Source organism: Anoplopoma fimbria, chromosome 9 (genome assembly GCF_027596085.1).
Source record: "Anoplopoma fimbria isolate UVic2021 breed Golden Eagle Sablefish chromosome 9, Afim_UVic_2022, whole genome shotgun sequence".
In the NCBI taxonomy this organism is placed as follows: Eukaryota; Metazoa; Chordata; class Actinopteri; order Perciformes; family Anoplopomatidae; genus Anoplopoma; species Anoplopoma fimbria.
Window position 1 is genome coordinate 1,291,451 of NC_072457.1, and position 144,179 is coordinate 1,435,629.

Consider the following 144,179-nt stretch of genomic DNA (forward strand, 5'->3'; position numbering starts at 1 on the left):
TGAAAACGTGTGTGTATCTAAGCAACATGGCGTCTTTTGTTTGTTTCTCATTTGTCCTTTTTTGTTCAAGGACAAGATGGACGGAAGGTTTCGGAGAAGTGGTTGTGTTTGTGAGAGGACGAGCAGGGCGCCTCCTAGTGGTCACTGCGAGGACAAGCCAGTGTGTGTGGACAAGGCCTAACCTGATGCTAAGCCCCGCCTCTTCAAAGCAGACTGACCAATCAGAGTGTAACGTGGTTTGGAGGATGGTTGAGTGGATTTAGAGCTCGTCAAGGTTAAACTTTGTGTAATAGTGAGAGATTGAAGGAGATGTATGTTTCTAAAATGTTAGTGGCATTAACATTAGCAGCGCACGTTAGCATAGCATTAACTAGCATTGGCATATCTATGCTATGCTAGCTACTGAAGGTATACAGAATGTATTGTAATGACTGTATCAGTGTTGTTCCTTCATTTCACCTTCTATCTTTATCTTTTTAACCTCTTTTCATCCTTCAAACTTTCTGTCGTGGAGTGAAGTTAGTGGTAGTGTGGGCTCCATGGTAACGTAGCTCTGATAGCTTGCCGGCTTAGCAGCGAGGGGGCGGGCCTTAGCCAGGCGGTCACACCTGTCTTCATAACACAACGATGGAAACCTGTTTCTGTTCCAAGTCTCTGCAGAAACAAGTTTCCGTGGTTTTGTCCTCTAATTACCTGGAACTTCACTGCGTTTGTATCGAGAGACACAATCCATTCTCAGAAATCTGCTGTGTCATTTTCTCATGTTCAACAGCCTCTGGCTTATTTTCTGATGCTGCTTAATGAAGCCGACACACAACAACACACACCAGTCATGATGAAACCCGGCATTAATAAACATCACAAATCATAACCCTGTTTAAGATACAAAACATTGCCTGACAAGCTAACAGTTACATCTTTTATCAAAACTAAAAATAAACAAATACATATATATCCCCCATATATATATATTTATATATATATACAGTACCAGTCAAAAGTTTAGACACAACTTCTCATTCAATGGTTTTTCTTTATTTTTATTATTTTCTACATTGTAGATTAATATTGAAGACATCCAAACTATGAAGGAACACATATGGAATTATGTGGTAAACAAATAAATGCTCAACAAACCAGAATATGTTTTATATTTTAGATACTTCAAAGTAGTTGAATGAGAAGGTGTGTCCAAACTTTTGACTGGTACTGTATATATATATATATATATATATATATATATATACACACACATTCAAAAAAAAAAAAAACATCCCTCCAATAAGGTGCAATTCATAGTTTAACAGGCAAACATACTATCTGCATTTCAGCATGCAACTTAAATAATAAGCTTTTTATTCAAAAGAGATCATCATTGTTGTGTTTTCTACATCTTTGTCAATTTGGATGAAAAAAGAAACGGAGGATATCGGTGATAAAAGTAGACAAAAGTAAGAACACACACAAAAAAAAGCACCAAACCAGAACCTTTTAGCTGTCAGACAGACACAGAACATTAAACAAAAGATGATTATTTTCTGCTTCCTGGGTTCCTCTCGGGTTCGAGGGCGCCGGCCAGAACCGGTTCTGAGTGGCTGAGCGACGACAAAAAAAAGTTTTTTGGCCACACAATGGCGAGCCTTCATAGAGACGGCATCTCACAGCGAGGGCACCAACAGAGCGGCTACAGTAGTCCGACTGTTTCACCAGAAGAGGACACAACCACAACCCGACCACACACACAAACAGAGGCCGCACTGTGAGTGTGTGTGTGTGTGTGTGTGTGTGTGTGTGTGTGTGTGTGTGTGTGTGTGTGTGTGTGTGTGTGTGTGTGTGTGTGTGCTGTTGTTCCATGCATTTGCAAATCCATGTGGGAAGGTAGGAAAATGAGTTATAAATAAAAACAATCAATATTCAAAAGTGGTTATGTGACGCGGTTTAGGTTGCAGGGAAAACAGGATGTCATCGACATAATGGAGCAAAACAAGATGGCCGCCACAGTGTGAAGTCCTCTTTACGGCGACAAAGGAGGTGAAAGATCTGTGAGGAGGAGTGGACGTCTATTCTAGTCGTGGGCTGAGACAGTGCTTACACACATTCATTCACATTCACACACACACCGCCTTCAAAAAGACATTAAATATCAAGCTGCCAAGTGGATGAAGTTACAAAAAAAAGTACAAAAAACCAACGTTAAATAGAAAAACAGACGGACAACCAAAACAATATTAAAACGGACGGAAAGACACGTCGATTGACTTCACACAATAAGTGCAAAACAAAAGCCAAACAATGGAGACCGTAAACATGGGAAGTCAGTGATTGTTACACCAGTCACTCCCTCTTTCCATCCTCCGTCTCAAACCTTTTTCCTCCCCCTTCCTTTCCTTTCTGAACCGCTGCTATCGTCTCGTATCTCTGTCTCCGTCTCGGTTCGCTTCGCTGAGTGCAACTAAGTTTCTGAGAATTGCAGGTAGACTTAAGGAAAGAGACGCTACATGGAAGAGAGAGATTTGTGGACACCTGAACATGACACCTATGTGAGATCATGGAACTTGGCTCCTCCCATTCAGCCGCAAGAGCATTCATTAGTTCATGTCAAAGGTGTTGGATGGAGTTGAGGTTCTTCCACACCAAACTAAGAGAACAACTTATTTATGCACCTTTATACTTTTGGCCACAACGGCATTATTAAAACAGGAAAAGTCCTCCCCCAAAAAGTAGAAAATACTTCTTACTGAGTGATGGGATCCTTCGTAAACACTATTCTTTGCCACAGTTGGGGCAATTTTGGTTATTTCTTTGGATGTTTCCTTTTCTCCTCTCTGCTGTTTTAGTGCACCAAGCAGGTATTTAGCAACATCCGATTCAGAATCTGATGAAACCACAAGGAAACAATCCCGATAAAGCAGATTGAAAGGTTTTGAGCCAAAAGCAGAAAGTTTGACATTTTGGGAAATGTGGTTAATGTTGTAATCTGTATATTTTCTCTCTTACCAGGAGTAGTATTTGGCGACGTGCATTTGCATCGCTGTGCGCATCGTGTTTTTGCAAGAGCGCCCTCTAGTTGAAAGAAATGTAACCGAGTGTCTGACGTCATTAGTGTTTTTATCATTGTGGCGATTAAAGCAGATTAAAAGTTGGTCATTTCGGGAAATATGCTTAGTTGCTCTCTTACAAGGAGTTAAATGAGAATATTGATACCACACCTGTGTCTGTATGCTAAGTATGAAGTTCCTGCCAGCAGCCAGCTAACTTAGCTTAGCATAAAGCAATGCTAAAAGCCTGATCAGACAGAGCGCTTTATGGTAACCTTGTGTTTGTTTTCGAGTGAAGCATTTTGCACCGTGCTTTTGCGTTGCTGTGCGCAATGCTTTTTGGGGAAATTCAACTTACTTTCGTTTTATGCACGTGATACTTTAATGGTCAGTACCGTTAGCTTCCAAAATGTTGAAAGTATTCCTTTAAATTCTTAATAAATAGTCAACAACCCTGCACCAAATCTAACAAAACATTGACAGAGTTGTTGTCCACATACTTTTGTCCATATACTTTAGCCTCACACACACACACACACGCACACACACACACACACACACACACACACACACACACACACACACACACACACACACACACGCACACTCACACACACATCTAGAGACACGTTGAGCGTCGCCCCTCCAGAGTCTGGTGACATTCTGATCTGCAGCCAGGTGTCGGCCTGAATGCGTCGTGTCACTGCGTCCATCTGTCTCTGCAGCGCCGCACTGACTTTCATCTTTTTTGATCTGCGCTGTCACAACATATGGACTCACCCGCCCCTGAAGCCAACAATCTGTCCTGCAACACACCGAGAGGCCTTATGTGCCCCGAATGACAAAACGCACACCTCTCTTATATCATAAATACCAGACGCATCTGTCAGACAAAGCGTGAGATGTTTACAGGAGCTTCATCACTCGTCATTACTGATGTTTCCACTTCTACATATGCAGCGCTGCCTCTGAACTCCTGCTTAATGTCATGTGTTTTCTCTGATGAATAGGAGCCCACTTCTATGTGCGATAGGGCAAAACATGATCCGTGCCACTTTGGCATGAGTCGGCTGCTTAATGAACAGAACTGAGCTGCGCCCACCAGATTTACTCATTAAAAGACCCCAAAACAAAAGGAAGGTTATAGTTCTCAGTGGTCGGATTATACACTGATTTAACACTTTTTTTAAAGCTGTATAGGATAATTTAGTTCTGGTTGGATTTGGCAAAATTCAAAGTATTTAACAGCAAAATCTCTTTTCTGTTACTCTGGATAATCAACAGAATATGAAGGTCAACAGGTTTCATGCGGATTATTACTTTAATAAAAAGTAGTTCCAAAGAAAACTGGACAAACACTAAGGATGCATTCACAGCCTTGTTTAGACCGACCGAACCAAACAATGGAGCATTTACTCCCTTGGTGTTGGTGTGACTCGGACTCTGGTGCAGACCAATCATCGGCTCTCTGAAGTCAGGGGCAGTTCATTTCTGGTCCAAACACCATTTGAACCAATCACAGGAAGCGTATCATTTATGTGTCACTCATTTCACTGGTCTGCCTCATTTCCCGCCACTATGAGAATATTTTGCCTGCAAGAGGGAGATTGTCAGCCACCAGTCCATTGTTTGGCTCCTTTTTCTGTACCCAGTGTAGCATGAAAGCATGGTGGAATTAGCTTGTTAGCTAACTAGCCAGCCGCTCAATTAGTAAAATGTAACAACTTTATACTTCATCCAAACACAGCGTAGGAAAGCACTGCAAATGTTCGGTAAGTTCACCAGTGTAGCACGAAAGCATGGTAGAATTAGCAAGCTAACTAGTAAGAGAGCACATCACACTTTTTGAGGATCGTACAAGGAGCCAACAACCAATAATTTAACAACATTTCCACCACATGAATTTTTATTTACAATTTCTGGCCTGTTTGAGTTTTGCCTTTGTGAAGGCAAACGGGACTAGTTGAAGACTTTTTCAATGCTGTAATACTTCAGTCAATGAAATTCCATTCACATCTATTGTCCATTGTTATATTTGAGTGTTAAAATAAAAGATTTGCACTTGTTTTGGTGCAACGCTTGTGGTTAGCAACACCCAGCTCTTTCCAATCTGTGGTGACAGATCGCTGCAGCTGTCGGCTCTAATGCGATTGCTCAGCTTTTGGAATGTGAATGCTTTCCGTCGCTAACACCAAGAGGAACAACAACATGTTTGCATCCGAGGCGACCACAGCAACACGGGAGGCGTCGGATGGGTCCTATTTCAAAAATCTTCAAAACTTCATTTCTTGGTTTTAATCTTTCAAGCTTGATTCAGCCCCGATGTGAGATGAGTCAAAACTAAGGAACAAGTGGTCTTTAGTGTACAAAGACGGCACACTTGGCACTTTTTTGTGTTTTACAAAAGACCTCCACACATTCCAGACACACAGACAGAGTAACCGCCCACAAGACAGAAACAGAAAGAAATGACTTCAACAACAGAGTAAAATGACCCCTCTTTCCTCCACACACACACACACACACACACACACACACACACACACACACACACACACACACACACACACACACACACACCTCCTCCTTGATTTCCGGCCTGCATGCCGCTAATGTTTCTTGGAAAAGATCAATCGGTGGAAGCCATGGGGGGGGGGGGGGCAGGACCGTGAAGGCATGTAAGCCCCGTAGACAGGCAGCCACTCTGCAAGAATAACAACAGATGGGGGGGATCGTGGTGGTGGGTGCAACACACATCTGTGCAGGACACACACACACACACACACACACACACACACACACACACACACACACACACACACACACACACACACACACACACACACACACACACACGTGCTGAATGCTGCAGACATGTGGTGATGGTTAGTGTGTGTGTGTGTGTGTGTGTGTGTGTGTGTAGTAGGCGGACAGGGATCGTTTTGATAGATCTGGACGGTCACAGACTTGGCACCTTGTCCTAAATGCTTATCAGTGTACTCGTCGTGGTTTGGTCCTATTCAACCTTTAAGGGCTGTTGTGTAATAATTCCTGTGGCTTTGGCTAGAAAATAACCCCAATGATGTCATAGTGATGTCATCAGGGCGAAATGTATTCCCTCTGTTGCAGTCACCTGAAGTCACCATGTTTACTCCCGACGGAGAGAAAATATGATGGAATTAAAACCCAAAGCTCTTATCTTTTGGATAATATTTGACCCTCCCGTTACAGTAAATCAACAAGCTATAACATCGTCAAGGTGTGTTGTGGTTAAAAGGCTGCAGCCATCTTCTTTCCAACTGCTTTATCGATTTTATGAATGATAATGACAGCGCTGCGTTTAGTCCGATGAGGTCAATGTCACGGCGTTATAACAATCTGCCAAAGTGTCCTTGAGCAAGACACAGACCCTCCTCAGACTCTTTGAATCCCGTACAGACGATGATGAGCCGCTCCCTTCATCCAAAACTTTTCATTTAACCGCCGCCTTGACTTCCTCTCGTCAAAGTGACAAATCAAAGCCGTTCGGTGGAAGCTTATTACCTCACGCTCTCCCTTTATCACGACGGGCTTCATCCAATAAACCTGAATAAACATGAACCGGGATCGTCTCTTTTTTGTTTCTTGTTTTCCTCTTTGCTCAGGTAAAAAGAAATCATAAAAATGTATTCTGTCTACGTTTCTTTGCTCTTGATTCAAACTGTCTGCTTGCTTGTAGAAGTTCAATCAAATCAATGAGAAACACTCACAAACCGTAAAAAGACAGAGGGAGAGGTGAGTGCAGGTTAATGGCGCTCACTGCGTTTGTGTGTGCCCGTGACATTTACCGGACGGGACGAGAGCTTTCTGTGTTTTTTCACTCGGGTCGGGTTCTGTGAGCAGAAAACATTTTTGTGTGTTTTTTCTCCTATCATCCTCCCTCACCTCCCACCTGCTATCACGGCTGATGACCTCAGCCTGCTACGGATCTAAGAAATGCATCAAGAGGGATCGTTGCCATGGCGATAACAGGAGCAACAAGGCCGAGAGACGTAACCCCGGCCCGGTCTTTCAGCAGGCCAGACACCCTTATCTGGCATGAGTCACTGTCTCTCACACACACAGGATTTTAGAAGTGCATAGCATACATGCAGTTATGCAAACACACACACACACACACACACACACACACACACACACACACACACACACACACACACACACACACACACACACACACACACACACACACACACACACACACACACACACATCGCCAGATGTTCAGCAGGCTGAGGGTTTCTCTGGTTAAACACAAACACTCCCCGCCCCGCTGATCCCACTTCTAAGATGATGATTAGCAGAAAAAGCAGAAACGTGGCGGCGTGAAAATGAGAATATGGTTTGTGTTTGAGGTTTGAGGGAATATATGCAATTTTGGTTTGTTTTGTTTGCACATCAAATTAGATACTTTAGCATTCGTCAATGATAGTTTTGCTAGAAAAGCTCTTTAAAGTGTTTTCTAAAAAAAACAAAGTGGTAGCGACCTGTCAATCAGTGTGTAGCCCCGCCCTAAAGCATCCCCTGCTTTATGGTCTGTTTGACTCTAAATGGAGCATCATTTACTAAATGAACATCATGCTGTATTGAAGAAGACTTGAAACTAGAGATTGAGACCATAAACTCATGTTTACAATGTTTACTGAGGGAATAAATCAAGAGAGAAGTAGAGTCATTTTCTCATAGACTTCTATACAACCAGAGGAGTCGCCCCCTGGTGGACACTAGAGAGAATGCAGCTTTAGGGCCACCAAATCAACAACCAAAAAAGCAGATTTAACGATTGGATTTAAACTCAAATGGTCCAAGAGCCTTCTTCCCCTCTAAAATTCAGCACCTGTTTTGTTTTTGTTCCATCAATCATTAGCTTTTTAAACGGCAGTAAATCCATTGTTGTCGTCTCCTCAGTCGGATGATGTCAAATCCTATTTACAGCTGGTCTCTGTGCAGCCCCTCTGGGGTTGGCTGGGATGGGTTGGATTTTGGCTCTGAGCACTGACACCAAACCCCCAACAGCTGCTGCCACAGGCCGCGCTGCCATCCGGGCATCACCGAGCCGACGCCACCAACAAGCACCCTGTCGGCTAATCTGCTCTACCCAACAGCCAGCGTGACGGACTGATGTGCTCCTCTGAACCTCCGTTACCTATCCGCTCGTTGAGGCTTTCATCGTACGTCTGACTAAATGATGAAGGAGGAGGTTGTGCTTTGACGTCTTGCTCAAGGACACTTTAAGCAAAGTGAAACAGGTGGGAAGAAAGAGCTTTATCTGCAAGTGAAATTCAGCTACAACATCAAACTTCAGGATTGAAAGTTTCATCCCAAACACTTTTCTTTCCTCTCGAGGCTCAGTTCACTTTGAAGCAGCGTAATGCCGAGGAAAACAATAACCGGCAGGCGTCGGAGGAAGCAGATGTTGGATGCAGTCAATCCGCAATTAAAAGAAAATTAGATGCAAGTAACTGCTCCCTCGCTCCCGTTACTCGTGCTGCTATGATTCCCTCGCCCCCGGACAAGAGCTTTAAACCCCGCCCGCCGCTGCCGTCGGCCCAAACGAGATCACCACGCTCATCCACAACAACACCGGTGGAGTGGGGATTGTTACATCGAGCCACATCGAGAAAGCACCCGAGCGCTCATGCCATAAATGTTCAGATAATAGTGATCTGTGGGCAACGGGGGGAAGGCATCGCCATGGTAACGGCTGGGGGGAGGGGGGACAAATGAGGCAGAGAGAAGGATAAATATATCTCTATTACTGAAACGATACATTCTTGTGAGGATTAAGAGGAAGTGGATACACGTGTGTGTGTGTGTGTGTGTGTGTGTGTGTGTGTGTGTGTGTGTGTGTGTGTGTGTGTGTGTGTGTGTGTGTGTGTGTGTGTGTGGGACAGTTAGAGAAAGAGCTGAGTGCATTTTGAAAAAGGAGAAGTGAATGTTTAGAGAAGAATCTAAATGTAAAGCTGTACGTGTTGACCCCTTAAGACATGCAGAGTTGAATTTGGTGCAGTTTTGGAAACAATACTTTTTGGATAAAAAAGAAAAGCAATACTGTGCTATGCAGCAACGGGGGCGGAGCTTCAGGGCTCTTCTTTTTGATTGCAGTTCACTTTTGCTGCTGGATGCTGGAAAAACTAATACGTTGTGTCTAGAAGGAAACCAAAAAGTTGCAAAACTCTGTCTCGATGGTCGGGGTCAGATATTGACCTTGAATGGTTGAGGTTGAACAGCGAGCTTTACATGTTTTTTGCAACTTTTTGCAAGATGTGTGACTGAAATAAAGGTTACAATATTTACTTTTGTGGCTGTGGAGTGAAATAATTGGTGATGTTCACTTCTCCCATTGGAGTTAATAGACCAGCCGTTGGTCTCTTAAAGGGGCAGGACAGAGGAGAAACCATGTGACACATAAACAGGAAGCTGTCTCTTAGTGGACCGTCTCCTTTCTGTCTCTGGGGGAAACCATCTAAACATACCAACGCTACAACCGAATACTTCTTTACTTCCCTGGAGTGAAGAAGTATTCGCTCCATGGCTCTGATCAGGCACAACACTAGCAAAAAAAACAAAAACTGTACCGCAGGGAGACAAAATAAGCCTGGTTGATGAGGATTAAAAGGAAACCAACACCAAACAAAACTGGAAAACACTTGGCGGCATAAAAAGAGAAAGTAAGACGACAGGAAAGCGACAGGAGAAGCTTGGAGTCATTTTCAGAGAGTGGGCGACTGACAGCAGAGGAGACCCACAGTCGGCATTGACCTCGTTTGAACGCTGCAGCTCCTTTGCCTGATGTGAACCCACCCACTCATCATAACAACACCCATCTCTGTCTCATTTCCTACACTCTTTAGTTTCCAAGGGAACAAACGCATCTCAGCTGCCGGTTGGACGGAGAGACGAACCCAGAAGAGGTGATCTTTCCCAAAAGTAGGTCTCGATTGTTTCAAACAATAACGGCGAGTCTGTCATCCGTCTCTGATGCCCTCGACTGGGGCTTGATTTATTCAGAGCTGTGCGTGAGCTCTGAAGGGACACACATTCACACACATTCAGCACACTCGTCTCTGAAACAACTCGTGCGTCAGCAGACACTGTGGGAAAACTGGGAACGCCGAGGGAGCTTCCTTTTCTTTTGCTTTTTCATCGTCCTCCCTCATCACTCCGTCTCTCATTCCCCATCTCCCCATCCTCCCCTGATGATTCCTTCTCGCTTTCTCTTTCCTTTCGCTGATCTTGCCCCCATTCGCAGCCCGAAACACCACGCAATTATGACACAAAGACACAGGCCACACACAAACAGAGAGACTCACAGTGTGAGTGCATGAGTGAGCCGAGTTCCGTTTCGTTTGGCAGTGGGCACTCCAGCGGGGGTTTAATAGGATTTATACTTTTCTACTGAGACCCGAGAATATCTGAACGTGTGTCTGTTTCTGGAAGGAGGTCACCAAGTATGACAGGAAGACAGGAAGAGAGTGGGAACACCAGACGGTACCCTAAACTTTAGTAAACACAGACAGAAAAAAAACAAAAAACGCCTCTTCGTTTCCATGTTTCTCGTCTCGAACATCCCCCTCTTTACCTTGAAGCTGCCTCATTTTCTGAGAAATGGCGAATCCAATCTGTTCGGGTGAAGAAAGAGAGGAGAGGGGCGAGGCTGACGGAAAAGGAGATAGCTAGGCTCCTCCCCCAAAAAGGGAGGGATGAGGAAATCTATAATTTTGTTTATCCAGTGGTTGTATCCTCTCGATGATCTCTCCGTAAATCCATGGTGGATGACAAGTTTCCCTTTTTAGACCCCAAAATAATATGATTTTTAAAGAGAGTTTTCATTCCCTGCAACATCAGTGCTGCCTGGTGGAGACACATGTAGCATCGCTCCAATGAGAGATGTAGTTCAGTACCGCTCCGCTCAGTGCTGAGGCCTCACTCGGTCCTGCTAGTTATGTCACGGATCTTCTTCCAGCCGTCCTCCTAGCCCTCACTCAGTCTGGACGCTTTGTTGTAAGGGTTCTCCAGGAGGTAGCGGTACCTGTCGTAGTGCTCCAGCATGTACTTGGGGGCGTACATGTGCTCTTTGGGGTCCACTGGGGGGTATTCCTGCAGGGAGCCGTCAAACCAGCCCCCCGTCCGGATCAGATCGCGGATGTAGTTGAGGTCGCGTTTATCCTCGTAGTCGCCCCACCGCGGGAAGTCTCCGTTCTGAGCCGACACCAGCTTGAAGTAGATCCCCGCCGGCGAGAAGCACCAGGAGCAGTGCCACCCGGCGAAGTGGAAGGGGCTCCCCACCGACCACTGCACCAGGATGTGGCCCGTGTCGTTCTCGTACTTGCGGAAGCCCGGCATGGTGTAGTACTCGCGCCGGCGGAGCTTGATGCCGTCGCCGTCGTAGACGCCGTGGAGCATCCCCACCGTGCAGCCCGACACCACCTCCAGAGAACCGAACTGCTTCCAGAAGAAACCATACAGTGACTGGATGTGGGGAGAGAAAAGAAACCTTTTCAAAACCTTTTCATAGCATAGAGCAAAGGAAGCTGCTTCAGAAACACTAAAACATTCATGCAAGACACAAAAAACGTTTGACGGACCACACGAACAAGACGAATCGTCGCTGCTACCTTGCGCATGTGGATAGCGAACGGCTCCGTCCAGCCGTCAAACAGTTTGAGGAAAACGAGGCCTTCGTGCGCCGGGATTTCGTCAGCGTCGTTGATGACGAAGACGTCGTCCGATCTGATGCCCGCCACCCTGGACAGGCCGTTGTGCGTCAGGTAGGTACGCAAGTAGTCGTCGGCGATCCAGCCGTCCTGCCGGCCGCCCTCGGGGAAGTGGTCGAGGAACACGTAGAGGATCTTGTGACGTATGTAGTCGTATGTACCGTTGAGGAGGAGCCGCAGGAAACTGGGGAAATTCACCGAAAAAACATTTAGAGGATTGCATAGAATTTATCATATGACATCTAACTATTTTCCAAAGTCGTGTCTTGATCTTTGGATGTGTTTTACCTTCCAGACAGCCATTGGTTTCCATTATTTTCCATATATGATACACATTTGATAGTTAACTCTCACAACTTGCATCAAAGTCTACAATTAAGATTTGAGCTGTCAAAGTAACCTGGTCGCTTTGAACTGCATCATTATTACTCCACCGCATCCTCCACAATGAATGTCGCAACTGCAATTCGCTATTGCATAAATGACCCTTGAACCCTAATATGACCTTAACAAAAAAAAATGAGACACCTGATGTTGACTGTAATGGATTACAATACTCAAGAGTTTCAAAAAACCTGCCTATTGATTTTCATTGTGCACAGAGCTCAAATGGAACCAATGACGCCCAGAACAGTAAAAAGAATACATCATTAATTAATGGAACACAAATATGAACGATGTTTTACAAATAAAAACCATGTGTCCATACAGCAGACTGACTGCAAGAACAACACAATTAACCTGTTGATATGCATAGCAGAGGAGACGGAGCCACGTTCATGCGATGTCACTTCCTATGATTGAACACACCAATCTTTCTCCCTCCAAGGCTGCACGCAGAGTCAACCATGTCGCTCTCCTAGTAATCTGCTGTAAAATTGCTCCCGAGGCATTTCATGTCATTTGCCAAAGGAACTTTGCTTTAATTGTTTTTCAGCTCACTGGTGCTCAAGGAGCGTGAAGGCTGGCTGTAAACAACAGCTGTAAACAATTTCTACTCAACGCATCGGCGGTGTCGCAACTTGGCAAAAAGACTTGGGATTTTGTGAAATTTTTATGAAAGAAAATGGAGCATGAATGGGGCTTCTACAGTGACCTCAAATAAACGGATTTATCTATGTTAAGACTTGATTATGCAACGTTTCCTCAAGTATGATATCTAACGAAAAGTTACACCTAGTTTTTCCTGCATTTTCCTACAAAAGCCAGCAACACTTGTCTATTTCCACTCAGTGCACAGTCTTAGCAAAATAAACTTCGGTCTTTGTAGGTTCATAGGTCTAGGAAACAAAACTACTTGGTAAGGTTTAGTAAAAGATGGTGAAATACTTAGTTAGGTTTAGCTCCGATCATTGTGTCAAACCATTCTACGTCTTTACTCCATCTTAAAGTTTGCAAAGTCTCACCTCAGGGGCCGTCTCTCTCCGTAGGCGGTAAAATTGGATTCACAAATTAGGAAAACATCAACCGCCTGTGCGAGCTCATGAAAGCGCACATGCAGCAGGTCAAACTCGTGGTTGACGTTGATGGCGTTGATGACCCTCCGCGGGGTTTCTCTGGGCGTCAGCCGCTCCTTGGTGGGCAGGTTGGAGTGGTACACCATGGTGGGAACCCCGCAGTAAGGTCCGTGCCAACCCGGCCGACAAACGCACTTCACCAGCCGTTTGCCGCCGCCCCTGGACCTGGTCTTGGCCTTCGGGGCGATGGAGGGCTGCTGCTGGACCTCCAGAGGTTTCCTTTGCCCAGCGGCTCGAGCACCGTCCCCTCCTCCGTTAGCCACGGACCCCCCTGATTTCCCAGAGTACTCCTTTTGGGTAGCCACCTCCGTCCCCTGTCGGAAACACAGGGCTCCTGCTTTGGTTCGCACAAAGTAATGTGTTTTGTCATCCTGGAGCTTGTGGTTGCGGGTGTGGAGGTCTCCCATTGATTCCAAGGGGTCAGATAACTGATTCTTGTGAAACGCGTCCAGGTGCTCTCTTCTCGCCAACGGGACCTCTGGGCGGTCGGGCCCTACAGGTTGGGCAGGGCGACTGGGGATCCGCAGGTTCAAATGGTCTTCAGCTCTCTCCTAAAAAGAGAGACAAAGAAGTTTAAAATAAACCACTGCAACCCCAAACATTTACTGAATTATTACTCCAAAGAATAGCAAGACATGTAGGGAGGTGTTAACATTTACAAACCTGAAAACAATCGATTACCGATCGACTACCAGTTTAATTCCACATGGATAACGGTAACAGCGTTGCTAATCTTGTGGTCTACACTAGCAGCTGTTAAATTCAGCATTTTATAATTCTACTACTGCAGACGGAAGACTTTCTTTTTCTTACGCTTATTTTGTTCTGCACAACTATTGTGAAGTTCACAAAGAAACTGTCAACAAACAAAAGCATAAATGCTCTCCAGTACGACAGGGACAACAACGAAACCGAGGAAACCAGCGAGAGACGTGTGATGACCAAATATATTGGCTCATCATCGAGCAAAACTTTTATTTTTAAGTCAGCGTCAACAAAAACGTTCCACACATTTTTCTGGTCTCCCTACACGTCATTGCTCAGTTTTGCTCACCTCATTCAGATCGCCTTCCCGCTGGTTCTCCTCCGGTTTCTCCCACGGGTGAGGAGGCGCCGGCTCCTCCCTCAACCTCATCTCCAGCCCGGCGTCGCCAACGATCCCGGGGCCTCCAACAATTACCCCGCCGTTCCCCATAGACATCCCTCCTCCCTCGACGCCCTCCGCGCCTCGAGCTTTGTTGTCCGACGGTCGGAGGACGGGTAGGGGCGGGGCCTCTTCAGGGGAGGCGGGGCTGAGCGGGGTGGCGCCCGCACCCTTCTCCCTCCAGAAGAAGCCGGAGACCATGATGAAGGACTTGATGTTGGGGTAGGGGGCGGAGAGCTCGCGGAGCAGGGAGACGTAGTGGAGGGCCTTGTAGTAGTGGAGGAAGGAGATGACGCACAGGCCCACCGTGCACAGCAAGAACACCCGATGCCGCCGCATTTTCATCCTGGAAAGAGAGGAAGAAACATGACATCAGAAAACTAGTTCCATGGTGGACCACAGTTACAGAAACATGAAAGCAACGAGCTCTGGGTTGTTAAAAAGCACAAAAAGAAAAAAATCAATCAGTGCATCCTTGCTTCCGTAGGAGCAATAGAACAAATGACAGGAGGAAGATGTCGACTTTAATCAAGTAGCCTTGATCCTGACTTTTCCCCTTTAAGCTAACTTGAGTGTGACATGTTTAACGTTTTGTCCTCTAACAACAAGAAATTATCCGAAGAGCCCCAAAAATTACTTAAAAACATGGGAAAAAATAAGATTTGAATTGATTTTTAGATGCAAAGGACCCGAGACTCTTGTTCTTCTGTATATGGATAACAGAGTTAGCTTGATTCGATTATTGATGATTTGATGTTAGTGTGGATTTCCACTTTTCCCGTGCTGGAGTCAAATTCTCAGACAGTTAAGTGAATTTATGATTGAATGTGCAACCTTAAAGGTGTCGCTCATGGTGACAAACCAAGGGAGAATAATAAACGGTAGGCCTGCAAACGACGATTTCTTTCATTGTTTTTTAATCTTTTGATTATATTCTCGATTAATTGGTCATTTGTTTGTTTATAAAATGTTAGAAAAATGGTATAATATGTCCATCGGTGTTTCTTAAAGCACAGGATGTTTTTTCCACAACTCAAAGATATTCAGTTTATTGTCACAGCGGACGAAAAGAAACTAGAAAGTATTCACATTAAATCAATTTGTTATCAGATTTAACTTCTTAGATAATGACTCAACCTGATTAATCCATTATCAAAATAGTTGAACATTTATTGAGCACTATCCTCTTTTATCCTGGCAGCTCTCGTTATTTGAGCGGATTACAGTTCCCCTCAGCTCTATTCTGCTGCTCACCGTCTTTCATGTGAATATTTTGGTTTTTCAGCCCACATCTTAACGACTTTTGTTTACTCTCACCGATCTCTTTGGAATGACTCACAACTACGGGTCGGTGTTTTCATTGAAAAGAGGTTCTTATAAACCCATTGCAAATTGTTGAACATGGTGGAGCATTTAGGAGCTAAAGAGACAAATGTTTTCTTTTGTAGTGAATATCAGATGGACAGAAACATGAAATCTGCTAATACGTTCTGTGATAATATGTCAATGTTTACAGCTTGTTGTTCTGTTCCCAACCTGATCAAATCAATTCATTCAGGTTTAAACTGAAAGCTGTAAAAGGTAAAGGTTGATTCTATTTGAAACGCAGATTCTTTTTTGTGGCCACAGTGAGAATCAGAGGCCTGTTTACGCTCTGGTCGGTTCTGCTCAGTGACTTGTTCATAATTTATGCTGATGACCGTGTCATTGATACATGTATTCCTGTATCAATATCATATAACATGAACTGCCTCCTTATCTACGTTCTGCCCGGACAACGTTCGCTCATGCAGATGATTAATGTTCGTACCTTCAGTGAGCTTTAAAACTAGATTATTTTATTAGCATGCACATTTTAAAAAACAGTATTAAGGATCATTTGAGCCCTGACTTTATTCTTTTTGACACAGAATTATTTTTTTTCTGGTTGATGCAATTTGCTTTGAGTCTGTCGTCTCTCTTATGTACACGTTTTTAAGTTTTTGCTGTTTTTCCATTTTCAAAAAGTGTGTGGTGCTTGTGTTACACCTTTATGCTGCCATCTTGAACAGGACCAACTTGTAAAAGATGTAAAAAAAATAATAAATAGAAATGATTTGAGCTAAATTCAAGCCTGAAGCTTTTAATCAAGGAAGTTAAGTGACAGAAGAGTGAAGCAGCTTCTCACGGAGGACTAAATGTATAGCAATGATCGTAACGTTCAAAGGTGACACAGACCAGATAATGATCCTGTTTGCACACATCTACATGTTCTCTCTCTTACAATAAAAAGTGGATTAAACGGAGCATTAAAGAGGACTTAAAGCATCTCATCATGGGCGTCCGTTTTGGCTCCCTGAGTGGGATTTCCTCTCCACCCTCGCTCATGCAGAAAACAGTCACAGAACGGGGGGACAATCGTTGCTTACGCAACACAAAAAAATGTAGATATCCGAAAAGTAAGGAAGCAAATGTGCAGGAAAGTTACAAAACAAAAAAACTGTCCAAGCAATGCAGATCAATGCGGATCTGAAGATTCGTCCCAAAATCTGAAAACGAAGTCATTACTTTGTCTTGGTTATGAAGTCCTGATGTAAAAAACAACTGGGGAAGTTTCATGGTGATATCAGTAAGTTATTATTTTTCATGTGCAAACAAACGGGTATTTCTGGAGCATTTGAGAATCCCACAAAGAAACGAAACACCAACCAGCTCACCAACAAACAAACCACTATTCTACTCACTACTGAAAGGTTTTTTCTGAGGCATTAGAGCAAACCTACTGAGCCCATCACCAAACCACACACCGTCACCAGTCCATAGAGGAGAGCACTTACAAACTGAGTAACCTCAGGCAGCGCCAGGCTCTTTTCAGTGGATTCAGTGAAGCCCAGGCAGCTCTGAGCCAAGACATGATGGTAGAAATGATCCCAATGTGTTCATGCCACCGGTCTACAGCTGCAGCCTTCCTCTGCGATGCCGCCTGTCAGATAATGCACATGGAGTTTAAAAAAAGGTCAATGTTGAGTTCTCTAATAAATGTGGTAAAAACACTGGAGTGAGAGCTCTGGAGGATGTGTAAAATAAAAAGAATGTGTGATGTTTTGGAGACGTGGAGAACAACGACTCAGAGCAAGTCGATTTTTTTTGCCACGTAATTCATGAAGAAAATAACAGTTACTAAAAAAATAAATAGTAGAAAAACACCCCCAGTGTGTAAAGAACTTTGATGCTGTTTTGCTAAACGTAAATGCTTCAGTAGAGATTTGTAACTTTACACAAATTAAGCAAATTCATCCTAACTTGTCCTGAACATGTTATGAAATTTTACGACAAGCTTTAATGGAGTGATAGAATCAACCTCACAACACTACACTGGTCATTCTGTTTGTCTAGAGAGATGAACTTGCAATTTTGAAACATGCTTTCTTGTTATTATATTATTAAATACATTTATTATTTTCTATTATTGTATGGAAACTCCTCTCCTCTCTATCGTCACCATGTAAATTCCCTTCTCTGCTTTGGCACAAACCCCATCTGATTAAAGCACCCGTCGCTACGGCGATAAGCTAGCCAATCAAAAACTGGGTTATTATTTCAGGTCTGGAATGCATTGAATCAAAGGGAAGAGGAAATGTTCAGAAAAGCCCTTTTTCTAGTTCCTGTGTTGATTCAACTTTGAAGACGGGCAGGACATGAAGAGGACGCTCTCCTCTCCTCTGTTTGTTTCTCTTATCACACCCCTCTCTCACAACAACCCCCCTCAACCATCCCTCTGTGGGAGGACGTTTTAAAGGGCTGCACACTGAAAAACAAAACCCTCTGGAGAGTTTAGAGAAGCCCAGAGAGCGCTGCCCAAACATTTGGTTTGGAGAGGCGGAGGCCGATCAGAGTGATAAACAACCACAGGAGGAGGGGGAGGGGGAGTGTGTGTGTGTGTGTGTGTGTGTGTGTGTGTGTGTGTGTGTGTGTGTGTGTGTGTGTGTGTGTGTGTGTGTGTGTGTGTGTGTGTGTGTTGACCTGCTGAACCAATTTCCCATTGAAGTGAATTTGGAGCTGGCAGACAAACAGGAGTCTGTCTGCTGTCATGGCAACGGACAACACATCAGGGCATTTATCTTTTAGATTAAGAAAATATATGTAAAAAAAATATATATTTGAACAAAACGTGTGAGGGTCTGTGTTTATTTCATAACATGTTCATACTGAGGACGCGCTAGGATGAATGTTCTTCATTTGTGCAGCGTTACTCATCTCCACTGAGGCGTTTCTTTCATAAACTGGAACATATACTAAACTGCATCAAAGTCCTTTCAACACGAGGGCGTTTTCTCCTATTTATGTTTTCGTCATCAATAAGGCGGCAGAAAAAGTGATTTTTTTTTTGTACGGAGCGAGAATAAAGCCATCAAGCACAAAATATAGTAGAAAATCCAAACGTTTATGTGTAATTATAATATTTAACACTGGATTGTTGTCTAATGTTGTGCAATGAATGTTTCATCTAAATAAATATGTATATATATATATATATACATACTGTATATATATATATATATATATATATATATATACATACAAATGAATATACAAAAATCTGAATGTGGTCTGCAAACTATAAATAGCCCAATCTATTCTCGTTGGAGATCTAACAGGATCTCCAACGAGATCCACTCCTTCTGTTCTTACCTTTCACAATAAAAGCCCTAGACATATAAACTGCATTACTCTTTCCTGGAGGGAATTCAAGTTCCTGGTAGTGTCCTATGTGCCTCTGAGTTTTTTGCAGAGTTTTTTGCATTTTCGTGTGTTTTTTTTTTTCATCATGACCCCACAGTATACACGGCATCACACACCATCCAGACCCAAACATAACCGTAAACAGGAAGTAAACAGGAATCCGGACCCGACTACGGCAGAAAGTCAACAAACTTCAGAATGTGCAGAAATACACACACACAGGGAGACACACTTTAACACACACTCGGTGGTTTGTTGCCAGAAAATGTTTTGCCAAGTCAGCCAAAGTGTTTCAGAGGTGGAATGATAAATGAAACACAGCGTCTCCAAAGTGCTTAAAGGCCTTTGTTTTATCAGATGTGAAGGCAGTGAGGCTGAGCTGAGAGTGTGTGTGTGTGTGTGTGTGTGTGTGTGTGTGTGTGTGTGTGTGTGTGTGTGTGTGTGTGTGTGTGTGTGTGTGTGTGTGTGTGTGTGTGTGTGTGTGTGTGTGTGTGTTGATGCTCTACAAAAAGCTTAATCCCCTTTTTGTTTTTTCTACTCTTTCAGCATAAAAGAAAACTCACAAACATGGTTCCTCATGGGAGCAGCTTTGGTATCGGCTCATCTGAACTACAAAGTGTCTCTGGGTTTATTCAGCACCACCCACCGTCTGTGACCGGTCCGTCCATCTCACCTAACAAGCACCCAGGGGTGGGGTGGGATTATCCAGACAAAACAAAGCTCCTCGGGGTGCAGCAGTTACCGAGAACAACTTCCAACCAGACCATCACCAGCTCGGCCCCAATCAGAGCGTCAAACAACAGAAACAACGAGCCACAAACTTCAGATCTGTCTTTAACCGGGACACCATTTGTTTGGGACAGAACAAGACATGAACCTGTTTTAAAGGACAGACAAAGAAAGAGAAGCTCCTGAGGGATATGTGGAATAGAAAATCCATTGTCCTAACGTGGTTTCATTGTCAGAAAAAGACAACAGATGAGTATCAGCATCATGTGGGAGAGAGAGGGATGATGCATGGGATGAAACGGATATATATGTATATATATATATATATACATATATATATATACATAGACACACCCATGTATCCCTTTACATGCTCAGGGTCAGAAACAGAATAGCGAGCTCTGTAATTGAAAACCGGTGATATAAAGTATCTGGGCTGGAGGCAGATGAGGACACAATGTAACTCACTTTAATGTGCGTCTCCTCCAGCTGATCTCAGGTCTGATAGATGGAACATGTTGATGCACAGATGCATGAGGTGGAAACGGTTAATGATCAAGTAAACTCTTCTTTACGTGAATATCTTTGGGGTTTGTTGACTGCTATATAAATAATAATAATAATAATAATAATAATACACGAGAGGCATTAAAAGACAAAACGACTATTAAGTTCATAAAAGGAATAATGGACTAATTCATGATGTAAATAAATATTTCATTAAACACCAGCCCAAACCCGGCGGCAGGTTTGAAAAGCATTTTTCACTAAAATTACATTATTTATCATAACAAAACGCTTTAAAAACAGACATTATGGTCAGATTTTCAACTTTGTTGTCCAATTTTTGGAAAATAAAAATAAATTTAACGTGCTTTTTATGACTTGTAGCATTATAGTTCTCTCTACTTCTAGTCATGCATGATCTGTTTCCATAGAGGTGCAGGATTTTATATGTTGCAGTGAGAAACGAGGCCACTATGAGTAAAATAAGACAAAAAACACCCTGAAACCTGAACACATTCATACAGACGTTCATTTCTTCATATGTTATCTTAATCGATTTTTTGGAAAAAAATTAACTTGAAAATTGAAACTAACAGAATGAAAGCCATACACTAGAATAGAATAATAGAGAAACAGTTATCTCACCACACGCTCCGCTCTCGTTCCTGCTTTTAAAGTCCGCTCAGCCTCTTATCTGAGGTTCCTCCATTAGCAAACAGTCAGACTGTGAGAAGATGAAACTCACTCTGGGTACATATACTGTACTTCCTCAATCACATTTCCCCAAATGGGTGTTTGTACACACACTTGCTACTAAATGTAACTGTAACCGTAGAGCGACACACATGACTGGAAATAACTTGGAAACCACCAACAAAGCTAAAGGTTTTATCACCAGTGCCCTTTTTATTCCTCCTTTTCTTTGACTAGCAGAACCATTCTGTAGTTTTTTCTCACAAAACAAAGCAAATCCTAAATCATCTAAAAGTAGAACAGGCTGAACTCGGTGGGCTTCAACCAAAGTGAACTGCAGCTGCCGTTGTCGTCCCAAAGGACGGCTGCTTCTGGCTGCATAGAGTGCAACATGAAACAAACACGAAGAACCGTTCCACTCAGCAAACACTGCTGCTGCAAAAGAAAGGAATGCACTTTGACATGTTCGCTTTTTAAGGTGTTCACTGACAAATGTTTATTAAACTGTTGGTCCGGAACGAAAACTGGAATTTTTAAAAACTGATGGATGTACAAACACTGAAACCCAAGCTGTTCTTCCCCCCATGAGACAGCTGTTTGTTCATCATGTGAAACAAGAAGTCAAAGTTGCTTCAGTAACGTTGACTTCCAAAGTCATTTTAACCCAAACTATGATCTTTTCCTTAACTAATCAGTTTTGTTGTCTAAATCTAACTAAGTTGTTTCCTATGAAGATTGAAGTTTATTTTGAAAAGACTGTATTTTTCTGAAATTGACACGTTTTGCTGGACTATGGCATTAAAAATACTGAGTAACTCATTGAGATATGAGCGGTAAGTGGGTAACCAGCAGAGGTTACTTACATTTAAACCTGTTATCTCACTATCTGAATAATACCTCCTTAATAAGGCAATAAAGAAATATTGCAACATTGACTTTGGACCAGGATTTTGTTGATAAATGTCACAATTGCTTGCACCTGACCGCACTTCATATCATGACAGATGGACGTTTATATTAAAATAGACGACTTGTACACCCGTCGTAAAAATGACAGCTGGGCCTCGATTGCTCCGGTTGTTAGAAACAACCATAGCTCTTCTTCTGGAGCTAAAAGTGGCTCCTCCTCTATTTTCTTTCCAGAGCTCTTCCTCTCTCGTCCCGCTCCAGAATATCAGAGTAACTTCTTCTCTTGTTCTCTTTTTGCTGCAGAATCAGAGAATCCATCTCTTCCTCTCTCCGCACTCACGGGTCACCGCTCCGGTGAGTCAGATGTCAGGAGAAAGCCAGCGTGGTAAGTGGGTCTCAATAATGCAGGCATGGTGGGGGGGCCTCAAACAGTGTGTGTGTGTGTCTGTGTGTGTGTGTGTGTGTGTGTGTGTGTGTGTGTGTGTGTGTGTGTGTGTGTGTGTGTGTGTGTGTGTGTGTGTGTGTGTGTGTGTGTGTTTGTTGTTTGTTGAGGTTTGTTGTTTGTTGATGTTTAGGTGAACATTGGGAGGTGCAGAGTGAATGTGTGCTGCCTCTTGTGAGAAACTTGGTGCGTGTGAGGAATATTGTTTTGGAGTTTGTGGGTGTGATTTAGTGTGTGTGTGTGTGTGTGTGTGTGTGTGTGTGTGTGTGTGTGTGTGTGTGTGTGTGTGTGTGTGTGTGTGTGTGTGTGTGTGTGTGTGTGCATCGAGATGGGAGGATGGGAAAAAGCCGGTGAAGTGCCTCCTTTCCTCAGACCTCATCTATATTTCAGATCTGTAGCGGTCCGTGAGGTCTTTCTCTCATTCCCCCTGTTCGCTCTCTGCACTGAAGGTGGAGACAAGTGTTCCATGGTACATTACACTACACCCTTTTCACCCCCCCCCCCCCCCGTCTACCCACCCCCATCCACCGCTACCTCTCCAGAGGCCGAGCAGCTCTGAATGAAGATGTTCTGACCGAACAGAATGTGTTCAAAAGGGTGAAACAAGACCTCAAACCAGGTTCGACATGTTTATATTCTCTGTTCTCTCTGACTTTAACCTCAAATATTGTAGTCTTTTAGCATCTCTTTGGTAGCAAACATCAACAGAAAGATGATACAAAATCTTAACTAATTAACTTCTTTCAGGAACATTGGTTATCTGATTTTCGTGTATATGAAATAATAGGTCCCTGTACACCATGACAAGAACTCCGTAGCAACCCTGACATCAAGATTTAATTGACTATCAAATTTTGAAGTTTTCCCTGCTCTTCCAAAATTGGAAAATGTTAAATTCATTCATTTTCCGTAACCTGCTTATCCAGTTAAGGGTCGCAGGGGTGCTGGAGCCGATCTCAGCTGTCAATGGGTGAAGGCAGGGTTCACCTGGACAGGTCTCCAGCCTATCACAGGGCAGACATATAGAGACAGACAACCACTCACACTCACATTCACACCTACGGGCAATTTAGAGTCTCCAATGCACCTAAGCTGCATGTCTTTGGACTGTGGGAGGAAGCCGGAGAACCCGGAGAGAACCCACGCTGACACGGGGAGAACATGCAAACTCCACACAGAAGGTTGTCTGGCCCGGGAACTGAACCCGGGCCCCTCTTGCTGTACTACACCACCGTGCAGCCCTAAATGTTTAATTATTTTTAGTTAAACTAATGGTGTCTTATGGCGTTAGCTGAGAATCATCATCATTTTTTAAATACTAATTAATGCGTTTATAAATCATAATTATTAACAATCATTACAGATTGTGACATTATTTAATGTAATATTTATTAAATCTGCTAACAGCAATTAAGTTACACTTTGTAGTCAGTTAGTGTATATTTATAGTCATTTAGCGTCTCTTTGGAGTCGCTTTGTGTGTTTTCTCAGTCAGTAAGTGTCTCTCTATAGTATACTCTTTGCTGTATTTTAGCTTCACTTTTGTAGTTGTTTCTTTTTGTAGTCGGTTAGTGTCTCTCTATAGTTGTTTAGTGTCTCTTTGTAGTCATTGTGCGTCTCTTCCTGGTTTGTACATGTCTCTTTGAGTGAAGTTTTGCAGATGGAGGCCCCGGTTGCCTTGCTGATACTTTGGGCCCCGGTTCCTGTGCCCAAAGGCCCATTCAGTAATCCATCCATGCCTCAATTAAGGTATATTTTATACTGTAAGCTGTTTTTATATGTTCTTTTCACAGGTTGACTACTAGCCACTACAATTGAACTGCCTTTGACATGTAGAACAGGTGGATTTGCCCTTTCACAGCAATAATCTCCACCCACTAACACAATATTACTACATCACCAAACACAATATAATCACAACTAATCCAACAGTACCAGCAGTAAAGCAGTGCTAGTGGTAGAGGAATGACTACTGGTATAAGAAACTGAAGTATACGTGGTATTTCAGTTGTAGTAGAAGTAGTAATGGTCTCTGTTTTGGTTTTATGAACTCGTATATATTTTGTTTATAACTCTCAGCTCTACAGTCATTGTTCCTCCGGGACAATAAAGCTTCGCTCAGCTGAACTCTCTTCTTTCCTCTCAAGACTCATTCAGACGTTCTTTCTTCATTTCCCTCCTTTCAATCCAGCTTTCTCCTGCTAAAATATTCTGACAGCAGCAGTTTAAAGAGGAGGCATGTTCACATCCTGACCCTTCCTCGGCTGAACACTTCAGTTATTCGTTTTTCTGCTGTTTCTCTGCAGAGCCTCGTTCTACAAACGCTGGCACACTGTCCTCCTCTGTCTCCCTCTCAGGGGCTCTGCTGGGAGTCAGAAGCGCAATGCATCCTGGTACATGTAGGCACATAGATAAAAAAGTATTCACATAAAAATTGAAAACAATCTCAACTCAAGTTGTCATACTTATTCAAGCTCAATTTAAGTAAACGTGAGTGAGAAGTTCCATGACGAATGAACATTTTCATTTCCTTTTCTTGTTTTTGAAAAGGACTTACAAAGGAATATTTAACAAAAATATATAAATAATAAGAATATGCTATGGTGGCCTCAAGACTAAAAAGGCGTTTGTCGAACCTGAGCGGTAACGTTGGGACTCGGCAGATCGTCTTGACGTTAAACAAAGACGTTTCCTCCAGGTGTGTCATTATCTTCAGGACGGGATGAAAACTCTCCCTCTCTTCCTCTCCTGCGGAACTGAGAATTGTTTTCGCCGCGAGGTCTCAGGCTTCTGTCTGTGCCTGAAGTATTGAAGTCATTATTTTGCTTGTGTGTGTGTGTGTGTGTGTGTGTGAGAGTATGAGAGAGTTAGCGAAGGTGACGGTGGTCTCTCCAGTGGATCCGTGTGAGCACTAACACTCAAGTTGGTTCGTTTATCCGTGAGAGCTTATAAATCAGCCAGCCAGCGGGTTGTCCGGCGAAGGTCAAGACACCGAGGCAACTCCACATGAAAAAGGCTCCAATCATAACTTGAGAATGCAATCTATTGGTTTCCTCTACAGGGAAAGGAATTATCCTTTTTTCGTGTCCCTCCGCACAAGACATTACGTTTAAAACAAAAGTTAGGTTTAGACAACAAAACCAACAGTTAGGTTTAAACAACAAAACCAACAGTTAGGTTTAGACAACAAAACCAACAGTTAGGTTTAGACAACAAAACCAACAGTTAGGTTTAGACAACAAAACCAACAGTTAGGTTTAACAACAAAACCAACAGTTAGGTTTAAACAACAAAACCAACAGTTAGGTTTAGACAACAAAACCAACAGTTAGGTTTAGTTAACAAAACCAACAGTTAGGTTTATCCAACAAAACCAACAGTTAGGTTTAGACAACATGGATAGAAAAATGGAGAGAAGTCTTAAGGAATTTGTTCCAATTGCGCAAGTTATCACAGTTCTTTCACGTCAGCTAGCATCTGTCATAATACTGAGCTGTGCAGTCAAACACGGAGGCCTGGGATTAGCTCAAAGTGGGTCAACACCCACAAGAAAACACTTAGGTTTCACTGACACACTCCTATTGTCTGTGTGGCTTGCATTGTTATTACGGAAACAGGAAGCCATTTAGAAAAAGGGTCCATTTTGGCTCCAGTTAAAACCTCATGGTCTTCGCATTAGTCCCCGTTCCAGGCGGTAATTGCTGAAAGCACAGGAGCAGGACTGATGGACCCAGAGAACAGCGCCTTTGTGTCCAGTATTGTAGCTGAGGGATGCATTACAGGAAGCCGAGAAATGGCCACGTTGATTTAAAGCATCCAAACATTCACTTCTTGCAGCGGTTTGCTCGATATAACTCTCAGACACGGACGAACGGGAGTTTGGCGTTACACCCGAACGCAACTGGTTTTAATTATGGGTCAATGGAGAGAGCGTGATCCGAGAGAAGAGAGTGATTAGAGAGAGGTGTGTAGAGAGAGGAAATGTAAAAAAGAAACAGCGAGAGGCAGTTAAAGGGAAGTCTTAAAGGGGAGTGAGGATGGAGGAGTGGTGGTGCAGAGGGAGGAATAAACAGGAATAGAGAGAGATGTGGGGGAGGGATGCCGAATGAAGAAAGAGCCAGAAGCTGTGTATGATGGAGACGTGATCACAGTGCATGATGGGAGAAGGGGGCGTTCGACAGAGAGAGAGAGAGAGAGAGAGAGAGAGTGAGAGACCAAACATTTGATTGATTTAAATGCAAAACAAACTATCTTCACTATAGTGGAGACACAGATTGAAGTTTATAGTTTGATTAAGGAAACAACTACAGGAGCCTGAGAACATCATGATGAAGATATAGCAGCAATGTTAGTTGTTTTTAAGGCACAATAGGATTTTTCTAAAATAAACTCTTAACTTCTTTATAAATTAAAAAACTACAAAAAAACGAACTATTAATGCAGCAAAAGCTGCGATGAGACAACGATGAGAAAAATTCCTAGAAAATCTTTTTTATGTGTATGTTATTTCCTGATTTGTTCTGTTTTGTAGTTTCAAAACAGCATGTTTGATAAACTACACTGATTCATAGTGAACATATAATCAGTTAATAGAGCGGAAGAAAACAACACGTCAATTCTTAAAGCAAAAAATGTCAAAAACTCATCAACGGCTTTTGTGATTTTGAATTTGGGGGATTTGGACTGAACTTTTTTTAGTTTATTTTAACTTTATTTAACCATGGAGACCCATTGAGATCTCTGCAAAGACCCTTTGAACTGTGTGACATCATGATTAGATCAAACAAAAAATAATCAACATATTAATTATCAGATAAATGGACAATAAAGAAAGAAAGAAATAAAGGTTCCAGCCCTCACCTGCTACTATTTCATCCTATTTACATTTTTCCAAGTCAATAACTTATTACATATTCTGGAAATTGTTCCTTACTGGCTGGAACATAAACTAAAATCAATATATAAATCCACACTGGATAAATGTGTTCAGGCCTGCAGGTAAACAGAACGGACGGTCGGTTCATTTGTGATTTTCTCGTTACAGTTAGATCAAACATTAAACACGTTTCTTCGACATGGCCGCGAGCCATTTCATATTTCAGAGGAGGAAATCAGCGAGCTGTTTAAGTGCCAAGAGGAATTTGAGTAATCCATCTGGAGCTAATCGAGTTGTGCTTCTGCGATTACAACCTTAATGCGAGTAAGATAAGTCTGAGGGGGGTTTATCTGACAGCCGCAATATCACCCTGCTGGCTCTAATCAAATTATTAACAGGTTTAAGCAAACACAGCGAGTGACGGAGAACAAAACAAAAAAAAGATGGAGGCTGAAGAGAGAGTGAGAGAGACGGAGAATCAGACGAGATGGAGGAGAGGAGTCAGGTGATCTGAGGAGAAGAGAGAATAAAACTTCTATCAGCTCTGCTGTCGACTGCTCTTCACTTACTGGAAAGTCTGAGAGCACTTTGCACACACGCACACACACACACACACACACACACACACACACACACACACACACACACACACACACACACACACACACACACACACACACACACACACACACATTCAGACAAAAAGGTACCAGAGAAGTGAGGTAATCTGCAACACTTCCCTGTAATGTGAAATCTTATTTTGACTCTTTGTGACAGGGTATACCATCTTGTTTGAAAAAAAATAAACAGATGCACCATGGGAACCACTGAACCCAATGTTTGGAACTACTCACATTTTTACAACCCCTTCTGTCCTCTCCTCTCTGCTCTGTGTTCAGCAGCCTAAAGTGTTCATACTTTGAATCAATCATGGTTTCCTAGTTTCAATGAGAAGCTCAGAATTTTATGTTTTTTACAGAATCTGGTTAAAGTAAACCGTTTATTTTTTGGCAAAATTCTAAATGAGACATGTAGAATAAAATGTTTTTGATGAAATATCAAAATTTAAAGATTAGTATCAGTTGTTCTTTCTGACGGAAGCATTCGCCAGACATGATGTGTTCAAGGACTGACGTAAAGATGAAAATCTGATAAAGTTTTTAACAGCTCCTGTCTGTGATAAACAGTGTAGTTTTGGCGATTGTTTATAGGAAACATGCTTTTTCAATCCTGTGGGCGGGTTTTGGGGTTCAGTGAAGGCTTCGTTTTTGGGAAATTCCGTCATAACAAATCACAAAGTTCATATAAATAAAAATGTGTCATGAAAACAAATCGAGTTAAGCTGAAGGAGAACATCTAAAGCATAATGTTTGCAAAAATTAGCCTAGAATTGATCCCTACCAGACCATATTTCACTCGTGTGTCTTGGTTTGAATTTGTGTTACAGGTTATTGAGGCTGATGTCAGAGAAACACTGAAGCATGTTTAACAATTTCACCTACACTACAGAAGAAGTGTGAGAAAAGCCCAGCTGTGTGTGAACCGATGGGTTCTATGGCGGAAATGAAAGTGAGAATATGGTCAATGTGTCGCTCCACTTGGCTGACAGGTGTCTGTGGTCGGGTTATAGGCAAATGTGTACAAATGCATGTACTTGTAGACAATTATTAGCTCCCTCCCTCCCTCCCCATCCATCACAACCTAGAAGAAGAAATAATGAAAGAATGAGGACTTTAAGAACCAACAAGCCTGCGCTCATAGGCCGACTCTCAGGTCCATTTGTTGACACATACCACAACCGTGTTCCTCACCTCACCCAACCCTGGAGAGAGCACATTCAGACCTGCCCGCACTGCTGACACACACCAAACACACACACACACACACACACACACACACACACACAGACCTCCTCTGTTTCCTGCCCACTCGCAGCACAGATTTAGCAAACAGTGTGACAGATTGATCAGCAGTTGCTGTTTTGTACGTGCAACAGCGACGGCGTCTGAAATCGAGTCTGGCAGATTCTTTTTTTTTTTTCAGGGGCCACGGTGTCGTCGAGACTTGTAAACGAGTCCGGATGCCAACTGCAAACCACAAGGCCTGTCGCCGCAACTTAACTGTTACATGCACGGTTCAGGGATGCGCCATGCATGCTGGGAATTCAGCGGTGTTGGCTTTGTGTTCATGCACCAGTGAAAACATGTCTCAAGAAACAGTTGCTCTGTGCGTGTTACTGTTATCACCATAACACTTTGGGCCTCTCGCACCACACCCTCTCCCTCTCCCTCTCCCTCTCCCTCTCTCTCTCCCTCTCTCTCTCTCACGTTCTGACTTGACATTTAGGAAGTTAATTTTAGCAGCGGCACTGAAAAGAAATGAGGAAGCAGAGCATTTCTGCAAATAACGTTATGCAGAAACCTGAATAAAAGAAAACAACAGAAAAATATAAGTTCTTAAAACTGAGCTTCACTCCCTTTCCCACAATCCATCACTCTCCTATGGTTGAAAAATCCTCCTGTAACCTCTCAGTGACCCGTCTGAGAATAAAAAGGACGTGTCATTTAAAAGACATCTGCTTGGGAAACAAGCTGCGTTACTCTCAACAGCAACATGACACATTATATATGAGGCTCCTGCTCTTGAACGAGGAGAATCAACGGTGGATCAAAAAGGATTTCGCTGGATAAGCTCTGACCACTGACCTATTTGGAGTCAAATAAACTTCCAGAATGTGTTTAACCAGCTGTTTCCGTGCAGACGTCAAGCCAAGACATGGAGGTGGAAATGCTAATAACATGAATCTAAAGACACCCAGTGATGCTGTGGTTGAATGCTCAGATACAATCAGGCACTTTGGTATTTGTAAAAAAAAAAAAAACGGAAGAATTTGTGAAACCGAGACGAAGATCTTGCTACATGATTTACAAGAGCTACTTATGATGACTCGGCAGATCTGCTTCCTGCTGTGTTGCCATAGGAACTTCCCCCACATTATAAGCAGATGGTGACGTTCATTTCTATTTCAGGAGATTTGGGCTCCAGCAGCTTCCACCTGTTGGGGGGGATCGGGTCCGTCCTCGCTGCAGGTCTGACTGACCCGGCTTCATGGAACCGAATGAAGAGCTAGTTAATTGCAAAAAGAAAAAAAGAAAAGTGAATGCTGCTGTCCTTGACCTCGGTGCTGTTATGTAATATCCCATACGGCTGCAGAGAGAGGAGCTGTGTGGGGGGGGGGGGGGGGGTAATTACTGACCAAATAGCAGCATGCACAGCTTCAGACTAAATCAGCAGCTGAATAAACCGTCAGTGTAATAAAATGGTTTTGTTTAAGCTCTGATCTGTCTATAACGGAAAGAGAAGATGGAATAAAAAGGTCAAACTCAGGCCGAAGAACGACACGTCTCCAGAGCAGAGAAACTCCATCATTGTCTCGGCCGACAGAGAGATCGCCGGAGTCAGAGTCCAAGCTTCAATCTGAGATAGCGACATTACAGAACGGGAGGAGACGCACTGACCGAGACACTTTTAAAGGTTTTAAGCTGCCAGCTCAGAGACTGCAGTCTGGAAATGCTTCCATTAGAGTGTCGGTAAGTCTCTTCTGGTGCTGAACCCTCCGACACTTCTCGTTCAACCCCCCCCCAAAAAAAGCTTTTTCTCCTCTCTTGCTCTTAGTGCCATTTAAAATCTGCAGTTTGGTTTTATTTGGCCGTGTTTCTGAGACATCTGCTGACTCATGGAAATATGAATTCAAAGCTGCATAAATTCATTCTTACTTTGCAAACACGTAGCAGACAATTTGTATTTATTTCAAGTCGCTTTTCTGGCCAAGTCCAATATTCGTCTTTAGTTTTTTGGTCTCCACTGATTCTTGACAGAAATATTTGCCTCTTCGGGGCAAAGCGGGGCAGTATAAACTGGGTTTATCACAGCTTCTGCTGCTGGGAACCAGTTTGAACCGAGTGAACCTAAAGAGTGCCGTTGCAGCCCCATGAAACCAAAAACAGCGAGCTGAAAGAAGCTAAAATGGGGGAACTGAAGAGTCGGGTTGTAACACCAAGTCTTTTTGATCCACCGAGTCACCGCAGGCAAATGCTGCTCATAGCTAAAAAAAAGCTTCATTGTTCGCCGGTTGTTTTATTGGTCAATTTTGCAGAACCACAGCAAACATCTACCCAACCATAAACAAGATATCATCAAAATATCCTGCAGAATGCAAAAGAGGACCAGTGTTTATGGAGCTGTGGTCAGCAGCGAATGGACTTCAGACACAAAGAGAAAAGACTCTACTTGATAACTCAATTAATCTCCAACCAAAACACAAATGCATGGCCAATGTTTGTGTTAGATACTGCTAACTAGTTCTAAATACATGGCTCTCACAGACTGCCTACTTGCACACATATTTTGCTATGTTCTCTCGTCTAGCGTCCACACTACTGGAGCCCCGAAAACGGAGACGTTTGAAAATGGGGAACGCCAGAGTCGGGTTGTAACACAAAGTCATTTTTGATCCATTGTTAATGTAAAAATATAAAACAGAGAGACAACACGCCTCTCCAGAAACTCTGACTAAATGTACTTTTCATCAGATACATAATCAGAAATCTCAAAAACTGCGTAAACAAAACCAAAACTAATCACATAAACCCCAACACAGGTAGGGAAAATCAAAATCAGTTTTTTGTAATATGGAACTGACCTTATGATAGACAAATAGTGAGCAATACAGATGTGAGAATGTGTTTAGGTGATGTGTCCTTAGCTGCTCAAGCACAACATCAGACATGTATTTCCTGCAGCTCTGCATTCAGCTCATGTTTCCTTCCCGGCGGTGTTGTGTCCAACACAAAGACCATTTGGCCGCCCGGCCGGCCGTCTACCACACCTCGAGTGCCCTTATCTCCACCGACCCCTTCTTCACTTTGGACAGCACAAGCCTCACCTGCACTCGGAAGCGCTAGCGGGAAAAGGTCAGGAGTGTGGACGAAGAAGGAGAGAGAACGGGGAGAAACAAAATGAAAAATGAAAATGTCAGGCCCCCAGAGCGACGTGTCAGCAGGGCGTGTGTTTGAGCGCGGAGGCGGCGTGCTAGCATGTCCGATCCCTCGGAGAGCTGGGTAAATAACCCGGGGCTGTTTGCCGCGCTCCCTCTCCTGTTAGCGCTCATGCTAATCCGCACCCGCACACACAAATAAACCCCCGCACCACATTTTTCCGTCTTCCCCTCGCTGACACCTCATTGTCATTCTGGTCCCTCTTCCTGCAGCCTGTTTTCTCTCCGTCTCCATCTTCCTTTAAAAGAAGAGGAGAAAGTTTGCTGACATTTTGAAGCTCCCACTGCCTCAACCGCTCCTTCTACCTTTTTTTTTCTTCTGCAGAGCCGAACGCTCAGAGCTCCTTGCAGAGTGTTGCAACACGACACATTGTTCATTATTTTAATGAGAAGTCGCCGGAGGCGACAACATGGCATGAGTACAACAGGTATATAAATTCAGCCCGAGACTATGAGCACCTTGTATGTATTAACACGGTGACACAGAACGATGATTTAACGAGGGAAATAGTTTCGTACAAGCTCAGTAATTAACTTGACACGATGCAAAATATTATTTTGTTGTGTCAAATGAGCTACAGACTAATAAATCGGTCGCTGCAGAGATCCATCTGTCACAGTTCCACTTTAATTTTACAAGACCTCTAAAATGCAACCTGAAGGTATTAAAGAAACAACTTGACTGGTCGCCAATGGCAACCACGCTCTGGTCAAGAAATGAGGTGAAACTATGAATGCAGCAGTGTTTCAGCTGTAAAACGTTTCAGCCAAATGTCGATAAAATCTGTTGAGTTGAACCTAAACAAGCAGCTGCAGCCCTCTGCTGCTATTGGACGAGTTTTCTTCTTAATCAGTCCAATTTACAGCAGTAGTTTGGTGTGAGGCACGACTAACAAGTCCAATCTGAGCTTCAAAATGAAAGACGTTGAGGTTTGGATTGTTAAAACGTTGAACACGACAGATAATATAACAAACACTTATTGCTGAATTATAAATCTATTTCTGCTTCTACTGTTTTTGTTGATCTTTTTCTCATGCTGCAGCACAGAAACTAGCTGCAGCAACGTCTCACATTAATCTGTTATCATGGTAGAAAACATTTTAATAGTCAAGAAAGACAAACTTACTTGCACAAAATGGATCTTGGATTTGAACTGAATTACGTGTACCTCGTTTCAGGTTTTCATCACAGTCACATCAGTAAAATCACCAATGGGCTCTTTGCTGCATGCAGTTAAACATGCACTCATGTCACCTTGTTATTTACCAATCAGCCTTTCAGGGAGTGTCAAGTTGTGCGTGCACTATATTATTACTGTAATATAAGAGTCACCGCAGGCAAATGCAGCTCGTAGCTCCCCAGCGCAACATGAAAGGGCTTCATTGTCAACCGGTCGTTTCATTTGTGTATGCTGTTAACAGCAACTGGAAGATCTGGAAACAAGAAAACACCCAAATATCCTGCAGAATGCAAAAGAGAGAGGGCGTGTTTATGGAGCTGTAGATCAGGAACAAGTCAAGTGGCTCTGATGGATACTAGTACAAAGAGAAAAGACCCTACTTGAAAACTCAATTCATCTCCAACAAAAACACAAAAAGCATGGCTAACTTTTGTGTAAGATACTGCAAACTATTTCTTAATACATGGCTCAAATCACACAAAGAATTTAAACTTTTTCTATACATTTTTGAAGCCACACTGGCCATGTACTTAGCATATCGTTTGCTACGTTCACAGTCAGCATCCACACTAGTACGGTCTTTTAAAAACCCTAAAGACCTACAGAGTGGACGTTTGAAGTCACAGTTTGAGGCTTTGAGGAGGACGATGGACACAAAACAAATGACTTTCCTTTACTTACTAATGCTTATTTTGTTCTGCAGAACTTTTGTATAGTTCACAAAGAAACTGTAAAGGAACAAAAGCATAAATGCTCTCCAAAACGACAGAGACTTTAGCCACCCAGCAGAGCTAGGAGTGAGAAAAACAGACAACGAAACAGAGGAAAAGATAGAGACGTGTCGACCTGATTTGACCAAAAAAAAAATACTGACCTGTCTGTCATGAATACCACCTTGTTGTTGATTCTTTCTTCTCCACATAATAGAAAATATGAGCCAGTGAGCTGCTGTCCCATCAGGCTGTTCTTCCCGACTCTCTGGAGAGACGTGTGAGGAAGGCGAGGTGACCTGCAGCTCATTAAAGCCTTGTGGACGACGTGTTCACGATTAGAGCGCTTTGACCCGACTATTGGATGTCACAGGACGACATCAGATAAACCAACACACACAGAACAAACAACCTACAGACACATTATGGTGTGCATCATACAACGCTGCAGAATTCCCATAAAGCAGCGGGGAATAATTGAGTTCCTGGCAATTCTGCAACATCTGTCGGCTCCTCCTCATCTTGACTTATTCAATCAGCCACACACACACACACACACACACACACACACACACACACACACACACACACACACACACACACACACACACACACACACACACACACACACACACACACACACACACACACGCTGACACACTCGTGCACGATGACACATGGCCTGTTTGTGGCCTGTTTGAGCCTAACTCTGGTGAGACAAAGAACAGGCTGCAGGATTTGAATGCGTCTGTCTGTTTCGCATACGGCTGTGCAGCTGGGATTGAAGAATTCGTGTGTGTTTTTAATGAACTTGAGAATTTCTGCAGAAGTTCTGGGGAAAATTCTTTCTTGACAGACCAGCAGTGTTTGCAAGAACCGCTCATCAGAAACAAGCTCAACACTCGACTCTGTGCTTTTTTGAATAGAAGATCAGATTATTGATGCAGAACGCAAAACGCAAAACAGGCTGTAATGTTATCGTTATGTTATCTCTTCACCGTCAATGAACGTCAACTAAAAGTTGCTCGTTTCTGCCGGAAGACAACGGTGGAACCGTGAGTGATAGTTGGGATCGAGGTGCGTAGATGTTTTGGTGGATTTCAAAGGATTTTCATGATATTGATTTTAAACGCTGCTTTAAAGGCTATTTTGTCCCGATAGAAAAGGCAGCAGGGTGCTTTTAACATTTTGACATGAAAACAATAAACCTAAAGATAAAAGGGAGGAAACATCAGCTATTGGGAGCTTTATCTAAAAATGAAAAAAGAAAAATTGACCTTTTTGGTAAAATGGTTTCTGTCTGAACACAGAGACATAACATTTGAACAGTAATCCATAATTCAAGAAGGAATCTCTCATCTTTTCCTCTCAGAGCAGACGTTTAAACATCACCAGGTCCCAATCGATGCCGAGGGAACATCGTCTCTGCACCGCCGACACCAAAACTATTTTCTGCACACACATTTATCGTCCTGGGTGACGAAGGGAATTCTGATTAAAAACCTAAACAGCGATGTTTTGTCCTCCAGGATTTGAGTTTACAAAAAAATACAGAAAATACATCCGTCAGCTCGAGCTTCATGTTCCCTCAAACCAAACACCTGCCTCTGACTTTACACCTATTCTTAGACATTTTACTCTTTTTTGCAGCCCATCTGTTTCTCAGCTTCTTTCTCTGCCTGGAGGTTTGTCTCATTAAGAGAGGCTTTTTGCAGCAAATGAAACACCTGAGTTTGGAGCAATGCAGATGAATGAAATACGAACCAAAGAAAGTGCAATGACCCGGTAGGTTGCACCCTGAGAAGCCCGTCAGAGATTAAACATAATCCAAAAGGCTGTGAGATGAAAGGAAATAAATGAATCAAGACAGAAGATTAATTGACTTCTTGTAAAATATTCAAATCAAACAACCTGTGAAGAGGAAATACCATCTGCAGTTGCTCTCAGCTCATTGACATGAACCTTTAAAAAGGTCACGAGCCAGAAAAGTTTCTCCTCTTTGACATCAAACTTGCTGCAAAGTTTTTATGACTAAAATCCAGCAGGCCTCCACTTCACTGCTCATTCAATTTCCTGCTCTTTGCATTGCTTATATTTAACTTTTTTAAGGGAAGCCGGGAGCAGAATGAGCTTCATTTCTGGGATCGTTTCAATCAACCAACTGTAAAACAAAAGCCTCGGCTCCCCGGCAGCGGAGAAGTAAACACAAAACTCCTCTGACCTTAAATGCCTCATGGTGAAGAGAAAAAAATAGAAGAAGAATAAGAAAGACGGCAGAGAGAGGAAGAAGGTGGATTTCCTTAATAAGGGTAATTACAGCGAGCAGAGGAAGACAATGGATGAGACAGGAAGCGATGCGTTGGGGTGACGTGAGGTTATTCTCTACGTGATGAGTTTTCACTCTACGGCGTCTGGCACTCTGAAGAAAAAGGGTGAGGAGGTCATTCTGCCCGCATTGTGAATGCCAATGAAGTCCCAGTCATGTATGTGTTGTTGTGGGAGGACGCATTGTATCTTCAATTTGTCGTAAATTAAGTTTCTTGTTAAAGGACAAAGAAAGTCTTGAACCGAAAACCAGAACAACAACTTTCCTGAATGAAGCAGAAGACGGTGACGCAGTCCCTGTGGTTAAACCGAGACAATGGGAGCACCAACGCTGCAGCTGGATGCTCGGATAGATAAAGAGGATCGTTTAGGAGCACAAACCACCTCCTGTCTTGTTCTGACAAAATGCTGCATTATGTCCCCGAAACAGTGACGGGGTTCAGGACAGTCAGAGACTCATTGACGAGGCATGAAGTCAGAGAGAAGCTCCCACAGAGACGATCATTGACGCTGAAACAAGCACACACACATCAGCACGCACACCAGCGAGTCTGGTTTCTCAAAATATACTTGGTAATAGCATTGTTTAATATAAAGACACGCTTTCATACAGTCTATCTGGCAGCTCAGTACGCCAAAATAAAAGCACCAAAGCCACCAAGGATTCCATGTCTTAAAGCTGCATTCTCTCTCCTGTCCACCAGGGGGCGACTCCTCTGGTTGTATAGAAGTCTATGAGAAAATGACTCTACTTCTCTCTTGATTTATTCCCTCAGTAAACATTGTAAACATGAGTTTATGGTCTCAATCTCTAGTTTCAAGTCTTCTTCATTACAGTGTGAAGAACTTATGGTCCATTTAGAGTCAAATAGACCAAAATGTCAGTTCACAAACAAATAGATAATATCACTATGACAACGCCCACTTCTTATATAAAATCTATTAATCAACCTGAACAGGAATTTCACCATACCTGACCTTTAGTAGTCCATACTAATAATACTGAATTCCAGGATTCTCCATACCCAATGCAGACTACGGACAAAAATAATTACAGAATAAATCATTTTATTTCTGTTTGCATTAAGGTTTGTTGAGAATGTATTGTGAATCCCTGATGATTTGCCTCAAGTTTCTCCCCAAAAACTATATTTGACAGGATAACATTTGAACTCATTAAGATAACGTTATTAATTCACCTTTACCCAATACAAATTGTTTAACGAATGGAGCTTGAACGCATCAATTATAACTCAATGCAACCTCAGCCACCCTTATTTAGCCAATCAGCACTGAGCTTCTTACAGCTAACGTTAGCTAGCTCTCTCTAGCGCGCTAGTTTTTTCTTCACTATGTCGTCCCTGGGAGACTATGGTACTGTAGAAAAACAATTGACCATGTTTGTCAGAATTTTGGCATCGGAAAAATCAGTTTTTGTGACATCTCCAATCCTTGTGGACGATTCATTGACTTTGTTCCATAAAAAAATCAGCTTTTGGCGGCTTGACGGTTCACACAAACCAATTGCACAAAAATAGAACTTCCTTTTAACAGCCTTCCATTACAATCAAACCCCAATGAAACAACGCTGTGACGGCAGATTGCAGACTGCAGGCGACCTGCAGAGAGGCAGCGTGACACTGAAGTCAGTCTGAGAGGACGATGAGACCAAAATAAGTAGAGAGGCTATGGGGGGGGAGACATGAAACGAGAAAACAAGAGTGAAGAGACTCTGTGTGACTGTGTTATAATGAGACAGACATGTGACCTTGTGATGAAGAGCACAACCTCGACCACACAGGAGTTGCCCCTGAGCAAGGCACCGAAAACCACAATGATTGTGGTTCTCTGCATACAAAACCCAAACATCCCATCAGACGATTGCATTTAAAGCGAAACGCTCAAAGTTTAAAGAGATTTTCGCTTTCTATTAGTGATTTCTAAAATTTCCATGATTAACTTTGCTTCTGTGTGGCTTTTTGTTGGCCAAATCCATAGACTCTATATAAGAAGTTGACGTGATGTCACCCATTGGTTTGTGGACTGAAGTTAGAGTTTGACGGTTTTGCCGTCGCCATCTTGAATTAAGGCCATCCCTAGGTTGTCTTTTTGCAAACAATGACGGAAGCTACCATATTTTGAATGCGTTCGAGTGACGTAGAGACGCCGTATACGTCTCTGGTGAACCAGAGGTTCCGCCTAGGTTGCAAAACTTGCAAAAAACTAGGACCAAGGTTGAATCCAAAATTGAATCGTTGCAAATCTGTTTGGTTTTTTTTATATGAAAATGAGACAAAAGGATCTCTTCTTAACTAACTATGAAGAGATGATTTCCCACCAGAGTCTCTATCACACAACCAAATCCAATATGGGAAAACTATTACAAAAACAATATCTACATTTCTTTTTCACAGCCCCATTTTATTACGTTAACTCTTGTTCTGCAGTTTAAATTAGGCTGATGCTGTTTAAGATTCCACATTCTAAGGTTACTAAATAAGGACTCTAAGATGTTATTATGGGACAGGAAAAGTTGAGAAAAACATTCACTGTTGCCAGAAAACAGGAAGTAAGCTTTCAATGTGTGGGTGTAAGATTATGTAATATCTTCTAGTTTTACTTGATTTAATCTTTTTAGTGTTTCTTGACTAACTATATTGTTAATTCTTTCTTAGATCTTATTTTTGTTAGTTGAGTTAATCAACAGATCTGTAAAACTGAGTTTCTCCACAAAGAATCACTTTAAATCTTGTGTTTACCAAAGATGTGCTCATTAGTTTCTCAGTATTGAAACTCAGTATTCCTCCCCAGGTGAACAGTGATCCTCTCCAGGTGAACAGTGATTCTCTCCAGGTGAACAGTGATTCTCTCCAGGTGAACAGTGATTCTCTCCAGGTGAACAGTGATTCTCTCCAGGTGAACAGTGATTCTCTCCAGGTGAACAGTGATCCTCTCCAGGTGAACAGTGATCCTCTCCAGGTGAACAGTGATTCTCTCCAGGTGAACAGTGATTCTCTCCAGGTGAACAGTGATTCTCCCCAGGTGAACAGTGATTCTCTCCAGGTGAACAGTGTCGTTGATCAGGTTTTCTCTCCAGCCGATGCAGCCAGCGTGAGCTGTCGTTTCATTTTTGCCGATGCAGCCAGCGTGAGCTCGTCTACCTGTCTGCAGCCTTTTATCCTCCCGCTGGCTCATTGGTATTCCTGTCGGGTTTTTACGGCCCGTCACATCCACTGATTGTTCCGTACAGTACGAAAATATATAGAAGTGTCGGAGCATATGTGTGTGTGTGAGAGAGAAGACAGATCCAACAGCATGTGTGTACACAAGAGACAGCCAACAGAGTGTGTGTGTGTGTGTGTGTGTGTGTGTGTGTGTGTGTGTGTGTGTGTGTGTGTGTGTGTGTGTGTGTGTGTGTGTGTGAGAGTGTGTGTGTGTGTGTGTGTGTGTGTGTGAGTGTTTTTATCACATCTCTACTTTCTCTTTTACCATCAGAGCAGCTTTGAAACACTCAACACGCCCGTCTCTGCTGCTCACATTCATCAGACGAGAGCTTCTGGTTTGCACTTAGAACTAAACGGGAACAAACGAAGCTCCGTGTTCACAGTATGGCGACAGACAGCAACGCTCAGAGTGAGATAGAAGTGCTTTTTCCTTTCTTCATGTTTTCATTCACTATATAACCTGACTAGCATGTTTAGCAGCTGGCTCACTACCAAAGCTTACAGGGAGGATCTGATGACCCCAGCTGACACATGAACGCACGTTACACAATTCCCAGTTACATCCACACCTACGGGCAATTTGCAGTCATGCATTAACATAAGCTGCATGTCTTTGTACTGTGTACGGAAGCTGTAGAACCGGAGAGAACCCACTCTATCAGGGGAGAACGTGCACCACACAGACGTCCTGTCCAGCCCTCCTGCTGTGAGGCGACGGTGCTATCCACGACAATGATATCAACATCAAGACAAATAAACTGGATAAAAATGACTTTTTCATTCTTGTACAATGTTGTAAAATATTTCTTAAAGAAGTCATAGAGAGGGAGTCTGTTATATGCAACTTTAAACTGATTTATTGATTTTTGTTTTGCATGTTATTGATAAACATTTGCGAATTAGCGCTAAATAGCGTTGATTTTGACCAATAAAGACAAGTTAGTTTGTGAAATGTTGCAAAAATAATGATGATTCTACACAATCAATTTGAAACTTAAAACAAAAAGTACACTTTACTCTAGCTGACATGAAAAACATGACAACAAACTGAAGGATCACGAGACTCATCGTCCGTTACTGTTCGCTCACAGATAGAAACAGATTTTTTAGTTTATAAGCCTAAAGGTGAACTGCAGCACATAAAAAATAAAGTGATCTGGCTCCACAGAAACTGTTTTCTAGCTGCTCTGTAATTTTCTCTTTGTGGTCACAAGGTTGTTTAGGCCTCTAGAAACAATGCTTATATATCAGAAATTTCCAAAATGGCTGAAATGAAAGACGACTGGACTCCATCATGTGTTGAAAAAAAGTGTCCATTGTTTGTGGAGTTTTATAAACGAGCAGAAAATCACATTTTAGCATCTTTTTGTTATTGTTTTCAATGTGATAGAATCGCTTTGCTCGCTGCTTTTTGCTTTGTTGAGCGCTGTGTGTTTTTTACAAGATCACCTTGAACGCCTCTTTTTGAAATAATATTTAACTCAGAGCGGATAAAGCATCTAATTAGCGTTTTCCCTCGTTGTGGCTCGATACCCGGAGCTATAGGACTTCACTAACCGTACTTAACAGCAGGAGGCAAACGAGTGCGGTTAGACATCGGGTAATGTGTTCTAATGAATTTAACCTGTTTTATCACCATTTAGGTAGAGTACAATTCATGCTTTGTATTGAGCTAAAGTTTGCGCTCATTCGGTGGTTGCCTAGCAACAGCAAAAAAAAAAAAAAAAAAAAAAAAAGACAGCAAACTGCAAAAAAACAACAACACAAAAACACTGTCTTATCTGGCAAAAATAAACTGCCTTTGTGTGTTTTCACCTGTGAAACGCTCATTAGAGAACAAGACTGCTGTTGATTCAAGTACAGTGCTCCTCATTATATATGTGTGTGCGTGTGTGTCTGCAAGTGTGTGTGTCTGCAAGTGTGTGTGTCTGTGTGTGTGTGTGTGTGTCTGTGTGTGTGTGTGTGTGTGTGTGTGTGTGTGTGTGTGTGTGCATGCATTGGTTCGCCTTTCTGTCTCCAAGATAGTGCTGTTGGAACACAATGAAGCCCATTCAACTCTGCAGCCAGAATAGTGCTGCATCACAGCTCCTAAGAGTCTAACACACACACACACACACACACACACACACACACACACACACACACACACACACACACACACACACACACACACACACACACACACACACACACACACAATCCTCAGTAAAGCGTCTCTGAATTGTCGTTACATTGATGTAATACCATCCGGCGTGTCGGCGTGTGAATTATGGTAACGACAGACCTTCATCATGTAAAGTCACGGCGCCGTGCTTTATGAGAGCTGTTCATCCTGCTGCGTGTTAAGCTCACACGGGGAAGCTATTAGTTCATCTGTGAGGGATAATAATGCATAATAAAGCATAATGTCATGTATTAAAGACACAGTAAAGGTATGAAAACATGTGGCGCTGTAATCCCCCATGACAGCGTGATGCACGGCTTCATTATGTGACAGTGAAGACCGGCATGAGGAAACGTTAACCCTCTGAACTACCAGCAGGTTTGGCTCGTTCTTCTGCTCCGGTCACATTTTTCTCTCTGTGTTCTTGATTTTCACTGTAGTATAAAAGTCCTGCTCCTCTATGGAAACAGAACAATCATGAGTAGAAGTACATGTCTTTAGTGCAGAATAACATATAGTTATAATAAATAAATATATTATAGAAAATAATTATAATAAATTATAGAAAAGAAAAAAGTGCAAGTTGGATTTCTTTGATAATTTATTTAACAGAAATTAGAAAACAATGGAATCTTTAAATCCAATATTTCTCCAACAAGTGTCCATAAGTGTTACCAATGATGGAAAAAAACGGAGGCTATACGTGCTATAAATATTAAACTGTTCACATTTTTCACAGTGTGTTTAATTTTTTACAGATGTGACTGTAGGTCTGAGGTGAATCATTCATGGCTTATTAGTTGCTCTGAGAAGCTCATAATTTTATGTTTTTTACAGAATCTGGTGAAAGCAAACGGTTTATTTGTGGTGGGATTTTATGTATAGACATGTAGAATAAAAGGCTTTTTACACACGATGTGTTCGAGGACCATCAGAAATATAAAATAATGGTCGACAATCACGCTTTTTACAGCTTCTGGTGCTGATAAACGTTATAGTTTTGGCGATTGTTTTAAAAAAACATGCTTTTCAGTCCCGCTTGGAGAGTTTTATGGGTTCAGAGGGTTAAAGTCAATACTGAACGCCACTTTACTGACAAGCATGACAGAGTTTTAAAAGGCTGCAACCCAGAAAGTCAACAGCTGTTAACATCAGCAACCGTCCACAACCAGGACGGCTCTACCCTCAGAGGTCTGTAGTTCCTGTTCTCAAACATCTTCAGATGATTTACAGCCGCAGTAGGAAACAATAAAGAACTTCTCCTCCACAGGAACTTTGGTTCCAACATGCTGAATTTATTTTGGCGGAACTATATGTATTTGAAAGAACACAGAAGTACGTAAAACCCTCTGCTCCACCTCGACCTGCTGCATCATTAAAATGCATCTTACATGTTAATACTACTGTACTAATAATCTAATAATAGACAACAATATTCAATAATACCTAAAAAAAAATGGTTAAGCTTTAAACTATGGTTCAGTAATCCAAATAATTTCCAAGACAATTCCTCTAAAGATCGGTGTGATTATCGTTATAGGAAAACTAGAGACATTCTGCAGCCGGTTCATTACAAACAAGGTAAAGGCATAATTTAAAGTCTTACTACAAACATACAATTCAATAGTTATGGAGAATAAAGCTCCCAATATGTAGTTAATTCATATTTATTTCGAAAGAATCAAACATAACCGGTATTTTGTTTTCATGCTTTAAATACTCGTCAGTCAGCCATACAATCGTCTGTTTAACACAATGTGACCTGTACACTCCGTTCCAGAAGATCTAAAGATTATCACTGGTAGCTGAATATGTAAATAAATGTGTGTGACGCCGCCCTGTTACCTAACAGACGTTCATTTGACCTCGATGCTTCAGAAAGAAGACAAGAAGTCCTCAATACACACCTGATCCCTCACATGACCCCCCTTTACAACCTGTCCTCCTGCTGGATAATAGCATGCACGGCTCAGTCACACCTATTCAGCCCTCCATTATCTCCCCCCCCCTCCACTAGGAGATACAGTGCGGTGTTCGCTTACACAACCTTTACAGAACAATGAACCGGCAGCGGAGGGAAAGGTCGAGCAGAAACACTCACACATCAGTGTTTGTCTGCAGGAAGAGGAAGGTGTGTCGCTCTTTTATACGGGCGTATCGTTGTGATGGGAACACGTAGGAAGACTTAAAGTCAAAGCAAGTGAGATGAGATCTTTAATGACCGCTAATCAACTACAGAACCAGGTCCAAAGTGTCTGAACTCCTGCACTATGATTGTGATGTGATAAAAAAATCAGTATGTGCATCTAGTTTAAGATTAATCTTAATATGAGTCAATGATTATTTTTATCCCAGAGTAAACATCTGATTCCGCACATTTTACTGAATCAAATTCTCCTTTTTTCTGCTCGTTGTTTTTCCAAAACACAAGATGCATTCATGTACTTTTGTGGATTTAATGCCAAAGTTGCTCTGCATGCTGTTTTATATCTGGTATTTAAAAGCGTCTCAGGTGATCCGATCCCTGTCATCTCACCTCCACAGCTCTATATGCAAATAAACACGTGCACCATTTACACTTTGCAAATGTGTTGTGTTTGATGTTTTTATGAACATAAATATATAAGATTATTGTGCACCAAAGGAACCAGTGTCAAAACAAAAACACTGACACATCACCGACTGAATGGTGATAACATGAAAACACAAACTCCTATGAAGTGGTTTCTCTGACTTTAAAAACACGTTGAAAACTCCCAAAACGGCCAAAATACACAAAGCTACCTATAGGGGGCGTATGACCTCCTAGTGGAAATCTAACACCACTGAAGAAAACAAAACAATAAAAAAGTCCTGTATGGAAACAGGACGACCATGACTAGTAGTAGAACTAACTTAAACATGGCTTTTCAAGTTTCACTTAATTGTTGTCATGTGACTGTTGGTCTCAGATGAGTCAACTTGGCTTCATAGTTGCGCTAAGGAGCTCAGAATTTATGTTTTTTTACAGAATCTGGTTAAAGCAAATGGTTTACTTGAGGCATAATTTCAAATGAGACATGTGGAATAAAGATTTATGATGTAGAATCACCATTTTAACTTCAGTTTGGTTTCTCTTTCTGACAGAAGCAGAAAATGGTAAACAGTGTGTTTGTGCCGATTGTTGAAAGAAAACATGCTTTCCGATTACGGCGGCATGTTTCTGGGGTTCAGAGGGTTAATGCGTTTTGAGTGCACTCACTCTAAGTTCAGCTGTTTATTGTTTTACTGAGGTATGAATAGATTTATATCCATAATCCTGAATCTGTGTCTATTGGTTATAAACTGTTTGCTTCCAAACAAACTCAAGTTCATTCTGATATCGATCACAAAACATTCGTTCATATTGATCTTCTCTGAACGTTGTGATCTGCATTAAGGATCAACATTAAAATTAATTAAATATTTTTGGTGCATGTGTGTGTTTTTAGGATATCCTATAACGAGGACATGGTCACTGTGTTTCAGTGAGAAGGCCATGAAATGTGACCAGAAGCTCTGAGAAAAATATATTCAGGCAGATATTGTTTTCTAAAACAACATGCCTGCCCAAAGATTGTTAATATTTCTATCTACAGCTACAATAGTCAGTGTCTCACACACTCACACACACACACACACACACACACACACACACACACACACACACACACACACACACACACACACTAAAATCAACTAATGATATTCATCTATGCCGGTAACAAGATGATGCCATGAGGAGACAGCGAGGTGTGATATGATGAATGTTCCCACACAACATCATCCTCATTAAAATGCATCATACAGTCACTATAACACACACACACACACACACACACACACACACACACACACACTGCAGCTTATAGACTAAATCAAATCCAGGCCTCGGGTGAATACGACCAACCGGAGGACGGGACGAGGATGAAACAATTTCAAGAGCTCGGCTCATAATCTGATACAACACACGCAGCAAAATATCACAAAATCAATTCATGGTTTGGAGCAAAGCGTTTACGGATCAAGGAGCTGAATGAAATTCTAAAGCTCCCATCAAACGTAATGTTAACATTAAGAATGAAGAGTTAGAAAAGAGCTCAGTACGTTTGAACAAAAATCATAAACAATACTACAAATTACTATTATTATTAAAGTCTAAATCAATTTCAGTCTGATCCTGATCTCCTGCAGCCTTTATAGATAACACTTCCATTTCCCAGCATGCCATGCAGGAGAGCGTTAATGTATTAACAAAGCTATCAGACTCAGCTGTTTCAAGTGTGACACTGAAAACCAGAGGAAATAATAAACACATCACAAAGTTCTGATTATCTTCAATGTCAACTGACTCGTCTTATGCAGAGCGTCATGTCGTCCATGAACAAATGTTTTATTCTTTACTGCTGAAATAACTGAAGGTTGACCTGCTGTCCTTCAGCCAGAGGTCATTAGAAATGAGAGCTTTAGCAGCTGATTATGTTGAGTGTAAAGATTAACGGATATGAATGAGTCACAGACTTGCCTCAGGACACAATTACTGAATGAAAATATGGGAGAGAGAAGACGAATAGAAAATATGATCTCTTGTGTGTGATGTTGCATGAAGCTAGCTAGCTCACTTCGTTCTCCAATCACAGCATTGTGAACAACTAGAAGCGTCACAAATATCCAAATCAAGTCTCGGTTTGTTACAATCAACCAATCGTTGCTTTCATGCCCTACATGGTATCAAACGTATCCTCACTCAACGGTTCGCTAAATATGCTACGAAAAAATATATCATCATTTTTGGTTGGTTTTCTTACGAAAGTCAAAACAGACGTCAATTTCCACTCGTTATATGCAAAAAGTATTTTCAAAATAAAATTCCGTCTTCACAGGAAACTCGAAAACAGTGTGAAATACTTCGTAAGGTTTAGAAAAAGATCGTTGTTTGCGTTAAATTAACCACGGGAGTTGTTACTAAAGAACACAAGCTATGTGACAAAAACATACCCGATGACTTCTTGTTTTACACGAGGCTAAAAGATCTCTGTTTTTTGGACACATTGACACACATTGGGTGGTTTAGTGGTATTTATATACTTGAATAGGACTTCTTGACTCTTGGTTGGATAACACCAACCAAGAGTCAAGAAGTCCTATTCAATTTACAATATTATAAAACAGATTAAAACAGCAAATGTTTAAGCCTGTTTTGCCAAACAAAAGAAGTCCGATTTGATTTCTGATCTGATGAATCAACTAATAGTTTTGGCACACATGCAGACTTCTGTCTTTGTCCATATACATTGTGTTAGTGCTGAACCTCAACAGAGCTTTATGCATCTGGCCTGAAGTCTCCATGTGGAAGTACGACGGCGTGAATACAAAAGCACCACGGCCGCTATCGAGGCTTTCCTCCTGGCTGCAGGAGATTGAAGATGCACGGGCGAATAAACAGCGTAATCAAAGTTGGAGGAACTCCACCGAGATTCAACCAGGAGAACAGAACGGATGGACCACATGTGCACACACACGCACACACACACACACACACACACACACACACACACACACACACACACACACACACACACACACACACACACACACACACACACACACACACACACACACACACACACATTCACAAAATTGCACATTAAGATCCAGCTGCAGAGCTTTTCTGGAGGGACATGGGTGAAGTAGGAAGCCTCAAAGAGGGGCTTTTACAGGGCAAACTGAGGTGAAGAGGAGCTTTTCCAGTCTCTGCACCCTCCGGAGGCAGTGTGTGTGTGTGTACTTGTACAGCTATCTTTGTGGGGACCAATGACTTCAGAGTGAGGACATTTTGGCCTTTCCTCACTTTGGGACATTCCCTCAAAGGCCTTTGAGGGTTCAGACTCTGTTTTAAGGTTCTGGTTGCAGGTAAGGGAATGCATTATGTGAATGAGTGTCCTCATAAAGATAGTAGTACAAGGTTGTGTGTGTGTGTGTGTGTGTGTGTGTGTGTGTGTGTGTGTGTGTGTGTGTGTGTGTGTGTGTGTGTGTGTGTGTGTGTGTGTGTGTGTGTTCAGTAAGCACTGGGCCACTTTCCCAGATGAGATTCTCTGCTGTGGGATAATCCTGATGAAAATGTGTCTCTCCTCTCCCTCTAGTCTCTCCGTCCGTCCGTCGTCTGGACGGCCTCGCTCTTCCTCTCCCACCTTTGTGTGCGTCTCACCTCCCTCACACTACCGGTGACACACTCCTCTTTGACGTCGGTATCCAAAAAGACCAGTAATGCGATGACCCTGCGTCATTATCATTTTTTATAATAAAAGCCGAATGAACAAGCTTTTTTTTTGTTGTTCAAAATGAATCACAAGCTTTCTTTTTCTGTCTGAAGCTTCTACCTTGGCCTCCCAGATTTCTTCTTCTTCTTCTCTTTCTCCTGCACAACCTGATTTCTCAAGCTAGCACATGCTCCAGTGCATGTTATGAAAGACTTTAATGCTTTAATGACAAGATTCTCTCTCACAATCCCTCCCCCCCCGCGTCCGTCCAGCTCTGACATATGCTGGTGCTTTCTAGAGAAAAATACCTTTATTTCGTTCTTAGCACCTTGTTGGATTATGACAAGCTGTCTTCATGTCTGTGCTCAGGGGAACGGTGCGAGCATCGGCTGCTATTTTGAGCCAGTTTTTCGGAGGCTGGAAGGAGGCAATAAAACACCAGAGTTTCAGCAGTGAGCGTGTGTTGCATGGAGACGACCTTCAAGACAACAACGGCTGCACGTTTATAGAAAACAACAACACAAAGGGATATAACTTCTCAGTGGTTGGTAGTATCCTCTGTAATGTCACAATGACCTCACACTGTCTCTTATTTTCTAGTCCAGACTGTAATTTCACCTAAAAGCATCAGCTGATCCGGCTTGAACGGCATTTGCAAATAATTCTCTCAAACCAACGTGAAGTATTAGATTTGCAGCATGAGGCTGGATAGAGTTACCAAGGTCGTCGTCACATCCAGTCAGCGCTGGCAGGTCTATGCATAGCTCCAATATCAGGTTTTATGTTTCATCAGTTCAATCATGCTACGCAGGAACAACTAAGACAGGAATCACTAGCTACCTGATCGCTACTGCACATGTGCAAACTAGTACTTCACACCTGTGGTTAAACATTATCGTGCACCTTATTTTTCTCTCTGATAATGCTACAATATGAACAACAAATGTGTTGAAATCCGCAGGAGGAGAGCTAGTTAACGTTAGCGGTTAGCTGTTAGCAGCCGGTTGGCAGCAAAGTCCATCTTGGCTAAATAACAGCGAGATAACAGCTAATGCTAACGGAGGTTGCATTGAGTTACATTGTGCTGCGTTCAGGCTCTCAATCAGTCCTAACGAGTATTGGGCGAAGGTAAATTATAATGCCATCATGTGTTCAAATGTTATCTTGTTAAAAGTAGAACCTCAATAGATAAAGTTATTTGAAGGAGATGTTTAAAACAACTGTATTTATGATATATAAAATAGATTTAGAGAGGGAATTATGACCTGTTTCACTTCTCTAACTTCTTTATCACTAACTCCATGCACCTTATAATACATCATTAAAACTACTACTATTTATTTTAATGAAAGAAAATGTTTAAAAAATACTAGAATTAATTTCCTTATCATTGAAATTGTGTGTTTTTATGCAAATAAGCACTATAGTTATGACTGTTGTGCCCAGATACGCAAGTTTTTGTATCAGCATCGGTAAAATGGTATATTGATTTATACATTCTGGGTAGTACACTGAAATACTGTTGAAACATTGTTATATGTCAAGTAGTGTCTCAAATTTAGCCCATTTTTAACAGAATTATGAACGTATTTTGACCTGCAAATCTGCCACACTGTACATAATGAACAATCAATACTTCATATCTATTTTCATTAAGCGTCTAACTGTGAAATCTGGCACTCCAAACAGACAAACAATCAAAGAAATATCTACATATTTGTCTTTGACCCAGGCATGACTCACACAGGACACCCCTACAAGTAGTGAAGTAGTGGTACGTCCCAACAGTGGAGCCTCAATAACCACACATTCTGGGTCGAGTACAGGTCAGGGCCACTTTATCTCCCTGCCAGGTGGGTCTCCCGAGGTCTCCAGAGCGGGACATAACTGTAAGGTGACACTGAGGTGACCAAGATGGGGGGAAGGGAGAAAATAAAAGAGAGTGCAGGGTGAGAGAGAGAGAGAGAGAGAGAGAGAGAGAGAGAGAGAGAGAGAGAGAGAGAGAGAGAGAGAGATGTCCTCAAGGACGGACTTCTATTTTGGCCTGATGGTGAAGTCTGCTTGGCTGTCTGACATCAGTACGACACAGTGGCGGTGTGTGTGGGTGGAGGGGGGATGGGGGGGAGCATGGAGGGAGAAACTGCCTAATTTAGGCAACAAACACACTAATCCGCCGCTGTTTAAAAACCAAAAACTCTCCGTCCACACAAGGATTTCAGCATTCTTTTTAGAATTTATCTCTGTTCATACCAACACTCCTGAAAACGAATATCACCTGATGCGGAAGCCGGTGTAAAGCAAGTGTATTGGTTGCTTAGTTACAGAAAATACAACAGAGTATTATTGTTCTCTTTAATAATAAAACAGTTGTGCTTGATACTTAAGATCTTGCTATTTATTTCCCAAATGTAGTGGAACCAAAACAACTCCGTTACAAAGCTGAACTCCCTGACGTATTCGAGAGCATTTATGCTTTTGTTCCTTTTCAGTTTCTTTGTGAACTTCACAAAAGTTGTGAAAAAACAAAATAAACATTGATTAAAAAAAAGGAAAGTCCTCCGTTTTGTGTCTATCGTCCTCCTCAAAGCCTCAAACCATGATGGTGCCTTTGGACACGTTGCTGGAATAACAGATGCTTCCTCTGCATGTCGGCAGTAAAACAATTATAAAATGCTGAATTTTAACTGCACAACAGCTGCTTGTAAAGACAAGAAGATCAGCAACTCCTGTAATCTGTTATCCATGATGAATTATCCTGGTAGTCGATCAGTTATCAAGGACACATCGTGACTGCTAAGACCCAATCAAGTAGCAAACGTCTCCATTTTAGGTGCTCTAAAACTTCGGAATAGTGTGAACGCTAACCTTAAACGTAGCGAAATATATCCATTTTAGAACAGAAATGTAGCAGTGTGGATGTAGCCTTAGAAATAGTAGAGGGTAGGGAGAGAAACACTGTGACGCCGGACTCCTGTCCCTCACAAACAGCAGCAGTATGTGGAGTGAGTTTCCTCCACCCACACATGAAGCCCAGCAGAACTCAGTCTGACCTGCCAGGACAGAAATCCATACTTCATCATCACAACCACTGGCCCCTCAAGACCCCGAGTCTGTGTGTGAGATGATATTATTGAGTGGGACTATAGCTGCATTGACTACAACATGACCAAAGAGTGGCAGTATACCATCTCAAGCACAATAACCCAAAGTCCATCGTCTCCGTGTTACGAGAAAATTGCTTAGATAGCTATCTTTACAGGCCGGCAGACGGACCTTAAGAAAGGCCAAGGTTAGAACACAAGACACTAAATGCTGCTGTAAAAGCACGAGGACATATAAAGTGAAGAGGTGTGGGCGTGGTCAACAGTGAGCAACTAATAAATCACTTCTTAACAATAAAAGCCTGACCTTTGAACCCGCCGACAGCATGGACAATCATGTTTCCAACATTTGCCAAAACTACACCGTTTATCTTAACGAGAAGCTGTAAAAACATAATTATGGTCAGTTCTTGATCTTTTGCTTTATCCATTCAATTCTGAGCTCCTCAACACAACTAGGAAGCCATGATTGATTCACCTGAGACCAACAGTCAGGTTACAAAAAATCTTTGAAACTTCGACTGACCTGCATGCTGCTGAACAGCTCAATATACAGTATACAGTACAATAACAATTGTGGCAACTTGGAAAAATGTTGCATATACATATAGATTCCTTTGTTTGACAATTTTTGTCAAAGAAATTCAACTTGCGTCTTTTTCTTTTTTATGATTCATGTCATTATAACTGTGTTATTCTGCACAAAAGACATCTTATCGTTCTCTCTTCTTGTAGGAATAATTCTGTTTCCATAGAGGTGCAGGACTTTTGTATTTCAGTGAAAATCAAAGCCACAGAGAGAAAAATGTGACAGGAGCAAAACTGCTTTGGGGTTCGGAGGAAGTTCTAATGTTATAATGATGACGGACACATGCAACAATAACATCAGAGAGGCCATAAAGATAGTAAATCAAAGCAATAAAGTGGAAGTTCAAGGAGAAACCTTTCTGATATCCACAAACTCAACGTATACTACAGCTCGTATGATAACTTACAAAAAGTTAACCCTCGTTTTTTGTGTCAACATGTCAATTTACGCTCCTTTTATGCATAAAGTCCTTTCAAAATAAACTTCAGTCTTCACAGGAAACAACTCCGTGAGGTTAAGAAAACAAAACTACTTGGTTAAGTTTAGGAAAAGATTGTTGTTTGGGTTCAAAAAAATACGTAAGTGCCGTAATTGAACTGCGTCTTTATACTTCCTGGTTCATGATAACATGGATAAAATACAAAATCAGTATGAGAGCAGCCTGACAAACTGGACCTCTCAAGTGTTTAAGACATGATTCTCTGAAATAACAGAGGACGAGCTATTAATAGCTGCAGAGGCTCAAAGTGTCATCAAAATCTGTTTCATCAGCTCAGCCGTCATTCAAACGTCTCATTTTCTGTCCTTGTATGTGAACTTGTTCTGTGTGCAGTCTGCAGCGCCGTGTGAGCTCCTCAGAGTCAAAGTAGAGCAGCACAGCGTTACCTTTCATGTGCTGAGCTCTGGGATGATATTTTTATCTCTGCAGCTCGTCCTGGTGACAGCAGGTTTGTGACGGGGGGGGGGGCATCAAACGCCCTCCGACTGGCTAATGAGCCCAAAGTTTCTGATCCCGCGTCGTCTTTAAACGCAACACAGGCTCTGCAGAATGCGTGGGCCGAGGAGGGGGAGGGGGTTTGTGATGAAGGTGTTTACGTGTTTACGGTGTGTGTGTGTGTGTGTGTGTGTGTGTGTGTGTGTGTGTGTGTGTATAAAAAGTGTGTAGGCGGAGATGAACCGAGATGGAGAACTCTACTGGAAGCCTAACAAGTCAAGTGAAAAAAATGTACACTGCATGAGAGAGAGAGATATGAAAAAAAAAAAGAGGAAAGAGATGTTTGACTGTGTGTCAGAGTGTCTCTCCAGGAAGAGTGTGAGCACAGCCAGGAGCCTAGCAGTGTGTGTGTGTGTGTGTGTGTGTGTGTGTGTGTGTGTGTGTGTGTGTGTGTGTGTGTGTGTGTGTGTGTGTGTGTGTGTGTGTGCCTACAGATGCCAGATCAGAGGTGGAACACGATTTAATTCTCTCCCAGCAGCAGACGGCTGTGCTCGGTCGTTCGTAACCTGTTGGTGGGGTTAGCGAGCACGGCGCCGCTTTTGGACATCCTGGAGCCGGCAGAGATTACACACACACACCCATATACACACACACACACACCCATATACACCCATATACACACACACACACCCATATACACACACACACACACCCCTAAACACACACAGCTGTAATCATGGGTGGATTAAGAGACAGCGGGCCTCTGTTCAAAGAACTCATCACCTCCAGACTCAGACTTTGTGACGCTTTTTCCTCTTTTTGTTTGTGTTTTGCGTCTCTTTGTAGTCTTTATGCAACCTTTAGTGTGTTTTTGTATCTTTGTGGTAGTTCTGTGTCTCTTTGTGGAGGGGAGGCCGATGAGTCCAACAGACTCTTTTAGCGAGTAGACCAAGTTTTTACTTTGTGAAACGAGAAGTCAACGTTCATTTATTTGTCATGTAACCCAAACAACAATCTTTTCCTAAACCTCACCAAGAAGGTTTGTTTTCTAAACCTAACATTGTTTTTTTTCGTGAAGACAGAAGTTTATTTTGCCTCTGCACTATACTTTTGCTCTGGTTTATGCTCTTAGATGCTTGTTTAAGAAAGGAGATGCACTGATGACTTCTGGTGACTAGTAGTTCTCTTGAATACCTATGTTGAATACACTTCCTGTAAGTCGCTTTGGATAAAAGCGTCTGCTAAATGACTGTAATGTAATGTAATGTAATGTATTTTGAAAAGACTATGCATGAAATTGTCAAGTTGACAGGACAAATGATGAGTAACTTTTCTTAATTATCATACGAACCGTTTTCTGAGGGTGTTCATTCAGATGTTTTTTCCACGTAACTTTTGTTATTAGTTAAGGTACTTTCATGGTTATTTTAAACCTCATGACAATCTTTTTCCTAAACCTAACTAAGTAGGTGTGTTGCCGTAATCTAACAGAGTTTCCTGTAAAGACGGAGAGTTTATTTTGAAAAGACCATATGCCATGAAATGTACAGAAATTGAAACGTGTTGCTGGACTGGAAAATGTACGTTGCCCACGGAGCAGACGATTGTGGAAACAGCCGCAAATGCTGCAAATATATGGTTCTGTGCAGTGATGCATCTTGGAGAAGTAAAATAAAAGGTTTAAAATCACTTGTTTTCTTTGTGTTTTTCCGTGTAAAATTACATAATTAACGTTGCCAAACATACCTTAATCATGTATTGTTATAGAGGAAAGTCTACTTTGCCATCATTTAGATCCACTCCGTCCTATATAGAAAACAAGGTTTTTAAGCTAAAGACACTGATTCTCAGATGGTTGAGTTCACTGGCTGCAGGATATCAGACGTCTGCATCCCTCTGCTTACAACAACAAGCCTGGTTTGTGCTCATTTCCTGCAGACTTACATTCTCACTTCTTAGAATAAATGAAATATGTTTAATTTGGAATAAAGACAGTTTGGTTTTTAAAACAGCACAAAGAGAGAGGAATGAATAAACAGATTAAGGCCACGTCCACACTGACCCGTTTTCAAATGAATCCGCATATCTTTTTCTGCGTTTGCTCCCAGCGTCCACACTACACGGCGTTTTAGGCCACCGAAAACGAATACGTTTGAAAACGCTCCCGAGGACGGAGAAGTTTGAAAACGCTGAGTTTTCCTGATAGTGTGGATGACTGAAAACGAAGAAGTCCGAAAACGACGACGTAGGCACCGGCGTTCGCTACGTGATTGGCTCTTAGCAGTCATGACGTGTCGTCCCCTGATTCGTCCCCCTCACCATGTGACCCCTTTCTGTAAGAGAACAACAACAACAGCCTTGATACCGATCGACTAGCAGGTTCATTCAACATAGACGTTCAAACATGTAGGGACCTAGGACCCAGGGGAGCACAGGTCACCCATGGCAACCCGGAGGGGGTTCAGGTTCTTTGGCTTCAGCTGGAATCAGCTGTTATTGGAGCGATTAGAGGGGCGTGTCCAGCGGCGTTATCAGCCCTACAGAACGGACTAATGACGCACTGTTGACCAGATGTATGGACCCATCATCTAGTACACTTCCTTTAATGACTGTTCATTTACAGTACACGTGCTGTCTGTGTGGGAGAGACAGAGTTAGACCTGCAGTGTTGTAACTAAGCTTCTAAAAACTTCCACGAAATGTGTCTGTTTGAGTTTAAGGAGGAAGATTTTAGAGGAAGTTCTTAAGTATCAAGCACGACGAGTATCAAGAGTAGTGTAATGTATTATCTGTAACCAAGCAACCAATGCACGCGCATGCCCAGTGTAGTGAACAGTCACGTGATGTTCGTTTTCAGGGGAGCAAGTCTGGACGCACATCATTTCCAAAACGATGCTGAAACGCTGTGAGGACGGAGACCTGAAACCCCGTTTTCATTTGAAAACGAGTGAAAACGGGTTAATGTGGACGTGGCCTGAAACCTCCTTCATCTGATCGCAGCCTTTAACGTGTGGAATCAGAGCGCTTTGATCACAAGACGTCGGCTAAGTAAACCAAGTCTTTTGGAGGGAAAGCCATCAAAAACAGGATGCCGAGGAAGAGGAAGAGGAAGAGGCTGCTGGTCTCTGAGACGAGCCTCTCTGAGAAACCAGAAGAGACGTTTGAATCTGCATCTCGAGTCTCGATGTAATGAACGAGCTGCGTGAGAGGCAGCGAAGGAGAGCGAGGCTGGAGGAGAGGTGACAAAACACCAACGTGAAGGTGTGGAGCTGCTGCCTGTGACGGCTCCGTAATGAGGGAAGAGCATGGCTGCTCGTCATCATCAGAGGCGGCGCGAGAGGTTTTCTGCCGACTCGGAAGAAATTTATATGCAAAACCGAGACGACTATCTGAGCAATATGATTAAAATATTGCAGATTTTATGACGGTGACTGATGATGTAGAGCTTCCTTTGATTTATGGGGGAAAGACAGAAGAACAGCAGGGCCAGAAGCTTGTTTACAGTGTTTATGCTAAGCTAACCGGCTAGCCAAAATCTGCTATCCCGATATAGAACATTTTATATCTCAATAACAATATAAATCACAATATAGATTTATACGATATATGTGATTTTTGATATGAAACAGCATGTTTTCTGGTAGTTCAATAAATAAATGATACAGATAAAATAACCACATGGAGAAGCTATTTCTTTTAAACTCCTGTGTAAATTAAATACTATTTTCTAATTTTATTAAGAACTTTTGTGCAAAATGTTTCACAGTCTCAAGTGAAATTATAAAGAAAATAGAAATGTATTTCCAGCTAAATGTTTCCATGCATTGCATACAAACATGCAAGCAGTTTAATCAGATGAGAAATTGGAGGTAGCATGTGCTTCTTATCAATTAAGACGACGTAATCAAGATATATCGATCAATGATTTCATCAGGAGACCATTCTATTGGAAGACCAGAAATATTCCTGCTTCATATTCACAGAAGAAGATGAATAAACATGTTTCCATTAAAATGTCAGACTATTCCTTTAAAGGCCAAATGTTATGAGGACAGTGGCTTAACATGGAGCTATTTTAATTTCATTTCATTGTTCTTTTGTCATAAAACCAGTTTGTTTTATTCTCATGTTTCTTCTGCTTTGTCTACTATGTTTTCTTCACTACATGTTTTTGTATGAAAGATATTGTCTGGTATTTACACGTCACGCCAATAAAGCAAACTGAAAGTTAAATAGACAGAGAGAGAGAGAGAGAGAGAGAGAGGGGGAGGGAGAATTCTCATGGGAGTGTTCTTAATCAAATCTGACAAAAGGACTGAGCTGTAGTTGGGGGGCTCAGGTGGATCTCCAGAGTCCAGACTCTCTCTCAGACACGTGGCTCATAACATCCCTCCATCTTTCTCCTGCAGCTAACTCGTCTCCCTGCTCTCTCCATTATTCATTCATGCGTCCTCCTACAGACCCTTTATCAACAATGAATACACCAGAAAAGAACACATATTGAATGTATCTGGTGGAGAAACACAGAGTTTAATGTCACACCAGAGGAGCATTAAGAGAAAAACTGATCAACTCTGTTTTCTGTGTTCATGAACAGAACATCAAACACCAGGACAGGTTCTAAAAATCTGTTCTGCTGTGCAAAATAATCTAATTTAGGGAGTAAAACATACCTAAATCATGTATTTTGGACATAGAGAAAATGCCTATTTTTTGTGGATTTTTGCATGTGGCTTATTTAAAATGTTTTAGCCCCATTTCCAACAAACCAAAGTTTGTCTTTAAACGTCTCTGATTCACAGTTAGCTTCCTTAATTTGATGAATAATTTCTTTGTGTGTTCTTCTGTGTAAATTAACCTAATTAAGGTTGTAAAACAAACCTTAATCACGTATTTTCAGTCTACTATCATTTACATCCACTCCGTCCTATTTTTAACTATTTTCAAAGGTTTGTAAACTACAGTCACTGATTCTCAGATGGTTTCTTTAATGTCATAGAGACATATTAATGTTGGATTTGGAAAAACTGTCTTTCTCTGGAGTTCACACGCTGCAGGATATCAGACGTCTGCATCCCTCTGCTGAGAACAAACTGACATTACTTACATTCTCACCTCATAGAATAATTCAATAGGTTTGAATTATGAATGGAAATAAAAACGAGGGTTCAGTTTCTCCATGACAGGAGTTTAAAAGATGGACCCCACAAACAACCATAGGCGCTTTAACCAGTGAACCTCGTTGCTCGTAGCGACGGCAGCTGTTTAAACATGTGGGTATCCTCATAAAAAAGCCTGCATTCATTTCTAAATATCTGTGTTTATTTTCAACCAAACATTTATGTTAGTAACTACGAGCAACCGCGAATACATTCAGCTGAGAGTCACCAGTTAACACGGTCACTGGTTAAACTGGAACACCTGTCCTTCTGCAAACACTCGTGATCTGGAGTCTGAAGAGCGAGAGTCGATTCTGACAACCGAACATGAAACAACCAGATGTTTACACATTAAAACATATTTTATCTTTAAATGTCCCTCCTGAACGGCTTCACCTCAACTCCGATGCGCACAACATCCATAAGCATGGATACAACTGTGTTCAGCCCCACTCAAAAGCCCAAAAGCACACACACACACACACACACACACACACACACACACACACACACACACACACACACACACACACACACACACACACACACACACACACACACACACACACACACACACACACCCGTCTCTCAGCATCAGCATCACTGTGGAGTGAAAAAGGCCAGCCTCCCCGTGAGACGTGGTCTTTGTTGATGTTGATGTTGTTGTTTTGAAACCTGGGGATTCTGGGACGTCGGCTTTCGGGGGCCGGTCGTTGCCGGAGTCAAGTGAGACAAACCGCCGTCCTCCCGCTGCAAACACAATGAAGTGTGTAAACTTCCTGCTTCCTCCTCCCAGCTCTCATTGGTTTCCCCTCTCTGCCCTCCAATGCTACAGATCCGCTCTGTGCAAACTGAAAACCACGCTGCCGCTTTCATCAAAAAGAGCTGCTTCACACACACACACACACACACACACACACACACACTCACACACACACACACACACACACACACACACACACACACACACACACACAAATAACTAGCTCTACCTGCCGTGCATCTGTAAACAGTAGTGATCCCACTGAGCATGCTCCTGAGCGGTGACTTGTTTCATTACATTTTGCATTACATTACATTACATTACATTACATTACAGTCATTTAGCAGACGCTTTTATCCAAAGCGACTTACAGGAAGTGTATTCAACATAGGTATTCAAGAGAACTACTAGTCACCAGAAGTCATAAGTGCATCTCCTTTCTTAAACAAGCATCTTAAAGCATAAACCAGAGCAAAAGTACAGTGCAGAGGCAAATTACTACGAAAACAATAATTGCAACAGACTAATACGAATACAATAAACTACTACGAATAGGATAAGTGCAGTAAACAAATACGAATTCAATAAGAATTCAAGAGTTTCACACTCTCACAGCTTCAGCCTGCTGCCGAGGCTCTGACGGAGGGAACGCTCGAGGGCCACAGACGCAAACGTAGTCCTTCATTTGTGCTGAAGCTGCACCCGACTGCCTATCAGGGATCAGAACCCTCAAACCCACCTGGGACCCTGGATCAATACCTGGGCCCTAAGGAGCGACCGGGGGGGAAACGCTCTTTGTGGGACATTCTGAATATTAGACACATGGATTAAAGTCCTGACATGAAATGTTAAAACAACAACAACAGTAGTTCTGACTCTTTGTGGTAGTTTTGCATCCATCTGTAGCTGTTTTCTATCTGGTTGCATTTTCTTTACGTCTCTTTGTGGTAGTTTTGCGTCTCTTTGGAGCCGTTTTGTGTCTTGTTTTGGTTGTTTTGTATCTATGTGTGGTTTCTTTACGTCTCTTAGTTGTTGTTTTGTATCTTTTTGTAGCTATTTTGTTCCTCTTTGTGGTAGTTCTGCATCTATCTGAGGTTGTTTTGTACACATTTGTAGCAGTTTTCTATCTCGTTTCAGTTTCTTTACGTCTCTTTGGGTAGTTTTTGTGTCTTGTTTTGGTTGCTTTCCGTGTCTTTGTGGTTGTTTTGTATCTCTGTGGTGACTTCGCGGCTCTTAGTTGTTTCTGTGTGTCTCTTTGTAGCTGTTTAGTATGTCTTTGTGGTCGTTTTGTATCCATCCATTTGTTTTCGTCTCTCTGAAGTTGTTTTGTATCTTGTTTTGGTTTCTTTACGTCTCTTAGTTGTTGTTTTGTATCTTTTTGTAGCTATTTTGTTCCTCTTTGTGGTAGTTCTGCATCTATCTGAGGTTGTTTCGTACACATTTGTAGCAGTTTTCTATCTCGTTTCAGTTTCTTTACGTCTCTTTGTGGTCGCTTCGTGTCTCCTTTTAGGGACATGTTACCTCCTGATGTCTCAGCTGGTCCGTTCATAATCCTCTCATGTTTCCTGTGAACTCTCTTATCAGAATAAAGATCTGACACATCTCTGTCCAACAAACATCTCCACAACTCCATCAACCACACACACACACACACACACACACACACACACACACACACACACACACACACACACACACACACACACACCTCCCCCATTACATTGCAGTCTTGAACTGTACGTGCAATGGCAGGGGGGTTTCACGTCACCAAGCTTGCTGCCCCTCCCTCCACCTCCCCCACCACCACCACCACCACTCTCTCCCCTCCATATCCCGGAATAAAACACACACACACACACACACACACACACACACACACACACACACACACACATCTCGTCTTACCCATCTGAGCCTGGTGTCGGTTGTCTTTCAGAGGTCCATGGTGGAGGTGTTTCTGCTCAGATGCCGCTATGCCATCGTGTCGGTGATAACCTCTCTCTCTCTCTCTCTCTCTCTCTCTCTCTCTCTCTCTCTCTCTCTCTCTCTCTCTCTCTCTCTCTCTCTCTCTCTCTCTCTCTCTCTCTCTCTCTCCCTACAGTCATCTCTGCTCCTGGTTTTTTATCCACAGAATCGGTGCAGGACCTGGAGGCGGATCCCGTCGGTGCTGATGGTCCTGATGCTGCTGATGCTGGTGATGATGATGATGATGATGATGGTGGTGATGGTGGTCCAGCCTCCTCCGGTGTCTCCTCCTCAGCAGGAGGTTCCGTCCTCAGCAGATGTAGAGAGAATAGATGAGGAGGAGGAGGAGGAGGAGGAGGAGGAGGAGTGCTGCTCGGCGGTGCGTAAAGGCGCAGAGGAGGATGGAGATGGAGAGATGAGGGGGTCGGTGGGGGGAGGTGGAGGAGGAGGAGGTGGTGGTGGTGGTGTTCTCCTCTCTGCCGTCCTATTCGACGTTTTCTGTCGTGTTTACGAGCCGCTGTCTCCTCCTCTTCTCTCTCCTCCTCCTCCTCCTCCTCCTCCTGCGCTCCGTGTGACGCCTTTTCCGCTCCAAGAACACAAGACCCCCCTCTCTCTCTCTCTCTCTCTCTCTCTCTATGTCTCTCTCTGTCTCTCTCTCTCTCTCCGTTACTTCTCCTTCATCATCTTCATCCTCCTCTTCTATCGGCGGTCGGACGTGTTGCGAGTGTGAGAGAGAGAGCAAGTGAAATAAAACGGAGGCGATGGAGGGGAGGAGCCCAGAGAGAGAGAGAGAGACAGAGAGAGAGAGAGAGAGAGAGCTCCTCCCCTTATACCGGAGGGGGGTAATGGAGAGAGGGAGGGAGGGGGAGAGAGAGAGAGAGAGAGAGAGACATAGAGAGAGAGAGAGAGAGAGAAAGAGACAGAGAGAGAGAGAGAGATAGAGAGAGACATAGAGAGAGAGACAGAAAGAGAGAGAGCATCCTCCCCTTATACCGAGAGAGGGGGGAGAGACATATAGAGAGAGAGAGAGAGAGAGAGGGGGAGACATAGAGAAAGAGACAGAGAGACAGAAGAGAGACATAGAGAGACATAGAGAGAGAGAGAGAGAGAGACATACATAGAGAGAGAGAGAGAGAGAGAGAGAGAGAGACAGAGAGACATAGAGACATAGAGAGAGAGAGACATAGAGAGACATAGAGAGAGAGAGAGACATAGAGAGAGAGAGAGACATAGAGAGAGAGAGAGAGAGAGAGAGAGACATAGAGAGAGAGAGAGACATAGAGAGACATAGACATAGAGAGAGACAGAGACATAGAGAGAGAGAGAGAGACATAGAGAGAGAGAGAGAGACATAGAGAGAGAGAGAGAGAGATAGAGAGAGAGAGACATAGAGAGAGAGACATAGAGAGACATAGAGAGAGAGACATAGAGAGACATAGATAGATAGAGAGACATAGAGAGACATAGAGAGAGAGAGACATAGAGAGAGAGAGAGACATAGAGAGAGAGATAGAGAGAGAGAGAGACATAGAGAGAGAGAGAGACATAGAGAGAGAGAGAGAGACATAGAGAGACATAGAGAGAGAGAGAGACATAGAGAGAGAGAGAGAGAGAGAGAGAGACATAGAGAGACATAGAGAGAGAGAGACATAGAGAGACATAGAGAGACAGAGAGACATAGAGAGAGAGATAGAGAGAGAGAGAGATAGAGAGACATAGATAGAGAGAGAGACATAGAGACATAGAGAGACATAGAGAGACATAGAGATAGAGGGTGGTTGGTGGTGAACCTGCAGAGGAGCCGTTATTAGTCGTTGTTAGTCGTTGTTATCTGTTGTTATCTGTTGTTGTCAGACTCTCCTCTGAACCCAAAACAAGTTCTGCAAAAACTGAAATGAAAGAAATAATAAACTATATCTGTGACGTCATCGGAGCCCCCGTGAGGCTGTGACGCTCATTACACCATGTGACGTATGAGACTCTTTTATTATGACCACTGGGTTCATTATCTGTTCTTATATTTATAGTTTATTTATGCAGATCTGATTATTGGTGAGAGGAGATGATAACATATTAATACGCATAAAACAAAGTGATTTATTAAACATATATGTCCACTAAACGGTTATTAAAGCACATATTTGATTTATAGGTGAGTCCCGTTGGATGTTTGGTTGAGTTGGTTTGTCTTTTTTTTTTTAAGTAGGTTCCCAGAATAAAGAAAATAAAACATTTAGGAAACACTGAGCAGGTGTAAGAGAGTGACGTTTGGCCAGAGGGCGACTAAAAGGCGCCGGCCTTCCATTACATTTATCTTTTTTAATAGACAACTTAATATTATGAACACATAAATATCACTTATTTAAATCATGAAGTCCTAAAAGTTGTAAAATGCACTAATAGTTGAATCCAGTTATGTGAACAATAAAGAGGCTGAACCAGGAGGCAACATGCTTCCTGTGTTAAAGCTGCATTCTCTCTCCTGTCCACCAGGGGGCGACTCCTCTGGTTGTATAGAAGTCTATGAGAAAATGACTCTACTTCTCTCTTGATTTATTCCCTCAGTAAACATTGTAAACATGAGTTTATGGTCTCAATCTCTAGTTTCAAGTCTTCTTCAATACAGCATGATGTTCATTTAGTAAATGATGCTCCATTTAGAGTCAAACAGACCATAAAGCAGGGGATGCTTTAGGGCGGGGCTACACACTGATTGACAGGTCCACACCAGAGACGTATACGGCGTCTCTACGTCACTCCTCCTCAGTCCATATATGGTCACTTCCTGTTCACTGGTTGTAAAAAACAACATGGAGGGACTTGAACAGCGGTCTCCTGAGTGAAGGTTTGTTTCTTTGACAGCGTAACAGCTGACTCCACAGAACTCCACAGCTAAATAAAATGAATGAATGTGTTCGGCGTCAGCGATCCGGATCCTTTCAGAAGCTCCTCAGACGCAGACGTTCTGGGAGTCCTCAGAGTCTGACCGTGAGTGGAGTCAGACCTGTGTTGTGTCTTCAGCGTGATGCTTGTCATCATTCGTGGCGTATCGATGTCAGAAGCATTAATAGCTCTCGCTCATTAGACAACGAGGCTTTTAAAGGAGCACTCAAACAGACCTGAGAGGAACGACAGCCTGCATCACGAGGCCTGTTGACTTTGTGGCACGCAGATGATAAGAATATGTGAAAACATTAACGATATTGAGCTCATGGTTTGGGATTTGTTTGAGGCCGAGCATCAGGCTACCGTGTCTCTCCTCTCAGCAGCTCAGCAGAGACACACCATGGCCGATGATCTGCTTCCTATTCATCCAGTGTCTGTTTTACAGTAAATACATCTTCATCTTCAGACTCGCATAACGCTGCCTTTTAAAAAAAATATCTAATATTAATATCAGTCTGTCAGCTCGTCCAGTGAGACACAAGAAGAAGTTAGTGAGAGCAAAACCTGCAGACTCAGTAAAAAACCTACAACATGAGGTGAAAAAGTGTGTTTTTGAGTGTTTATTAGAAACAAAAAAGATGTTGAGTTTGTACAGTTTAACAGTATTTTACAGACTAATGCCAACATTTATTTATACTTACTATAGTTAAACTTTGTTAGTTTTAGACCACAATAAATAAATAAATGAATAGGGATAGCTGGGCATCCTACTAGCGATACCTACAACACATATTGCACTGTTCCTCATAGATATAGATGGATAAAACTCAGATCTCTCGTCCTTCATGTGAAACTAGAAGTCAACGTTGATTTATTTGTTACGTTACTTGTGCATTCAGTGAAGACACTACTTTAGTTATTTTGACCCAAACGAGGATCTCTTCCTAACCCTCAATAAGTCGTTTTGTTGTCTAAACCTAACTGAGCTGTTTCCTGTGAAGAGGGAAGTTTATTTTGAAAAGACTTCTTGCACCTAACAAGCAGAAATTGCAGAAAACACGAAAGATTTGCACTAACTTTTCACAAGAATTCATTCGAACCGTTGTATGAGGAGACGTTGCCTTATCGGTGCGTAAATGATACCTTCATTTAAAATAAATAAATAATTAAATTGCTCAGTGTGTTTGTGTTAAATATACAACAATGCCTGCGTTAATATTTGGCCGGCTGAGGCAACGAGCTGACAGTAGTTTAGCTCTGCAGGGTTTTCTGACGCTGCAGAGCTGAAACATTTAATCGAAAAAACTCCAACAGGCCTCCAGAACCTCCAGAACCTGCAGAACCTGCAGAACCTGCAGAACCTGCAGAACCTGCAGAAACTGCATACCAACTCTATCATTGATATTTACTGCCTCACAGGGTTTGTTCACAGCAGCATTGTGAACATTTCTGAAGTCAAACCAGATGATACTGTGGTTGCAAATGAGCTGACGAACATTTGTGACTCCAAACGTTTCATTTAGAAACTGTATCTGGTCCAGAAACTACAAAATAAAACCAAAGCAGAGGAGAATGAATCCGACACCACCATCCTGACAAAAGTAAATACGGACAGAAGAAACTGAACACTTCAAACCTTTTATGCTACAAAAAAAATATCAAATTTAAAACGGATTATTGCAGACTGGCACCAAACAGCTTCTGTCTCCACGTATGAAACCCTAACTGCTCTGGAAGAAGGTTTTCAAGGTTCCAGGATGTTTGAGTTTGGACACACACACACACGCACACGCACACACACACACACACACACACACACACACACACACGCAGAATGTCAGGTATTCAGCCGCAGAGCCTCCTCAGATGACTCAGATATGCTGCTCATGGTGAAGACAAACTGAAACGTGACTGTCGGCCACAGGGTTCACCGCCAGGACCGCAGAACTTCTCCTCAGATAAAATACCAGAAATGACGAGACACAAATGTGGAGTCGGACTGAACCACGAGGACGGTTAGAGAGACGAGGAGGTGGTTGTTGAGAAAGAGAATAGAATATAATACTCTGTGTTTTATCAGGACGATGACTGAACAACGACGGCTGGAGATCATGAGAAACATGGAGTCCTGTTTGGACGATGAACTAGTTTGTCTGAGTGAACCATAAACCCGTGGTGCGTCAGTGGCGCTTTAAATATATATTTGGTTATGATTGGCCACTACGCTTAGTTAAGCATGGAGACGGGGAACAGTAATTAATAAATAAATAATAAATTCACCCATCATAACACATCACTGCTCCCTGTGACAAGGACAACAAAACAGTCCTGCTTGCAAAACACCTGGAAACACAAAACAGTGATTTTAATACTTTGGGTTTTTTGAACGGATTTCCTCCCCAAAAAAAGATTAAAGTGTAACATTATCCCAACAACTGCATAATAATGAAAAATGAAAAAAAATACAGTAGGTAAGGGGCTGAAAAATGAAACCACGGCCACTTCTGTTTGCGAAAGCCTCGATGCAACGTCGACAGAAATGATGAAAGCTAGCTACGTAGCTTTGGAGCGTAGCGATGTGACACGGGGCCCTGAATACTGTGATACTCAGTATTCTCATTTGGTGTTTATTCCTTTAAAAACACATCGATAATAAGGATGAAATAAATACAAACGTGCATAACTCCCAAACAGTTTTCACCACAATGTTTGTGCCATAACAGCCCTGACACATGCAGCTGACCGACATGTGACAGAACGGCAGGAAGGAAACGTAGCGTTGTGATATTTTTCACTTGTCGACCAAAAATACAGCAAGATGCAACAAACAACCTCATATTTAACTTTTAAAAACAACATTAAACGTTAAAGAGTATTTCTGTAAAATACTGGACTATTCTTTTTTTACACAAACTTTCTGCTTTTGTAATAAATATGTTATTAGATGTCATGTGATTTGCTTTTTAGTGTAATGATCTTATTTTTTTTTAATGACCATTTATTTTCCAAATAAAATCACATATCCATCTAAGAAATTATTGGTATAAGTATTCTTAAATTGTAACAAAAAGTACGTGTATTTACCATCCTTACTAACTGTTTTATCCCAAAAATGTAAACTACTCCTTTTACAAAATGTAACACGTTTCCGCCATTTTTCTAATTCATCAAACGGTTGTCATGACCAGCAGGAAGCTTTGTGGTTGCGTTCAAAAGGCAGCAGATTAATGCTGAAAATGCATGAATAACTTCCTGTTTCTGTGAAATATAACTGTAGAATATCTAAAAGGTCCTTTTGTTGGATATGAACAAATGTTTTCCTGTATTTTTGGACTCGTGATTCTCTCCACCACATCTCATTACGCACAAGCTGCATGTTAAAAGAACAAACCCACTCCAGTGGTGACAAGGCGAGACTTTACTGACACTTGACGGCACAAAAAGCTCACAGGATTCCTCCTCCACGACCAGAGAGGTGGCATCTGCTCACACGCGGATCATCTGAGGTCGGTGAACATTAATAATGAAGTCTTGTTTATTTACCTGTCAGATCTTCTTCCACTCTTTTATTCCAGCATGGAGTGATCCAGGTTAACAACACACTGCTGCTGCCAGGTGACACTGAGGAGCCATCAGAAGGTGACAAGAGGCAGGTGAGCTGGCTGAACATTCCAGCCTCAAACACAGCGGCTATAACGACCTCATTGGTTGTGACGGCATCGTGAACACACCCACGGAGCTGCAGGTCCATGCTGGTGTGTGGCTGATGCCCTGAGTAATAAACAAGAGGTTAGAATCTAATCATTGACAGTTACTTCCTGTCTTCCTTTTTGTTCACGCTTCTTGTTTTTCATCTGCTCCGCCTGCAGGAAGAACACGATCGGAGGAGCGATTGAGTATCCTGCCCAATGTCTAAAACCGCTTGGCGTCACGCCAGATGAGCCTGGACGCTTCAGGTTACAGAGCGCTACGTTTGTCAACCGTTTAGGTGCCAATAATCCAATAGTGAGAATCAGAGGCACACAGGCTGTGACTTGAAGAAACTGTGGTGACAACAGGAGGAAATGTAGCTCCACATTGCCATCTGATGGACGGACTGACGGAGGAGCTTTGTTTTTAAAGTCTATTTGGAGGAAAAAACAAGGTTCAAAGACAAAGAAAACTTTTCATTTCTGAGTTTATCCCTTGGTGTCATCGGAGGGAAAAGTGTAAAAACAGGGGCCCATCATCGTGCAGAGGCCTGTTATAATAGTGTGCACTGGGGCCCATCATCATAAAAAGGGGCCTGTCATTGTGCAATAAGGCCCGCCATAACAGCGTCCACAGGGGCCCATCATCGTGCTCTCAGATCTGTCAAAATAGCGTACACTTGGACCCGTTATACTAGCGTGCACCGGGGCCCGTCAACGTGCACTGGGGCCTGTCATAATAGTGTCCACGGTGGCCGGTAATTGTGCACCAAGGCCCTTCAGAATAGCATGCACCATGGCCCAGCATCGTGCACTAGGGCCCATCTTAATAGCGTCCACAAGGGCCCATCATCCTGCTCTAAGGACCGTCATAATACCAACCAAAGGGGCCAGTTATTGTGCACAGGGGCCCGTCATCATACACTGGAGTTCCTCATCATACACTGGGGCCCATCATAATAGTGTACACAAGGGCCTGTCATTATAGCCACCACAGGGGCCCGTAATCTTGCACGAGGGCCAATCATAATTTTGTACACTGGGGCATGTCATAGCAGCATCCAGAGGGGCCCTTGAGCAAGGCACCAAACCCCCCCCCCAAAAAACAGAAAACACAGAGCAGCTACTCTCATGGTTGTCATCAATAAACAAGCTTATAATTTACAACCTTTTATGAAGCATAAAAACTGTTCTGGAGTCAGCCGGGCTCAGCCTCCCATCCTTCACCTGAGACTTTTCATTTCACTTCACTTTCTACAAGTTAATTGAAGCCACTTTTCAAAAATGAGGCCACGGCCTCAGCAGGAGGAAAACACCAATTACCCCGATAACGAGCCGCTAGGAACCGAGTCTGCTCCCACACCAACCAGCTCTGAGCCGCACTACAGCTCACACTGATCATATCAGGGGTTTAATGTGAAATTATTTTTCTCACCAATTATTACTTTATGTGTGCGTTTCTAATCAGCTCCCTGGTTAAGCCAATTATGGTTTCATAACAGTGTGAAGTTAATTCAGAGAATGAGATTAACTGCTGGCGTCCAACAGGAAAAAAGGCTGCATGGTGACAAAACAAATACATATTAATTCATATAGAGTCACTAACCAGCTGACAGCATTCAATGCTATTTAATATTCATAAGTCCAGCAGTCTGAAAATGTTTCTTTGAGAAGAGACTCTACAGGTGAATAGGGTAAAAAAACAACTAATAGATATCAACATGAAACTTCACCAGTTGATTACTGACATTAAGACAAATGTGTTATGTAGTACAAGTTTTCTGAAATGTTATGTTTAAATATGCAAATGAGGCGTTATCTAATGGTAACTTTTGGTGAATTTAGGAGAAATCTACAGACGCAAAAAGATAAAAGTAGTAAATGAAATGTTTTCTTTCCACTAGTCAGAGAGAAGACGCGTTATGGAAGCAAAATAGAACAAAAAAAACAAAAACTGATTTCTTTACAAACAGTCACCTTAATACACCAGAGCACTCTGCATATTTGGACATCACTCTTTTGGTAGCATATGTAACATTAAACAGAAAAACCTCCTTTAGAAAAGAGAAGTACAAGGAACGTCAAAAACTGTGCAATATTAATAATTGGTATTTTTTGGGGGGGCATTGAACGTTTAAATGAGTAAGTACACGAAAGAGTGACGGCTCCTTTAGCTCCACCCGAAGGTCCCTAAACTCACATTGAAGAAGTCCGATTGTATAGAAGTCTATGAGAAAATGACTCTACTTCTCTCCACTGACCACCAGGGGGCGACTCCTCTGGTTGTATAGAAGTCTATGAGAAAATGACTCTACTTCTCTCTTGATTTATTCCCTCAGTAAACATTGTAAACATGAGTTTATGGTCTCAATCTCTAGTTTCAAGTCTTCTTCAATACAGCATGATGTTCATTTAGTAAATGATGCTCCATTTAGAGTCAAACAGACCATAAAGCAGGGGATGCTTTAGGGGCGGGGCTTGACGTTTACGGCATCCCTACGTCACTTCCTGTTCATTGGTTGCAAAAATGGCAGATTTGTTGCATAATATTGCTTTAAGGTTGCATCAGAAACTTAGTTTTTTTTATTTAAAACACCATATTTGATAATGTTGTTTTCGTTGCAGTAGTTATTCAGTGTATTTGTACTCTGTCAGTGCTGCTCTATATACTTCTTTAGAAAATTGCTCATGCATGCAGAGTAAATTGTGCATGTTGTTAAAGGTGAGTTGGAGGTTTGTTAGCAGTTTGTGGCCAATAAACCGCTGTTTTATGAAGAAGAAAAGCTAATTATCCCTCCTGCTTAATCAGTTTTAACATTCTTGTGAAGCTACACAGAAGATCTCCTCTTCCTCCTCTTCCTCTGTAGCCACACAGTCATTAAGAATGAAAACTCTGGGGTATATATATTATTAAAACATCTTCTATGACTGGTGATGCCATAGACCCTCTGGGTGAAAACCAAGACATCAAACTGAGCCGTTTCCTGCAAGAAATGTTAAAATGTGAATATGAAGAAAAGCCCAGAGAGCCATTTGGAGATATACTTTCATTACAAATTAAAAAGTACTTTCAAAACACATCCTTTTGATTCATTTTTAAGCCCTAACAGCATGTAATCATTCTCAACTCTATGACATTCCTGTTTTTACATCACCGGATTACATATATATATTCACCATTTAAATCTCAAACTGAAGCACAACCCGTCTCAGTAAAATGACCAAAAAATATCAAAAATCCAACATTGTTTTTTTCCTAGCTGTTGATGGGAGGAGCTAATGAATTAGCCATCTCTCTTCCTTCTCTGGTGAAAGCTGCACACGCTCAGTATCGATCGGACATTCACAAGAAAAAGGAAGACAAAGTTTATGAGCTGAAACGTCAGCGAGCATTTCAATGATCCTGGAAAACAGATGATCAAATGAAGATTAAACATTATTAACTTTGGTCTTTGTTATTATTCGATAACCGCTAATAAATAAAACAATTCATACAGGAGGAAAATTAAAATGGAAGCAGATTTTCATCCCCCCCCAAAAAATTTAAACGAATGTAAATAACCCCAGTCCTTCCTGCACCTTCAGGTCACTTCTTTTTTTTGTTATGATGCATTAAAAGCATTGTGTGCCTGTTAAAATCATCGTCCATTCAGAGTCCGTGTTGCCTCGCTGCTGTCAGGAAACCCAGTCCCCCCAGCATCCTCCTTCCTCACTGGGGTCCCAGCCCCCCCATGGTGGTCTGGCCGTCGCTGTGGTCACTCCCCCACAGGTGGTAGAACTGGGTGAAGTCCACGTAGGGCGGGACCCTCCCCGTCTCATCGGGCTGAGCCGCCTGGCTGCCTCTCTGACGGAACAGACTGCCGTCTCCCGAGCTGGAGCTGGAGCTCTGGGTCTGGGTGTTGGTGGACTGGAGGGTGGCCGTCGGGCTCTGGCTGCTGGGGAGAACGGGGGAGTAGAAGGGGGAGGAAGAGGAAGGAGGTAGGGTGGGGATAAAGGAGGAAGAAGTCGGGGCGTCGGAGGGGAGGAAGGGGTCATAGTCGTGGGTGGAGAGGCAGAGGAGGGAGGTGGAGAGGGGGAGAGGACAGGGAGGAAGAGGAGTGGTGGAGAGAGAAAAGAGGGAGGTAGAGAGGGGGAGACAGGGGAAAAGAGGGGAGACAGGGAGTTCAATTATGGGCTGCAGGATGTCGACGGAGGCCTGGCAGGTAACGGGAAGAAACGAACTACAGGAACGGGAAAAAAAGAGGGAGAGGAGGAGAGTGTAGGACGAAGGACGGAGGAGGGATATCCACAAAAGTAGGAAGAGAAACAGATGTGAGTGAGACGGCGAGGGACAGACGGACAGAGTGGACGTCATAAAGGGGGAGGAGTCAGAGACGCAGAGGAGCGTTCACATCAAAGAAAACCACGAGCAGGTAACCTCACCTACTGGAGCCGTCAGTGACTCAGCCTTCAGTTATGAATGAAACCTGTGAGAACACACTGGAGCCTCAGGGCACCATTTAGAATGCTTTATCGTGCTTTATCGTGCTCTACGGTGTCTCATGCGTGACTGTACTGTGCACAGTGTTCATTGTTCTGTTATACTCGTGACTACAGGCCGCTGTGGCCTTCAGGTTGTGGAAGAACCAGGTTTGTTTTTAGATGCTTTAGCACTGGGAAGCACAGTCCTGCTTGGCTCACTAACGGAGCTAACAGCTAACAGCTAACGCTAACAGCTAACGGAGGTCGCATTGAGTAACATTATGATGCGTTCAAGCTCTATGTATTAAGAATGAGTATTGGGCGAAAGGGAAATCATAATGTTATCATGATGCGTTCAAATGTAATCATGTAAAATGTCGTTCTTTTGGTCAGACATTTGAATAAATCCAGTTGTTTGAAGGAGATGTTTTCACAGCAATATAAAATAAATATCAGAGATGAATTATGACATTTTTGTTCCACACTGGTATCGGATCGGTACTCGTATCGCAAGTTTAGGTATCAAGTAGATAATGGTAATATTTTAATGTGTCAGTTTTTAATGCACAAATTGAAAATGTGCATCAAAAGAGGTGGATGGAAACGGATCTACCCAGATCCCAGTAAAATGTCCCCCAAGAGCAAAACCGCTCTAATTATATGAATATGCTTATGCTAACATCACAGTATATAGTGTTCCCTTCATGCTTCTGTGAAAGGTCAATTATAAAATACTTTTAATTATACTTAATCAGTCTTCTGTTAAAAGGGACCACAGCAGCCAAACAATGGGGAAGTGAAAACCATGCTGACACGTAAACAAGTATAGCAGTGGAAGGGACACAGGGGAGTGAATATCAAGCTTACCTAAAATAAATACAGCGAGGGAGGGAAGAGGGAGTTATCTAAAATACAGCCAAAATAAACAGGCGGGAGGGAACAGTGGAGGCGGAATGAAGCTTACCCCGAATGAAAGCAACAGCAGAAAGAGAAGGGAGTGAAAATAAAGTTCAACCAGTGGAAACACAACAGAGGTGGGACAAAAGGTCAAGGTCACTCCGAGCATGCAAACAAATATGTAAAGCAGTAACATAAAGGGTACACACATCAAACATAGGAAGAGAGGAACCAGGAGTGAAAAACAAGCTTACCTTGACTAAACATAAGAGTTAAGGTGGAACCAGGAGTGAAAAACAAGCCAACCCAGGCTAAACATAGGTGTTACCAGGTGTTAAAAACAAGCAGGCTAAACATAAGAGTTAAGGGGGAACCAGGAGTGAAAAACAAGCCAACCCAGGCTAAACATAGGAGTAGGAGGGTAACCAGGAGTGAAAAACAAGCTTACCTAGACTAAACATTGGAGTAAAGGGGGAACCAGGTGTTAAAAACAAGCTTACACAGACCAAAAATTGGAGTAGGAGGGTAACAAGGTGACAAAACAAGCTCACCCTGGGGTGGGGGTTCCTTCCTCCAGGGTGGAGGCAGTGTTGGTTCCGTTGGTGAGAGTGTTTTGGGAGGGCATGACCAGTGAGAGGGTGACACTGGTTTTACTGGTGCTCTGGCTGTTGGAGTAGGGCACTGACACCGGATAGATACGCCCACCTGAGAGAAGAACATTTAAAAATCTGAATAAAATATTCATCTTCACTTTAAAACACAACGTTCATCTTGGGAACCTGGAGAACAATGTTCTGTTTTTCTGTGCAGACTTGTTACTATTTTTTTCAACTTTAACTTTCAGTTTGGTGCTAAATTTCTACAATCTTCAAATGTTCTAATTGTTGTTAAATCCTAACATCTAATCCTACCAAATTAAAGTTTCAATGCAACATTTCAAACTAAGAAAGTCGACATAATGTATGAATCTATAAAGCAGTGGTTACCAGCTTGGAGTTGCAAAGAAAATAATCAACTCCATAAAATAATGTTTATTTTTTACGACATTTATATGACAACGTGTTAAAGACATTGTAGGTATAAAAAAATTAATTGGCGTGCCTGGGGGAGGTGGGTAACGTTCAAAGGTAAAACAAATAATTTACATGATTAAATCGTGAATTTGCAGGAAAAAAAACCCTCAAAATTGTGTTTTTTTTTGTCTAAGAAACTTCACTTCCAACAACATAGAACATGGAGATAAAGACCCAATTAACTGGAATGTCTCTTCAAAGTCTGGATGAATGTGATAAAATGGTGATTGTGTGATCACAAGTGTTTCTTAATCAGTAAATCTGATTGCAAAGTATACTTTGGTTATGGTCATCACCTGCAGGTATAATAAATGGCAACATGTGGCCTCTGTGGGGTGATGAGGTTCATCCATTCTAAGTAAAGTGAAAGCAGTGTGGGTCCTTGACACAAAGAAACCCTAAAAACTTTATCTCTTAACTCTGAATATTTGACTTTTTTTCATGCAAACTTCTGAGCCATTTCTTGTTAATTTATAACTTGAATCTCAGAGAATATCTGAGTTTTTTCTTAGACTATTATTACAATAATATTATTATTATACATTTCTTTCTGCTGTTTTATTGTAAAATATAGAATAATTTGACCTCTTGAGGACTTACTTAAATAAAATAGTGCCAACAACTCAATTAAAAACTAAAAAAATTAAAAATAGGGTTTATGGAGTTATGAAGTGGCCTTCCAGTATTTTTTTAGACAGGCATCAAAGTTAAAATATTTCCAACTTTTCAGCACCAGGCACAGAGCTGCTCCGCTCGTCAATGTCACACTGAACCGAGGCAGCCAATCAAATCAAGCAAGAGGCGGGATTTACTACTTTACCACTGACTCCCTGTTTTAATGCCTGTAGATGTGGTTTCAAACGACCAATACGGAAGAAAGGTTGATATTTGCATGATGAACGATAGAATTCAAGCTCACCACATTATTCAAATACTAAACGAATATCTGCTCATTCTGAGTAACACGTCTACCACATGCTAATGTAGAAACATTAGCATTGGTACACCAATCCCAGAATGCCCTTCTTCTCCTTACCCTGTGTGGGCGTGATGGACCCGTCGGCCAGCGGGTAGTTGAGCGTGCGGATGAGCAGCGTCATGTCCTCGTGCCGCGAGCAGAAGGTCGCCCTCTGACGGCCGGACACGTAGACGTCGTGGTGCAGCCGCTTCACGCGCTCCACCACCGACTGAGCCACCGCCTCCAGGCTGGTCTGCAGGGCCAGCTCCGCCGCTACCATGGCAACGATTTCCTACGTGGGGGGGCGGAGCGCAGAGGAGAGAGACGGGGAAAGTGAAGAAGATGATGAGGATGAAAGAGGAAGTGATGACAATGAAGAGGAGACAAAGAGGAGTAAAAGGAGGAGCAAAGAGTAACAAATAGTACCAGAAAGATGACATTGAAAAGGAGAAAAAGAGGAGGTGATGACAGGAAGGGTGGAGAAAGATCAAAGAAAGTTACCGGGATGAATCGGCTCACCTGATTGGCTTGTTCGGGTCCGTGGGCGGACTCGAGGGCGTTGATGAGGCCTTCAGACATCAGCAGCAGGAAGCCCGTCACGCTGTCCAAAGACTGGCTGCCGTGAATCTCCGGCTCTGAGATGATCGGCCTGGACTTGGCCGCACTGATGGAGTAGGAGGACGGGAGATAGGAAGATGAATTTGATATCAAAGAGAGAAAACAAGAACGGAGAGGAAAAGAGAGACAAGGAAACTAGCTAATCTCATAGAGCTCTACTTTGTTCCTGCACCCTCTTAGATAGCATCAAGGATGAGATTCTATAAAGATTCTGTTGAGTGTTTAAGTGAGGATCATTATTGGTCTGACTCATAGAAATGTGAGCCTGATTGTGCTCGGCCTGGACTGCAGACAGGACCAGGAAATGAGAGGTGTGAGAGAGAGAGAGGTCTAGCACGCAGATCTAGCAGTCTAATTTTGTCCAGAGTCTTATTTTGACTAACTGAGACGTTCTATCTTGTTTGTTTAATCTGTACATTCACAGAACAAAAAACAGTCGAGTTGATGGAATTCACTGGACAGGGAATAGTTGTAGAACAAAACTCCCCATAAAACCACAACTTGTTTTTAGATTTCTAAAACATAAAATAACTTTTTGCAAAGACTGTTTTCAGTGCTTAACTGTTGCAAATATAGATTCTGCAGTCAGAACTGTGCATCACTTCTAAATAATCATTTAAAAAAAGAAAGAATACAACATAAACCAGGACAGAACAAGACAGTAAAGAAGAGTGTATGTACAGGATGTGTTTTCTGACTTCACCTGAGCAGCTCGATTTCATTGTAGTTGAACTTGACCCGGTAGTCTCCGAGCCTCCTGGTGCTGCTCTGACCAGTGATCTGCCCCGCCTGCCGAACACGAGCTGAATCCACACCTGGGTAATAAACACAGAGAGGAGGATGAGGATGATGATGGGAGAAGGAGACGGGTATAAGGAGGAGAAGGGAAATGGAGCGAGAGGGAAAGGACGGAGAGCTCCTCCCTCCTCGTCTAAATGCTGAGAAACAATGAAGCTAACTCTCCATTATATTCATTAGGCTGTGTGTGAGTGCTTCCACTGCAAAGCCGATCACAACGTTTGTATTTCCTGTTACACACACGACCCTCATTACTGGACCATTAGCTTAGCTGTCCACCGCGAATGGATGTCTCCTAGTGTGTCTCCATGGCAACTGGTCCACACTAACGTCCGTCTCTGTCGGCCTCTACGTCCGACATGTAATGTAATGTAATGAAATGAATGTCTAAATGGACTTATGCTTCTGTACTTTTTTAGAATGTATGGTCTATGTTGAAGTGTTTGGTATGATTACAACCTGGGGAAGAGAGGATATGTACAGTTTTTAAATATCTCACCTGTAAAACACACCTGCAATTACCGTTTATCGCCACAGGGGCCGCAAAAGAGAACTAAACGGAGATCTTACAGATTGTAACTTAAAGTGCCAGTGATAACTTTTACCTGGTCCTGAATCAGTCTCAGTTTAGTCCTGATCCTCTATAGACCTCCATCAGTAAACGAGACCATCAGAGAGAAGATCGTCTGTTTCTATAAAGTTATTCTTAAAGCTCGTCATCGGAGCCACCGGGTGGGATTCTGGAGAAACCAGATGAAATCACTCCTTCTCAATAGTCTGTCAGTGCGTCTCACCCAGAGCAGCCAGCCTCTGCAGCTCGTCTTCATTGTCGGTGCTGTGCGGCCGGCCGATCTGGAGAACCTGGTTCTGGCCGTCGCTGCTGGACTTGCATAGCAGAGCCCGGTTGGTCCCTGGAAAGGATTCACAAAATAAGAATGTGGACTCGTAAAATTTGTTCATGTTGTTAACTGATTATATGGCATTTGTGGAGAGTCAACATTTACACATTTTTCCATTTCATGTTAAAAACTTGACAGTTACAAGTTTTTGTCGACAAGTTCCAGCTCCTCACAGTTCGTAAACTTTGCATAGAAAGATCAATAGACATGAGTGTGTTTGTGTGTAAGTAATACGTCACTTGTTATTTGATAACAAAAAATGTATTTAAATGCACAACCTCGCTATGACACGCTATGAATGTAATTCAAAGTGTTCTGCTCATCTGACAATAGATCATAAAATACAGCGGTATGACAAAACGATGGACGACTGACGCAGCCGTGACATATTTAAAGGAACAGTATGCAAGTTTTAGTGGCATCTCGTGTTTTTGTGGCAAGATGCAGCCACCTAAATACTCCTCAGCTCCCCTCCTCCCTTTCTAAGTTTGTTGGAGAACTAAGGTGGCCTTCAGGTGAGTTACATTTAGCATTTGAGAACAACTAGGCGGTACTCTTGCGGTGGCCGATTGAATTAGGTTTCACTTTCGTTTACATGTCCACAGATGTATTGATAAAGTATTGGCTTTTTACACGCAAATATTTTATCCACGTACAGAAATAAGCGTAGTTGGTAGGTTTCTGAACACATCACTACCTTCAGATAACGATGCTTAGGTCCAGGTGGTTGGAGACAGATTATAATATAGTTATCAGAATCAGAAGCTGTTTATTGCCAAGTACGTTACACCAAAAAATAATTTGGCTTGGTGAAAATAATGCATGAATAGGAGTAGTATGCGTGAATATATATTCAGTATCTGCCAATAAATCGCCCTAAATGTTACACAATGTTCCTTTAATTGACGTAGCTTTAAAATGACAAGCCTTTTCATCGCCTCCTCCACTTGCAATGGGCGTGAGGAGAGGAGTCTAGGAGAGGAATCAATGATGTAACAGCTGAGAAATGAGAGGAGCTCTCATTCATCTCCATTGTGATTTCTCCCACACATTAATGATGCAGACGCTGCTCTGACGCGGCTCTGCAGTGACTCACTGTTGGTCTCTGACAGATGATGAAACTAGTGGCTGAAGCACAAGCTGCTGAGGGACGGATCAATGGTTCATTCACTTTCATATTAACATTTCTGAGCAGCAGCCTGACGATAACAGCCTCCACCACCACCTCCACCCAAATATTCACTGGTGTAAATGCTGCTTTTCTAATCTGCAGACAAGGCCGTCCAATTAGCCACATTGTACTGACATTGCAGACGAGGGGCCCGAGGTGTCTCTGTGTCCTCTTTGTGGGGCCCCGGGTTGTGTGTTTAGAGTCCCACAACCCACTGCCTGGATTGAAAGAACGTTTTCTTTGCCAATCGCCAAAACAACACCGTTTATCAGAGCCAGAGGCTTTCCGACGGTCCTTGAACACATCACGTGTGACGAACGCTTCCATCAGAAAGAACCGAAACTAATCTAACTAGTCAAAAACATTTCATTCCACACGTCTCATTTAAAATTTTGTCTTAAATAAACCATTTACTTAACCAGATTCTGTAGAAAACAATAAATTCTGAGCTTCTAAACGCAACTATGAAGCCACGATTGATTCATCTGAGACCAACAGTCATGTGAAAAAAAAATCAGTGAATCTTTGACTGAACTGCAGGCTGCTCAATACGGAGCAGAGGAGAGGCTGTGAGTTTATTCACATATTCAGATGTGCAAAATGTGAAAAGCAAAGCCAACCATGCCTGTCGTAGGTCCAGATACCCTGCAGCCCCCTCAACACACACACACACACACACACACACACACACACACACACACACACACACACACACACACACACACACACACACACACACACACACACACACACACACACACACACACACACACACACACACACACACACACAACACCAAATTTGGGTCATACGACCTTAACTGTCAAATGTATTTCCCATCAACACACAGCTGGAAGAGCTTTTTAAGAGAACACTTGCTCGTATGTTTAAACCTCTCTGGGATTTATATTCTGTCAACTCTGAACTCTTGACCCTCACACACAACGGACCAGTGGGGAGACAGTCCTCCTTTCTACTAATTACTTCCACCCCCACCAAACCCCCCAATTCTGTCCTTGGGGACAAAAGAAAATGAAATCCCAGAGAGAGGGTGAGGGGCTCGTTTCCTGCTACAGAATCTAGGATGTTAGCGAAAAGACAGAAACAGCTACAAGGTTGTACTGAACCAGATTTACTTTGAATTAGTTTAACTTTAAGATTCATATCCTTTGATTACATCGAGCAAAAGTAAGAATAGCCACAGAGTCCAGTGGCATGAGTGTAGGTAAACAGGAGGCCTTAAAAATCTACATTTGAGTAAATATTTCGATAGTTTAAAGGATATTCAACCGTCGTTTCTTTATAGTGCATTAAATACTTGATTTCTTTCTTTACAGGGTTTCAATAAAGGCAATAAAGTAGTTCATGAATATGAGATGAGTTGTTTGATGGCAGAGAAACACTACATTTTACCAGATTACATGTGAACACATTATGATAACGTTATAATTTACCTTCACCCAACACTCATTTTCACCAAACAGAGCCTGAACGCATCATAATGTAACTGAACAGAACCTCTGAGCCAAAAACATGGTGGCAATGTTTTAAATAAAAAGAGTCTGTCTGAGAACGGCCTCATGGAAACAATTTCAGTTTTTTTGTGGAAATATGTGAAGCACATGTGTGGGGAGCATTACATCTCGTCTATGAGAGACCTTCTGATTTTGGTTTAGTTGTTTGGGTAAAATGAAGTCTTGTGTCTTTGAGGAGAGAATATTAATTGTATGTTTTGTACGTTTATAAATGAATCCCCTCTCTCTCATTTGCTCATGCTCTTAACTCGTTCTTACCCACGAGTTGTGTCTGCGTTTGTCAGCCCTGAAAGCTCTTCCTCTTACTTTCCTGAACCTTTGGAGAGAATTATTCCCACAGTCTTCAACCTGAAACCACCTGAAATAAATCTGTCCCTGCTTGATCCGGTTGGAATGAAGGTTGAGTTCCTCAAAAGGCTCTTGGTCCCCTGGGAGGGATCCAGTGTTGGAGGTGGCCTAGATGAGTCATAAACGCCCTTTCTGCTTTATGTGCATAACGGCCAACGAGTCCATTAACGTCGTCTCTGACTGGGATAGTCAGAGAGTCACAAGCTCGAAACCAAAACCTGTGTAACCCTGACATCTGCTGGTGAAAAGCAGACTCTTAGGTGGGCATCTACTATTGGCTGGTTCCATGTTCTCCAAGACTACAATGAGGTGATAAATAAAAGTACGGATACCCCCCTCGCCGTTAACCATCAGAGTGTGAAATAAAGTTTTACTGACGATCGTTATCCTCCAATATTCAGTAAAATATGAGATCAGGACGTCATTTATGCTTTTCTAGTCTCTGATCTCTGATAATGTTACATTGTAAACAACCAACTAACGTTAGCAGCACCGCTAACAGCTAATGGCTAATGAACAGAGGTTCAGTTCAGTTACATTATGATGCGTTCAGGCTCTGTTCAGTATAAATGAGTGTTGGGTGAAGGTAAATTATAACGTTATCATGATGTGTTCACATGTAATCTGTAAAATGTAGTGTTGGTGAAAGAAAAACAATGTTTCTCTGACGCTGTTCGGAGGACGTCCTGGAGGGGCTGAGAGCTGATGCTAACGTTAGCTTAGCTTGCTTCTCTGATAACTTAATATCCAGAATGCGGATGATCAAAAACCCTTTATCCGGGATAAAATATAGTTAATAAAACCACAAAGATCCAAAAAGAGGATTGTAAAAAATGAAATGCAGCATTACACTGATTTAAACTATAGATATCTCTGAGTTTGAAAATTGTTGGAAAACGTTTGTGATAAGTACTTTACACAAGTTTAGTCGTTTTTAGACATTTTAATGTGGAAAAGTTACATATTTTACCTCTAAATATAAAGATCTCAGTATTTTTCTGTCAGTTCAAACGTTGGGTGTCCATACACCTGTAAGAAGCGTGTGTGTGTGTGTGTGTGTGTGTGTGTGTGGTCATACCAACATTGGCGATATAGAGCTTGTTGTTGAGAATTAAAGCCACCACGGCCGTCGCTCCTCCAGACACCTCCTGCTCCAGCTCCTTCAGTCGCTCCTTCTCCAGCTCCTTCAGACGCTCGTGCACCTTCTGGTTCTGGTGGAATGAGACATTCTGACCCACCGGGGGAGGAGAGGAGGAGAGAGGGAGGAGGACGGGTAAAGACAACGTAAAGAGTGGGAGGAGGGAGGAGGAGAGGGAACAGAGGAGAGAATCAGCAGGAGTAGGCAGAATCAGAATTAACAGAGGAATGAGACGAGGTGAGAGGAAGAAGTGGGGGAGGAGGAGGAGGAAAAACAGGTGAGATGAGTAAGAACATGAAAGATAAAGAAACCAGGACAAAGTGTGAGGGCAGAGAAAAGGGAGATTATGACTAGATGTTTCTTAATGAACCGATGCACAACAACAAAAAAAAAACTACTAACGTCATCTGACGTAAAACGCCCACAGCAGCAGAAAGAAAGAGAGAGAGAAGATGGAGAGGTAGAGGAGGAACTATGAAACCCGGCTCATCTGACCCAACAGCCTGATGACACCAATTAAAACATAACAAGCTCATTTATTCCAATGGCTGAGCAATAGCTCGCACTAATACCCCAAAACTGGGGTTGCTATGGAAACTCCTCTTCTCAATTTTAAGCCAAATCTGTCAATATGTTTTGCAGAATGCGTGTGCGTGTGTGTGTGTGTGTGTGTGTGTGTGTGTGTGTGTGTGTGTGCGTGTGTGTGTGTGTGTACCTCGTTGTGTGGTAGGAGGAAGTTGGACAGGCGAGCTTTCTCAGCCAGAGCGTCATCTATGGAGTCAAAGAAGGTCTTCTCCACCACATCAAAGGCCTGAAACAACAACAACACAAGTCAGCACACAAATGTCAGTTCTGGTACTTTGTCTGTGTTGAGGTGAGTTGTAGAGATGCACCGAGTGATCCTCAATCACGGTTCTTCATGCATGTGAACCACGAATTAATGACACAGTTTAACGTTAACCATCAAAGTGTGAAATAAAGTTTTACTGACGATCGTTATTCCTCCAATATTCAGTAAAATATGAGATCAGGACGTCATTTATGCTTCTCTAGTCTCTGATCTCTGATAATGTTACATTGTAAACAACCAATCTGTGTTTAAACCAACAGGAGAGCTAGTAACGTTAGCAGCACCGCTAAAGGCTAATGAACAGAGGTTCAGTTCAGTTACATTATGATGCGTTCAGGCTCTGTTTAGTTAAATGAGTATTGTCTGAAGGTAAATTATAACGTTATCATGATGTGTTCACATGTAATCTGTAAAATGTAGTGTTGGTGATAAACTAGAATAAATCCAGTAGTTTGAAGGAGATGTTTTCACATTAATATAAAATAGATATTAGAGATGAATTATGATGTTTAACTTCCTAACACTAGCTCTAACATTATAATACATCATTAAAACTACTAATGAATAGATTTGTTTTTATCCATAAAAATACGTGTTTTTATGAGATGATTTTAACAAAGTAAAAGGATAAAAAGTGACAGCAAAAGTGTGAGAAAGTCTATTTCTCACTCTTCCCAGAATATAAATGCATCATACTACCTGCTTTGTAATCATGAACACGTGAATCGTGTAACACAAACACACACCGACCTGAGTGAGGATCCTGCGGACGTCGTTGTCGGTGTGACTGGAGTTGAGCTGTCCCAGCAGCAGTTCAGCCGTCAGATACTGGGAGGCGAAACTGGCCACTTTGCTGCCATCGTAACCGTTAAACACCCCGTACAGGAAGCAGCCGTCCTCGCCTCTGATTGGTGGAGAGAGAAAACAAACAACAGACATGTGGCTTCTGTTTCAATTCAATGTAGAGAGCGGCGTATACGTCTCTGGTGTCGACCTGTCAATCAGTGTGTAGCCCCGCCCTAAAGCAACAATGCTCTCAAACAAATCCCAAACCATGAGCTCAATATCGTTAATGTTTTCATATTCTTATCATCTGCGTGCCCTGCTTTATGGTCTGTTTGACTCTAAATGGAGCATCATTTACTAAATGAACATCATGCTGTATTGAAGAAGACTTGAAACTAGAGATTGAGACCATAAACTCATGTTTACAATGTTTACTGAGGGAATAAATCAAGAGAGAAGTAGAGTCATTTTCTCATAGACTTCTATACAACCAGAGGAGTCGCCCCCTGGTGGACAGTAGAGAGAATGCAGGTTTATTTGCAGTTATGACTCTTGGTATTTTGCTTTATCTTTTTACTCCGTTCTCTGTTCTTTTTCAGGGCTTTTTAAGTTCCCAGAGTGTCTCACCTGAACCTCAGGTGTCCGTCTTCGTTGGGGTGGCTCGCGGCTCCCTTTCCCGTCGGGGCCGTACACATTGTTGGTTGCCGTGCCGACACCACACATCAGACACAGCGGCAGGTCATCTGTCCAGCTCTGAGGCTGCCAAAGGAAAAAAGGAAGGCGTCAAAAATAAAACATTCTCTATACATCTGCACTCATTTCCACTAAGAACATTCAGCACATTTCACAAATACTTAAACACGATCAATGTCTCTACGATACATATTTTATTCTACCACAGGTTTTGTGTTTGTGTGAAATGTATGTAACCGTGCTTACAAATACTCTAATAAAACGGTTTAAAACAGTAAAGAACATCCAATTTATTTCAAGGGGAAACCTAAAATATTACAGGAGGATATTTTCAACCTATTTGTTATCTGGTTGTATTTATTTACTTGGACATATTTATGTCTCTGTGATGCACTTTGGTTCTTTCTGTATAAATGAAATAAACTTATGACAGACAATAAGATTATTATCCTGCAATTTTAAGTCACAACGATTAAAACATTTGTTCTCTTTGGTTCTGCAAATTATGACTTTTAACTGGCATTGATATCATGTTCCGGGCCATAATATAGAACATGTAGCTAGTAGGGAGCATTATTATTATTATTATTATTAGTCACATTATTATTATTACCTATATATAGAGGATGTGAGGGTCTAAGGACAGAGGAGGTGAGGACAGAGGATGTAAGGACAGAGGATGTGAGGACAGAGGATGTAAGGACAGAGGATGTGAGGACAGAGGATGTAAGGACAGAGGGTCTAAGGACAGAGGAGGTGAGGACAGACAGAGGATGTAAGGACAGAGGATAGGACAGAGGAGGTGAGGACAGAGGATGTGAGGACAGAGGAGGTGAGGACAGAGGATGTAAGGACAGAGGGTCTAAGGACAGAGGAGGTGAGGGTGTGAGGACAGAGGAGGTGAGGACAGAGGGTGTAAGGACAGAGGAGGTGAGGACAGAGGATGTAAGGACAGAGGAGGTGAGGGTGGAGACAGAGGACAGAGGATGTGAGGACAGAGGAGGTGAGGGTGTAAGGACAGAGGGTCTAAGGACAGAGGAGGTGAGGGTGTAAGGACAGAGGAGGTGAGGGTGTAAGGACAGAGGAGGTGAGGGTCTAAGGACAGAGGAGGTGAGGGTCTAAGGACAGAGGATGGTGAGGGTGTAGGACAGAGGAGGTGAGGGTGTAGGACAGAGGATGTGAGGGTGTAAGGACAGAGGAGGTGAGGGTGTAAGGACAGAGGATGTGAGGGTGTAAGGACAGAGGAGGTGAGGGTGTAAGGACAGAGGATGTGAGGGTCTAAGGACAGGGTGTAAGGACAGAGGAGGTGAGTAAGGACAGAGGAGGTGAGGGTGTAAGGACAGAGGAGGTGAGGGTGTAAGGACAGAGGAGGTGAGGGTCTAAGGACAGAGGATGTGAGGGTGTAAGGACAGAGGAGGTGAGGGTGTAAGGACAGAGGAGGTGAGGGTGTAAGGACAGAGGAGGTGAGGGTCTAAGGACAGAGGAGGTGAGGACAGATGACGTCACATGTAAACAGACACATTTGTCATGTGTGATTCTGCTCAATAAAGTTTATTCAATCACTCACGTTAGCTTCGATGCTAAGTCTCAGCTAGCTGCATGCAGAGCTAGCAGTAGCATTAGCAGCATTAGCATTAGCAGCATTAGTAGCATTAGTAGCATCAGTAGCATTAGTAGCATCAGTAGCATTAGCAGCATTAGTAGCATTAGCAGCATTAGCAGCAGTAGTAGCATCAGTAGCATTAGCAGCATTAGCAGCATTAGTAGCATCAGTAGCATTAGCAGCATTAGCAGCATCAGTAGCATTAGCAGCATTAGCATAGCATTAGCAGCAGTAGCATTAGCAGCATCAGTAGCATCAGTAGCAGCAGCATTAGCAGCATCAGTAGCAGCAGCAGCATTAGCAGCATTAGCATAGCAGTAGTAGCATTAGTAGCGTTAGCAGCAGTAGCATTAGCAGCGTTAGCATAGCATTAGCAGCGTTAGTAGCATTAGCAGCAGTTAGCATAGCATTAGCAGCATTAGCAGCAGTAGCAGCAGTAGCATTAGCAGCGTTAGCATAGCATTAGCCGTACAGAGGACTCACGCTCTGCAGCAGACTCCTTCGCTGGGCCGCCATGTTGGACGGGGCTCGTTGCGTTCACGGCCGTATTGCAAGGGTCGGAATTCCCAAACTTCGTTGCGATGAACACACCCGCAAGTGGGGAAAAGTATTTATAATAAATACAATTAAAAGCATATTAAGACTTATGCTGTGGTAATGAATGATTAATTAAGAAGAATAGATGGAATTATAATGCCAACTAGCAATTTATTAATTTTAGATGAAGTGTTTCTTGGAAATGCTAAAATTCCGACGTTCATTAAAGGCAGCATCTGTTTAAGTCTGTCAATACTGAATTTTAATTGTTTAATTGTTTAATTGGATCTGTTCGGTTCATATTCAACTTTGAGCTCAACAATCTTTATTTAATTATTTTTAATAAAAAGCAGGGAACAAACCAACAAACACGACTTCCGCTTTGTTGCTCCACTTTATTCCACAACATCTCCCCCACATGGGTTCATTAAGAACTACAATAATAAACTACATGTTGCTGGTTTATGACATCATTTTATAAATCATTTGGTTTTTCGTGACATTTGAAATTTTATATTTAAGTACACTTAAATTGAATTAATGTAATTTGTATTTGAGTCTTTATTCTGGTAAATAATGATAAATGTATCTAATAATATCATATAAATGAATTGGTTTCTGGGATAATTAGATAATGCACTGAAATAGATATTTGCCTTTGTCAATTTAAGATGTTTGTAAAGCTAACAATAAGCTAGAATTCAGGAAACTAATCTTAAATCAGCCACTAACACCTTACTAAACATCCTCACTCCCCTGTTTTGATCAGCTGGGTTGAGGAAAATGTATTAATATGCTTTTATCATTTGTCAAATCAAAAGTTCTCTTTGTAAAATCTGCAGTTAAATGTGATTATAAGGTAAACTGTCTTGCCAGCAGAGGGAGACATGTGCCACATGTATGTTTCTCACTGCAGCGGCTCAGTATCACAGCTCAACTCAAAACACTATAATATTAATAATATTATAGTTATAGTATACTTAATATTTTTACAAGCAGATCTATATATATAACACTACCAAAAACACTTCCAGACCAGTCCTTCATATCATTATCAGTATTTTCTTTATTTTTATTGGTTAAAATCAAAACACAACAAAAACATACATTTGTACACAATCTTTTCCTTAAATCTAACCTTGCTTTTTATATAACGGATTTCACAAAGGAACATCACACATTTATACGTCTACATGGTTGTACAGTATAAAGTATACATATGTGCATATATACTTTGATAATTTGGTCACATTTTTGTTGCTGTATTTTTTTTTTTTAAATAGTTAGTATTATTATCCCAAAAATAAAAACATCTTCTTAGCCAGAAAGCAACATAAAAGACGAAGCATGGAGGACCTCATCATATATCTCATCACAATAACACTCAACAGAAACATAGATCTTCTTTCTTTCTTTTGTCTTTTCTTTTTTTTATACAGAATTAGCTTAATGCCCTAAAATAAAGCATAATCTTTTTATTTAAACACTCTAATATACTGAATTATAGATTTACATATATTCATAGAGATAGATGTTACTTTATTCTTTAAGAAAATGGAGCAATGCATGTTCATAAATACTCAGGATGTTCATTGTTGCCTTGTCTGTAGGTTTGTTTGAATAAAGTGGAAACAGATAAATAACCTGCAGTTCTTCACATCTGTTGGTACAAATGATTTGGGATGCTCTACAATGTTTTGTTCAGGTTTTTATTATGTACTTAAAGAGTAACTAACCCCCAAAACACCTTTTCTACAGCTGAACACCACGTATATGTCCTGATCTTGACAATTTATTACAAAATATTTGATTTCTACATATCGTCTTATGAATATAAACATCGACCGTCCTCTACTGCTTGAAACGCGGCTCTTCTAATTGAATTGTGGAGAGAGGAGTCGATGTTACCCGCTAATGCCAATTGATAGCATACACATAGCTAGCACCCATGCTAATCTCTAGTATAAACGAACCCCTAGCCTGGAAATTTAAACTGTTAAGTTTAGTTACATTAACTTATTTAGTTAAGTTAATTTGAGTGGCACTTCACAGCACTCCTATAAAACCATATTCAATGTCCATTAGAATGAGCAGATTAACTCTGCTTCATCCACACACTGATTCACCAGATGTTATGTGCTGATTGTTTCATTTATAAATAAATCATTTGTGATTATAACACTATGCTGTTGGTACTTTTTTTCCATTTTCTAGAGGCATTTCTTTTGTAATTTCCAGCCCAAACTCTGGGGTTTAGTCACTCTTTAAGGACAAAAACAAGACAAAGTGTAATTAGCTATAACCTCGCTCTAAAGCTGCAGAAAGAGAACTTGTGACGCTGTGCATGTCCGGTATGTGTTGCCCCGTGTTCATCTGATTTTGCTTGGCAGTCGGCACTTAGGCAACAATCGAGGAAAGAAAACGCCGGTTCTTCAGCGGAAACGAGAAAACACACACACACACTGTCCCACATCCTCAGACCTTTCTTTCTGACTCACACACACACACACACACTCCTGTGTTACAGTTAAGGGGATTAGTTGCCAGATATGCCACTGTTGCTTGATTCTAGTAATGCACCTTTTTGTCAGCAGAAACTTGTGTTTGTTAAAAATCCATATGCCGTGTGTTTGTCGTGTGTGTGTGTGTGTGTGTGTGTGTGTGTGTGTGTGTGTGTGTGTGTGTGTGTTTCAACTAACTCTGATCGCAGTGGTTTTGCAGACGATGAAGGCAAAGTGGTCACAAGCATCGATCTGCTACACCGTGACCGTTTCTGCAAACCATTGACCTCCCTGAATCCCCCCCGCCCCAAAAAGCTGTCCCTGACATCCTTAACCGTCTCTTTGCGTCCCACAAACTTCCCCATGGATGTTGTTCAACTAATTGACATCTTGACCTCAAAATCTGGAAAAAGTTGCCCACAATTACTGATCAAGAGATACATTCAGTTTTTATGGAAATCAGCCCAATAACTGAAGAGGAGACACTACAGGTGAACCGGATAAACATATTAATTATACATATCACTATGAAACGTCCCCAGTTGTTTACTTACATTAAGACAAATATCTTTGTATTACAACTGTTCTTAAATGTTATGTTTAAATGTTCAAATGAGGCTTTATCTTATTAAATATGTGCACATTTTTACACATTTTGCAGAACATAAATCTCAACATCGTATAAAACTAGGTTCCAACTTCTTGTTTCATTTTGTTGATATATTAGAGTCAAATGTTTTGACAGAGGGGATTTAGGATATCTCTTTGTATCACTCCATAAATAAGAAGATACTGTTAACAGCCATTAAAACAAAATCCATTTTCTCCACGTCTTTAGTAATAAAATGTTGTATAAATCAGGCTATGAATGATATATTCCCCCCAGACACAAATAGACAAAAGTAGTAAAATAAATGTTTTCTTTCCACTAGTCTGAAAGAAGACGTTATGAAAGATATAAGCCAAAAAAATATCTAAATTGACCAGTGCATGAAAAAAACGTTTAATGCCTGTAGTGTCTCCGCTCTGGGTCAATGCAGCACCAACTGTCTCAACTTAACCCAGTACTTATAGACAGAAAACCACTTAACCACCAAATGATTCATATTACTGTTGTTTTTCTTTGAGCCAAACTAAAATACATATGGTTTCAAACTGTTATAATCTACTCCAGCTCTTTTTTAAACCTACATATCCTTATTATTTGTTAATAATATGTGTATCCTTTTGCAGTTTAACTGTTATATGCACTTTGTTTTGTGAGAGTTTTAAGGTAAAACTTTAGCGTGTCGTCTCAAAAAACCCACTGATGCTGACCGATGCGCTAGATAAAGAACTATGGGCAACTTCACCCAGATCCTCCTCCACCTTTTACTATATTTCACCCCAATATCTCAGTAGTCTTGACGCTGGTAGCCACTGGTGCCGTCAAAGGCTGCATCGCTGTTGGCCTGACCTCCACCTCCTCCTCCTCCTCCTCCTCCTCCTCCACCTCCTCCTCCTACAGGGCTCTCCAGGTCGTCCCCACCGAAGGAGGTGTAAGGGGCTCCGGCTGCGTCCTGGCTGGGGTCCGTGTACTCCTGCGAGAAGAGAGCCGAGTCGGCCCCAAGCTTGTACCTCTGGAAGCCCAGGAAGGACTGGGCCGCCTTTAGGGGGTTGATGGAGGGGCAAAGAGGATGAAAAAGATGGATGAAAAGTTCGGAGAAATGGAAGGATGATGCGGAGATGGAGGAAGTGTTAGAGCGGAGGTTTTTTTTTGAGAGGGGACGAGAAAGAAGTGAGAAAAAGAGGAGAAGGAAACATTGATTAGTCGGGCTTAGAAAAGCTTGTGGAGCTTATTAGACAGTTGGAGCGAGTTAGTGCAAATAGAAGATGAATTCATTATTCAGCGTGTAATGAGAAACATCACCTCGGCGACACTCCGGTCCACAGTGGAATAAAGACCGAGCAATTAAACGGAGTCTGTGTTTGTATTAAACAGACCGAGGCACTAAAGTGTAAAACACCACAGAATCTCATTTATGGCGGTAATTACAGTTTTCTTTAAGGACAACTGGATGAAAGCTGAAGGTGGGGGGAGTTCAAAGAGCAAACAGAGACGATCACTGGGAAGAAGAGGAAAAACCACCGAGGTGTTTTCAGCTTCATGAGGGGTTTATTTACTGGTGAGTCTCGACTGGATCTGGATGAACGGTTTTGACATTTTCATTCTGTCTTGTCTCTACATTTGATATTGAGTCGGGTTGGTTGATTGTATAATATGAAAACAAGTTAAAAAACTGAACATGTGGAATACATTAGTCTTCCACATGTAATAAAACATATTTTTGACCCATTTACATGAATCAAACCATACAAATCTTATGCATATGCAGTAAAAACTTTCAACTAAATCGTCTTAAAAAAGGAAAACAAACGCTTTGATCTTATCTAAAGCTTTGAATGTATCATACCGAAATATATATATATATATATATATATATATATATATATATATATATATATATATATAAATATAAAGCCTTCACAGTTTCAAGCAATGCATTCTAACTCATTCTTAAAAACTACAGCAAAAAGACAAACTCTGTATCACTCTGTAAACCTGCATGTTAAAGATAAGAGGTGGACTGAATACAAAGTTAAAACATTCATATTCATCATTTTTCTATCTATATTTTCAAAAGGGATATATACATGAATATGTAAAGCTTGTTTCTGGTTTGGAGCATTTTTAATAATTCCAGTGGGCAGCTTTCATTCTGAAACAGATTAAAGGGATTTAAGAAGGCGTTTAGAGCCGGATATCTCAGCTTTTGGCGATTTAATTGTTGAGTCATGCATATTGAACAATAGAATCAACCCGCCAGCACATACAGTATCATTATAATGTGTTTGGGTCCGGACAACATGTTTATTTAACTGTCAGCATTGATTGTTTCTCTACCTGCTGGACTACAAACACTCCCAGCAGAACTTCATGTAACAGGAGAGAGTGTGTGAGAGCAGCTGTGGAGGGTTAATGCAGCAGCAAAGGGGGAGAAAGAGGGTGATGTGGCTGGGGGGGGAACAGCTTGGTGTACTCCTCTTCAAACGACACGTTCTTTAACTTCTCCATCGAGAGGAGAGTCTGAGCGCCCTGTTGGAACGACATCTCATGAGTTCACGTGGACCAAACAGACGATGCAGGAACATAGACGTCGATGGGAAAGACGTAAAAAAAGGGAATTAAGGAGGAAGTTGAGGTGTAAAGGAGGAGGAGGAACCCTTACCCAGGTGAAGATGGAGAAGAAGGAGAAGGTGATGGCTGCCCGGGCGGCGTCCCCCCCCTCCCTCAGCGGGTTGTCCTCGGGGTTGGTCACCTGCCACTGGTTTGCCAGGAAACAGAAACCAACGAACCACATGAAGGACCAGAACGCTGGGAAGAGAGGCGGGTAGAGAGAGAGAGGTTCACATACGAAGACACCGACTGAGACGTGTTGTCTCAACATTTTGGAGGATTTAAAGTGATCTAACAAAGGAAGCATGAAAGCAACTCCGTTCAGATTTTCACTGGATTAAAGCTATGAGTGCTTTTAATTTGCATGTGAATTCATTTCTTCAAACGGTTGTTTTGATCTTGAATACTTTCATGCAGAATGTGAATATTAACACGTCAAGAGAGCGACATAATTCTCTTTCAGACCGATCGTTGCACCGCAAATAAACGCTCCAATGAATCACGCTGTGCAGAACGGACATTCTCACAACGTGCACTTTAGAAAACAACAAAAGGGAAGCTACGTAGTTCGAACCAAGACGGCAAACTTTATGAATCCTTTCAACCTTGACAAAAGCCGACCAGATCCACTCATTTTGTTCTTAACTTTCACAATAAAAGCCCTAGAAATATACACTGCTAAAGTGTTTACTAGAGGAAACTAAAATTCACTCAGAGCATTTCACTGAGTTAGATAGCTTACAGGAGCCTGAACTGCACAACCTCTTGGTCTGAAAAGTGAAGCCAATGCCTCAAGTCTTAAACCTGCATTCTCTCTGCTGTCCACCAGGGGGCGACTCCTCTGGTTGTATAGAAGTCTATGAGAAAATGACTCTACTTCTCTCTTGATTTATTCCCTCAGTAAACATTGTAAACATGAGTTTATGGTCTCAATCTCTAGTTTCAAGTCTTCTTCAATACAGCATGATGTTCATTTAGTAAATGATGCTCCATTTAGAGTCAAACAGACCATAAAGCAGGGGATGCTTTAGGGCGGGGCTACACACTGATTGACAGGTCGACACCAGAGACGTATACGGCGTCTCTACGTCACTCCTCCTCAGTCCATATATGGTCACTTCCTGTTTACTGGAGTTGGCGACGAACAAATTGTAGAAATGGATGCGTGAAAACGTCTGTCCACGAAGAGCGACTGCTGTTGCTGCTGTTGTCATACTCATCTCCTTCTTCACACCAGTCTTTTGCTACCAGAATGCATGTTTTGTGGCAGAGGTTCGAGGGGCTTTCTTTGCAGATAAGTTATAACAGGTTAAAGAATGAGAGAACATTTTTCTTTCTCCTAGACAGATTTTCCCAGCTGATTGAAAGCCCCAAAGTACCTCAACCTAAGAGAAAGTATGAGCTCTCTTGGCAGTCAAGTTTTCATCTGAACAAAAGGGGAGGAGGTGTGAGTGGGATAATGAGGAGAGGAGTGCTCTTCTGGCGCTCACAAGCCTCTGAGACTTTATGCTTTGGTGCCTCGGTCTTCCTCTGCTGCAGTGAACTCACATGGTGACAACGTAGTCGCTTAATAAGCCGTTCCTGTCACCGACGAGATTCTCCTTCACTATTCTCTTCACTTTCTGCCTCTCTCTCTTTTATCCCACCATCTCTGTGTAATGTTTGGTAACATACTGAAACAGCTGATCAGACCTGGATGTTCCCGATTACGTTTTACCTGCCAAACTTCCAACTGCAGTAGAAGTGACTGATGATATTTAAATCCTGTTAATATGTTGATCCAGCTGTATAGCTTTCGTTTGTCTTCTACTTTTACACGTGGAGCTCCACAAGGCCCAATCCTCGGCCCCTTGTTGTTTTTTCAACTGATCAACAGCTGTCTCCACAGTCTTTTCCTTTGTTATGCTGATGATGTACAATTCAATTTCCCACTCTAGACCTCCAACTATAGCAGTTTAGCTAAACGAAATGTTATTGAAGAAGACTTGAAACTAGAGATTGAGACCATAAACTCATGTTTACAATGTTTACTGAGGGAATAAATCAAGAGAGAAGTAGAGTCATTTTCTCATAGACTTCTATACAACCAGAGGAGTCGCCCCCTGGTGGACAGCAGAGAGAATGCAGCTTTAACACATGAAGCATTGACTTTTTGACGTTTGCCGCCTGGTTATTGTCTTACAAGCACGTTTCTGAATCTGTTTTCAAAGAGCTTTTCAACTTGAAATGATCTGTTCCAGCTTCATTTGTTTCAATTCCCCAGTACAGAGTGAATGTGGGAAGATAATTGAGAGAAGATTTTCTGACATTTTAATGGTTATTATAGTACAGCCCAGTCTATATTTGCAAAGACTATCTAAGAGAAAAATATGTTAATCTTAAACAGTCGTAAAAAACAGTTTAGACATATTAGTGTTAAAAATACAAAGATGCTTTCCAAAATCTTTCCACTAGGTTGCAGCTTTACTGTTATAAGGTAGATGAAGTATGAATAGAGGTTTACCTGACAAGCCGATATCAGCCAGCACGGCCTTCTTGCGGTCTTTGACGCTGCTGATTTGGGGGAAGTAGACGTCCAGAGCCAGGAAGGCCATGCAGCAGAGGAAGGCCATGGAGCCCATGAAGACGCCGTAATTACAGGCGTTCTGGTTGCTGTTGAAGATGCAGAACTCCTCCCCGCCGTTGGGACGGTTGATGTAGCCCTCGTTGGCGATGCAGCCGAAGATCACGATGGAGAAGAGCTGCAGAGGAAGAGAGAGAGGGAAATATAATGTAGGTCACGGAACTGTCAGGACCTTTGGATGGAAGACCACCAACAAACAGTATTGTTGGACCTGCTGGAGGGAAGGGGGACACGGGAGAACCAGAACCAAGACTGTCAGACCCTGCTGCAGTAAAATGAGAGGTTTTCTGCACTACCACTTTAGTCCACAGGGACCGCCAGAATCAACACAAAATAAAAGTTAATTGTAGTAACTTTAAATAGAAATGCTTTCAGTTCAAAACAGTTCAAATAAAGTTATTACATTATCTGGGAATTCATCCTTTTTGAGCAATTCAGTTAAGTAAATGCTAGTCCTGTTTTCATTTGTATGGCTTTACAAAACCTAATTATGCTTCTTTCATGCTGAGTGTTTGTTCTGGAATGTGTGTGTATGGTAACCACTCTGAACTCTGTGTGTTTCTTCACCATCCTCCATTTCTCCACGTGAATGTTTTTTGTGATACTTCATAAAAGCTCTTTACAGCCTTAAAGAAAGCCACCTGCTGCAGTCAGACGGTATATTTAGACTGACCGGGTAACGGATGAATAAGGAAACACTTCAGCCCTGAATGTCAGGACGACCCTGCAGGGGGAGTTTATGAATAATCCCTAATGTCTTCTTTCAATGTGCCTCTGGGGTTTTTTTCTCTTTTAAAAATGGTGGAAGAATTCCTTGCAATGAAGTGTGACTGCTACTGAACACACAGTGATATGAATAATACATATTTAATGCTTAGAGAAGACCTTATGTTAAGTGAGGACATTTTGTTTTCACATATTTGTTCTTACAAATTCATCACATGCTGTTGTATTGTTGTCTTGTATTCATTACTTTTCTGCACATGAGCTGCAGTTAAAAAAATGGAAATAACTATCTGGTGCAACTATTTTAATTGTGCATGGATTCTACCAATTAAAAAACATGTATTAAATTATTAAATCACCTATTAACGCTTTATTAATCTCTCTCAATTTCGTGCTGGATGTTTTGCGGATGAATAAGAAGAAACTCTTTGTGGCTCTTTGTCGTTTGAAATCCTTTTTAAGCGTTTCATTTGAAGAAATGCACGGCGGGGAGTTGAAACGTAACGCTGATTTTCTTAATTGCAAGAAGGTGCTGGAGAGCGACAAAATGGAGTCAATCATCCAGTAGCAGGAGGTTACTCTGACGCCTCCATCCTTTAAGGCTCCTCTCCATTCATCTTCTCCTCCTCCGTCCTCTTTTGTTATTTTTCTTCTCCTCTCTCTTCGGCCTTGAGACACAAACGGGCTACAAAATGGAGTCAATGAACAGGAGCAGGTTACTAAGATGCCGTCAGTGCAGCATCACAGGAAACAGGAACGTGAGACCACACAGGGAGATGGCGTCTACTCCTTGTTCTTGAATTGATATCAGCGGATCAGACAACTTCATCCCAAACCTCCAGGGAGCCGGTTCTGTCTGCAGAGTGTGTTCATGTCTGTCAGTGGTGAGTGATGCATTCTGAATGTGCGTGTTTGTGTGTGTGTGTGTGTGTGTGTGTGTGTGTGTGTGTGTGTGTGTGTGTGTGTGTGTGTGTGTGTGTGTGTGTGTGTGTGTGTGTGTGTGTGTGTGTGTGTGTGTGTGTGTGTGTGTGTGTGTGTGTGTGTGTGAGAGGTAGTTTACCCAGCTGTCGTGTCTGTGTTTATGTGCTAAATGACAAAAGGGAAGAGCAACACAATGGACAGCGCTGACACACCAAGGCCAACATGCAGAGGGAGGTTATAATAATAATAATAATAATAATGATAATAATAATAATACATTTCATTTGTATAGTGCTTTTAAAGGTACACAAAGCTACTTTACATGGTAAAAACAGAATCAATAAAAGCAATAACAATATGAACAAGGCAGAGTAAAACAGTAAAAACATTTTTTACATAACTAGTATCACAGGTTAAAAGCAGAATTAAATAGATGAGTTTTAAGGCTTTATGGTCTGTTTGACTCTAAATGGAGCATCATTTACTAAATGAACATCATGCTGTATTGAAGAAGACTTGAAACTAGAGATTGAGACCATAAACTCATGTTTACAATGTTTACTGAGGGAATAAATCAAGAGAGAAGTAGAGTCATTTTCTCATAGACTTCTATACAACCAGAGGAGTCGCCCCCTGGTGGACAGCAGAGAGAATGCAGCTTTAAGACACTTCAACATCGGTTTCACTTGGTAGAACCAGAGGTTGCCGCCTGTTTTTTTGTGTAATTTTGGTGTTTTTTGACTCAGTATATTATGGTCTGTTAATTCACAGTGCTAGGTTGTAAAAAAACAAAAAAACATCACAACTTCTCTTCAGCTTTCTACAGCATGTAGAAGGAAACATGAGCTGGCATTTTGAGCCTGTGTCCTGTGTTAGTGAACATACACAACCTTTCTGTTCCCCTCACCCTCCCTCCTCCCCTCCTTCCACTTCTGCCTCCCTTTTTCATTAAGGAGGCATGATGAAGAGGCGGAGGAGGGGATGGAGGGAGGCGTTGGGGGCAGACGGGGTATGGAGGCGGAGTTATTTTTAGCCCGGCTGCATCAGAGCTCGCTCCATCCTCCATCCTCTCCTCCTCCTCTCCCTCCTCCTCTCTCCTCTCCTCCTCCTCTCCTCCTCCTCTCTTACTCCTCTCCCTCCTCTCCTCTCTCTCCTCTCTCCTCCTCTCTCTCCTCTCTCTCCCTCCTCCTCTCCTCCTCTCTCTCTCCTCTCTCCTCCTCTCCTCCTCTCTCTCCTCCTCTCTCCTCCTCTCTTACTCCTCTCTCCTCCTATCCTCTCCTATCCCTCTATCCTCTCCTCCTCCCTCCTCTCTCTCCTCTCTTACTCCTCTCTCCCTCCTTCTCCCTCTCCTCTCCCTCCTCCTCTCCTCTCCCTCCTCCTCTCTCTCCTCCTCTCCCTCCCTCTCCCTCCCTCTCTCCTCCTCTCTTACTCCTCTCCCTCCCTATCCTCCCTCTCCCTCTCTCTCTCCTCCATCCTCTCCTCCTCTCCTCTCTCTCCTCCTCTCTCTCCTCCTCTCTCCTCCTCTCTTACTCCTCTCTCCTCCTATCCTCTCCTATCTCCCTCTTCTCTCTCCTCCTCTCCTCCTCCTCCTCCTCTCTCTCCTCTCTCCTCCTCCTCTCCCTCTCCTCTCTCCCTCTCCTCTCCCTCCTCCCCTCCTCTCTCCCTCCTCTCCTCTCCTATCTCCCTCTCTCTCCTCCTATCCTCCCTCTCCTCTCCTCTCCCTCCTCCCTCCTCCCTCCTCTCCTCCTCCTCTCCTCCTCCTCCCTCCCTCCTCTCCTCCCGTCTCCTCTCATTACCGGGACGTTCCTTTCTGCCCACCAGCGTTTCTGAGAAACAACGAGCGCTCTACGACACATGCACTGAACCGTACACAGCATCAAACGCACGCACACGTTTGTCCACCGCTTCACACGCTTCAAGATTCAGGTCAGAAAAGACAAAGTCACACAATCAGAGAAACAAACGTCATAAACCTTTATTATGCTTGTTCTCACTTATATTGCACTGGTGGAAAATGTTCAGGATATAAGAATATAAAGCATAAACGGATAATAAATGTAAGATAAATTGTATTTAATAATTATCAATTTTTTTAGGGAGACCCCTTTTAACTTTTCTACATATCTAAAATCCTATTACTCCTTTTTAATCTGCAGTTGGTTTTATTCTATTTCTCCTTTGTTTTCTTTTATTGTTTCATTGTATTATATTTCTTATCATTGTCTTTTATGCATCTGTTTATGTCTTTAAATGTGTTTACCTGTATTAAGGCATCACTTTAGGTCTCCCTGCTGTTTTTTTAGATGTGCTTTAGTCATAAAACCAACTTCACTTGACTAAAAGTTTCCAAACAGATTTATTAAACTACACATAGAAAACAGAACTTCCAACATTCATACTGTACAAAATGATTAATTAAACGTATTAACTGCCTAACAACTGCAACTACCTGAACGCTGATTGTGTATAAAGGTTCTAAATAATAAATAATAAATAATAAATAATAAATAATAAATAAATAAAATTGACTTTACTTAATATGATACAATTAAAACAATGGAACTTTTCCAGTTTATTTTGTGAAAATAAATTGAAACAGCCAGAAAGAAAATGTAATTCAATAGAAAAGGAGAAGCTCATGTTAGCCACCGCTAACAGTTGGCCTGTTGTTACTGGTAACTGTTAAAACTGCAAATAATGAAGCTTTGTGAAATTCTAAAGGACTTTAAGTGCATTTCAGTTTAATTAATTTTGCAGCTTTTCTTTTAGCAAATCTATCTAATACAGGTTTATTACCCTGATGTCATACGAGGAGTATGTTTCATTTGCTGAAGACCATAAGATTCATCTCTCCCTCCTTGTTTCCTGCTAATGAAGCCCCAAAAAACACATTCATCCCAGAAGTCTGATCTCATATTGAGTGTTTTAATGAACCTGTACTCTTTATGGAAATGCATCTGGAGTTTTCAAGTCTCTGTAACAAGGACAGCAGAACCTGCAGGGCCACTCGTCTTCAGTGAAGTGACACAGTTTGGTTTCATGAAGCTCTTCTGGGAAATAAAAGTTTCTCTTTCTCTCTCTTTTTCATTTCTCAGACTGAAAACACCAAACACGCAGACGTCTCCACTCCAGATAAGGATCGGCTGTGGCTTGAACGAATCCGTTGTGGTTTGAAAACACCCATCGGGTCACAATTATATTTGCTGTCACATGACAGGGTGGGTGGGGGGCAGATTGAATTACTGAGCTTTATTTTTCTCTCCAGCAGCCGTGTTTGAGACGGCTGGAGCTGGAACATAACCTTCAAACGCACATCTACTGCATGTCGCATGGTTTAAAGGTCCTTTTTTATAAATTGCATGCCTTGCTAATTTACATGCAAGCACTTAAGGATACTTTAATTAATATACTTATTTAATTGCACATCAAAAATGTGCAACAAATTGATTACTTGAACTCGCTGCACCCAAACATTCCTCACCAGCTCAGGAGCTCAGAGCCATGAAAAGTGGAGCATGTGATGTGGTTTTCATATATGGTTCTCCTTAACAACCCTCTTTAGGTGTCTTTGTGTGTGTGTGTGTGTGTGTGTGTGTGTGTGTGTGTGTGTGTGTGTGTGTGTGTGGTGTGTGTGTGTGTGGGGGGGGTAAGACGATCACATGGACATGAAAGCCGCTCTGTTAAAACCACGTGGGGTTCTGATCTTGTGACCGTCAGAGGGTCACTGGCAAATTGCACATTAAGTATGCCGATTTGCCAGAAAGTGTGTGTGTGTGTGTGTGTGTGTGTGTGTGTGTGTGTGTGTGTGTGTGTGTGTGTGTGTGTGTGTGTGTGTGTGTGTGTGTGTGTGTGCCTGGGCGAATTGTCGTGGAAATTGTCTGCAGAACACGAGCTTCCTTCCAGAGAATCTCCCTCTCTCTTTCTACCTCTCTAGTGGTGCAACGGATCATAAAAGTCTCGGTTCGGAGCAAATATAACTTTAAGAGATCACTGATTAGTTTTTTCTGCAAATACTAAAACTGATCATTGATGATCCATATGGTCAGATACAGATCCCTTTGTTGTTTGATTATAGCAGCTGGTCTATAAGGATCCAGAATATTGTTTTTTGTCACCGTCCCAAAAATCATTTCAACTCTCTGAAGTCAGGAAACCATCAAAAATACTAAATGTTATACTTTTACTTTGTTTTATTCATCTATAGTGTTTATTTTGTTAATAAAAACACAATTCAAATATATATTTATCATATTTTTATTGATTAAAACAAATCTCTTCATTAGTAGTTTTAATGATGTGTTATAATCTTAGAGCTAGTGTTAGGAAGTTAAACATCATAATTCATCTCTAATATCTATTTTATATTAATGTGAAAACATCTTCAAACTACTGGATTTATTCTAGTTCATCACCAACACTACATTTTACAGATTACATGTGAACACATCATGATAACGTTATAATTTACCTTCAACCAATAAACATTTAACTAAACAGAGCCTGAACGCATCATAATGTAACTGAACTGAACCTCTGTTCATTAACTGTTAGAGGTGCTGCTAACGTTACTAGCTCTCCTCCTGTTAGCGCTGCTAACGTTACTAGCTCTCCTCCTGTTAGCGGTGCTGCTAACGTGCTCCTCCTGTTAGCGGTTAGCGGTACTCTCTCCTGTTGGTTTAAACACAGGTTGGTTGTTTACAATGTAACATCATCAGAGATCAGAGACTAGAGAAGCATAAATGACGTCCTGATCTCATATTTTACTGAATATTGGAGGATAACGATCGTCAGTAAAACTTTATTTAACACTGTGATGGTTAACGTTATACTGTGGTATTAATCTGAATAAAAATCTAAAAGTCTTTTGTGTGATGGCTACATGAGGCCCAAATCATATCAGTCCAGTCTGGCTGGTCGTGAATGATTTAAAGCTGCTGACTGAAAGACCTTTTGGATCCATTGTGAAGAACAGACAATGGAGCCGGGCCTCATGTCAACCCCGGTATTCACACACAGTATCCAGCCACACACACACACAGAGGGACACATCAGACCATGGACCAGGACTGCATGTGGTCCAGGTCTTTGTGGCTTAAACCCTCTATTGCACAAATACTGCAAAGGTGAGTTCGACATCTCCTTTGTTGTCTCATCGACTGATACGAACGAATGTCACCTTCAGATGTTTTTTAAAAAAGCATCGCCGAACTTCAGGCTTCATAACATCAGTCCACCAACCAATGAGTGACGTCACATGACTACATCCACTTCTTATGTCCAGTCTATGTTACTAATCTCTTTTAAACCACTTCTTAAAACAAATGGCTTTTATGTGATGTCGTCGTTTTATTGTTTCATTTTCATTTGGTCTTAGTATTTTATCTTATATTTGTTTACTATATTTTACCAATATCACTTGATTTTATCTATTTATTTTGTTTGTTTATTTGATTGTCACTTGTTATTTCTTTGTTTAGTTTTATCCTCACCATTGTTCTTAATGTTTCTTCTATTGCACTGTTTTGCTGGCTTGTCTGCCGAAGCACTTTGTAAACCTTGTTTTTAAAAGGTGCTATATAAATAAAGTTATTATTATTATTATTATTACTACGAGCAACCACGGACGCATTGGACTGAAAGTCACCAGTTAACCCGGTCACTGGTTAAACTGGAACACTGGTTGCTCTGTAATTCTGATGGATTTGTGTTGATTCTGACAAGCAGACATTCTGATTCTGGTAACAGTTGTAATTCAGTTTATAAAGCTTCTAACTCGTCTGGATAGCTGCAGCAAAACAACACTTCCTTTGCCAACATGCACATTCATGATGGAGCATTCTGCTTGTCAACATCCACCTCTGTTCTTTACCCCTCGTTCTCACATAGAACTACATGCAATGATGCAAAAGAAAAGCTCAAGCCATGTGATAATACCTTCATCTCTGGGAGAAGGCAAAGCTGGGTCCTCTATAAACACACTGAACATCTGTGATTCACTGAGATTTGTATTTGAGCTGCTGAGAAGCAAACAGAAACAAAACGACTTGTAAAAGGAAATAGAGAAAATGACTTCAAGTCAACTGGACGGCTGGATAACCGGATCTCTGCCGGAGGAAATCATATCCTGTGTGTGTGTGTGTGTGTGTGTGTGTGTGTGTGTGTGTGTGTGTGTGTGTGTGTGGGTGTGTGTGTGTGTGTGTGGGGGGGCTTATTGTCTGCAGTAACCTGGACTGGGGATACCTGATTGCTGCCGTCGCCATGGCAGCAGCTGCTCATGTAATGAGAGGGAGTGATGGAGAGAGGAGACCTCGTCAAAGAACAATTCAAGGAGAGACACTGCAGCACACAATGAGACGGACGTCCTCACAAGTCCAGGACACGGAGACACTCTGTTCTACTAACACACACACACACACACACACACACACACACACACACACACACACACACACACACACACACACACACACACACACCTCCCCACACACACAATTCACACACTCGGGAGCGATCAGTGAGAACATGATCAGATGATTCCAGAAAAACAAGGTTGTTTGGAAGTAAAGAAGCATCAGTATTCATCTTAACGGGCCGTACCGTTTACCATTTACTACAAATGTCTTTCCATCTACTGGGACTCGGTATCATTCACAACAAATGACCATGCCAGTACCAAAACCAGAACTCTTAAAGCGCTACTGATACCAGTAGAGTACTTGATGTACACTCATGTGAATCATCATATCCTCTCACAGCGGTTCGTATGATATCCTACAAAAAAGTTACTCCTAGAAAAGTCCAGCAACACGTGACGATTTCTGCTCGTTACATGAATACAGTCTTTTCAAAATAAACTTCCTTCTTCACAGGAAACTTTGTAAGGTTTAGGCAACAAGACTACTTAGTTAGGTTTAGGAAAAGATGGTGAAATAGTTAAGTTTATGAAACCAAACTACGTAGTTAGGTTTAGAAAAAGATCTTGGTTTTGGTAAAAATAACTACTGAAGTGGCGTTACTTAAGGACGAAAGTTACGTGACAAATAATTCAACGTTGCTTCTCGTTTCACATGGGGAACAGACTTCCTAAAGAGCTGTTTGTTGGATCCATCCACCTCCTTTCTCTCCCGACCTATGGGTTTTTTTGCAGGTCTGGTTTATAAATACTTGCATTACATAAACAACGAATTACATTTTTCTTAGATATAACTACAAATGCTGCAACGGAAAAGCCGACAAGTCTACCAAAATAAAAAGGAGAATAAGATTCTGGAGTAATAAAGAGACATTTTAACGAAATGACCCAATGAAATGCTCATTTGGCAATAAAACAACAACAATTATGTGGTGTATTTTAAAGAGGAGAATGTGGCGCCTGATCCCGACTGCAGTCCGTTGACCAATCAGTGAAGAGGTTTGTTTACCGACACCAACCAGCCAAATGCCAGGATGTATTAACAAAGCTCTCTGACAGACAGTGACTGTTACTCTCGGCTCATTTTTAAATGTAATAACTTATTTAGTTCAGCACAGATCTGCAGAGATATAAAACACGTGTTCACAACATGACTTCTGCAAGCAAATAAAGGTTTTTATAAAATGCAAACATGCAAATTAAAATATCTTTCAACCTGTCTGGATTCTGACACGTAGATGCTAACTAACTGTTTCTGTTTTACACCGAGCTGAAAAGAATGTGCTCCTCTGCAGAGTCTGTTTGTGTCGCTGATAGTTACTCAGCAGATACAAAACGCTCATCATCATCTTCATCACAGCTGAATCTAAGATGTTAACCCACGATGAATATAAAAACGAGCAGGTCGCAGTTAATCAACTTATTATATGAAGAACACGATGAAAGAGAAAGCAACCTTTGACGAACTGTAAGATGCAGATGAACGTTATCATCACTGTCAGTGAAGATTAAGGTGGATGTTGCAGACTATGAGGCTACATCCACCTTAAACTACGTTCAATTTAAAAACGCATTTCTTTTGCTACGTTTACACTGAGCGTCCACTGCGTTCACTACTTGGTTCGGTCTAGTTGGTCGTGATGTTTCCTTCTCTGATTTGTCACGCCACCGTAAGAAAGCAATGAAAATGCTGTCTATACAAGCAGCTGTTGTGCAGTTAAATTCTGCATTGCTTTAATTCTACTACTGCCGACGTGCAGAGGAAGTAGCTGTTACTGGAGCTTGTTTTGTTCTGCACATCGATTGTGAAGTTCACAAAGAAACTGTAAAGGAACAAAAGCATAAATGTTCTTTAGTGCGACAGAGACTTCAGCCTCCAGCAGAGCTACGAGTGAGACAGTAGAGCAAACCCTCAGCGTACGGTGGTTAAAAGAGAGAAAGTCGCACGGCCAACGTTCTACATGGATCGAGTTTTTAGACACAATTGGTGAACTTTGTTCTGCGAAATTCACCCAATGGGCAGAAAACAAACTCCGCTTTTGGGCAAGTTGACTTCTCGAAGTACAGATGCTTCTTTTAGTGGAAATAAAGCTCAAAGCAGAATTGATGAATGTTTTTAAGTTGCCCTGGTGAGAACTCCAACTCCTTGATCAGAAGCAGAACTTAAGAACCAACGCTCAAAGGGAAAAAGAACAAAGCTCCAAGCTCCAAACATTAACTCTGTTTAATACAGATGTTGAATCACAGGAAAAAAGAAGATCTGAACTCGGTCGACCCCATTTAGTTCAGGTCAATGAACACATTACATTATTACTATTTTCTAAATGAATTTAATATTTAGAACATGATCACACAGAAGGATGTTCTCTCCTCCATTCATTGTGCATTATAACAAACATACACACACACACACACACACACACACACACACACACACACACACACACACACACACACACACACACACACACACACACACACACTTGACACCCCCCGATCTCCACAATGTTTAAGGTGCTGATAGTTTCCTCCCCCACAGTCCACAGCAGACGGGCGTATTAGCACCATCACACAAAACATCACAACTCGGCCCGCGGCTGTTACTATGGAGACACGTTGTTGCCGGGGCGACGCCAGGGGGGAGTGAGACGTCTCACACGGACCCACAGAGTCACTCCTCACCTGGATTCAGGTTCTCCGTGTTCCTCAGAGTATTAACACTGAGTTCATCGTTTACGAAAATTTACATTTACTAAATGAACATCATGCTGTATTGAAGAAGACTTGAAACTAGAGATTGAGACCATAAACTCATGTTTACAATGTTTACTGAGGGAATAAATCAAGAGAGAAGTAGAGTCATTTTCTCATAGACTTCTATACAACCAGAGGAGTCGCCCCCTGGTGGACAGCAGAGAGAATGCAGGTTTTTAGATACGTATACATCGGCTTCACTCGGCAGAACTGATGAAAAAAGGTTAAATGCAGTCTTTTAAAATTTTGCTTTTAAGGAGAAGTTTTCACAGCAACATAAAATAGATATTAAAGATGAATTACGAACTGTTATACTTCCCAACACTAACTTTAAGCAGCTTATAATACATCATTAAAACTACTTATGCCCCCAGAAAAATGTTTAATCAAAGCAAACGCTTGGTGTGAACAGATTACAAACAGGAAACCAGTTTTGACAATGTATGAAATGATGAATGAAGGGGTTTGGATAGAAGCATCGACTGACTTAAATATTATTAAACAATTATTTCGAAAAAATCCACCCAAACTTTCAGTAGAATAACTTTTTGTGACGTTTCACAGAATCTCTTTCCTAAAGCTGGAAACTTTTCTTACTGCAAATAATCTATTCATGAGAAATCTGTTCCCAGAGGCCGGACCTTGTGACTGGTAGAAAGCGAGACCTGATGCTCACATGAACATGAAGTCTTTAATCTCACGGCCACATGACTTAACTTCACACGACATTCAGAGTTAAAACACTCACAGCACTTCTTTCATGAGGATCAGTTCTCTTGTAGCTTTTAGTCACAAGAGGAGATACTTGATGGTAAAAAAGGTCAACTTTAAAAGAAGTCAAACAATCCATCCACTCAGCATTTTCTACCAAAAACAAATGTTCCCTTTAGTGTTTTTTAGTCTCAACCAGGCGGCAACCTCCAGTTCTGCCGAGTAGATCCAAAACTAAAGTATCTTAAAGCTGCATTCTCTCTCCTGTCCACCAGGGGGCGACTCCTCTGGTTGTATAGAAGTCTATGAGAAAATGACTCTACTTCTCTCTTGATTTATTCCCTCAGTAAACATTGTAAACATGAGTTTATGGTCTCAATCTCTAGTTTCAAGTCTTCTTCAATACAGCATGATGTTCATTTAGTAAATGATGCTCCATTTAGAGTCAAACAGACCATAAAGCAGGGGATGCTTTAGGGCGGGGCTACACACTGATTGACAGGTCGACACCAGAGACGTATACGGCGTCTCTACGTCACTCCTCCTCAGTCCATATATGGTCACTTCCTGTTCACTGGTTGCAAAAAACAAGATGGCGACGGCCAATTCGCCAAACTCAAGGCTTCAAAACGTCCACAAACCGATGTGTGACATCACGATGACGTCATCCACCTCTTATAAACAGTCTCTGGTGTTGACTTGAAAAGCTACTTTAATGATCAGCTTGAGACAGCTAGACTTTCCACTAAAGTAAAACCTCAGCAGCTCCTTGAAAAAGGTTCCTGGTGAACTTTAAGGACACGCAGACAGACTCCTATAAACAAGAAATAATCCCAACTGTGCCACTTTACCGCTTTAAAGAATGGCCGTCCTTTTTGATATTTTACGCTTTATGTTACAGAATAAAACCAGTACGCTGGGTTTTGTTCATAGCAGAACAAAAGTAGAAACAAAGAAGACACTTGTTTGTTATCTGAGTCACAAGAACCAGCTAACTTTACACATTCCTGAAGGAGAAGTGTAAACAAGGTGATAAACTGTGGGAATCAGCAACAAACTCACTAATCTTGATCCAATCACCATTAAACACAGGCAACTGTTGTTAAATGAGGAATCTAGTTGGCCTCAAATGTCATTTATTTAACCAGAAATATGAATAAATACGAGACAGGCAGTGCTTCTCAGAATCTATTCGATGCTCCCTAATTACGACAAAATGAAAGTTGAGCAAAGAGTGGATTCCTGAATTCATACTGATCTTTTAATACAGCAATCTGCAACGATATCAGCTGATTCATATGAAATACAAACTGAAGCAGCCTCTTGGATTTGAATGTTTCTTCTTTCCACCCTGTTGCTCTCTGTTTGCATCGGAGGAGAGGACAGTGATGGTACAAACAGACACCAGGAGCCATTCTGGGCCTCCAGCAGCCTCACAATAACTCCTGCTGAGCACCACAAACACACAGCGGGAACATCAAATATTAGTATTTAACATAATATAAAGCAGGAAGCTGACTGTAATGTAGTAATTTGCACATGCATACTGCATAATGAATCTTATTGTAAGCAGCCTGTGTCAAAGCACCAACAAACTTATCTTTTTATTCATTTTTCATTTCTACCTTCCTCTCATTGGAGCAGAGACTCACCCAAGACACAATGCGGAGAATGGTCTGAGGCTGCTGGAAGAAGGTGACAGGGTCGAAGGCTCCTCCGGCTTTCCCAGCTCCATATGCCTGCATCCCCTCCATGGTCCTCCTCCCTCTCTGCACAGCCTCCTCTCTGGTCCTCCGTCCTCCAGCAGACACAGACACCCTGCCTCCTCTTCCTCTTCCTCTTCCTCTTCTTCTTCCTCTTCTTCCTCTGGATGCTCCAAGCCTCCCTGTTCTCTCCTCTTGGTGCTTTTTTTAATTTAACCTCTAAATTCCCTGTCGTCCTCTCTCGACATCCGTGCAGAGGAGACTGGATGCCAGTGATGATGCTCTCTCTCTCTCTCTCTCTCTCTCTCTCTCTCTCTCTCTCTCTCTCTCTCTCTCTCACGTGAACGCGCCTCCATGTGTCACGCCTTTGCACGGAGCGCACGGGTTTATCAGGCGCGCGCTTTTGCCTCACAAGGTATAAAATAAAATGCATTAAAAGCATCAGCAGCCAAAGTGTTAGAAGTAAAGGGATTGGTTCTATTTATTCTATAATAGATGTAGTATTATTCTATTATCACTTACATTACACACACACACACACACACACACACACACACACACACACACACACACACACACACACACACACACACACACACACACAGAGATAGAAATACTTTTATAATTTGTGTCTGCTTCAGTCGTGCTTCATAATTTTCTACTTTTCTGACTGATAACTGATTTCTTTGTCCGTTAAATCTCCATTCACATACATTTCTTTATCAGGCAGAGTTTCAACGCTTGCATTGTCAAATTATCTGCTAAAGTAAAGGTGGAAAAATAAGCTCAAGTTCTTAACTTAACTTAATACCAGAACAACAATGCAAAAAATACTAGATTACAAAGTAAAAGTACTGCATTTTAAATCCTGATAGGTAAATGTATAAAAGCATCAGCAGCCAAAGTGTTAAAAGTAAAGGGATTGGTTCTATTTATTCTATAATAGATGTAGTATTATTCTGCTGTTGTAGCTGCTCCAGGTGGAGTTAGTATAATAATACTGGACATCCAGAGGTCACCAGATGTGAGGAATAAAGGGGGGAAAGAATTTAAAAAAGACAAAGTTCTGATACATAAATCAGTTTCTCTGGCTTTTTTTTATATTTGTGAAATATTTGATCAAATGAAACCACGACTAGATAAGATAAGATAAGATAAGATAAAATAAGATAAGATAAGATAAGATAAAATAAGATAATCCTTTATTAGGACATTTACAGGATTACATCAGCAGAGAGGATAGTGCAAACAAGAGACATAGTAAAAAACAAGATCAAAAATAAGTATTATAAATAAGCAAATGAGCAATAAAAAACAGTAAAGAATCCACAGTAACTGAAATATTATATATTATATATACAGACAGAAACTATTATAACTATTGCATTGCACAGTGTATTTGTATTGACTACACACTGAGGTCAAACATACTAGGAAACACTGTTAATCTGTCATGTTTTTGTGGATTCTTTACTTTTTTTATTGCTTATTTATAATACTTATTTTGATTTTGTTTTTTACTTTTGTCTCTTGTTTGCACTATCCTCTATGCTGATGTAATCCTGTACATTTCCCCTCTGCGGCACTAATAAAGGATTATCTTAGTATCTTAGATAGTAAAAAACAAGATTAAAAATAAGTAATTATAAATAAGTAAATGAGCAATAAAAACAGTAAAGAATCCACAGTAACTGAAATATTATACATACAGACAGAAACCTTTATAACTATGATTGCACAGTGTATTTGTATTATAGTATGTGTGGTCTACTGACAGCAGCATGCCACAAGCAGTCAATAATAATAAGTTTACTCAACCAGAACATGATATTTTATTTCATTTTATTGATTTAATAATATCTCAGGACATTGTTTTCTATCTGAAACCTGCAGGAACAATAATATTATACATTTAAAAGTGATGCAAGAACCACTAAAGCATGTAAATCTGTGTCATAATTAGTCATCTGTGAGGCTGAGGTGACAGCCCGCCCTCTAGTGGCCGCACTGCGCACTGCATTCTCACTGTGGGTTAATATTACCTTCATTATGCCTTTCAGGTAGTTATCCCTCCCAACCTAAATACCACATATACTCTGCCCGACCACCTGGCTGAGCCCATGCACCATATCAGGGCCATATTTGTAGTTTTTTAATGTACCAATCTCACCATAAGCTGCACACATCTTGAGTAAAACTTGCCTGGCAGACCTGCTCAGGGAGAAAAAAACCCTCTATAACACTCATATTACGTCATCACAGCCAGCCAATGAAAACGCCTCTTTGAGCTGGTTGCTAGGAGACGCGTTGTGTTCGAAGCAGGAAGCAGGAAGCAGGAAGAAGAAACCGTTTAACGGAAAGCAGAGCGACGTTCAGAGCCGTAAACCAACGCAGCGTCGCGTTGCCATGGTGAAGCTGAGGGCCAGGTGTCTGCTCGTCGGTGAGGTTCAGTAGTTTAGTAAAAACCTGTAAGCTAACGATGCTAAAGCTAATGCTAATGCTAAAGCTAATGCTAATGCTAAAGCTAGCAGGAACACGTGTTTATGTGTTTATGTTATTTATGTATTCAGCTTCCATTATTTTATTCAACAGCTGTTTAGTTACATAATAATATAAATACTGAATGTTTATATATATATATATATATATAAAAAGTCACATTTGACAGCTGTTTAGTTACATTACATTACAGTCATTTATATATATATATCATATTTAACAGCTGTTTAGTTACATTACATTACAGTCATTTATAAGTCATATTTAACAGCTGTTTAGTTACATTTACATTACAGTCATTTATATATATATATATATTATATATAAAAAGTCATATTTAACAGCTGTTTAGTTACATTACATTACAGTCATTTATATATATATATATATATATATAAAACAGTCATATTTAACAGCTGTTTAGTTACATTACATTACAGTCATTTATATATATATATATATATATAAAAAAAGTCATATTTAACAGCTGTTTAGTTACATTACATTACAGTCATTTATATATATATATTATATATAAAAAGTCATATTTAACAGCTGTTTAGTTACATTACATTACAGTCATTTATATATATATATTATATATAAAAAGTCATATTTAACAGCTTTTATATTACATTACATTATATATTATATATATATATAAAAAGTCATATTTAACAGCTGTTTACACATTACAGTCATTTATATATATATATATATATATAAAAAGTCATATTTAACAGCTGTTTAGTTACATTACATTACAGTCATTTATATATATATATTATATATAAAAAGTCATATTTAACAGCTGTTTAGTTACATTTTACATTTTACAGTTACATTTATATATATATATATATATATATATAAAAAGTCATATTTAACAGCTGTTTAGTTACATTACATTACAGTCATTTATATATATATATATTATATATAAAATATTATATATAAAAAGTCATATTTAACAGCTGTTTAGTTACATTACATTACAGTCATTTATATATATATTATATATAAAAAGTCATATTTAACAGCTGTTTAGTTACATTACATTACAGTCATTTATATATATATATATATATATAAAAAGTCATATTTAACAGCTGTTTAGTTACATTACATTACAGTCATTTATATATATATATATATATATTCATATTTAACAGCTGTTTAGTTACATTACATTACATTACAGTCATTTATATATATATTTATATAAAGTTATTTAACAGCTTTTAGTTACATTACATTACAGTCATTTATATATATATATATATATATATAAAATATATTATATATAAAAAGTCATATTTAACAGCTGTTACATTACATTACATTACATTACAGTCATTTAGCAGACGCTTTTATCCAAAGCGACTTACAGGAAGTGTATTCAACATAGGTATTCAAGAGAACTACTAGTCACCAGAAGTCATAAGTGCATCTCCTTTCTTAAACAAGCATCTAAAAGCAGAAACCAGAGCAAAAGTATAGTGCAGAGGCAAATTACTACGAAAACAATAAGTGCAATAAACTAATACGATGTTACTATAGTTACTATTCAAACTAATACGATGTTACTATAGTTACTATTCAAACTAATACGATGTTACTATAGTTACTATTCAGGATTAATATAATACATAAAACACATATGATGCATTAATTAAATTAAACATAAAATAAGATAAGATAATACTTTATTAGTCCTGCAGTGGGTAAAGTGCACACAAGAGACATAGTAAAAGAAAGACAAGATAAAAATAAAATGCAATAAAAACAACTATTATAAATAAGCAATAAAAAACAGTAAAATCCACAATAATTGAAATATTATATGTACAGACAGAATAACTATTATAACTATAATTGCACGGTGTATTTGTATTGCACAGGTTTTTAGTGTCATGTGGTCTACTGGGAGTTGGTTGTGCAATATATATTATATATAAAAAATCATATTTAACAGCTGTTTAGTTACTATTCAGGATTATATAATACATAAAACACATATGATACATTAATTAAATCAAACATAAAATAAGATAAGATAATCCTTTATTAGTCCCGCAGAGGGGAAATGTACAGGATTACATCAGCATAGAGGATAGTGCAAACAAGAGACAAAAGTAAAAAACAAAATCAAAATAAGTATTATAAATAAGCAATAAAAAAAGTAAAGAATCCACAAAAACATGACAGATTAACAGTGTTTCCTAGTATGTTTGACCTCAGTGTGTAGTCAATACAAATACACTGTGCAATACAATAGTTATAATAGTTTCTGTCTGTATATATAATATATAATATTTCAGTTACTGTGGATTCTTTACTGTTTTTTATTGCTCATTTGCTTATTTATAATACTTATTTTTGATCTTGTTTTTTACTATGTCTCTTGTTTGCACTATCCTCTCTGCTGATGTAATCCTGTAAATGTCCCCGCTGCGAGACTAATAAAGGATTATCTTATCTTATCTTATCTTATCTTATCTTATCTTATCTTATCTTATCTAGTCGCGGTTTCATTTGAATCACTGTTTAAATGATCAAATATTTCACACAAAAAAAGCCAGAGAAACTGATTTATGTATCAGAACTTTGTCTTTTTTAAATTCTTTCCCCCCTTTATTCCTCACATCTGGTGACCTCTGGATGTCCAGTATTATTATACTAACTCCACCTGGAGCAGCTACAACAGTAGAATAATACTACATCTATTATAGAATAAATAGAACCAATCCCTTTACTTTTAACACTTTGGCTGCTGATGCTTTTAATGCATCTTATTTTATACCTTGTGAGGCAAAAGTGCGCGCCTCTCATAAACCAGATTTAATGGACAAAGAAATCAGTTATCAGTCAGAAAAGCAGAGAATTATGAAGCACGACTGAAGCAGACACAAATTATAAAATGATTTCTATCTCTGTGTGTGTGTGTGTGTGTGTGTGTGTGTGTGTGTGTGTGTGTGTGTGTGTGTGTGTGTGTGTGTGTGTGTGTGTGTGTGTGTGTGTGTGTGTGTGTGTGGAGATGCTGCAGTGGGGAAAAGTGCCCTTTCCCACATATTCCACAGTGACGGGACTCTCTTCCAGAAGAACTACAGCATGGTGAGCATTCAAAACAGAGAAAAAATAAAATGTTGCAGGTTTGAGGTCATGATCACATGAATTATGATGTAAGAAAGAACGTACTAATTGTATCTATCCTTTATTAATACAGAGGACCTTATGATTTATGATTTACTAATTTAAGATTGTTTGTTTTTCACTAAAACCAAAAAAAGATGCTCCCTCTATGTGATGCAATACAAATATGTGTGTCTTAAGGTGAAGTGATTGCAGTATGTTTTAGCATTTCTTTTGTCCAGGATTATTAAAACATGACATTTTCATATCCTCCCATGACACACATGCAATCCTGAATGTACTGCGGTGAATGTGGAGCGCCCTGAGCACCACTGTTACACCTGGAGTAAAGATGTGCTGTATTCTCCTCACACAATCACAACAGAGGGATGGAGCTGTTTAACAACTGCTCTGGGGATTAAGGGATTGGGCTGTGCTTCCGTGTCGGGGAGGGAACATCTCCTGAAGTTTCTTTTAACTAGACAGCAGTATGTTGGGTGTACGTGCTGCAATATTTATCCAGTCATTCGGTCTTTTCTGATAAAACAGCAGCTCATCAGTCGTTTAATGAGACAAAACTGCTGCTTTACTCTGCAGAATTGAAATAACTTCACAGGAAACACTCAGAGATCTCATACCTGCAGAGATCTTAATGAGCTCCACTGCATGAATTCAGTCGAGCAGCAATACAGAAGTTGTGCAGCAGGGTTGCATAATACATCCTGTACAATCGCATTCTTCAAATCTGCACGATCAATCCATCATTTAAGAATGAATGAAATATCCACAATAATAATGGTTTATTTCTCCCGAGGTCATAACATTGAATTTATCGTATCACAAGTGGCGTTTCTTTACTTCTTGCAAGCTTTCCAAGGACCTGCAGAGGTCTCTTAAGTCTTTCTCCAGGAAATCACCAAAGTGCAAAACAGCATAATGCACCGATGGATGCCGGTGCAGAGAGGCCCAATCTGCATTATTTATGCTAATCTGCACGAGGGAGGAGACTGTGTCATTAACCTGACTCGGTGATATATGGGGGTCACGGCTGCCCGCTTATTCCCTCCGTCAGTGTTCCAGCGGGCGCCGACTCAAAGCGTTCATGAGAGCGTGCTCAGCTGCAGAGCACGAACTCACGTGTGAACAGAAAGAGACGCACTAGTGCAGCCTGCAACACCTTCATGTTGGCTCACTAGTGAGTCTTATAGCTGGTTTGGGTCCAGAACAGGTTGGTGGGTGTGTACTGGACACAAAGTGTGTGTGTGTGTGTGTGTGTGTGTGTGTGTGTGTGTGTGTGTGTGTGTGTGTGTGTGTGTGTGTGTGTGTGTGTGTGTGTGTGTGTGTGTGTGTGTGTGTGTGTGTGTGTGTGTGTGTGTGTGTGTGTGTGCTCTGCTCTTGCTGTGTCAGCAGTATTGGGGGTTCTTAGGTGACAGGAACGTCGATAATTAATACAGCAGGATTCTGGAAAGCCACCAGAACAGGTACTTAACGAGCAGGGTGCACACACACACACACACACACACACACACACACACACACACACACACACACACACACACACACACACACACACACACACTGCATAGGCCTTCTTGCTTGTGATGCTGAAAGTGTCGGCTCACGTTGGACTAGTTGAGTTTTAACAAAGTAGAACGACGTTGCTGCATTTTTGAGTTTGCACCGTCTCTGTGTGTGTGAAGCTGAACTTCCAGGAAAGCTTTGACACGTCTTCACTGCATAATATGAAAATATAAAAAATATATAGAACTCCATGCAATAAGACAAAGAGAGAGAAGGGGAGGGTAAGCGTGTGTGGATGAAAGCCTTGTCCAGCAGACACCCCTTTATTAGCTGGATGCTCTGAAACAAATGCTCACGGGGGAATCGCCGGTCACGCTCTCTGCTGTTGCTATGCAACCGTTAAAATACCTATTTGAAGCCAGCCCCTTGCTTGATGTTAGCTGAAATATTTTTAACTTGTTGCCCACTTGTCGCCAAGTGCTTCATGTGAAAAAAAAATCCAGCTTCCCAAAGTTTGAAGCTTGTTCACCGTAAAAGTTTGATGAGTTTATGTGTATATATATATATATATATTTAGAAATGTGGTTCTTCTCTATAGTGAGTGTTTTACTACAGTAGTAACAGAAAGGGAGCAAAGCCATGTTCTGCTGTGGACGTATTTTAGACACCTAAAAGAATCAATATCAGTTTAAGTTCGCGCTATATTAAGAATGTTTTCACCTCTTTATCTTTCTGACGGGGACATGAAGCCGTTATCTATGCTCTCTACAAAGACACCAGACTCCATTCACAAAAACAGTCATTTAACCTGCTGGTCTACTGCTGCCTCCATCGGTTAGTTAGTTTGTGTTATTGTGTCACTTTGGTGTTTTAAGTCACACAATAACTTGATTTATTCCCTCAGTAAACATTGTAAACATGAGTTTATGGTCTCAATCTCTAGTTTCAAGTCTTCTTCAATACAGCATGATGTTCATTTAGTAAATGATGCTCCATTTAGAGTCAAACAGACCATAAAGCAGGGGATGCTTTAGGGCGGGGCTACACACTGATTGACAGGTCGACACCAGAGACGTATACGGCGTCTCTACGTCACTCCTCCTCAGTCCATATATGGTCACTTCTGTTATATAATGAGACTGGTATTAAGAATTGGTGAAGATAAACAACTTCTGTCCGTTCTACCAAACTCCTGGCTAGACGTTGGTACGTAAAACTTTGGACTTCAGTGTGTCAATAGAAACCTCAGTCCTAATATGGTCACTTCCTGTTCATTGATTGCAAAAAAACAACAACATGACGACGTCCGTAATCCAAGTTGGCGACGGCAAAATAGCAACAAACCAATGAGTGACGTCACCATGACTACGTCCACTTCTTATTCACAGACTGACCGTAGATCTGCTGACCACATTAAAGACATTTCATTTGACTCCATTAACTTTAGGAGAAGTTCCAGTAAGTCTTTGTGTTTTGTCGTTCTCGTCATAAACACAGTTGTTAAACAGTGTTGAACATGTCATGTTGGATTTTCTCCTCACTGTCTTCACTGCGGATGGAAACAGAGAACAGCGTGTCCTCTCCTCTCCTCTCTAATGTGAACGAGAAGCCGGCGCCGTGCGGAGTTATTCCTCGTGTTCTTCAACTTCTGATTCTGAAGGGTAGCGGAGGCTGTCGGCCATTCTCCTCACGTCCTCCCTTTGAAAATGTCAGACGGCCCGTTAGCAATATTCCAGGCCTATTTGTTGCTAATGGGCCCTCATTGGCATTCCAGCAAGAGGCTTCCTATGCATCACACCAGCTCATTAGAGTGTGTGTGTGTGTGTGTGTGTGTGTGTGTGTGTGTGTGTGTGTGTGTGTGTGTGTGTGTGTGTGTGTGTGTGTGTGTGTGTGTGTGTGTGTGTGTGTGTGTGTGTGTGTGTGTGTGTGTGTGTGTGTTTCCAGTATCGGACACGCTCAGTTAAGTGTGGAGCTCGGTGAGATCAGATCAATTCAGACTCTGGCGCTGATGTGTAGAAACCCTCGGCCCCGTCGCTCCTTCAAGGTCGCCACTGATCTCGCTCACCGGCGGTGAAGAGGCAGAGCCCGCAAAAAACCGTCTGCTCCACTTAGGACTCCGTTAGATCTGCAGATCCTGTGAAGAGAACGCACATCTGCGATCAGACCGTATTCATCACATCCTCCTCTGCTTTTACATCCACCACCTCTGTTTGCCCCGTATTCACTCTGAAGAACGACGTTATGTCTCCGACCTCTGCAGCGAAGCTCAACAATCTCTTTCTGGAAACGTGGCACTTTGGGCGGACTCCAAAAAAACAATCTGCCACCTCAATTAATACACCTCCACCTCACCAGAAAGAAGAAGGGTAGAACAGTAGGGGTGTCAATCACTTTTCATGGGCAAGATTTGATTCAAAATCGATTCTCGATTCAGTACATGGGGGTTCAAATTCCTGCATCTTGTGTATAAGAAGTGGTTTTTTTTGCGATCAATGAATGGAAGTGACCATATATGGACTGAGGAGGAGTGACGTAGAGACGCCGTATACGTCTCTGGTGTCGACCTGTCAATCAGTGTGTAGCCCCGCCCTAAAGCATCCCCTGCTTTATGGTCTGTTTGACTCTAAATGGAGCATCATTTACTAAATGAACATCATGCTGTATTGAAGAAGACTTGAAACTAGAGATTGAGACCATAAACTCATGTTTACAATGTTTACTGAGGGAATAAATCAAGAGAGAAGTAGAGTCATTTTCTCATAGACTTCTATACAACCAGAGGAGTCGCCCCCTGGTGGACAGTCCTCTCATCTCCTCTCCTTTCTTAAAGCCACATTAGGAATGTTGGAGCAGTTATTTGAAGAACAATTTAACAAAACATTTACAAATAAGACATTTTTTCATTCAAAACAGATGGTAGATGTTTTTAGAATGTTTTATATCATTGACTTGAACTTCAGGCTTCACAGAGCTCTTTTACCTTTCCTTTACATAACCAGCGTTCTAATCATCATATGCTTGTGTTTGGTTGTCAGACAGCCGGAGTGGAGCTTCTGATGAAGTGCGTCAACATCCCAGAGACCAGCGACAGCGTGGTGAGTCCGTCCATCGTCTCTCCTCCTCCTCCTCCTCCTCCTCCTCTGTCCTCCACGATGTCTGTTTTCATTAAAGTGGATAAATCACAGGAGGGAGGAGGTGAGATTTGTAGTCCGTCTCTCGGAGTGGAAGAACTTCTCCCAGACATTTAATGTTGTTAGTTTCTCATCTGCATTCAGAGAGCAATAAGGCGGCACTGTAAGACCAACGTTAATGTCCTTTTCCAGAGAAAATAGGACATTGAAAGACTAAATCTTCATGTTTAACCCCCCGCCCCTCTTCTCCTCCCCCCTCCAGGAGCTCTACATCATAGACTCTGCAGGGAAGCAGACATTAGTGGACTCCTGCGAGAAAATGGTGAGACTGCTTCTCTAACGTTTTTGTATTACTTCCTATTTGCATGAAACTAGCGAAACTCCCCATCTTCACATAAAGTACAAACCACTCTCCCCCCCACTCTCCCCCCCCCCGTCCACAGTGGGGTGAGCCGTCGTTGCTCTGTCTGGTGTTCGATCTGACCAGCGAGCCGTCTTTTGCCAACTGCAGCCACTGGATGGAGAGAGTCCGAGCCCACTGCGGAGGTCTCCAGCTTCCAGGTACCAAACCTGTAAATGAGCACTGTAGTGCTGGACTTTATACTTTACTATAAACATGAAAAAAGGTTTAATAATAGCAGCTGAAATGCAATTTTTAAAGATTAACATATAAATTGGAGTTGTAATATGGAGATTTTTCGTTGTTTTTAAAAAAATATTAATTCATTATTTTATATATTTTGGGTTTGTTAACATTACAAATGGGGCTGTATGTTGATTTGATTTCCTGATTATGTTGATTTTTGCCTCCTCATTAACAAAATCCTTCTCTAAAAACGACCAGACCTATGTTATGTATGTTGTTGAATTTTGTACTTTCCAACAATTTTTAAAACCCAGAGCAATCTCTAATGTTATCATCGTGTTTCTTTATGTGTCAGCGTTGTCATAAACTGACATTTAAGCCACATTTTTACGATATATTCTTAAAATGTTGGTGTTTTTTAAGTGATCAGATTCTTTTCGATGTCAACGCCTCCATGTGACTCTTCTTTATGTATTTTTGGTCCCAGGCGTCCTGGTGGGAAACAAGTCCGACCTGTCTTCCAGAAGGGGGGTCGAGGCGTCCGTGGCCCAGGAATGGGCCCAGAGCCAGGGGTTGGAGTACCACGAGACATCGGCTGTGAGTGTGTTTCAATCCGGACGTTCTTTGAGGTCGTATTGTATTTACGTACCAGCAGATAACGGCGTCTCTCTCTCTCCACGTTTGTCTCTCGCAGAAGGAGATGGAGAACTGTGAGGCGCCGCTCCTGGCTTTAGCCCGAGCCTTCCACGCTCTCTACCAAGAACGTCGGGAGACCATCCAGAACCTGAGTCCAGGATAGACCCACCTGGATTCTGATTGGCTTGTTCAGAATGATATTTTAACCACGAATAAAGTTGTTTTTCTATGATTTCGTTGTGTCTTTATCTGTCTCTCTCTCTCTCTCTCTCTCTCTCTGTTGCCTCCCCATCGCGTCATTTCCGTCGTGTCTCCTTGCGGCGGCGCTAACAACCAGTAATCACTGTTCTAATTAGCCGTCTCCCATTAAAACCAGGTCAAAGCCGTGTCCTTGTTCTCTCAGACCAGCTGCCACCGTTCAAATGAGGGCGCGCTCGTTTCCAGGCCAGACACAATGTTGGTTTTTTTTTCATATCATTGAGCGCTGCGTCACAGTCGTAAAACAAGCCTCCGTCCTCTATAGTGACATTCAGTCCCTGAGTTTGATTTATTTTCTTTACCAGCCTGACATTTGTTGAGAAATGTAGGACATTTATTAAAACCACAGCCGTTATTCACAAATAAAGAGGTCACGATACCAATCTTTCCCTTTTAAACGTCCCAAAGTTACCAGCCAAAACTTCTAAATGTTCCTTTTCTTCGGTATCATCATCTATAGTGGTTTAAATGATAATATAAATAACTGTGTTTGTATTTAAATACTCTCTTTACCAATAAACCTCCGTTAGCGCCGTTGTTTAACCACAGGTGTGTATTACTAGTTTGCACATGCTCAGTAGGGATCAGACAGGATGTACAGATCAGCAGCGATTGACACGTGTTCATGCTGTGGAGCATAAATGAGCTGATAGATGATGAAACAGCATTCTTGATACTGGTATCGGACCAACTCTATTCTAGATTTAAAGGATTATAACAGGAAAGAAAACAGATTTGTAAGGAGGTTGTAAATGTTGTAAATGTTATTGAAGAACAATGTTTTCGTATTCCTTGAGGATCGTTCTTCTCTTTCTTGCTGTCTTCATTGTTTCTGTGTCTGCAGGTGTGTTTGGTTGTTTTCTTTTTGTTCAACATGGAGCCTATAATATAAATGCTGCCTGTCACATTAGTGTGGATAAGCATGGAGGTTATACATCCTTTACTTATGTTTTTGTACCCACAAATGTGCAATAAATGTTTGTAATATCTGTGGCAACTGCAGTTCTTTCCCATAGCTCTGACAGAGACACTGTTGTACACGCACACACACACTCACACACACACACACACACACACACACACTCACACTCTCACACTCTCAACAGTTCTGTTCATTTCAAAAGGAACATCATGTCTCGGGAATATCACTTAATAACATCTCAGGATGGAGAGTGTGTGCCGCTGCTTATTGCTTTGGGAGAGACTTCTTCATATCCACAGATATTGCAGCGGTCGGTCAGCAGTCACAGAGCTGTTGAGAGCAGCCTGCTGGGCTTCATACACTTCCTCTTTCAAACACACTCCATTTAGTATTCGGAGCAGGTTCACTCCGTTGGTGCAGACCTTGTAAATTACATCAGGAGAAACTGATGTTCACTGTTTTAGCCACAAGAGAGGGCAGACGTGGTCACTGAAAGCTGACGGGTCTGATGAAGGTCAACGCTGAGAGGAGCTCGATCTGGTGACGAGATTAAACAAGTAGATCTTTTTCATGTCCGCATGTACGTGCTGCAGCCGGTAGCTCCCATGAATTTTGCTTTATTTGTTGTTTTTTTGGTGTTGTTTCATCACCAATGGAATATGATTACATTCATCAACATCTGGAAAGAAAGAGTTGGGATTAAGGGCAGCGAGACGATCACCTCCTCACGGTAGAACGACCAGCCAGACCTGCAGGCCCAAACGCAAGACCTGAGGCTACTACACTACCCAGCATGCTCCTGGCTGTCTGATGTCTGTGACTGTTGAGTCCACATCTTCACAGAGACCTGGATCAAGCTGCTCTTGACGGGTCGACATCAGGACAGAGAGCAGGACTCCGGTGGTCCAGAGGAGGTGGACTCTGTGTTTACATCATGATGCTTGGTGCTCAAACACAGTCAAAGATGATGGACGATGTTTTCCTCATGCTGAATTTTTAACGTGAAGATGTCGGCCATATTATCTGACCAGAGAATTGTGTTTGTTGACATGTTTACATTCGTTATGATGCATATTCCAAAAAAATCACTACAGGAATTTACAACTGTGTTTGTTGTGTTACAGATGGACTACGACTGAATTTCGTTGTGCACTCCTGTGTTTCGAAAAGACAATAAATGATCCTTGAATCACTGAACACCTCTTTCTCCACAATTCATATCGGAGATATTATGTGTTAAGTCTTATTTATGAAGAACTATTTTCTATTTAGTCAAATACAGTAATGAATGCAGGGTCTTTTTGCAGTACTCTAATGAATATTTTAAACTGTTCACGTCTTACATATTAATGCGTACATGTCCTGTTATCATGGCTTTATCTTAAGTATACCATAAGTGCCTCTCATCATGCGAGGCCCATGTGGGTCCAGAACTAAAGAGATTTAAGAAGGGAATGAACACAAAGGTTGCATGTTCTTTAAATCCACACCGACAATAGGTGTCCTGCTTTTTCCTCTAAGTGAGGAAATAGAATAATTTAAATTTGCATAACATGTACCAATGATTGGTCCTGACTATCCATAATAAAGGCAAAACATGTATTTCAGAAAGGAAGGTCCATTCATCAGTAAAGTGACAAAAACAAAGGGAAAGGTGAAAGTTGTCATAATGACATTTAAAGTGTGTCTTTCTTAAACTAAGTATTCTATCTTATCTTATGCATTCTCTCTCCTGTCCACCAGGGGGCGACTCCTCTGGTTGTATAGAAGTCTATGAGAAAATGACTCTACTTCTCTCTTGATTTATTCCCTCAGTAAACATTGTAAACATGAGTTTATGGTCTCAATCTCTAGTTTCAAGTCTTCTTCAATACAGCATGATGTTCATTTAGTAAATGATGCTCCATTTAGAGTCAAACAGACCATAAAGCAGGGGATGCTTTAGGGCGGGGCTACACACTGATTGACAGGTCGACACCAGAGACGTATACGGCGTCTCTACGTCACTCCTCCTCAGTCCATATATGGTCACTTCCTGTTTACTGGTTGTGAACTAAAACAACATGGCGACGGCCGTAATTAAAGATGTCGAAGGCTTCATAACATCAGTCCACAAATCAATGGGTGACGTCATGATGACAACATCCTCTGACACGAAATGAACAACTGCATCTCCACTCATCATGTCTGCTCAGAGGTCTGCTTTTCTTCATCTGACTGCAGAGCTCCTCGCACAAACAAACACAGCGTTTTATATTCATGACACATCCTGAGCACAGGGCACAGCGTCCCAGCTCATATCTCACACCTTCACACTCGCTCTTTATTCTCTTCCTCACACACTTTTTGTTCCTGCAGATCAGCTCTTTTGTCTGTCTGGTGGCTTTCTCTTTTTATAGTTTCACCTTTTTTTTCCCATGCTCCTTTGCAATTTACATCAGCCGTGCCCCACAGCGCTACAACCAAATTATACCATGATTGTAAATTATGCTAACTCATATTAATGGAGTAATTTGATTGAATCGACCTCAACCCCGGTCTCTCTCTCTGTTTAAAAATGTGTGTGTGTGTGTGTGTGTGTGTGTGTGTGTGTGTGTGTGTGTGTGTGTGTGTGTGTGTGTGTGTGTGTTCCATAGCCCCTAACTGTCCGTGACCTAAAAAGCTTGCTAATTGCAGGTGAGGGAGGACACAGCAGCTGTTCCCTCAGATCTGCTACCCTCCTGTCTGAGCTGCAGCATGACAAAAAAATCAAGCTCACCTGCATAATAACAAGAAAAGATGTTTCATATTACATTGTCACCCGGCTGCCATTTAGGAAACGTGATGTCCTTTTACCAGTAGCACCCAAAAGAGGTAACGCCTTCACATTTAAAAGGACATTTAGGTGACTTGTAGCTTTGTGATATTGTTAACTCTGCCTATGTTGTGCCTGCAGCGACATAACAACCTTAAAACATGCCTTTTATTCAAGATGAGGAGAGCTACTCGCTGTTTTTTCTGGTCAAGAAAAATGCTGCGGTGCCCTATTAACACTGGCGGGGCCGGACCCGACAACGTACTCCCTAAACATGAAGATTGCACAAGTGGCAACCTCCAAATCTGCCAACTAAAGTCAAAGCTTCATGTCTTAAAGCTGCATTCTCTCTCCTGTCCACCAGGGGGCGACTCCTCTGGTTGTATAGAAGTCTATGAGAAAATGACTCTACTTCTCTCTTGATTTATTCCCTCAGTAAACATTGTAAACATGAGTTTATGGTCTCAATCTCTAGTTTCAAGTCTTCTTCAATACAGCATGATGTTCATTTAGTAAATGATGCTCCATTTAGAAAAGTGGACTAATAAAGGGCTACCTTGTGATTGACAGGTCTCTACCATAGCTGTACATGGCGTTTCTACGGCTGTAATCCAAGATGGCGTCGGAAAAATCGCCAAACTCGAAGCTTCAAAACATCCGTCCACAAACCAATGGGTGACGTCATGATGACCTGATCTGAAATAGTAGAGGCCAGAAAAGGCTGCCAGTCTAGTTTAGTTTTTGGTACCAATATTAGCTGCTCAAAAGCAATAAATGATAAAGTGGAAATTGCAACAAACAGCAACCCTACATGTTTGCCTAAATCAGTGGTGTGCAACAATTTCGATTCGTTTACAGCCAGTTAGCCTAGCTTAGCATAAAGACTTGAAACAGTGGTAAAGAGCAAGCCTGGCTCTGTCCAGGTAATACAATCTGCAGCTCAACAGCACATTGAAAGTTATTTCCCCAATAAATGCTACTTTTTGACACTCAGTTTCATTGTTCCTACTTCATCATTATCAGTAGATAGATAGATATCCTTCATTGATCCCCATGGGGGAAATTCGGGTGTTGCAGCAGCTCAACTACACAGACATTTTTATCTTTGTGAACTCTTTTTTATTTCGATGCTTTCATTTGTTTGTTTTTTTACTTTCATGCCAATGGAGCCACATTGAATTGAATTGTTAGTGTTTGTGGGTGTTCAATAATTATTCATTTTAAATGTACATTTATTTAAGTATTCTATAGTGGCTTTTCGAATTTATCATTTTACAAATTAAGTCTCGGATTATTCTGGTCATACTGATGTTGATCTTTTGGAGGTCACCGAGATCGAACAGGAATAAAATCACGATGTTCCTCCACACCAGAAGGGGGCGATGTTGAATCAGACTACTCCACTCCTTTTTTTCTCTCTCCTCCCTCCTTCCTTCCTTTCTCCCTCCCTCCCTCCCTCGCTCGCCTCTCTTCAGTGATCACAGCAGTGCTGCAGAGAGACATGCCAGCCACTTTGATCGCCGCACCAGGGGAGGAGAGAGAGAGGGAGAGAGAGAGAGAGATAGAGAGAGAGAGAGAGAGAGATAGAGGGAGAGAGAGAGAGAGAGAGAGAGAGAGAGAGAGAGAGAGAGAGTGAACGTATAGAGACAGGGCATCATGCAGCAGGACATCGAGGCTGATGTTGAATTTGACATTTCATCTGCAGCCGATTGAAACAGCGGATCAGCCGACAAATAAAAGTCTCACGGTGAGACAGAACCGGGAGTCATCACGTGAAAAGTCAGAAGAAGAGAAAGACAAAAGGACAGAGTGTTCTTCACCCATGGTTTAAAAAAACCGAACAGTGTGTAACATCATTAATAAACCGCGCCAACATGTTGCGGTACATGCTGTTCGCACCCTGAGGACGTCTTGGCCGTGCTGCAAAGCACTGCTGCATTTTCTACCGCCGTTAACACGATGAGATCACGGTGCTTTCATGTTCTCTGGGAGGAAATGTTGAGCAGTATGAGATGGGAAAAGCCCAGTTATTATGATTGGTGCATGAAGACGTTATTCCACTGAAAACGTGGACATGTTAAGGTTGGACACATCCTCATATATGTAATCTTACATATAGTTACTCCTCGTTTTTTGTGCGTTTTCCAAAGAAAGTCAAGCAACACATGTCAGTTTCCACTTGTAACATTAATAAAGTTGTTTCAAAATAAACTTACGTCTTCACAGGAAACAACAGTTAGGTTTAGGCAACAAAACTACTTTGTTAGGTTTGAGAATAGATCGTGGTTTGAGTTAACTCAACAAAACTAACGGGAAACTTTTATTGTGAAGAACTAATCGGAAAATCAGAAATAGGCAGCGCTTTGTTCGAGGCTGTTCTTCATCCAAACAGGTCTATTAATACAGCCTGTTTTTCGCTCTGTCACGCCCCTCAACGTCTGATACGCTTCATTATGAATCCCGGCACAAATCAGGTTACATGTGTCTTGGCGAGCATGAAAGTCTGGCCAATCCTGGTGCTTGAATGCTGCAGTGGGCGGGTCTTAACCTGTCCAGGTTATTAGTAGACGCTCAGGGGAAATGCTCCATAAATGTGATGGTGTATAATAAAACAACATGGGTGGAGGGCAAGAAGGTGGACGGTTCAAACAAACACAGGACTTTCATTCAGGAGACCGACTTTTGTTGTGAAGAATTTTCTCTCCTTTGAGCACAAAATACACCGATCACCCTTCAGGCGCATGTGGACACATACGAGGACGCAGCTGAGTTCCAATCTGGTGCATTTGTTTCACGAAAGATTGCATCAAAGAAGACAAGTTTAAACCACGACTTTACCTGACCTAACTTTGGCATTTGACGCTTTTTTAAAGCCGTTCTATTGGCTGAAGCTGAAGAAACGAATGAATTGCACTTTTCCCTCTGAGGCAAGAAAGCTGCTGTTGATTGAACAGATGGTGAAATGAAGAAATGATGCAACAACGCTAACTGTTTCTTGCTCAAGCTATCGGCGTTGCATGTTAAAATCTCCCTTCTTTTCAAGTTGCCGATCCTTCTGGCATCACCTGTCATCCCACAATGCTTTGAGCTGCCATTGATATGAGTCCCACAGAAAAGGATGAACTTTGTTTAATTCAGCTTTAAGCTTCGTGTTGCACCGTGTTTTCATTCTCACTTTATAATCTTTAGAAATGTCTCTATTTCTCAGTTTGATATCTGTCTTTCTTTGTTGCTTTCTTACTAAAATGCCTCAAATCTTAAATGTACGCTGGTGCTTCTCTGGTTAAATGAATCTGTCAACCAAACATGATACAACACGCACTCTTTCTGTTCCCTACGGGGTGGTTCAATTTTTATTCGTCATCAGGACTTGATGCATCCAAGTTCAGAATCATTCAGTTTTGGCACCTTGAAAGACATTACGCTTTTTTTTTTTGTTTAGTTTTTTGGAATTCTCATTTACAACAACACAACGCAAAAACCAAAGAACAAGAAAAATGAGACAAAGAAAAGAGACTAAGGCTGTGTGAGAGTTCAAAGGAACCGAGAAAAGAAATGAAAAGGCAAGATAAGATAAAAAAAAAAGCCTTGATACCTTCTCCAAAGATTGTTCCTTTTTGTTTCAAGCGTAATGAAGCCCCATCCCAAATAACCCACTCAAAAAAAAGAATAAAAAATAAAAGAGAAACTGAAATAGACACAGTACTGTAACATTAACTTCTACTTTGTCACCCCCAACTGCCCTTACATGGTATCATTGTTCAATTGTTCAAAACATAGGTTCCTTAAAAGCAGATCGGATGATTTTTGAGTAGCATGCATGTAAATTCTTAATTTTTTGGAGTCACTATAGCTTCACCTCGCTGGTAGCCATGTTCTCTCACGCACTACTTTGTGTCTTTGGCAGTAGCGGCGTCTCAATTGTCCAAAGTTCTTCTTCAAGTTTGCAGAGAGATCCTCCATTACCCAGAGTTCTCTCTTCATGGAGCAAAAAAACTAAAAGAAAAGTGAGGTCAACGGAACGACCGTCGAGTCGACCCCGAACGAGGATTCGCTGCCATGGTTGTTCGGCGGAAGGCCAAAAGATTTTTTTCCGTTGTAAAAGAAAGTGATGATGTGTCTAAAACTAACCAATATCAGTTCATAAAGTAAGCCCGTCGAAGGAGCCGCTCACGGAGAATCCTCCTGGTTTAGCTTCCCGAGTCTCACTTGTCTCTTTTGTTTTCTGTTGATATTTTTGCACCAGGGAAGTCTAGTCATGATTTTATTAACATATATATTCATATATTCATATATAATCAATACATATATTAACTTTTTTTCTCGGTTTTGTTTTTTTCCTCTTTCTTTTTTTGCGGCCTGAATTGCTCCCTGCTGAAAAAAATCCCACACCGCAAAATGGTTCACAGTATTAATGCGAATAAAGAATGAAATCAAGAAAGATACAGCAACTAAAGAAAGGAGTGGGGTTCACGGGAGGTCACGGGTTGGTGTGTGTGTGTGTGTGTGTGTGTGTGTGTGTGTGTGGGGGGTCTTGTGGGATGGTGGTGTGAGGGCGGGATCATAGGCGGGGCCGAGGGGGAAAGCCACGCCCCCTTTTCCATCAGACTGAGGAAGAGTAAAAAATATAAAGTTCACTTTTTATCGGGCAGTCTGGCTCGGCCCACCGCTCCCACGTCTCACCACCGCCCACCGCCCACCGCCCACCCGGCTCCTCCGCCCCGACCTCCCCCTCAAATCTTTACAAACATGTTCAAAACTCGTTAAACAATGGTAGATGGGAAAATCATGCATGTTTCTTTTTTATGCATTTTTATCTCTGTTTCCTTTTTTTTTGTTATTATTTTAAACAGAAACTCGGCGCTCAGAGCTTCCCTTCTTACCCCTCACTCCATCTATCCATTTTAAGCCCTCTTCCGTCTCCGTACGTCCGTCTTTTGCCGTCACCCCCACCCCCCCCAAAAAAGTTCCCTCTAATTCTTTAAAGTGTCTGAGGTCCCTCGTTCAGTTTCATACAGGTGTGGTGCGTCGGTTGGCGGTGTTGCTGCTGTCTTTCAGGTCCTTCTGGATGCAGTTGTGGACCTGCAGGAAGTTGTGGTCCCTCTCCGTGGAGTTATAGGTGGCCGTCGGCGTGCCCGTCTGGCCCTTGGGCAGCGTGTACATGGACAGCTCGGTGGACGGCAGCGCCCCGAACGCCTTCAGCCCCACCGGCGACGCCTCGCGGGAGTGCGAGGGATCCGTGGAGCGGGACGAGGAGCGTGAGCGGCGCCGGTAGCGGTAGCGGTAGCTCGGGATGCGCGTGATGGCCGCGCCTTGGAGGTAGTCGGCGGCCCGCGCCCCCACGCGCAGCTCCCGGTGGCGGTCGATGAACATGTGCACGGCCAGCACGCCCACCATCTCGGCCATGATGAAGGAGAGGGCGCCGAAGTAGAAGGACCAGCCGTAGGAGTAGCTGTTCTTCTTGGAGTCGCTCTTGGAAGGGTCCCCGGCGTTGGCTGATATGTACACAATGATTCCTATGATGTTGCTGAGGCCTAGGACAAGAGGAGAGGGAAGGAGACGAGATTAAAGGATAAAAACACAGCCAAAGTGTTACTCAAAAAGGCCCACACACTAAAAACAACCAAAGTCATCACAGTTATTATCTTTGTCAGCTGAAAGAAGTGCAGACACCAAAGACTCCTCAGTGTTGACGGCTGGAGTCGTTGGCAATAAGGTTTCCTTTTGTCTAATCTAGAGACTTGTCTTTTTCTTTACAGACGATTCCTGAAACAAGTTTATTTATATTGAAAACAGGTGAGATTCCTGAACTGTTTGAAATCAAAGTATGCAAATGTTTAATCGACTCAATAAAGAACAGTGAAGTATTGGCAGCCCTTAATGGTAAAACCATCATCACCGGTTGATTATGAGGCAATGCCCCAGACATTATAGTTGTTTAGCGTATTTTTTTTGTTTTGTGTCTCTTTGTTGTCGTGAAGCATCTCTCTGTGAGTCGTTTTCTCTCTTTGTAGTCATTATGTGTAACTTTGTCATTGTTTTATGTCTCTTTGTAGTTATGTTTCTCTTTGTCGTAATTTTGTTTCTCTTTGTAATTGCTTTGTGTCTCTTTGTAGTTGTTTTATATCTATTGTAGTTGTTATGTTTCTCTTTGGAGTAATTTTGTTTCCCTTTGTTGTAATTTTGTGCCTTTTTGTAGTTCATTTTCATATCTTTATTGTTGTTTCTTTGTGGTAATTTTCAGTCTAGGTAGGTTTCTCTTGGCCCTTGCGTATGTGTCCAGTAGGCCTGTTCAGTAACCAAAACATTACTACGTTTTTGAGTACAAATGTTCCTGTTTTGCTACTTCACAGCCAATTTTATTTTATTATTTTTTGTCCACCAAGTCAAGCAGCCGAACAGCTTTCAGACAGAGAAGATGAACACAGTTGATGACTGATTGTGATAAGAATCAGTTCAAACTGTGGCTGTAGACGGACAGAAGTTTCTCTCTCTCTTTCTCTCTGTTGCCCCCAAAGCTCTCTCTACTTCTTTGAGATGCAAACTGGGGCAGATTCAGCCTCACATTTATTTCTCATATTATATTTCCACCTCCAACGACATTCAAACTCACAGTCGATCTTTCTAGTCCGCCTCACTTTTTTCCTCCTTTCCCTTTTCTCCCTCCCCCTATTTTGATCATCTGTCATTCTTGTCATCCATCATCACTCTGGCGGTGTGCAGCCAGAAATAAACACACGGACAGACAGACAGAAAGGACAGCTATGCAGACGAAACAGTGAAAACAATGCTGTGTAAAGAGACGGAGCAGCAGACTGAGGTGTGAGGACTGAGAGGGCCTGATTGAGATGGATCAGAGCAGAAGAGTATCAGGGACACCTTATTTTTAGAGTGTAATCCCAGTGGCCTCCTCTTAGCCTAGCAACAGGACGAGAGAGACAGACGCAGACGGAGAAACAGAGAGAACTGCATCCCTCACTTCTGACTTGGAGGGGAACTAGTTATCTAGTGCAGCACAGTAGGCCGTGGCCTAGAACCAGAGTACAAACACACACACACACACACACACACACACACACACACACACACACACACACACACACACACACACACACACACACACACACACACACACACACAAATGCTCTGGCAAAATGGCAACCTGGGCTATCTTTGTCTCCTTAACTTCGTCCTGAGGCGACTGTTGCGTCAAACGCTACGCAACACGCCACCTGCTGGTCAGCGAGTGCAGTCGTGTCCATTTTTTTTTCTTATGGGAGGAAACCAGTCTGACTGACTGACTTGTTTGACCTGAACTGCAGCTTTATTTGTAACTGTATTCTGACCATGATGCAACCTCTGGTTCTGCCGAGTGAAGTCAAAGCTTCATGTGTTAAAGCTGCATTCTCTCTCCTGTCCACCAGGTTGTATAGAAGTCTATGAGAAAATGACTCTACTTCTCTCTTGATTTATTCCCTCAGTAAACATTGTAAACATGAGTTTATGGTCTCAATCTCTAGTTCCAAGTCTTCTTCGGTTCACTGGTTACAAAAATCCAAAATGGCGACGGCTTGATCGCCAAAACCGAGGCCACTGTCCAAAAAACCAATGAGTATGTCCACTTATATACAGTCCATGGTTATGATGGTTGCTCATAATGACGAACTAACGTATAATAATCACAGGAATCTGAAATTCCCTTCAGCTATTGATCGTTTTAAGGCCCTTCTCAGCTATTTTTGAATCCTTAAGCCTGTACACTTAACCGTTCTGGTCGACTCTTTTAAAGGTGTTCTCAGTAAAAGACTCTGTCCTGTAGACTGCCTGCTCAGCACCGATGTGAACACAGTGGAGGAGCATTTAGCAGCTAAAGAGACATATTTCCCTCAGGAGCTGGTGGAGACAAAACAGCTAAACGAAGTGTAAATATTGGACTTAGGCTCATCTGACGGCTTTAACTTCAGCCCTATCAATTGTGTGAGGTGATATCCAATGTGTCATTGCTGTCAAATAGACCCAAAAAGAAAAATCAGTGGTTGCAGTTTTAAGGATAACGTCTTTGTTTTGTCATCAGCTCTGTTTCTGTTTCCATTCTTTCTTTGACAGAACTAAGAAAAATATGTTGATTCCAAAAAAGAATAGATTTTTTGAAGACGCTTTCTGTCATTTTTCCCAAAGTACATCCGATATACTTCTACATCTTTTCTCCATAATGATCCTCTCTCCTCCTTCATCTATCATTTTACCATTTTACTCACTCCCTCTTCTTCCTCCCCCCGTCACACCTTCACCTTGACACCTCCTGCTCATCCTGCCAATCCTCTCCCACTTCCTCCTTCCCCTCCCCCCCTTTCCTCGCCTCCTTCCTCTCCTTCCCTTCGTACCTGCTGAGACGAAGAGGATGCCGGAGCTGAGGATGATGTTGTGGCGTGACTTGTAGAACTCGCTGGCGGCGATGCACAGCCCCCCCATGAAGAGCAGGATCACACTCATGATGGGGAAGATACTGGAGGCTCGGACAGCGCCTGGACACACAAACACAACAACAAGGCAGAATGAATTGTCATTGTCATAATGATCAACACTGGAAACATGATAAAAGATATAATTATTGTTACTTATTGTACAGATTACCAAATGATAGATGATATGCATGATAGACCTCTTATCACCAGGCAGAAACACACAATGCCTCGTGGTTTACCTTGTGAAATAGTTAGGTTTGAGCAACAAAGCTACTTGGTTAAGTTTAGAAAAGATATCATAGTTTGAGTTCAAATAATAACGCAACAATGTAACGCCACAATGTAACGCCACAATGTAACGCAACAATGTAACGCAACAATGTAACGCAACAATGTAACACAACAAAGCAACAATGTAACGCAACAATGTAACGCAACAATGTAACGCAACAATGTAACGCAACAACGTAACGCAACAACGTAACGCAACAACGTAACGCAACAATGTAATGCTAAATGTAACGCAACAATGTAACGCAACAATGTAACGCAACAATGTAACGCAACAATGTAACACAACAAAGCAACAATGTAATGCAACAATGTAACGCAACAATGTAACGCAACAATGTAATGCAACAATGTAACGCAACAATATAACACAACAAAGCAACAACGCAACAATGTAATGCAACAATGTAACGCCACAAGGTAACGCCACAACGTAACAACAACAACGCAACAATGTAACAACAATGTAACGCAACAATGTAACAACAATGTAATGCAACAATGTAATGTAACGCAACAATGTAACGCAACAATGTAACACAACAATGTAACACAACAACGTAACAACAACCTAGCATAACTAGCAAAAAATAAAATAAAAGCCACCCTTAGCAGACTCTCTTACGCACTATTACGTAACATGCATAAAGTCAGCTTGTAATTTGGATCCCCTTTAGTTGATGACAGTTCACCTATTAAAAAATGATTCAATGTTATTTCTCAACCCAGTCACCAGAAAAATGTCATTGTATGTTTTTGCAAAATACGCTGAATGTCGATATTTCTGAACCAAAAATATGTTTCATATCAGTCTTGTATCTTGATTGCAGAAGCGCAGAATGCCTCGTGGTTAACGGCAAGAAACAATTGGTTAGTTTTAGGAAATAAAACAATTTGGTTAAGGTTAGAAAAAGATTGCATTTGTGTTGAAATAATAATGTAACGCAATAACGTAGCTTAACTAGCATAAATAAATAGAAATTGCCCTTAGCAGACTTTCTGACGTACTGTTACGTAACAGACTTTTGGTTGCAGATGGGGACACCAACAGCGTCTCCAGGGTGAAAGTCCTGTGTTTGTTTGACCCATCCACCCTTAGTAGACTTTCTTGCCAGTCTTACTTGTTATTAAACCAGGTGACTTTTAATAACAGTCAATACAAAAAATACATAAATAATATAGACGTCACTTGCTCTGACCAAATGCAAAATTGTTGACATTCAACTTATCAGTGGTTTGCATAAAAAGTACAATTGCAACAATATTTTTAGAGTGAATGGGATGTATTTTTGGCCATAACATTGTACTGAGAAACATCACAAAAACAAAGAAACAACAAATAAACACAGTCAGCTGGTCAGATTTAACCAAACTAATAGAGATGATGACCAAAATAAGCTAAATAATTGTCATTGTCACCACGTGCTAAAGATATAATTATTGTTACAAACGTATGACCGAATGATGTATGATATGCATGACAGACCTTTAAGTTATTGATATTTTATTGCTCCGTCATTTGGAAAAAAACAAGCAATAATTGATCCTTTAAAAAGAGTATATTCTGCATTTAATTTCACTGCACCTTGACTACTTTTTCCAAAATGTATATATTTAAAAACTATGTTCCCCTGTTTTCTTTCTCCTCTATAAAGATCTCTCCTCCATTGTGCAGTGTTTCTCCCTCTCCACCTATCGCTCCACCCTGTCCGTCCGTCCTCCATCCCTCCCCTATCAGTCCGTCCATCAGCTGTCTGTCTGTTCGCCCTCTGTGCGGACGATTTGCTGATTGGCCGCGGGGTTGTCATGGTGCTGCCGTGGTCACGGAGCTCGATCTGGTTTCTAAAGGCGACCAATGTCACATTCCTCAACTTTTCATGCGGATACATTTTCCTGCAGGATTCTGCTTCCGTTGTTGAAGATATCAGATTTTCCCTTTTTTTCTTGTCTTTAGTTCTCATTCTTTACAATAAGTAAATAAGTACAAATAAATGATTAAATCTAAAGTTTTTAAATGATATCTATTTGTGTATGTGTTGGAGACCACTAAATGCTCTGCTGTTGAGAAGGTTTATTAGCTTTCTTTCTTAATCTTCAACTTTATTACTCAAGCGTAGAGTAATACAGATCACCTGTTAACATATATTTTTAAACTGAAATAGCAACATTAAGTGGTTGGTTATTAATGCAGTAGGTTCCAGAATCTAACCACAATCTATGCTAATGATTTGATGTTATTTTGTCAACTTACTGCCAGAAAAACTTTGTCATTGTATGTTTCTTCAAATTGCGAAATACGCTGAATGTGGATGTTTCCGAACCAAAAATATGTTTCATATCAGCCTTGTATCTCGCTTGCAGATACCCAGAATTCCTCGTGGTTAACGATGTGAAACAATTGGTGAGGTTCAGGCAACACAACTTATTTGTTTAGGTTAGAAAAAAGATTGTGTTTGTGTTCAAATAATAACACAACCCAACAACGTAGCGTAACTAGCATACATAAATAACCACCGCCCTCAGCAGACTGTACTGTTACGTAACAAATGTAAAGTCAACATTGACTTTTGGTTTCACATGGGACACCAACAGAGGTCTCCTGGGTGAAAGTCCTGTTGTTGTTTGATCCATCCGCCCTTAGTAAACTTTCTCGCCCATACTTGTTATTAAAACATGACTTTCACTAACAGTAGATACACTATGCCACTTGCTCTGACCAAATGAAAATAGTTTCAAATTCACATTCAACGTATCTGTGGTTTGCATAAAAAATACAAAACTATTTTCCTAGCTGTGTTTTCAAGGTTTCGGCCATTAATTCTATCTTCAATAATAAGATTATACTAAGAACTTACCATCGCTAAAAAAAGAAACAAGAAATATGTGCAGTCAGCTGTCAATCTTAGTCCTGGTTCATATTTAAGTGCAGTTTCTATTGTCTACAACCTGTTTGATCATCTGGCTCGTGTTTCTTGAAGGTCTCTCTCTCTCACTCTCTCTCTCTCTCTCTCTCTCTCTCTCTCTCTCTCTCTCTCTCTCTCTCTCCAGTGTGGCTGGACTGTGATGGTTCCATTCACTGAAGCATATAAAATATTAAGATGACCTCAGAGATGGCACTGAACCAAGGGTCCTCCTCCTCCTCCTCCTCCTCCTCCTCCTCCTCCTCCTCCTACATCGTATTTGTTTTAACCCCGTCTCCTCTTCTTCATTGACATGTGCTGTCAGAGCAAATTGACTTCAAGGTGGAAAAGCCCGTCACACCAACAACATACTGTACACACACACACACACACACACACTGACGAACACACCTATTTCACCCAAGTAAGCGGAAATGCTTCCTGACACACACACACACACACACACACACACACACACACACACACACACACACACACACACACACACACACACACACACACACACACACACACACACACATCTGTACTGCACTTTCTTTATCATTTACTAAAGGTGAACACACAGCTGGCTGACATTTTCTACGATGTAAAGAGACACATTTCAGAACAAATTCAAAACAAGTGAAATAAAACTCAAAGCGAGTTCTAATGTCAAGACCTTTCTTTATCTTGAAAGGCCTAAATATTACCTATTATTTCACTTCTATTTGACTCTAAATGGAGCATCATTTACTAAATGAACATCATGCTGTATTGAAGAAGACTTGAAACTAGAGATTGAGACCATAAACTCATGTTTACAATGTTTACTGAGGGAATAAATCAAGAGAGAAGTAGAGTCATTTTCTCATAGACTTCTATACAACCAGAGGAGTCGCCCCCTGGTGGACAGCAGAGAGAATGCAGCTTTAACACATGAAGCATTGACTTCATTCAGCAGAATCAGAGGTTGCTGCCACATTTAAAGGCACAAAGATCTTGTATTAATTGTTTTTTTACTTATTTTTTCCATTGTAGTTTTTTTGTATCGTTGTTTAACTTTGTAAAGGTCACAAAGGCTTTAAATTATAATCACAAACTCTACTGGATAATTATTAATCTTAGAGGATGATTTGACCCCAGGAAAATAAAGTAGATAGCAACTTAGTGACAGTTAAGACTTTTAATGAAGCGCGATACAATGCAGGACGATAAGAACAGGGCGCTACGGTGAAAACTGACAATCGACTAAAAACAGGAGGATAGAGGGATAAAAGTGTAAAATAGAAGGAGAACAGAAGAAGAGAAGGTAGAAGACTGCAGGCCTCCACTTCTCTGTGAAGCTGCTTTGCCTCGAGCAATCTCTCTCTCTCTCTCTCTCTCTCTCTCACTCTCTCTATCTCTCTCTCTCTCTTCAGTCCTCTGCACTTCTTTTAAACAGACGGCAGGGAGTTTAAAAAAGGAAGAATTTTTAACCAAATGCGCTGGCCTCCAGGCGCACCCCGCCACCGAACACACGGCAGCACAGAGACAAAGACGCGGAGAGTTGAAAGCGAACAAGCGTCAGCCGTCGTTGTGTTGTTAGCGTCTTTGTCTCGGGGCCGCTGTGGGGATTGAACCTGTGACTTCCTGGTTGTGGGATTTTATCTGCAACAACATTCTAGTGAAGTGAAACATGCTTCTTATGTTTCTTGTCTCGTTCTGAAACTTTGCTCCTGCTCGCTGTTGTTTAGCCTCAAGCATAAACTCGTTTGGTACCTACAAAGTCCTGATTGGCTCCCTGTTGTCAACACTTGGATAGCCCATAAATTACATATAAATTATGAGCTGCTGAGAGGAGATATCCTCTATTTAATAGCACTGGGTTTTAATTAGGATCCAACACACATTGTTCGTGCGTGATGTCATCAAAGCTCCAAGCTCTGTCTCAACAAATAACACATAAAAAGTAACGCCGTTCTTGCTTTATGCCATTTAGTCAGCACTGACTGTAAGGTGCATGCACAAGCGTTCAAGGCAGTATAATAACTAATTAGGTCTGTGTTATTGTAAAGAAATATACATAATATTTAAATCCCTACATGCATTTCTGGCTACGGCCACTAGGGGATTCAGCGAGCACAGAACGCGTATTTGTGGCACATCCTGGCTACCGTACCTCAACTTCTACTTCTGTCTGTACGACGTTTGTCTGTACGACGTCTGTCTGTACGACGTCTGTCTGTACGACGTCTGTCTGTACGACGTCTGTCTGTACGACGTCTGTCTGTGCGCTTTCAAGCAACAATTGATGATCGTGATGATGTCTGCGTGATGCACTTAAGAGTTCATTTTATTACAATTATTTTCAGAATGGTGAAGATTTATAAACTGTTGGATGTCCCAATCCATTAACAGTGTGTGTGTTTCTAAATCAATGAGAGCGTTTGCTGATAAATTACCCAATCTTTTCCCCAAAAATTGTATTATCATATTACTGGTCATCACAATCACACCGTTGTCGTTTCAGTAACGTAGTTAAGGACATGGAGGATGGTGGAGGATTATTGTTTTACTGACGCTATGTTAGGCTCTATAACAATCCTGTACATACTGAAACAAGCTTCCACAGCAGGGAGTCTTGATGATGATGATGATTGAGATGATGAGTGATATCCCAACAATATTGTCCCTGCATTATATCATGAATATAACTCATCATGAGCAGTGTGACCTGTCGTTACACAAATCATAACCTGCGTAAACACACACAGGTGGTAAGAAGCTAATGAGCTTCTGTTTTCTTTATTTATTTTTTTCTGTGCAAAATGACAAAAGTTAAGCAACACTGTGTGTGCGGCGTCCTGTCATCCTTGTGCCATGTGAGTCAATATGTACCGTGCACTATGGCTCGGATAAGGTAATGAGACAGAAGGCAGAGCGCACACACACACACACACACACACACACACACACACACACACACACACACACACACACACACACACACACACACAAACACACACACACACAAACCTAAACGATCTCTTTTCCTTTCCTCCGTCTCTTAAACCTCTTTTGTTTTTCATTCTTTCTTTTACACTTTCAACCCCTTCTTCATTTCTCCCACTGCTCAGTTGGTTCTGCTGCAGTGGTGTGTGTTTATTTATGTGTGTGTGTGTGTGTGTGTGTGTGTGTGTGTGTGTGTGTGTGTGTGTGTGTGTGTGTCTCTGGCTGACTTATGGTTTCATTAGCTGCGGCAGAGGAGAGCCTTGTAATTGTGGCTGAATTATAGAGGCGGGGGTGGACACCACCATGGGAGCTCCCTGGGTTCACACACACACACACACACACACACACACACACACACACACACACACACACACACACACACACACACACACACACACACACACACACACACACACACACACACACACACACACACACACACACACACACACATCCGCTCAACAAGCTACAAAGTGAACACACTCATCGATCAGCCTCCCACCCACTCACTTGCTCACTCTCCAAAGTGGGGTGTTTCCCATACACACTGTATACTGCCCACGCAGGAACAATGTGCTTGCACACACACACACACACACACACACACACACACACACACACACACACACACACACACACACACACACACACACACACACACACACACACAACAACTCACACACACATGCACACAGACACACACACACATTTCGCCCACGTGGGAGAACCCAGAAGCAAAGAACATGTGGTAGTGGGAACTTGCCAAAACAGCTACAGGGGAATAACCAACTGTGTGTGTGTGTGTGTGTGTGTGTGTGTGTGTGTGTGTGTGTGTGTGTGTGTGTGTGTGTGTGTGTGTGTCCATGTAAATCTGACATACGTGTTCATCAGAAGAGTCCTCTTTTTAGAAAATTACCACATCTTATTGAGAGGGAAGAAGAAAAATGGGAGCATGAACACACACAATACAGAGCAGATGTGTGTTTTAATGTGCCTGTGTAGGTGTGTGTGTGTGTGTGTGTGTGTGTGTGTGTATGAATGCTATGCACACACACACAAACACACACACACACACACACATAGGAGGATGCTTGCACAGCCTGCCAGTCATTATCATGTCGTGTTATTCATGTAAATCGTGATATGCCTCCACGTCACAACTTGGCCCCTAAAAATAGCTGCGGCGGCATCAGCCATTCGGATGACGTCGTCGGGTGACGTCATCAGCGAGTGATGTCACGCCTCTCCTCACATCTCGATCCAGAGTATTAGCACAATATACGAGGATCCAGCGGTCTAATTATAGCAACGGCTTTATATTATAGCACACTGCTTTCATTTCAGAGCACATCAGGAATGCGTGTGTGTGTCTTGTTTTTCTATCTTTGTGAGGACCGCCATTTAAACGTTATGAGTGGGGACATTAGGTAAGATCCTCTGCTTTTTTGTTGTTAAAAGGTGAAATGTGTAATATCCAACCACATACTACAAACATATAAGGGGCATTGTTTCTCCACCACTACTGGGTTCTTGCAATCTAAATTTACAGTCATCAGTTATAAAAAAAAAGAGCCACTTCTTGACCAACAGCTGAGCAAGAAAACGCAAATTTTAACAAAACTGCCGAAACATCTGTGTGTTTTCTGTGACACTAACCTGTGCTGTACGGTCAGTTTACGTTTTGATAGTTTGTTTATTTAATAAAAGCCAAAGACGTAGAAACGTTTCAAACACCAACCATGTCTGAGGACAGACGGGACGCTACAGTGACTCACTATCGCCTCTCCAGGTACAAGTGGTATTACAAGACCAATACAATACAAAGACGTAATTGTTCTTTCAATTTTTTGTTTTAAACCAAAATGATGTCCAGATCTAACACATTTTAACTTTAAGGAAATAAATAGGTTCAGGTTTAAGGTCACTGATGTAAAGTAACTAAACATTTTCTCACATTTACTACTTAAGTAATTTTGTCTTTGAATTAACTTGTACTTGTACATTTGACACTATTTTATACTTCAACTCCACACATATTGTTTTTGGACAACATTTTTACTCTTTCATTGATTTTCTTGAAAATTAAGGTTTGACCTACTAGACATCATTTCATAGATTATGATGCATTTTTCAAGCTAAATTTTGTTTCTCCTCATCCAACTAGTCTACACCAATAAAACAGAAGTCTTGATTATTCAGAATAGGATGATTTTTTTCAGTGAAGGTCCTTATGAATATAGAAGAACAAACGTGTGTGTTTGACTGTGCCTTGTTCAAGCCAGTTAGGGCCAAAGCTGAGCTGTTAGCCATATCTAATCCAATTCAATGGCTCCATGCGTGATACTAGACACACCCACACACTTCACACACACCTACACTTACAAAAACACACATTCACACACTGTGTGTTATATACTTTACACCCTTTACACCCTTTCCATCTATCCCTGCATACACACAGACGCTGTACTATCCTACAATTATTCTGTTATACACACACACACACACACGCACACGCACACACACACACACACACACACACACACACACACACACACACACACACACACACACAGCCATGCAACCAAACACATGATGGCTCATTCATATTCTTAGTGATAGCCAAGTGTTGTATAATAAAAACACATTGTTCCTCTGTTATCAAATCTGAAACCACTGTAACATGTTTCAAACAGATACAAATGATGTACATGAATAAATACTTAAATAAATGCATGAATAATACAATCAATTACAATCTGACTTCCTTTGTTTGTGAGTGTAGTGAATAGACATGAAGTCCTTGTAGTGACCAAGAGGCCGACTACTGTCACATAACTGCATTAAAACAAATACCAGCTCAGGGTTTTCTAGGACAACGGAGTTCATATGCACTTATAGAAAACAGGTCAAGAGATATGTTGGACTTTAGACTATACATCAAAAACTGGCTTATGTAGGACATCACAGAGTCTCAGAAGGCCCGGGTGAATGTTACATGTGCATTTAGTTGTAAACCATCCCAGTTTTGTTGGATTAAGTGTGGAAACCTGTGTTGTCTTGTGCAGCCAAAACCATAGCCTTGTTTCCATTCCATTGTCAAGCAGTTATAAGCAAAGACATGTGCCTTTCCATAATCTACTCACTCACTCACATCACTTATTTTTCGACAAATGTGAAAACAAACTCAAGCAAGCTTAAATTGTATGTTTTTATTTGCATTTTAAATTATTAAACCAAGAGGTCGATCTTTTTCTTTAGTGTTTCATGAAACAACATTCATGAATTTGCAAAATTGTCCAATATCAACAAATTCAGCTTACTATCGTGACATGAAAGGATATTTATAGAATTTATTGATAGAAGCAATGGAGGTAATGTTGCTGAATCCACCTTTTATTGGGCTGACTACCAGTCACCAACACAAACTATATGACTGAATTTGACTCCAGTGTAGGAATGTACCTGCAACATTTGCAATAACCAATGGCGACATCACGACTACTGCGTCCAATTCTGATATACAGTCTGTGGTTGAGACCAGTTCAACTCTAATTTGCAGCAAGTCACGCAGCGTCAAGTGTTCAACATAAAGGCTAACGTTACAGAACACGTTGCAGAAGTTGTCCAACTAGGCAAGAGAAGGAAAAACATATCTTTTAGTTAGGACTATGATTGTCTTAACTAAAAGAAATAACTAACACTTCTGCTAACTTCTGCTAACTAACACTTCTCAATGACTGGGTTCTTTCCACAAAACCATGCAGCATAGCAGTGGTTTCTGGCCCTGTGTTATTGGTGAAGGTTCACCCTTATAAATGCTTCAGAATCAAACTGACGTAATGTGAAAACGTGCAACAGCTTTTCAATTTTTGTGGAAAAATCCACTTCCTCAAATGACCCAATCCCATTTCCTGAAGACATAGACAGAGAACCGCCACCATTTAGTACCACTTGTACCAACTAAAACAGACCAGGATTATAAAGAGAATGAACGTTCTCTCTCTTTTTTTGGGATTCTTTACACTCTCTTTTCTATTCTCTCTCTTTCCCCAAGGGTCTTTTTGATCTCTCTCCCTCAGTCTCTCGCTCTCACCCCGCCACCCCCGCCCCCCTCTCTCTGGGTGAATTTGTACATGTGGTTATGTAAGGGCGAGCAGTCAGCCTTCCTCCTGCAGCAGTACTATCAGCCGCAGCCACAGAGAGAGAGAGGACAGAGCCACCACCCCAATCCCTTCACTACAGCATAATATAGAGGACAGGGCTCACGTTTACCATGCTGGTGTACCCATCTGAACCAGAGAGCTGAATAGTCTTGACTCTCAGTGATTCATGTATGAATAATGACCGTTCCATAAGTGTCGACATATCTAATATCCCAAAGAATCCAAGCGTACTATTAGCTCCGATAACATGCTAAAATTTGGGAATTCAGAATGTAAATGTCTGTTATTAGGTTGCTTCTTCTTTTGGATTGGATTCCCAGATATGGCATTTTTAAAAATATTGTCTCTTAAGCTTTTACTAATTTACAGTCCTTCCAAGTGCAATATTATCATAAAACAATCATAATCTCTAAATAAGAAGTGGCCTTCATGTCACCCATTGGTTTGTGGTCTAAAGTTTTGAAGCCTCGAGTTCGGCATTTTGGAACCAGAAGTAATGCAAGAGGGAGGAAGTAAGTACAACTGAACACAAGCAACACACATCTTATAATTAACTCTTCATTAAGCAAAAACACACTGTGAAAGGGTTAAGGTTGTTAGACGGAAACACAGAGTCCCAGGCTAGACAACGCTATGGTGTCGACCTGTCAATCAGTGTGTAGCCCCGCCCTAAAGCATCCCCTGCTTTATGGTCTGTTTGACTCTAAATGGAGCATCATTTACTAAATGAACATCATGCTGTATTGAAGAAGACTTGAAACTAGAGATTGAGACCATAAACTCATGTTTACAATGTTTACTGAGGGAATAAATCAAGAGAGAAGTAGAGTCATTTTCTCATAGACTTCTATACAACCAGAGGAGTCGCCCCCTGGTGGACAGTAGAGAGAATGCAGGTTTTAAGACAACCATATTTTGGATTGGGTTTAATTATCCTCGGGTCCCCTTCAGATTAGGTCTCTAATTGTATGAATTATATAATTTTATGCATGTGGGGTTTATGGAGGGTCTTCAACGACCCCATTTTGGATAGGGTCCAAAATTAGGAAATAGATAGTAGTATTAGAAAGACAAAAGTACAATCTGTCTTCTATTGTCGGTGGAGCATTTGGGAGTAAGAAGTTGTTTTTTACGAGACTTTGCACAAAAACTGGGGGTGCATGATCTACATAAAGATGGAACCTGGCAGTGACAATACTTAATTAACACATTTCAACCCTTAATTTAAATACATTTTGTAGATTAAGTAAGAGGATTTATGTCAAACCTGTCAAAACTCCTGCAAAAACACTATTTTAGTATGATTCAGTGTGGAGTTCCCTGTAATAACTCTGCTGTTTGAGGACACCTATCATTGCATTGAGGATATCAGGAGCCCACTTGTCAACAAACACTGAGTGCTACTGTTCCCTGAGCTTCCTTGGCAATCTGTTTCATATCATTATCTCAGGCGTCTGACAGTAAGAACAATATGATCCAAATTCGAGGCAGCAGAAGCCTGGGAATTGACGAATCAACACTTGAGGCTTGGAGGAGAAGTTGTCTCCCCTCTCTCAGCGACTGTGCAACAAGGCACCCAACCAACTAGTTGTAGTTGTGTTGGGAGGCTTCCAGGAGGGGAATGTGTATGAGTGAGTGGTGGAGAAATCCCTGCCTCGATAAACAACTGTTGCATCAATTCCATCTGTCAGAGTGTGTCACCATCCACACTTTACATTGTCATTTTCATAATTTAGCTGACACTGTAATTGACTTACAGCAAGTGAGCTTTGATTGCCATATCACTGAAGATTGCAGGGAAACAACAAGCAAAGAGTGCAAGAGTCAGTGTGTTAGTGTATGTACAATAATGATTATGTAATCCTGCAATTCATAGAAGTGGTGCTCAGTAACAAACAAAATAAGATATCACGTTGTCACACCCAACTGGTCAGATACTGCCTTGCTCAGGGATCCTGAGCTTCAAACCTCGTCGCTCTAGGTTCCCCTCTAGCGTCAGTGTGGGTCCGTTTCTGCTCGTCACATGCATACATCTCCCAACAAAGGTACTTGGTTATGACCAGACGCGCCACATGGTTTTTGGCAGGCAGTTTCATGAAATGCTTGGCAAGTGATTGGATGAACCAACTCTTGACGAAACCAGTAGGGAGAAAAGCAAAAAACATATTTTTCCATGTAGTAAAAGCCTCCATTGTTCGTTGAATAAACACTCTCCAGCTCTGATATTACTGATGCTGTTGCAAAAAACCAACGCTAACCTCTTAATGGAATTGCTATTGTTGTTTAGAACTAACGAGCTTTCACAAACACATAACTTGAACCCTGACAGGAGGAATTCTGGCTCGCGTTATCTTGTGACATTGCGAGAATCCAGTTGCAGTGCAAGGTAAACTTGGTTAGTCTTAAGAAAAGGATTGTAATTGTAAATAAGTAAATGTGGAGGTAAACTAAGTACATATAATACGTGACAAAACTAATTGTAAAATAAGTCTATGTTGACTTTAATTCACACAATATACAAACTGCTGTCTCCTGTGTGAAAGTCCTGTGTTAGTTAGACCCGTCCAAATTGCCATCACACCCATCCTATATGGACT

At 41.6% G+C, this 144,179-nt stretch overlaps 5 protein-coding genes across 8 annotated transcripts in view; 1 reads left to right on the forward strand and 4 right to left on the reverse strand.

Moving 5' to 3' along the window:
- Positions 1-7,324: 7,324 nt before the first annotated feature.
- On the reverse strand, positions 7,325-67,276 carry mgat3b (beta-1,4-mannosyl-glycoprotein 4-beta-N-acetylglucosaminyltransferase b). 4 transcript variants are annotated; one of them, XM_054605215.1, is made up of 5 exons: positions 67,212-67,276; positions 14,366-14,801; positions 13,201-13,862; positions 11,696-11,978; positions 7,325-11,549 (listed from the first exon to the last, which is right to left on the reverse strand). In XM_054605215.1, exons 2-5 carry the CDS (start codon positions 14,798-14,800, stop codon positions 11,052-11,054), a joined length of 1,878 nt encoding a protein of 625 aa, XP_054461190.1. In that variant the 5' UTR covers position 14,801; positions 67,212-67,276; the 3' UTR covers positions 7,325-11,051. The 4 variants fall into 4 exon arrangements, with proteins under 4 accessions (XP_054461190.1, XP_054461189.1, XP_054461188.1 ...); XM_054605214.1 differs by lacking the exon at positions 67,212-67,276 and adding an exon at positions 60,723-60,836; XM_054605213.1 differs by lacking the exon at positions 67,212-67,276 and adding an exon at positions 21,059-21,134.
- Positions 67,277-70,389: 3,113 nt separating this feature from the next.
- tab1 (TGF-beta activated kinase 1/MAP3K7 binding protein 1) lies at positions 70,390-85,755 on the reverse strand. The gene is given in 12 exon segments (XM_054604129.1): positions 70,390-71,292; positions 73,267-73,420; positions 74,825-75,038; positions 75,266-75,410; positions 76,068-76,179; positions 76,957-77,073; positions 81,194-81,326; positions 81,969-82,064; positions 82,854-83,007; positions 83,517-83,551; positions 83,553-83,648; positions 85,669-85,755. Coding segments are annotated over 12 exon segments (1,515 nt in total). The 5' UTR covers positions 85,702-85,755; the 3' UTR covers positions 70,390-71,066.
- Positions 85,756-89,617: 3,862 nt separating this feature from the next.
- Positions 89,618-107,341, reverse strand: syngr1a (synaptogyrin 1a). The gene is made up of 4 exons (XM_054605142.1): positions 107,240-107,341; positions 93,944-94,181; positions 91,493-91,638; positions 89,618-89,869 (listed from the first exon to the last, which is right to left on the reverse strand). The coding sequence occupies exons 1-4, from the start codon at positions 107,339-107,341 to the stop codon at positions 89,618-89,620; spliced, it is 738 nt and encodes a 245-aa protein (XP_054461117.1).
- Positions 107,342-109,614: 2,273 nt separating this feature from the next.
- ift27 (intraflagellar transport 27 homolog (Chlamydomonas)) lies at positions 109,615-119,988 on the forward strand. Its single transcript, XM_054604911.1, has 7 exons — positions 109,615-109,729; positions 112,823-112,903; positions 117,478-117,537; positions 117,836-117,895; positions 118,017-118,134; positions 118,647-118,756; positions 118,854-119,988. The coding sequence occupies exons 1-7, from the start codon at positions 109,697-109,699 to the stop codon at positions 118,956-118,958; spliced, it is 567 nt and encodes a 188-aa protein (XP_054460886.1). The 5' UTR covers positions 109,615-109,696; the 3' UTR covers positions 118,959-119,988.
- Positions 119,989-127,632: 7,644 nt separating this feature from the next.
- The window catches only part of LOC129096253 (voltage-dependent calcium channel gamma-2 subunit-like), a 61,567-nt gene continuing 45,020 nt past the window's right edge, over positions 127,633-144,179 (reverse strand). The window contains exons 3-4 of the mRNA XM_054604985.1: positions 131,154-131,294; positions 127,633-128,303 (exon numbers count right to left, since the gene is read on the reverse strand). Coding sequence (XP_054460960.1) covers positions 127,780-128,303; positions 131,154-131,294 — 665 coding nt within the window. The 3' untranslated portion in view covers positions 127,633-127,779. The remainder of the gene's footprint in view (positions 128,304-131,153; positions 131,295-144,179) is intronic.

Coding starts and splice junctions, on each gene's coding strand:
- mgat3b (XM_054605212.1), bottom strand. CDS start 17,348: ATGTCTTGGCTCAGAGCTGCCTGGGCTTCACTGAATCCACTGAAAAGA. Junction 13,863..14,365: donor GGGAAGGCGATCTGAATGAG/GTGAGCAAAACT, acceptor CTCTCTTTTTAG/GAGAGAGCTGAAGACCATTT. Junction 11,550..11,695: donor TCGCTATCCACATGCGCAAG/GTAGCAGCGACG, acceptor CCCCACATCCAG/TCACTGTATGGTTTCTTCTG.
- syngr1a (XM_054605142.1), bottom strand. CDS start 107,341: ATGGAGGGGATGCAGGCATATGGAGCTGGGAAAGCCGGAGGAGCCTTC. Junction 91,639..93,943: donor GGCTGATATCGGCTTGTCAG/GTAAACCTCTAT, acceptor CTCTCTTCCCAG/CGTTCTGGTCCTTCATGTGG. Junction 89,870..91,492: donor TCTTCTCCATCTTCACCTGG/GTAAGGGTTCCT, acceptor AACCCCCTAAAG/GCGGCCCAGTCCTTCCTGGG.
- ift27 (XM_054604911.1), top strand. CDS start 109,697: ATGGTGAAGCTGAGGGCCAGGTGTCTGCTCGTC. Junction 117,896..118,016: donor TGGACTCCTGCGAGAAAATG/GTGAGACTGCTT, acceptor CCCCGTCCACAG/TGGGGTGAGCCGTCGTTGCT. Junction 118,135..118,646: donor CGGAGGTCTCCAGCTTCCAG/GTACCAAACCTG, acceptor TTTTGGTCCCAG/GCGTCCTGGTGGGAAACAAG.